This window comes from Pseudoliparis swirei, chromosome 5 (genome assembly GCF_029220125.1).
Source record: "Pseudoliparis swirei isolate HS2019 ecotype Mariana Trench chromosome 5, NWPU_hadal_v1, whole genome shotgun sequence".
NCBI classification, from domain to species: Eukaryota; Metazoa; Chordata; class Actinopteri; order Perciformes; family Liparidae; genus Pseudoliparis; species Pseudoliparis swirei.
Genome location: NC_079392.1, coordinates 22182492 through 22288590, shown reverse-complemented (window position 1 = coordinate 22288590; position 106099 = coordinate 22182492). Strand labels below are relative to the sequence as shown.

General features: G+C 43.5%; 6 protein-coding genes and 1 pseudogene across 12 annotated transcripts; 5 read left to right on the top strand and 2 right to left on the bottom strand.

Moving 5' to 3' along the window:
- Positions 1–248: 248 nt before the first annotated feature.
- Positions 249–4633, bottom strand: LOC130193674 (galectin-3-binding protein B-like; annotated as a pseudogene).
- A 1737-nt stretch (positions 4634–6370) lies between these two features.
- On the top strand, positions 6371–9489 carry armh1 (armadillo like helical domain containing 1). The gene is made up of 11 exons (XM_056413943.1): positions 6371–6567; positions 6865–6933; positions 7030–7196; positions 7517–7713; positions 7899–7983; positions 8162–8275; positions 8494–8566; positions 8771–8900; positions 8983–9060; positions 9167–9248; positions 9353–9489. Exons 1-11 carry the CDS (start codon positions 6371–6373, stop codon positions 9355–9357), a joined length of 1197 nt encoding a protein of 398 aa, XP_056269918.1. The 3' UTR covers positions 9358–9489.
- Positions 9490–9851: 362 nt separating this feature from the next.
- mutyh (mutY DNA glycosylase) lies at positions 9852–14888 on the top strand. Of its 3 annotated transcripts, none has more exons than XM_056414316.1 (15): positions 9852–10032; positions 10564–10697; positions 10980–11019; positions 11099–11172; positions 11261–11302; positions 11385–11456; positions 11595–11708; positions 11796–11893; positions 12353–12497; positions 12655–12742; positions 12815–12997; positions 13685–13830; positions 13915–14064; positions 14321–14371; positions 14466–14888. In XM_056414316.1, the coding sequence occupies exons 1-15, from the start codon at positions 9927–9929 to the stop codon at positions 14601–14603; spliced, it is 1581 nt and encodes a 526-aa protein (XP_056270291.1). In that variant the 5' UTR covers positions 9852–9926; the 3' UTR covers positions 14604–14888. The 3 variants fall into 3 exon arrangements, with proteins under 3 accessions (XP_056270291.1, XP_056270290.1, XP_056270292.1); XM_056414315.1 differs by having other exon boundaries at positions 12619–12742; XM_056414317.1 differs by lacking the exon at positions 9852–10032 and having other exon boundaries at positions 10610–10792; positions 12619–12742.
- Positions 14889–15222: 334 nt separating this feature from the next.
- LOC130193688 (elongation of very long chain fatty acids protein 4-like) lies at positions 15223–19909 on the top strand. 2 transcript variants are annotated; one of them, XM_056414342.1, is made up of 8 exons: positions 15223–15757; positions 16518–16705; positions 16846–16926; positions 17055–17111; positions 17208–17322; positions 17621–17748; positions 17832–18005; positions 19613–19909. In XM_056414342.1, exons 1-7 carry the CDS (start codon positions 15634–15636, stop codon positions 17994–17996), a joined length of 858 nt encoding a protein of 285 aa, XP_056270317.1. In that variant the 5' UTR covers positions 15223–15633; the 3' UTR covers positions 17997–18005; positions 19613–19909. The 2 variants fall into 2 exon arrangements, with proteins under 2 accessions (XP_056270317.1, XP_056270316.1); XM_056414341.1 differs by having other exon boundaries at positions 15230–15757; positions 19598–19909.
- Positions 19910–20682: 773 nt separating this feature from the next.
- LOC130193689 (elongation of very long chain fatty acids protein 4-like) lies at positions 20683–24912 on the top strand. Of its 2 annotated transcripts, none has more exons than XM_056414345.1 (8): positions 20683–20903; positions 21080–21137; positions 22047–22234; positions 22375–22455; positions 22584–22640; positions 22726–22840; positions 24334–24461; positions 24562–24912. In XM_056414345.1, the coding sequence occupies exons 2-8, from the start codon at positions 21080–21082 to the stop codon at positions 24724–24726; spliced, it is 792 nt and encodes a 263-aa protein (XP_056270320.1). In that variant the 5' UTR covers positions 20683–20903; the 3' UTR covers positions 24727–24912. The 2 variants fall into 2 exon arrangements, with proteins under 2 accessions (XP_056270320.1, XP_056270319.1); XM_056414344.1 differs by having other exon boundaries at positions 20683–20988.
- Positions 24913–24916: 4 nt separating this feature from the next.
- Positions 24917–94447, bottom strand: LOC130193662 (zinc finger protein GLIS1). 3 transcript variants are annotated; one of them, XM_056414290.1, is made up of 11 exons: positions 94346–94447; positions 93913–94245; positions 66330–66522; positions 63491–65009; positions 44767–44928; positions 40878–40988; positions 37773–37896; positions 33948–34128; positions 26856–27007; positions 25877–26032; positions 24917–25784 (listed from the first exon to the last, which is right to left on the bottom strand). In XM_056414290.1, exons 2-11 carry the CDS (start codon positions 94196–94198, stop codon positions 25651–25653), a joined length of 3018 nt encoding a protein of 1005 aa, XP_056270265.1. In that variant the 5' UTR covers positions 94199–94245; positions 94346–94447; the 3' UTR covers positions 24917–25650. The 3 variants fall into 3 exon arrangements, with proteins under 3 accessions (XP_056270265.1, XP_056270266.1, XP_056270267.1); XM_056414291.1 differs by having other exon boundaries at positions 40890–40988; XM_056414292.1 differs by lacking the exons at positions 24917–25784; positions 25877–26032 and having other exon boundaries at positions 26988–27199.
- A 6676-nt stretch (positions 94448–101123) lies between these two features.
- dio1 (iodothyronine deiodinase 1) lies at positions 101124–103715 on the top strand. The gene is made up of 4 exons (XM_056414346.1): positions 101124–101480; positions 101560–101703; positions 102237–102436; positions 102940–103715. Exons 1-4 carry the CDS (start codon positions 101144–101146, stop codon positions 103003–103005), a joined length of 747 nt encoding a protein of 248 aa, XP_056270321.1. The 5' UTR covers positions 101124–101143; the 3' UTR covers positions 103006–103715.
- The last annotated feature ends 2384 nt before the right edge of the window (positions 103716–106099 follow it).

Sequence of the window (106099 nt, the reverse complement as noted above, 5' to 3'; positions counted from 1 at the left end):
ATTTTTTTTAGCCGTTGTCATGCAGTAAATATATAATTTCTCCCTGGAGTGTGATGTTTGGCCTTGTGTGTGTCTATGACCTATGACCTCTGTTAGTGATCTCAACCAACATAAACACAGCCGATGTTATGCTCTATGCCATGTTGGATAAAGAAAAGGGTTATCTCAATTTCTTGAGAGATGTTTGTTGCTCTAATATGATTTTTAAAACAGAAGACATGAAAGCTGAAACGAGTTTCCGGGACATAGAGCTTTAAAATCTTTTATTCATTAGTAATCATAATACAGTCACGTTGCAGAATGCCATTGTTAATCTTATTTTCAAAAGGACTTGAAAAAGATATCTAAAAACCAAATATGACTATAAAAATGGCAAAAGGTATATATGTAATTGTCATAGTCACAAATTAAGACGATCTAATGACGTGTAACACAAAGCATTCAGTGATTCCTCTCTCCTCCTCCGCTTGGTGAAAAACACTTTATGGGTAAAGTTATACAGGATAGTCGTGAGAGTATATCATCCATGTCCCTATTCTCTTTGCCTTCGATCCCGGAGGGAACATAAACTAATCTGTTGAGTAGTACGGACGAACCACCACCTGGTAGGAGTACAGCTTTGAGTGGCATGAATAGAGTTGTTTTTCGCTGCTTGGAATAAATACAAGATCCTCACTATCAACAGCAGCAAATTCCTGAACGTGGAACACGTACCTATCATCGCACATAACAACGAGCATATTGCTGTAACGAATGCTTCCCAAATCGCTGCTCTTTTCCTCAATCTTCAAATTTACGGCTGGCAAAGAAGGACAAGTGATACTTTCATTTACACAATCTGCATCGCTGATGTATAACCTCGCTTTCCAGCCCATTTTGCTAAAAGCGAAATAGGCACTGGTATGAAACGGCGTTTGGAAAACAGATGTCAGACTCTCGATGCGGTGGCCAAGAAGATTGTAGAACCCCAAATCCTTGTACGCTTTGATGTTGTGGTAGCTGAATGCGAAGCTCCATGGCGTGCCGGTGTAAATCCTGGGTGTGTAGACATGTTGTCCTCTCCTCAGGTCGTTGAGCAGTGTCGTGTAGGGGAGAGCGTTGAACTGAAACCCCTGCAACTTGCTGGCACGGTACTGTGAGTCGTCGAGTGTGTATAAGTCCTCAGCCGGTATCAGTGGGAAACGGATGAGCTTCAGAAGGATCTCAGGAATAGTTGTGTTGTCCTGGGCAGCCGCCCATCTCTCCAGCGCATTCAGGATGACGGTTTCCTTCTGCACCACAAGGTCCGAGCGAGACAGAAGAGCTTTGACCCGATCAAACGCAAGATCCGTCCAGGCTGGGGAATGGATCAGGGCCTCGCAGTTCCACGCCAGGTAGCGAAGACACGCCTCCATCAGCTTCTCATCGCCTGAATAAACTGCATAGTCATAGAAAGAGATCTGAGTCCGGAAAGTGGGATCCTCTGTAAGAAACAGTCTGAAAAGATTGTCCGCCTCATCGTGGACTTCTGTCAGTCCCCAGTCGAATGCCATCTTGAGAATGCAATGGGCAGAAGAGCGTGAGTTTCATCTTTCTCGTGTAGAAGTATCTGAAATGTCAACATTTTCATTAACATGTTTCAGCTCTTTCTTATTCAGTGCATATGATTGGATGGCAAGTGATTAAAAAAATAAGCTGCAGTAACGATGCTGATATGATTTGATGATGGGACCAAGATGTATTTCAGTCAGGCTGGTGATGTGTTATTTGCTGTGGTTTTTCAAATACTTTTTTTTGTCTGTTTCTTATTGTTGTTTTTTTACCCTTTTCTTCATCCCTCCCCTTTGTATTGTATCCTTAAAGGGATGTGTGTTTTTCTAATTATTTTGTGGTTTTTTTAATTTTTGTTTTTGGTCTGTTTTTTTCTTTTTTTCTTTACCCTTTTCTTCATCCCTTCCCTTTGTCATCCTTAAAGGGATGTGTGTTTTTCTAATTATTTTGTGGTTTTTCTAATGATTTTTTGGGGTCTGTTTCTTATTGTTCTTTACCCTTTTCTTCATCCTTCCCCTTTGTATCCTTAACGTATTGTCTTGTGAATTTGTAAAATCAAAATAAATATATTAAACTTTTTTTCATTTTTTTAACCCTTGTGTTGCCTTCGGGTCATTTTGACCCGATTAAATGTTTCACCCTCCTGTTACCTTTATATTTACTAACATATTTTACCCTTTGGGTTCAATTTGACGCCAGCAATTAAAACCTCCAGAAAATTATTAGAATTAATATTGTTTTCCAAGTTTAAGTGCGAGGCACTTTGTTTGTTTGTTGACTACCGAAAGAACACCGACATTAAACATTGAATGGGATCAAATTAACCCGAAGGCGGGGGGAGGGTGTAATATTGATTCGGGTCAAAATGACCCGAAGGCAACACAAGGGTTAAAGCTGCGTGTTGTCCAGGTGTGCATGACTGCATGTGCAGGTGACAGTTTCAAAGTCACACGCTCGCTTTTACCTGACAAAGTCGTCGGCGTGCAGATGGCAGTCAGACGTGGCCTCGATGCGGAGGCCGCCGAAGTCAAGCTGCGACGTGTTGAGGGAGAGGATGAGGCGGTGCGCACAGATTGTCTCGAAGGTGTCGTTGAGCTCCACCACTGTAATGTTCAGGTCACAGTGACGTCCACTGTCAAACAGCTCGCCCAGCTGATGGGAGAGGCCTGCGCCGTGGTTCATATCAAACTCTGGCTCTAATGGAGATTAATACAAGCGCAGTGAGGAGTTTTATTGTGAGGAGAAATTGGCGTTCAACTATTTGTCCTTCATATTTCCAGGGGGGGGGGGGGGGGGGGGAATCACACTACATGCTCGAACATCAGTTGCCTCACCCTTATGGCATCTGACCCCGACATCTTCACGGTGACTACAGTCTTGTATCCCCCACCCGGGAAAGGCACACTGGAGCAAGCTCATCTCTAGTCCACTACAGCGCACATCATCCATCCAGATGTTACCTTGTCCTAACAACAGCAACGAAAAAACACAAAACAATCACAGGGTGAAAAGAGTCGTCCAGATGTTGCCATTAACAACAACAATCACGGGGGTGAAAACAGCCACTTGCACTCAAACATAGAGTAGCAGACACACTAGATCTGTGGAGTGAGGTGACTGTATAATGTTGTGGCAAAAATGAAGAGCAGAGAGACAATGATTTTATGTAGCAACCCAGCGGGACTGTATTAATGAGCACAAGGCAACATCCAACAAGTGAACAAGTCCGTCTTTTTAGCATCTTTAGCACATATTTGTAGTGTAAATGTAACCCTCCCATCAGACCTTTTAACCAATCACATCAATTATTTGAAGAGCCGGGCACATGATTTACTCTGGTTGGATCAAGGTGACAGTGACCCAACCGCACTAGATAACAAGGGATCGTAGTCCGCATTCAGGAGAACATCTGTTAAATAACAGTGTCATAGCAAGGTACATCATTATTTATGTTGGCTAACTCTAAGAAGTTCAACCAAGGTTATATGATTTTCCCCAACAATAATCCCATTTAGGAGGAGTTCCTTTAGCCAGTCGGCATTCTCAGTGAAAGCAGGACACCTCTGGAATGCCTCTTCACATACGCACTAGCAGAACATAATAGAAGAACTGGCTTTTTACCAATCAGATGTGTGAGCATGAATCATGACACCCTCCTCAGTGATTGTGTATATACTTATTGCTTTTTATGATGTTTTTTAAAAATGATTTTATAATGAGGCCAGTATTTGATTGTAACCTATGTGTTTATTGCTTTTTGTGATGTTTCTGTGATAACCTTTCTCTCCATTAGTGAAGGCTTGTAATATATGGCCACATGGACTACAGTTGAAATTGAGCCTTATAGCTAAGACTGATACATTTACCCTGGGGTTGATTAATGCGTACGGTCCCTGTTAAAATAAATAAATGAAATTAAATGAAATTAAAACAAACGATAAATGAAAGGTTACAGGTTTTCTTCTGCAGTATTTGTTCAATGAAGCTGAATTACCGTCGCCAAACAATACAACGTCTGTTGCACCGGAGAATTGTAGCTGGCGACACACGACATGAGCGTCGTTTATGTCCCAGTCGTCGTCGCAAACAGTCCCCCAAACTCCGTTATGAAAGATCTCCACTCGGCCCTCGTATTTATCTTGACCTCCAACCAGCCGAACCAAACCTTCCTCATCACCTAAAGATAAATGTAATATGATAAGTGTAATTAGTTTGGTTATTAATATACACACAACGTGATGACAGGTAAACCATTGTCTGTTATATAATGAGATGAGCTCAGGTTTACATTTACAGTAAAGCTCTAAATAAAGAACATTTTACACACACACATATGCGCACACACACACACACACACACACACATACCTTCTTGAAAGTGTACGGAAAAATACACTGAATATTTATTTCAACGTTTCAAGTGTTTAGGTATCTTACTTCCACTTTTATTGTGGCTAATGTAATAAAACAATAAACATATGTAATACAGCTCCACATATAGAGACAATTTACTCACCAGCAGACAAGCTGATGGAAAGAATGCAGAATAATAGGAAAGTATTTTCTTTCATTTTGATTGCAGCTCACTGAGGAAATAAGGAGAACTGTATTTAAGTGTGATGGTCAGGATATTTGTTAAATTGTGACCAAATTAGTCTTCTGGGGAAAAAAAGGAATGACTTACCAGAACTTAAAGTTATGTGACTTGAAGAAAAGCCTCTGGTTGAAGAAATGAATAGTGAAACTTAAATAGCAGATATTTCCCAGAAATCACCGCCCAGAAAGGGGGTTTTCCCAGGAAAATAGTTGAAATCTTTCTGTCTGTCTGTTTGTTCATGCATCTAGGAATCATCCACAGAAAGTATTTATTGATGTGCACACATCCCTTCGTTACAGGCAGTAACTAAGTGCATGTACTCAGATGCTTGACTTGCACATTTCCATTTGCTGCTATACTATTCAACTACCATTCCGTGCCAACTATTGCACTTTTTTACAATTCAGTTATAACTTTAGTTACTGGCTACTTTGCAGATTGAGGTTGACAATACAAAATACAATCAATAAATGATGGTGTTGGTTTTTGTAAAGCCACCTTTACCAACTGCATTAAAGCATGCATCAATAATACAAAAATAACACACACACACACACACACATTCTCTCTCTCTCTGCCACCCCCACACACACATCTACACTGGCCCTTTGCAAATATCCTGGGAATGACCTTTTACCCATAGCTCGTCCCATCCCGAAAGAGATAAGACTATCTTAAAAGACTCCCGAGCCTGGTAGAGAATCTTCAAAAAGCAACAAGTGAATCATGTCTTTGTCCTGCACATGAACTCTTCAAGCAGAATCAATTAACCCCATATACACTGAAATGAGAAACAACATGCACACACTGATGGCTGGAGAAGGAAGACCTGGGTGGGGCCTAGAGGGTTGGACTACACCCTGTGCTCCAATAAGGCTCCTAAGTCTAAACCACGGGCCGCCTCCTACTTATTATGTGCATCCAATCACAAATGCTCTTCAAGACTTTATATGCATAACTTATTTTTTGGAATTTCAGTCTGTCAGGAATCGAGCGAGCGGAGGCCCTTCCTACAGACCCGTGTACACGTATGCAGCTTGTGTGATACTCTGTTGAATAAACCTGATTGAAGTTCAACTAAAATCCTCCTGCAGTACAGCTGGTCTTTCCTGCACACGTAGTCGTGGATTGGTTAAATCGCGACACACTGTATTTGGATATATTGTATAATATACAATCGATATAGCATATGCCGTCATAAGCTATCATGTATTCCCTACAGAACAAATAATGCAGGCTACATTAAGTACTACAATCTGGGAAAAATACTTATATTGTTAAGTATGAGTACACTTTATCCACATATCTGGAACAAAGTCCCTCCAAGCTGCAGGTCTGCTGAGACCCTCAGCTCCTTTAGATCCAGGAGATTTTTCTCTTTGCTCTTACCTTTAATTGATTCAAGGATATTAATCAATTCCCACATTTCCCTACTGTATTTTATTTCTTAAACTGCACTGCATCTTTTATTCTTTTATTTTATTTTTAATATTTTTAATGTTTAAATGAATGCTCTTAATTGTTTTTTTAAATCTTCTGTTCTTTTGCATTATGTTTGAATGGTTTTACGTTCGGCACTTGGAATGTGCTCTACAAATAAACTGGCCTTGACCATGGCGGAAATTGTCAGTGCGTTGCTAGGCAACCGTTAGCCAGCTACTATAAACACAGCTAGAGGGAGAAGAAGAGGAGCAAATCAAGCTCTGATGAATAGCTTTCAGTTCCTAGTTGCAGCTCTGACCCGATGGCGGACCAGGCGAACATCGGCCGAGTGCTCAGTGTCCTTCGCGAGTGGGACCGTGGCGACGGGACGGTCCGCGGCCGCATGTTGAGCACCTTCCTGACTCGAAGCGCAGGGAAGACGGTTCCTGAGCTGGAGCTGGAGTTTGCTCAGGTGGCCAGCCTCTTCCTGGCTCGACTCACCACCTGGATGAGGCTCACGTGTCCTTTGTGTGGCGCCGAAGTGTAAAGGCCTCTATAGAAACAATATACTGGTATAATCAATATATACTCTGTTTATTCTGTACGCTGTACTTTATGTTCCATACACCATGATGGTAGCTTAATGCAATTTCACTTTTGACAAAGTGACAGGGCGAATATATTTGTTCTCATATATTGTGACTGAAATTGAAGTACATTTAAAGTTTAGAGCCCTATTGTGAGTTTTTCCCTTCCTTCTGTTTCCTGTTGACTCTGAACTGAGACATATATAGTCCTTATTAAGAGCATATCCAGATACATGTTTGGGACGTTCTTGGGAATGCAGCTTAAAGCGATCGGGATTTTCCTCTCTGCTTCAAGCCAGTAAGTGTAATAAATAAACACATCATATCATCTGTTTTATGAAACTGTGTATTTGTGACTCGTTATACAGGTTTTTGTCTTTGACCCACTTTTCAGTGATCAGTACCTGATGGAGTTCCTGGAGGATGGAGGTGTTCTCACTCTCCTGGACGTCTTGGGCCGCTCTCGGAGCAAAGAGGAGCACAAGACAGAGGCTCTTCGTCTTCTGCTCATCGTCTCAAATGCTGGTCGCAAGTACAAAGAGATTATCTGTGAAAGCCACGGTAAAACTAAATGTTGACACGTTCTTTTTTATTGCATTTTCTTATTCACATAACAAAGCATTTAACAACAACAAAATACATAATCAAATTGATATAACATCACTCTTCAACAATGTTATGCTTACAGTCACAATCGGATATCTTTATGTCCACTTACATGTTCAATAATGGTACATTTCCTGGAAATACAAACTTCTCCATACGCTGCAGCCGTAGCGTTTATATCTGACATGCAGATAAAATAATAATAGTATGCGTTCCATTAACCATTTGGACAACTAGTGCAGTGTTGTCCTCTTTATTTTGTTGCATTGATGCAGGTGTGAAAGCCATAGCCGAGTGCCTGGCTAGGTCCAACGCAGATGAAACCCAAGAGACGGCCCGGGCCCTCCTGGAGTCCATCTCCCATGGAAACCCCAAACATCAAAACCAAATCTACAAAGGTCTGATTGCGCTCCTGACTTGCACCTCCCCCAAGGCCCAGCAGCTGGCCCTGCACACTTTACACACTGTCCAGGTAAAGCGGCAGAGAGCACACCAAGTCGTATATAATTCATGCAAATGTGCATTTTTTAAAATCGTTCTCAGAGCATGTGAGTGCCCTCATCCGTGCTCTTTTACACACTGGATCTTATGGCAGAATGTGATATACTCAACATATGAGTAGAGGTATAACAGTTCTCCCATTATCGTCTCTCACAGTCCAAAATGGAAACAGCCCATCACAGCATTGTAGAACCTCTGCTGGATATGCTCGGGTCCCTGCACCTGGAGGTGCAGGACGGAGGTGAGCTGAGACAATTAAAAAAACACAATTTACAGTGGCTGATGATTCTTTTTGGTTTTGTATGCTGTAATTTGCTTTAAAATTGTAAATAAAACCACCAGCCAATGTGGCAATGGCTGAACATGCTCTATCCTGTCCAAAATTACCACTTTGTAATATCTGTGCACGTCTCTGGCAGCTATAAATCTGATCCGAGACCTGAGGTGTTATGATCTGAGGCCGCTGCTGCTCAATGGGCTGGTGGCTCTGCTCAGGCCCAAAGAAGAAGTGCAGCACCACATGCATATGGAAGGTGATACTATACTATATATAAGTGTGCTGTTTTTCTAAAAACGTACTATTTTAATATCCTTTAGGACCACCCACGTTATTCTTACATTTTTTGCAATGTTCAAATAAAATATGTAATTTTCAAATCAACCCCAAAAACATTTTTGATATGTTGTGAGCACATTTGTCACTTGCACAATAAACCATAACATATTTTGTGTATTCATACAATCATATCAGTATCTGAGATGATCAAGTTGACTGGATCTCTGCCTGTGTTTGTGCAACAAGCTGCTGCAGCTAAAGCTATACGGTGGGTCACATTTGCATATTATATCTATGTAATCAATGCTTTAGTACATATCAGAAAATGTCAGAAAATGTGATGTTTTATCACGTAATATTTAAAAAAAGACAAATGTCATTTATATATTGAATTATTATGGCTTTAATGTTCTCAGAGTGATAGTTTTTTCATACATTAAGGATATACTTTTTGGTGTTTAATGTGTTGAAGCTTGCTGGCCGAAGACAGTCAAGAGGTTTCTCATGAGCTTCTCTCTCTCGGAGTGATCCAACATCTTTTGTTCGCGATGGGCAGCAGAGAACACGCTGATGCCCAGATACAAGCCAGTATGGCCTTGGAGGTAGGCCTAGATACCTGCTCACACACACACACACACACACACACACACACACACACACTTTCTTACTATCGTCTCTGCCCAGCACTTTGTCCGCTCATACCCGGCTATTGAGGAGCATGTGCAGAAAGGCATCGGCGGCACGCTGTTTGCAGCCTTTATGGTAAGCTTTAAGAACTTACTAAATGCTATGATAGCATCAGTTAAAAGGTCTGTGTGAAAGCTTGTAGAAGGAAGTACTAACAGATTCAATCCCCCTCTTTCTACAGCACCAAGCTGACACGTTGTACATGAATATGGATGACACCCAAGCAGAGATCCTGCTCACTAACAAGGTTTACATAACTGAAGGTAATGACTGTTATTTGTTCAAATTAAGTCAGGTCAAAGGTATGTCTTTTTTTCATATGTTGCCTGTATTATGTGATAATAACTGTGGTTTTTTAAAATTCCAGTTTGAGATGGTGACAACTCTGAAGGCTGAAAAGAAGGAATGATGCAAATGAAAAAGATCAAGTTAATTTGTTATTCAAAGATAATTTAACTCTTTTCGCTTTTAGATTATTCGTCTACCATTTTTAATTTGTGGAATTGTTTTAAAATAGAGATCAATTTGGACTCTACTTGCTATCTCATTGTATAACTTGTTTCTCTGTTCCTAACTTTATGACCATTTTTAATACATTTTTACTTAATTATTAGACTAATTTCACCAATTATTCTTATTATTGTTATTTTGACTTGTAATATTTGTATGCCTGTTCTTATTTTCCACTTTTTGTTTGTTTTTAATATGCACTTAGAAAATACATGTCTTCTAATCAGGGTAATGTAAATCATGAAATGTTGGACCCTCCCACCGGAGATGACGTACAACGTACTTCCGCTCATTCGTCGCAGCGGATTGGACGAGAGGCGGCCCTCCGTCATTGAACGTGGCGCGAGCCGAAAGGAATCCGGGAAGTAAACAAGTGTGCGCGTGCTGTTCGCAGAGAAATGAAATAAGTCGCTGAATGCCGCGTTTGAAAAATGAGCAGGTTGCGTTCAGTGATGCTTAAAGGAAAGAGAGCCGGACTGGAGATGGCGGAGTCAGCCAAACCAACGCGGAAGAGGGCAAAGAAAGCCGTGAAAGAAGGCATGTTGCACGTGCATGTTATTTAACTGTTATAACAGCAACATGTTGGGTAACGTGAGCCCATCTATCCATTTGAATATGTTGGCGAGTATGAACCAGCACCACATGATACCAGCCCAATTAGTAAAAACTAGCTTTACCTTTTAACCCTCAGATTACATTTTCACAATAAAAGCCACAGTGCGAATGAACAACAACAACAACAACAACAGTTGTATTTTGTACATTTTATTTTGAAAATGTGTCAGAACGTTTTTCTATTAAATAATGCAGTGTAGAGCTTCAGAAATGACAACATTAATCCTGTGGTAGAAGAATATGTTACATTTTACGCACTTTTGCAGGGAATAAATTCAAATGTGTTTTTAAATTATCTGTTTTATTAATAAGCATTTGTAAAAAATGACGTCAAATGTTGTCATAATCACCCATTTGATGTTCTTACTCAAACACAAATGTTGAGCCGTCCTGAAAGATGTCGGTGCCTTGACATTTGTCTTTAGTTTGAGAGTGATGTTCTTGGTCCTCCAGAAGAAACCGTGACCTCCCCGTCACCACCGTCCGCGTACCACAGCTTCCACGACCCTGCTGACGTCGTGCTGCTGCGCTCTCGGCTGCTCCACTGGTACCACAAGGAGAAGAGGGAGCTGCCATGGAGGACTCTGGTAAAGAGGAGCAACATCTCTTCCACCGGTTTTGACTTTAATTACGTGTCACTATGAGAGCACCGAAAGTATTGCAGGAAGTTTGCTTCAGAGATGTGGGTACCGCGTATTTATAATTACTTCAATGTTACATTTTGGGATTACTGCATAATAAAATCATTCAATATGGTATTTTAAAATGCCCAATTATTGCAATATTGATCAGTAATCCTCATATTTATACACATGCAAAAAACAATGCCGCCTTCCTTAACTTGCTGGTTCCTTGTATTTCTGCTGCAGGCTGTGACGGAGTCCGACCTCAACATCCGGACATATGCCGGTGAGAAGATGGTTTCTTGTCAAAATTACACACATTAAACAGCTGCTTATAAGACAGTTTTCTCTCTTTTTTTTTAAAGTCTGGGTTTCAGAAATCATGCTGCAACAGACCCAAGTTGCCACAGTAATAGCCTATTACAACAAATGGATGAAGGTAGGGGTCTTCATTCATTAACACTGTGATACATTAATTGGAAACACATTTAATTCGGTGTAATTCAAACTCTTCTCTTGTGTACCAGCGGTGGCCCACGGTGCAGGATCTTGCTGCTGCTACGCTAGAGGTGAGGACTCAAGGAGACAACGACGATTTTTAAATAGCATTGATTTCAAACTCAAATCAATTGATTTCATTCATACGTGCAGGAAGTGAACCAGATGTGGGCGGGTCTTGGCTACTACTCCCGAGGGAAAAGACTGCATGAAGGGGCTCAAAAGGTTTGTGTTGTGTTTTGTGAATCTCTTAGAATTGTGTGTAATAATGACTCGGTATTGGGTTTTCACGTCGAGAACAATTATGTCGTCATTAGTGAAATATAAGAGCAGGTTGTTGATGGTGTCACTTGTCTGTTGTAGGTGGTGTCGGAGCTTCAAGGCCAGATGCCTCGCACAGTGGACAGCCTGCTGAAGCAGCTGCCCGGAGTGGGTCGCTACACGGCTGCAGCCGTGGGCTCTATTGCTCTTGGTCAGGTGTGTTTCTGTGGACCGGAGCAACAACTCCAAAAGCCGCACGCTTTTACTGCCTTGTTTATGACTGCGAATATCTCTGTTGCCTAGGTTACTGGAGCGGTGGACGGCAATGTGATTCGGGTGCTGTGTCGCCTGAGGGCCATCGGAGCCGACAGCACAAGTCCTGCAGTAACGGAGGCTCTTTGGTGAGATGCAGCTTCTGATCGTTATTGATTTTTGACCATTTGATCCCAGCAGCTGTTTTGACGTCTGTGAATGTCCCTGTGATGTTATTGCCTTCTGCCTGCTGTGCATGCAGCAAAGATCAACGTCTGCCCGACACTCAAACACACATCTCTACTGGTCAGTTATGAACTATGCACAGTTTTCATTTTTGGGATATTTAAATGTACGAAAAACTCAAACTCAAAAACTGAGGAATGTTCCTCAAAAATATAAAACAAAAAAATCCGGATTTGGGTCAAATTATGATCTTTGAATATTACTATGAGCAAAACCCCTATATTTCATACTTACGCCAGTATGTGTAAATTGTATTAAAGTGATTTTGAAGTCTACATTCAATTAGGATGGGTGAATTGCTCAAATAAATATGCAATTATTCCAACTTTTTAATGTTTTTTTCTCCCCTTGCTTTATTTCAGGAGTCAAGCCAATACGCTGGTGGACCCTGAGGGACCCGGGGACTTTAACCAAGCCATGATGGAGCTGGGAGCTCGAGTCTGTACCCCTAAGGGACCTCAGTGCAGCCAGTGTCCCGTACAGTCTCACTGCCACTCTTTTCGCAAGGTAAAAAGACCCCATGTGCTAAACTACTGCCAGTTGCTTTGTATTGGAAATGCAGATGTGCTCACATCGATTATCAATGCTTTGAATCATAGTGAAAAGTTTGGTATTCGTCCATGTCCAGGTGTACATGATGATGATGCAGTGTGTGAATGTGCAGGTTCATGTTAAACAAGAGAAAACCTCCAGGAATCTCTTGGGGAAGCTGGACAGGAAGCTGCCCACCCTGCCCGATATAGAAGACTGTGGTAAGTATCCCGAGTTCTGTTCACTCACTCGGAGCTACATTATATTTAAAGGACTTGCTCTCCTCCCACCAGTGAACAGCGAGACATGTCCGCTGTGTCCCTCGCAGCCCTGGGACGATGAGTTGGGTGTTCAGAACTTCCCCAGAAAGCCGGCGAAGAAGCCGCCTCGCGTGGAGCGGACTCTGACCTGTGTGGTGATCCGAGCCGGAGAGGAGGGAGGGGACGAGTACCTGCTCACACAGAGGCCAGACACAGGTCAGGGCAGCCCGCAGGCGTTCCCACCGCCGCTGGGGGATCTGTTCGGCGAAGATTTGGCTTGAATTGTTATTTATTTATTTATTTTACTGCTTGAATCACTGAGAAAATGGTGGATGTGAGCAGCAGATCATAGTTCCACACATCAGGTTGACGTCAATCACTCTTCAGCCGTTACTTTACTTTACGGTTGAAGAGAGGAATCAGTAATAACTTGAACCAGTTCCTCAGTAACTTAACATACAATGTTGAGGTACTTGTACTCTATTTGAGTATTTCCATTTTATTTTCCGTTCTACAATTCAGATGCAAATATTGTGCTTTTACTCTACTCCACTTGATAACTTTTTATTCTTGTTGTCTTTGCAGATTCAGATTGATAATATAAATACAGTATGATCAACAAATACATTCTGATGTATTATTATAAGTTTAAAAAAAGACTTCATTGATTGCCAGTGGGGTCATTCATACCCTGCAGTGGATAAAGTAGTTAAATTAGCCCCGCCTTTACCAGCTGCAACATGGAAAAAAATACTCGGGTGGGCTGTAAGAATAGATCAATTTAGAATGAAAAACTATTTAATCAATAAAACATGAAGCTCTAGTTAAATTAAACACATCATTTAACAACATATACATGTGTTCACATTGCACCCTTGTATTAAACAGCCTGTGTCCTGATAGGGTTGCTGGCCGGCTTGTGGGAGTTTCCGAGTCTCCTGCAGGAGGAGAAGAGCTCCGAGGTGAAAGAGAAGAGGGCTCTGTGTACGCAGGTCAGCGGGTTACTGGGAACCCATCTGACAGAAAGCCTCTTCCAGTATGTGGGGGAGGTAAGCTGGGTGTGAACCACATACCGTGCACACTTTAACTTGCAACTTAACCCTTTCTGCACTGATGGATTTGTCTGTGTGCAGGTGGTTCACACCTTCTCCCACATCCACCAGACATACGTGGTTCAGAGTGTGCGTTTGAAGGACGCCGACGCTCAAACACAGGCTGAAAATGCACGGTGGCTCAGCAGGTCCGCTCTTCAGGAAGCCGCTGTGTCCACAGGAGTCAAAAAGGTATTTATATTGTTTCCGCGGCGGGACGTGTGAAGCCCCGCGGTGAACCTGAGGTTAGCAGTGCCTGCAGCACAACAGCAGTGAACCGTACGGATTGTGTAGAGCTCTCATGTCTCGTGTCACATGACAGGATTTTATGTTCACATTTTAACGGTTTAAAAAGTGCTCCTATCTTTGAGTTCCAGAGAATGTGAAGCACAGTTGAGTTTGTGACAGCGGCCGTGAGTTGAGGTTCGATGTGTGAATTCTCCTGCAGATCGTGAAGCTTTGTGACTCTGTTGACGGTCAAAGAGAGCAAACCTCCAAGGTAAGTGTGTGTGTGTGTGTGTGTGTGTTTTTCTATAATCCTACATTAAAAGCAGATTCCACCGTTATCATTTCTCTCTGCTTGTCTCACTTAGGGCGGGAAAAGGCCGAAGCGCAGCAGCACAAAGAACAACAAGAATCAACAGACCTCAAAAAAAACCAAACCGAGTGCAGCTACCAGCAGACAGCTCTCCCTCAGCTCCTTCTTCACCTCCGTTAAACAGGAATCTTGATGGCATTGTGTGTTTGAAAGTCGTCCGGGATTTTTACACATCAGCCCCTTTGAGGGATTGTTTTGTTGACATGGTCCCATCACTGGTAATTAAATACAGAATACGGTCAAATTATTTTAACATAAGTTTTATGATTGTTATGAGTTGTGAATAAATATGTATTGCTCCTCTAAAGTTCCGGTCGCTATGTAATTTAATTTATAGTGACCTCATTGTAGATACTGTTTTTGATCACTACATTGTGATGAGTCTACATGTTTTACAAGCATTATGTAAGATACTTGTCTAATAAAATGTAATTGTTTTATCACCACGTTATGAATAATGTTATTGGACAAAACGTGGTGAGAATGCAACTTTGGATACAAAATAATAAAAGCCAGACACAAGACAAACATGTGCAAACTGCTGTTTTTTCTCCAATCAAGATTTATGATGGTAATGTTGCAAAAAATATTTGCATTTATCCCTTCATGTGTTTATTTACTTATACATATATATATATATATATATATGTATTGTTCTAACAGTTAGGGTTAAGATGTTTTACTTAATATATATTAATTAAAATAATAATGAAAGTCGGTGACATTGGGGCGGGAAACAGCGCCCCCTGCTGTGCCGAACGCGCAACAACAACCGATACTATCGCGAAAAAAACAATGCCAATGGCGACGAGCAACAGGCAGCGATTGTAATCTGGTCAGGACTTACTCAACTCACTCTTTAAAATCACTCCGATGGGAGATAACGGCGCATTCGTACATATTATGCACTGAATGCGTCTCGCCTGCACGGGTTTCGCGCAGCAGCTGAGTTTCTGGTGCAGCTGGTTGCTCCAGTCTATCCTCATTCATCCGTGGCGGATGATCTGGATTTGACCGCGGCGCGTTCTCCGAGGTTGAACTTTGCTAACACTTCATCTGCCAGATAGAATCAGTGTTCAAAGTTTCAACAGCGTATTTGCTCAAGTGTCCCGTTGGAGCTGGTTGCAAGCTGTGCATCCACGAGTATAGTTGTTGCAAACTAAATGCTCACAGACTTCGGTGTTCTCTCTTCTTTCTTTCCTTCATTTAAACTCTCTTGGAGTTTCCAGATGGCCTCTGCGTGGCAAAGCATCCTCTCTGTGCACCAGAGGATAGTGGACAATGGAGGTATGGTTCTTCCTGCGTTAATAGTTACTTTTACTTTAGTTTGCAGTAAAAACTCTTATTAAATATTGAATTCATAGAAGTATTAACAACAAGCCTGTGGAATAGTGGGAGAGGGGGGGGGGCCTGCAAATGGGCTGCCCAGCTTGTCTTCACAATGTCTGCTTTGTGGCTTGTCACGTGATTAGCCACAGTGTCTCTTTTTTTAAATAATAGGAGCCTTTCATTGTCAAACCAAAAAACAGCTTCCCCCCCTCTTAAAACGTGTTTTTCTTCTTGCATTCATAACACTGCTCACAGGTAATCTGAGCTAAACCGGAACATAAAGAAATTACCAAACAAAATTCCTGTCGCAGACTAAGCAACAAAATGTAGTTAACCCTCCTGTTACCTTAGGGTCAATTTGACCCCATTCAATGTTTAATGTCAGTGTTCTTTCGGGTCAATTTGACCCCAGGCTGTTTTTCACTGTGTCAAACATATAAGAAATATCAACTTTTTTATATATTTAAAGGGCTATTTAGGTAGTTAACAAACAAACATAAAGTACCTCACACTTAAACTTGGAAAACAATATTAATTCTAATAATTTTCTGGAGGTTTTAATTGCTGGGGTCAAATTGACCCTAAGGCAACAGGAGGGTTAAACGTTTTGGGGAATTGAGGCAGCTTTTAAAACGTGTAATTCTCGCCAGAGATGTGTCCTGTAATGCATTTCTACATTTGTAAATAGTCCCTGACACAAAGCTTTGTTGTGTTCCAGACAAAAGGGCGGACCAGTGGCCGCTGGTCTACTCCCCCGTCCCCATCGCACTCATCTTCCTGGTGTACCTCTGTGTGGTCTGGGCCGGCCCTCGTCTGATGAAACACAGAGAACCCTTTGACCTCAAAATCTTTCTCATTGTTTACAACTTCGCCATGGTCGGCCTGTCGGCCTACATGTTCTACGAGGTGCGTTGGTGCTGCTCTTGGTTTTGTTTTTAATAATAATAAGGGAAGCAGATCAATCATAAGCACCCTAGCTTCTGTTTTAAGATGTAAGCAGATGTGTTGGTTTCATTTCATGAAGTAATCGTATTCATATTTCCCAGTTCGTGGTCACATCCTGGCTCTCGAACTATAGCCTCCTCTGTCAGCCTGTGGACTACAGCGACAGCCCCCTGGCAGTGAGGGTAAGCAGGTGTCTTTGAGAGATGTGCTCCTTCACAAGCTACAAGTGGAACATAATTAACATAAAAATACTCCTCTCAGATTAAATACTCTATAAAACTGACATTCCTTCATTGTCTCCGTCCTCCAGATGGCCAAAGCCTGCTGGTGGTTCTTCTTCTCCAAGGTCCTGGAGCTCACGGACACGGTGCGTACCTCTTCAAACGCTTACTTACAGTATCGGTAAAATTCAGAATGAAGAGTTGAAACTGTTGCGGCCTCCTCTGCTCCTCTCTACGAGCAGGTGTTCTTCATCCTGAGGAAGAAGAACAGCCAGCTGACGTTCCTTCACATTTACCACCACGGCACCATGATCTTCAACTGGTGGGCGGGCATCAAGTATGTTGCCGGCGGGCAGTGTAAGTAACTTCAGTCATGACGATATCACGTGTGGGTTTTTTTGCATGACGGTATGATGAACCTTAAATTGAAAAATAATCCAAAACACACATGCTAATTGAAATAAAACAGAAAGGAAGTGACTCCTGCAACAAAACTGCTGACTCAGATGCATGTAAGTAGTAACTTCTATGCCATTGTGTGATAATCAGTACTTGAATGATCATTTCTCTTCATGTTTGAAACGTTTTAGTGACTCACAAGTACATAAATAATTGAACAAGCCCATTTTCTAAAATGATTGTTCATACCCAGCAGCGTTTTTCATCGGCCTGGTCAACACCTGTGTCCACATCGTGATGTATTCTTACTACGGCCTGGCTGCGCTCGGCCCTCACATGCAGAAGTACCTGTGGTGGAAGAGATACCTCACCTCTCTGCAGCTGGTGAGTGAAGCGCTGCATCAGCAGAGCTGTGACTGTACACGCACGATGTGTGTGAAGTAAAACCGATGTGAATAACTCTCCAGGTGCAGTTCCTGCTCTTCCTCCTGCACACCGGCTACAACCTGTTCACAGACTGCGACTTCCCCGACTCCATGAACGCGGTGGTGTTCGGCTACTGCGTCACGCTCATATTCCTCTTCGGTAACTTCTATTATCAGAGCTACCTCAACAAGAAGAAGCAGAAATAGGATGCAATGGTGAGGCGTTACACACAAACACACAAGTAATGTGTCTGCTGGAGGGATTTCTTTCCTTGTGTCCGCAGTACCCACTCGTGTCCACTAGGGGGAACAACACGGCCACAGTCTGTACTTTTTTCTCTTGGTGCCAAACATCAAGTCACAGATACTTAATACAGTTAAGCTTTACAGTCAAAAAATGTACATTGCATGTGTGCACCGCATGCGTGTGATGTGAGTACTCTGCATTTTTTTTAATTTTATGTCAACAGGACGAGTTTGAAACCCAGTATGCGGCTGGAACGTGAGGGTGTGAAATTGTGGCCAAATTGTTACAGCGACAGCGCCTGGAATGTGAATTCCTGAGTGATGAATGTTCATCTGCAATTTTCCGTCGTGATCGCCGTCATATTTGTTCTGAAAGGTGTCGTGAAGTATCACATCACGTGTCACGGTTCAGCATACGGCTGAGTCAAATAATTGACGACGGCTTTCTATGAATAAACAATAGAGTCGGGATAGTTTTAACAATCTGTTCTGCATGAGTCATCGTTATATTATAGTCGCCATCCACGGATGACGTACTTTGTCAAACTGACCAGATGACGGTTATGAACGTGACTCAAATGTTGCTCTTCCAAAAAAACATAGCACGATAATTTACCTGCTTCAGCTTCCAGAACTGAGTGGATTGATTTATTAACAGGTTGTTTACAGCTAAACACTCTGCTGCTCTCTGCAGGGCTGGATCTACCCAGGTGGCATGGGGGGGCTCAAGCCCTGCTGGGTATAGCGACGGCCGCGTATTGAGGAAGTGGATTAGTGAACTGAGCCCAGAAACATGTTACGCCTCTACCGTTTTTAAAGGGCAATAGTCAGCGGTGTAAAAGCTATTTCATCAATCACTTATTGCCAGACCTTTGAGTTTATAGGGCAAGCATTCGGCAGAAATCATGTGGTCGTTCAATTATTTACCTCTAAAATTGAGAAATGCCCAACCTTCGAATGATTGCTGCAAACACACATTGAATGCATGGAGTAGTGAGGTGAAAGAGTGAGCTCAAACCCTCAAGAGCTACGTCTAAAATGCAAAAACAAATAAAGGGAATGCAAATACACGGCCGTACTTCCCCCTGCAGAAACAACCGGCACAATCAGAGATCCTTTTCTAGACTTCAGCCTGAAATAGATTGAACGTAAGAATCATGAAGACGAGGGAGAGGACATTTACGTTCCATTCGGGCGTTTTGTGGTGTTTGAAGTTTAGATATTAACACTGATGTGAAACTCAGGTTAGCAGTCAGCCAACCTGCAGCACCAGCAGAGGTCAGAAAGACCGTTTTTACAACAGGAAGCTACCTTCCCCTGATAACACTCCGCCGTTTAGAGCTACGGGTTAAAGTTCATCCACGGATGACGTACTTTTTATTTGAAGATGACATCAGCAGTGAGCGAGCGTCCACATCGGCTCATGTGAAGCCTGAATGAACGAGGTCGATGTGTTGAGAGCGCCTGCAGGTTGTGGAGCTTTGTGACTCTGTGTGCATGTAGATTTTATATTATTCTATAGTCCTTTACTAATAACATATCCCACCTTTATCATCCCACAGGGTGGGGAAAAGCAGAATCTTACCGGCACAAAGAATAACAACAAACAACAGGCCTGACAGCAGACGGCTCTCCTTCAGCTCCTTCAACTCCGTAGCACAAATTCTAGAAAATCACCAGGTTTCCTGCCAGCTTATTGTTCTATTTTTGTTTATTATTGCGAAAGTAACAAATGACTTGTTATCATAAAAATATAATGTTATCCACGTTACAATGACCCTAACCCTAACCCGTGTCATTTGCAAGTGTCTTCATCATTTCAAGTGTTTGATTGTAAAAATAAATGTTATTTCTTCTTGGTATTTTAATTTAAATTGTTGTATTTTGTTTTATTATAACTTGGTATGTCATCGTGGGGCAAGTATTCTGAATACTTCTTTCCCCTCTGACCCTGTGACGTATCAAATCATACGCGCTATTCTTGCGATGAAAAGTCCTGCATTCAAAATGGAACAAAAGTATTAGCATCAAAATATACTTCAGTAACAAAAGTAAAAGTACTCATTGTGCAGAATGACTCCCTTCCGGAATGATCTTTTACATTATTATATTTTTAAATTACTGGATTACAATTACTGATTCATCAATGTAATGGTGTCGCTGCTTCAGGTGGGCTTAATTGAAATGTTGTCGTGTATTTTATTCAGTCAATCTTTGTAATACAATAACATATTATTCTATTTAATATACAAAACAGAAATACTGAAAAGGTATGGGTAGAAGCAAAAATGCTTATATATTCCTATCCAAAATTATTATTATCAAATAAATCAGATCATTAATATAATGAATGTATTTACTGCTAGGTATCTTACTCTTTAATAATACTTATAATGTACTAGTTAATCCGTCTTTCTCTTCCTTTCTTCATGGACAAGAGGGGTATTTTATTGAATGAAAAATATAGAGATGATCTCTTTAAATACATGGAATATTACAAAATACAATCAATAAATGAAAAGTCCTGCAATACTGAAAGTCAGCGCGGGAAACAGCGCCCCCTCCTGGTCGAAGCACGCAACAACCAACTGATTCTGGCAAACTAAAAAAATAAAAAAAATTCCAAACGCAGTCGTGAAGACAAACAGGAAGTGATTCAAATCAGTTCTCGGTACTTTTTCTCCACTGTCTTTCAAAGTTACTCAGATGGAAGACAACTCGCCATTGTAGCTATCCACGTGCGGTAGTTTTCGGTCTACCGGGTTTAATTAACTCAATCGGTTTCTGGTGCGGCTGGTCGCTCCAATCGACCTTCATTCATTCATCGTTGGACGAAAATCTGGATTTGGCCCCGGCGCGTGCTGCAAGGTGAATTTTGCTAATAGGCCACGCATTTTCCAGCTAGTGTTCACTGAAGTCCACCGTCGAAAGGCCGGTTTCGAGGTTTGCGACCGTGAGTAGACAGTTTCTCATTAAATGTTACCGGGTTTTTATTTAATTTCTCTCTTCTTTCTCTCGGCCACTAACTTTCTTGATGTTTCCAGATGGCTTCTGCGTGGCAAAGCGTCTTATCTGTGCACCAGATACTCGTAGAAAACGGAGGTATGAGGATAATTATTATGTTCCCGATACAGCTCGGTCAAACAATAAGCCCGTGTGTGTGCGTTTTATGTGTGTGTGTGTGTGTGGGGGTTTGTGTAGGAGTCGGGAGATGCAGATGTGCTGCCCAGCCTGTCTTCACAATGACTGCTTTGTGGCTTGTCACATGTTAAGCCACCATGACACTTTTTAAAAATGGTATTATCTTGTAACAGGGGCGAAGGGGAGGGAAGAACAAGGGAGGGCCTTTCATTGTCAGACAAAAAACAAATCCACCCCCCTTATGAAATGAATAAATGTTTTATTCTGACTTTGTTTAGATTCACAATGCAGAACTGAAAAAAGATGAGCTAAAACAAGCCTGTGTCTGGGCATCTCGAGGCAGCTTTTAAAACGTGTAATTCTCGCCAGAGATGTGTCCTGTAATATATTTCTACATTTGCAGGGCTCTCAAGTCTCACGCATTGAGCGTGACACTGACGCATTTCGGTCTTTAGTCACGCACTCCCGCCACACATCGTATTTCTCACGCTGAAAAAAACTCTCGGCTATTTAATGTTTTAATTTGCCGCAACGCGCAAACATGAGCCGCGCTGCCCTCATGGAGGAATCAAGCGCTCCCCTGGAATTCTGCTGTGAGGTGCCACTTATCAGCCAATCAAAAAAAAGAAATGGGCTACACAATACCCAATCAGAAAAAAAACCGGTATCTGGGTAAGATTTAATCCAGCAACCAATGAAAATAAAGCATCCTGGAATTGCGTGCGATTGACGAAAATATCCGAAAATTTCGTTCTGCGGGGGTGTGGGGTACTGCTGCTGCTGATGGAAATGTCACTCTTGCATGTCTTCAAAACTTGAGAGCCCTGCATTTGTAAATAGTCCCTGACACAAAGCTTTGTTGTGTTCCAGACAAAAGGGCGGACCAGTGGCCGCTGGTCTACTCCCCCGTCCCCATCACACTCATCTTCCTGGTGTACCTCTGTGTGGTCTGGGCCGGCCCTCGTCTGATGAAACACAGAGAACCCTTTGACCTCAAAATCTTTCTCGTTGTTTACAACTTCGCCATGGTCGGCCTGTCGGCCTACATGTTCTACGAGGTGCGTTGGTGCTGCTGTTGGTTCTGTTTTTAATAATAATAAGGGTAGCGGATCAATCATAAGCACCCTAGCTTCTGTTTTAAGATGTAAGCAGATGTGTTGGTTTCATTTCATGAAGTAATCGTGTTCATATTTCCCAGTTCGTGGTCACATCCTGGCTCTCGAACTACAGCTTCCTGTGTCAGCCTGTGGACTACAGCGACAGCCCCCTGGCAGTGAGGGTAAGCAGGTGTCTTTGAGAGATGTGCTCCTTCACAAGCTACAAGTGGAACATAATTAACATAAAAATACTCCTCTCAGATTAAATACTCTATAAAACTGACATTCCTTCATTGTCTCCATCCTCCAGATGGCCAAAGCCTGCTGGTGGTTCTTCTTCTCCAAGGTCCTGGAGCTCATGGACACGGTGCGTATGTGTTACGGTCTCGGTGAAATTCAATGTTGTAAGAATGCAGTGTTAAAACTGTCAAAAATATCCTCTCTACGAGCAGATGTTCTTCATCCTGAGGAAGAAGAACAGCCAGCTGACGTACCTTCACGTTTACCACCACGGCCCCCTGATGTTCAACTGGTGGGCGGGCATCAAGTATGTGCCCGGTGGACAGTGTAAGTCATCTCCTTTAGTCTTTTACTTTAAGTGTTAATGATGCATCATGACCTCCTGTATGGAGATTATTGTACGATGATGTTCTAAATGTTTCTTATTGTCAACAAATCCCATGAAAAGACTAAAACCAACTCTACACTGAGCTATTAGCAAGTTATATATTATTCTGCTGTTGTCCAAAAACTATCAAATTTAAATATGTGGACATGGAGACTGTAGTTTATTTTGAATGTGTATTAATCCACATCTTAAAGCAACAGTGTCCTGCAGCTTGATGCATGACTTGGGAAGAAGGATTTTGAATTAAGTGCCACAGATGGGTTAGGAAAGTTGGAAATTATTATACTTGTTGTTGGCTTTAGTCTTTTGGGGATATTTAAAAAAACAAAAGCATAACACCAGCTATAGAATTTCATCTTAAACTTGTGGACCCTATGAAACATCCCTTCAGCCTTAACTTGAGCTTTATTTTCCATTTTAACGGACAAAAAGAACAAAACTCGGGCACCGATCAGTAAACGTTTATAACATGTATTTCTTATTCTTTAAGCTCATTCATTAAAATGCTATCGGGTTTATTGCATTGACGTTGTTTCATTAAAGCAACGAACAAAAGCTTAGTTGCCGTCTCGTGGGACTGAAATGTTCTAAAGCTAAAGTGTAGCACTGACAAAGATCTTGGCAACGGTAGTTTTTCTTTTCTTTTTTTTCTTCTTTTTTTGCGTCACTCTCCTGTGAGTTTACTGCCTCGCAAGTTTAAACTTGCACCCGTTCGTAGCCAATCCTCTCACTATCGGTACTGGCCTCTGTAACACTTCACATGAAGGTCTTGTTGCCAATGTTTTATGAGCACACTAACCTGGAAGACGTAACCCATTCATGAGGTCACAGGGTTTAAGAAAACAGCCAGGAAGGATGTTAGTGAGGTTTATCAAGGAGAAATGGACACAACGAAGTCTAAGTTCAGCACTCAGGATCTTTTTAATGGCATTCTTTGTGATACTATGATTTTATTTTGAAATTATTATATAACATTTTGTTAAATTTTATTTTTAATGGTATACTTTGACCATTATGACTTTTCGTGACTATTTAAAGATTTAATTACTTTAGTTAATTTTTTATTTTATTTTTATTCTTTGACATGCTATACTGTGATTTCTTTTTTTTCAAATTTTTTGTTTGACGTATTATAACATGGCAATTTATATGACATACAATACTAGTGCCGGTACTTCTTTTTTTCTTCCACTCGTACTGTAGAATCTTTTGACTTGTCTATGACGTACCTAGAAATCATTGACGTACGATGCTATGAATTTTACACATTTATGTGCATACTATACTGACACTGACATTATTGTCATACCACACTTGTTACGAAATCCTAAAATATGCCAGAGGAATGTCTTGCGCCTTATAGACCTGACCACCATGTTAACGTCTCACACTGGTTTTCCTTTCTTTACACATTCTTGTTTATGCCCTGCAGCGTTTTTCATCTGCACGGTGAACACCTTCATTCACCTCGTGATGTATTCCTACTACGGCCTGGCTGCGCTCGGCCCTCACATGCAGAAGTACCTGTGGTGGAAGAGATACCTCACCTCTCTGCAGCTGGTGAGCGACGCGCCGCATCAGCAGAGCTGTGACTACACGCGATACGTGTGTGTGTGTGTGACGTAAACACTGACGTGAACCTTTTCTCCCAACGCTCCAGGTGCAGCTTTTTCTGTTCCTCCTGCACTCCGGCTACAACCTGTTCACAGACTGCGACTTCCCCGACTCCATGAACGCGGCGGTGTTTATTTACTGCGTTGTTCTCGTCGTCCTCTTCAGCAACTTCTATTATCATAGCTACCTCAGCAAGAAGAAGCAGAAATAAGAGTATTGTGCCTGAGGGTTTTTGTTCAGTGTCACCAGTTCTCCACCAGGGGGCGCAGCGTGCCCACCGTCTGAATGTTCTCCTGGTGCCGAGTGACAGGCATGTACAACTAATGTGAACGATTTGAGTTCTTTCTGCGTTTTCTTTGTATTTTATATAAAGTGTCACATACATGGTTTGAAAAGACATGATCATTCAATTATTTATTTCTTAAATTGAGAAATGACAAACATTTAAATGACTGCTGTAAACAAACTGTACATTTTATACATATAACAATAAAGTAGGTTGTTTTCTCTGCACTATTGCAGAATTAATAAGTTCACGCCTTCCTCCAGAGATAAACCCCCAAAAAAACACGACAAAATATGGAAATTTAAAAAAAGAAAATTCCACTGCTAAAACACTGCAAAATTATATATTCTTTTTAACACTTCAGTCTAAAATAGATTGAAACATGTAGATTAGATAGGCGAAAAAAAGGGAAATCTTTAATTGCCATTCGGGAGTTTTGTTTTAAATGTGTAATATATTAATGCTGAAAAACCTGCATGTGTACGAGTTCTGAGTTTAAGAAATAAAGTATATGGATCTATGAACAACTTCACTAATAAGAAAAAAGGACTTTGTGTAATTCCTTTGACTGTCATTGCTTCATTTAAAGAGAATAAACATGATTCATGAGGGAAGGGAATGCAAATATGAGACCTCATTCATTCACAGGCCATGAGCCTAAATGGTGGGGAGATACTTCATAAACAAGACAAGTAGTTCATCAGATTGCAGTATACGTCCGTTTCATCTCGCTGGGTTCACATCCATCTGAAAGCTAAATAGGTCAGAGTACGCTTAGACAGGAAGTAGAGCCGAGGGAATCCGAGTGAGGAGTAGGAGTGGTGAAGCGAGCCTCGCTCCACTGTTGCTTCATGTCTCCGTGTAGACGGAGGGCATGTGGCTCAGGCTGCGGTCAAAGTTGCCCACCTGGAAGAAAATGCTCTCCTCCGGGCTGGAGAACTGGCAGCCGGCGCCGCCTTGGAGCTCCTGGGTCAGGTTGAAGCCTGGAACAGACGCCGCGAGGAGAAAACGCCGATGAAATCATTCGCCATCGGTAAAGTCAATAAAAAAATTAAAAAAAGTCAAAGGTCCTCACCTGCGGTGCCGGTGTTGCTCGTCGACATGTGGTAGCCGTTGTGCTGATGGGAAGTGTAGGCGTGGGGATCCGCTGGGACGTGGACGCCGCCGACCGTCTGCTCCATCCTGTAGGAGTCTCCGAAATGGAAGCAGCTCTGAAAGCTGCCTTGGTATTCTGGGAAAACGAGGCAGGAGAAAGAAAAGGAGAACAATAAGACTTGATCGACGGCCACCGGCTGTGACTACGGGCGATTTGTTCCCAAAGTTCCGTCCCATCCGGATGAAACTCGATGTGAATCCTAAATGATGACAATGCTATCTCTGTTTTCGCGTTAACAGCACCGGCCCCATCGTACGCCACATTGATCCCCGTCGTCTCAGTTCGGACCGCAGGAGTCTCAATAAATGGGAAGGCGGCGTTGCCGGCGGCGTTTTGACGCAACTCCCTGACCACAGCGTGGTTAGCGAGACGTCCATGTGTAGATCCTTACAGGGAAAACAGTGTTTAAGGCATTAGGAAAAAAGGCTCTGGAGTGACAGCTGGGCCTGCGTGTCGGGGCGCTGAGAGACAGCCGAATACACGAGCCAGCATTTTGTTGGCTAATTCAGCTCAGGGACGAGGCTTCCGGCTTGTGGTTTCCCTCCGCTCTGTCTCTACAACTCAAATCTCTCTCTCTCTCTCTGTCCTAAAAATGCTCCGCCGGAGCCACAGGGCAGTATCGCGGCTCGACCGGACGGCTTCCTCCCTTTGAGGCCTTTCATGTGGGCTCACGTGCTTGTGCAGCGAGCGTTTAGAAAAAGAAAGAAGGGGGGTAAATTCCCGCATAGGAAGTGATACCGGAGTAATACTACACACTCCTGAATCAGCTGCAACGGGAAAACATTTCAGGAAATTGAATTGAAAGGCCAATGAACATTTTTTTTAAAAACTCAAGCCAAAACAGACTTCCTGCAACGAGTCGCATTCAGCCAGATGTCTGGGGGGGGGGGGGCCTTACCGTCGTTGGCAGGCTGATGGTGGTGGTAGTGAGAGTAGGGCTTGTGGTGCGGGTGGTGGACATGCTGCTTCTCCAGCGGAGGAGGAAGAGGAGGAGGAGGAGGAGGCGTCCCCGTTCCCTTCATTCCCGGAGGCATGAGGGGACCCGACACCCTGGAGGAGACACAGGAAGGATGAATACGAGCCGGCGTAGGAAACCTCTCCGTCTGCTCAATGCCTCCTCGACAGTCTCAACGAGTTCTCGATGGAGCGCTTCACGCTTTGTGACATCTCAATCAGAGCGCGATCGGCATGGCGGCCCGCCGACCGCACGATCTCGACAACCCAGCGGAGCGGTTAGTGATCCTAAACACACAGAAGAAGAAACATTCCAGGCGTGTGGAAACTCGGGCTCCCCGCACGTAATCGTCCTCCGACCACATATTATGATTGAGTCAACCACGGGCAGAGTGTGAGACACACACTCTCTCACACACACACACACACACAAAAGAAGAAAACACAATAGTGTCTACATTTATGACTTTTGAGAAAAAGACGTATTAAGATGTTTGGAACTTTGTGGACTCGAACCGCTTAGAGAACAATAGGGAACAATAGGGAGTTGCACATCGGCTGTGTTTTGTGGATATTGACTATTTGAATAAAGGTTTGTCCTCGCCATTGGCTATAACTCTCTTCACTCAAATCACATGAAATCACATGATACAACTATTTAAATCGAGTGTACGAACCAGTTGAAGACACAAGGGTCACGCATGCGCTGGGAAAACCACAATCTGGAGATCAGAGCGGTGAAAGGAAACGGTGATTCAGGACAATTCCACCATTTTGCTGGAACTCGAACGAACACGCCATCGTCTACCGCGAAGAGTATGCCACCGGGGAAAAAAAGTCTTTATTTATTCAGAAACTAAAATCTAAAAAAGGGAAAGTTAACAAGAAGCTGAAAAGGACCACCGGCTTAACGACCCGTCGTATACTTGACATTAACTTGATGGAACATCAACTGATTTTAAAAAGGGGAGCCGGCCTATTGGCTGTCGCCTCCTCACATGTTCAACAGCTACTTAGAAGCCTCTCGTGAATGCACGTCAGGAATGCCAACACATAAAGTGCTGCTGTGTGACGGTGCTGTGGAGGCATATGGTTTGCAGTAAGCGCGATATGAGCGTGATGACAGAGCGCTGCTGGGGGCCGCCGGGCCCTCAGATGGCCGCACGCCGCTCGGCCCGGCTGGAGGCGGCTCCGTGCGAGCTACAGAGGGATGCCGCGCGCCGGCTTGGTGGAGCGCTGAATATATTTGACACCTTACTGAGCTGTAAGACATCGCTTCAGGCTCCCGGTGTTTCCGCCTTCTTAAATAGAGATCATCATAAAAATACATAAAGAAAAAATATCCCAATTCTTTTTTTTTATAACTCTGGGAATATAGTTTTTTTCTTCTTTCTGTTTTCCTGTTTCACAAACTGTAACGGACTGTCCAGTGTGAATGGATCCCATGAAATGTGGTGGAGGGATGGGCTTTGAGCCAGTGAACACGTGGTTATATGTCAGTGTTCGTCTGAATCTGGGATTTCAATTATAATATCAACCTGTGGTGGAAAGTAACGAAGTACATTGAGTTGAGTGCTACACCTTAATTCAGTTTTGAGTATTTCTATGTTGTACAATAGTCATAGTCCACTATACATTTAAAAGGAAAACGAGTTATTAATCTATTTAATTTAAAAAAATTAATAGCATATCAAATATGATACATTCTTAAAGATTAAACTACCCAACTTAAAATAAAGTAAATAAAGACAATCAAACCATGTTTTACACAATCTCTAGTACATTTAGCTTCATATCATTTTTTACAAGTATAAACACTTTTACTTGTAATGGGCTATTTGTTTAGTGTGGTATTGCTGTTATGACAAATATGGAAATATTTTTTCTACCACTGCTAGTAAAAAAAATATATATTTCTATATCACATTTCGCAGGTTTAACAAATCAATGCAACTTAAAATGCAAGTCGTCTTTGGGAAAGAAACAATTGTTTTTTTTTACATTGAAGGTCTTCACTCGGTGCTTTCTACTTATCAACATGTCTTTAATGTAACTATGTAGTTTTCTCCTGGTCACATGACATCTATTCTTCTGTCCATCCTGGAGAGGGATCCTCCTCTGTTACTCTCCTAAAGGTTTCTTCACTTTTTCCCCTTGTGATTTTTCTAATTCTCAACTTTTTTCCTGATCCGATGTGAGGTCAAAGGTCAGGGATGTCGTGTGTGTGTGTGTGTGTGTGTGTGTGTACAGATTTGAAAGCCCTCTGAGGCACATTTGTAATTTGTGATATGAGGCTCAAATGAACTGAATCGAATGTTCGCATTTGAGTGCTCGGCTGTTTACGGACGCCGCTTGACCAAACCGAGGAAGCTCGTGTGGCACCGTTGGAGAAGCGAGCCGCGAGCGAGCGTGGGTTAACCCCCGCGGGGTCAGCGAGGGCCCGATGCGTGGCCATGTGTTCCCGCAGAGAGCCCCCCCCCCCCTCGGAGCTGCTGTCAGCACAAACTCAGGAAACAGTTATACTGTTCATATTTTTACAAGCTGCCTCTATGTGCAGCTAAAGTGAATCATAAACTAATCACTGCCAGCTGCCCCCAGTCCTGCTCTGGACTCAGGCATGAGGGGAATCTTTCATATGCCATGGTAATCTCTCCCCCGATATTCATCTTCGCTGACCATCCTGTACTACTGCCCCCCCCCCCCCCCCCCCCTAGCCGGCCCACCCACTCCTGTCCCGCGGCCGTGAGAGAGAGCGCTTTGACCCCAGTGACCCGCTGGTTCCTGACAGAAGAGTTGGGGGGGGGTTTTTAAAAGGTGAGGCCATCAGATTGATGGACTCGATTTAATAGATATTGAAAAAGGTCGGGAGGTTAAAGAGAGCGTGAACAGATCTGTAAAATACCCATGTGTCCCGTCGACTGTGACGGATGGATGCGACCCTGAACCTGAAGACGGTCTCAGAAAGGAGATGGGAGCTGGATTTTTGTTTGTTTTGGAGACCTCACTTTTTGCTCAATGAGAGCGCAGCGCGGTGGCCCAGGAAACGCTTCTGTGATTAATAAAAGAGAAAGCTGATGTCATCCGGGGACACAGCGCAGCTCCCGACTACGCACAAAAGGAACCTCCAACGTGGACCGGTTGCTGCCCTAAAGCCACACGAGGACCAAGACAAAGGAACGGGTGTTCAGGTAAGCGGGGCCTCGACCGCAGCTATTGTCCGGCAGCATCATCACGAGTCGATGTGTTGTTGCGTTCCAGGCGAGCTGTCCTCGGGGCCGCGGGTCTGAGCAACCTGAAGATTCACGAGCGGCCCTGCCCCGCCGCTCGTTCGTCTTCCTTCACCTGCGGCTCACCGTCCCTCCAGGGAGCGAGGATCAGACCCTGTCCTCCGGCAGTTCTCCGCAAACACCCTCCGCTTCGCCTCTCATCTCTTCCACCATTAAGCCCCTCTGATGGATGACGGGGGCTTCTCTGGCACAGGTCGGTGGGAACACTTCTGGTTCTGGTTAGCGGAGCTAAAGCTGCGCTTGAGAGACCGACGGACGCATCCTGGCTAAAGCTAAAGCTAAGCCAGGCCCGCAGGCCCCGGTGTGAAGAGCACAGCGCGGGCTCTGGGTGATTCTGAGGGCCCACCCCCCCGAAAAGCTCCCCGTTAGTCCCAGAAAGAGAACGGCCGCGCTCAAAACAAGGAATTTATCCTCGAATCATCCGACTCCTTCTTGAGAGCGAACCCGTTCGTGTCGACGAGTTAACCGAATCAATGAGCGAGCGCCGCGAGATGAGTGACCGACCGCAAGCTGTGAGATTGACACTTGTTTTTTGGGATCATTGTAGAACGATAATGGCCGGGAGACCGACCGTGTCGAGTTACGTGTCTAGAACGACCCCCTCCCCCCCTTCAAGCAGGAACTCTTAATGTAGCTCTGTGCCCGGCACTCTAATTCAATTAGCCCGTGTCAATCACGGCTGAGGTATCAAACCACCTCAGACTAATATTTGCACAGGGGCTATAATATCAATACGCAGGTAAAGGCCCGAGACTCTCCCCTGCGCAATTATATAACCACATATGGCTGAAGCAGTGAATGACAACATTTACCACCCATCTCTCTGAGAGCACAGGGGCCGCCATGCTCGAACAGCCCCCTCTATGAGAGAGGCCCTACATGCACATGCACTTGTGCCTCGCCGATTGCCAAATGTATTTTAACTGGCATATTTTAATATTAGCTTCAGAGAGAAAAATGACACTGGTATTTACAAAGTAAAATGAGTCTAAAAGGCCCATTTCAGCCAGAGTAAACACATTAAGCCATGAGGTCAGAGGCTGCCACAGTAGAGGCAGGTTAGTTTGATAATTTTGTCAAAATGTTTAATGTCCTGCTAAACCGTTTGGGAAAAACAAGTGCGGAGCTGATATTGACTTTGGCAGCAGCCTGTATACTCAAGGCTTTAAACATGTAAATCAAATGCTCCATCTTCAGGCAAATGTGAGTCGACGTTTCATGCTCGGCCGGTCGTACTGTAGGTCCCCCGCTCGCTTAAAAAAAAAAAAACTCCTGACCCCACCCTCTGTCCACACTGTGTGATAAACAGAAATGCCACTACAGTACATGTGTGTGTGTGTGTGTGTGTGTGGACGTGTGTGACTGCTTTTAGCTCAAGCATCTTGATTTGATCAAATCTGTAAATTGGGGAAACTGCGGCAATTTTAATACACTGTCATCACGTCAAAAGTGCGTCGGAGCTTAAAGGCCGGGAAGGAACACGGGATATTACTTATATGGCGTAACGGGCACTTCAGTTACATAACGGGGATTCTCACTGCTAAACCACACACACACACACACACACACACACACACACACACAATGTTCAGATGTTCCTCATCAAGCCCACCCAAAAAAAGGCCCAGACCCACGTCTCACATCCAATAATGTAACCCCTCCGTAACAGCGTCCCCTACTCGGGTCCTTTTCACTTTCCATTCCTCTCCTCACGCTGGTAATTGCGCATGCCGCAAAGAAGGAGGCACTGAAACCGCGAGGTCGTTTTCAGCGTTCCTTCGCCTGCTTTCAAGCCTTGAAACAACACGTCGCCCTTCCAGATGCTTCCAGGCCGAGCCGGCGTCTCGGAGCGCCGCGCGGACGGCTTTTTTTCTCCCCCGGCTGTGCCAGGCCCGCTGCACTGTTTGTGCTGGAAGTGGAGCAGTCTGCTGTGCCTCACACCCCAATCACATGCAATCATGTGTGTTTCCTGGATAAACTATATGTAAACTCCTCTCACACACACACACACACACACACACACACACACACACACACACACACACACACACACACACACACACACACACACACACACACACACACACACACACACACACACACACACACACACACAGCTCTTAAGAGTAAGAAGGCCATCAAACCTCATTCTGTCATACGTCTGTGCTGTATACACTGCCATTAAAGTGTATATACACACACAGACACCCAAAGAGCGGACTACAGAGGTAAAAGAAAGCATGTTTATGCAACACGATCACTTTTGTAACGCAGGGTTTATGATGCTTGATTCCATCCACTCTTTCTCAATGTTATTACGCTGTAACAGGCTGTTTTCCTTCCCTACCTCCCCGGTTCTCGGGCACATTGTTTAGCACAGTGCACACTGTGCCTTCTGACGACACTCGGGCTCAGTAACTCGGGCTCTTGGGGGAAATCATCGACATTAATAGGAAACATGCTGTGCGTCTCACACACGAAGAACAACACACACACACACACACACGTGAAAAGAATTGTCCTTGAGCAAGACGTTGCACCGCTATATGTTGCAGGTTTTCCACGCTCTCTTGGACACTCCCTGGTATCTGATACGAGAGGCAGCTTTCTAAAAACATGTTTTAGTGCAGCAATTAATGTATTGTTGTTACGGCGCATTTATTTCTTCATTAAATTTAGAAAAATATAAAACAGGACCGACTCGAAACTCATTTTCTTCTGAGCCAAAGATGTAGCAATACTGGCGCACTTATTATACGTATAAATAATACTAAATTATCTTCAGTTTTATTGCTTTCTCCCCTACTTTTTTTTTACAATTGTCTTAAAAGTGCATCATCATTTTAAGATGTCACCATTTGATGCAGTTCATTGTTTGCGCATGGTGGAAAATCCCTCCACAAATCTACTGCAGTATATATGATGGTCTGTTGAATAAATACCAGAACATGTTTACACTATGAATTGTTTGGTAATGCTTTCAATGTTTTTCAAATTTGTTGATTCATGTCGTTTGAGGATAAAAAAACAAACGATGATCTTCACAGTTTACGCTCATTAAATTGAAACTCATGTCCGGCCAGAGGGGCTCGGTCATCGCATCGATACTCTCCGATCCGGTGGAGACGGGGAACCTTATCAAAACAGGTTCCAGTGCCAAAAATAGAGTTAGTGATGTGTCACGTTGACCCCGCGGTGACCAGCACAGCCCCTCTTCCCACCAGGGATGTCTTCGGGGGTTGTGGAGTTTGTTTCCAGTGAGACGGCCAAATGTCAGCGGGACTCAGAGGCTTAACCTGGAATGATCTACGGGTTCGGCCAGGAAGATGAAAAAGGTGAAAAACAATGGAAACGCAGCGGGTGATATCATCATGGCGTCAGAAAGCTGTGTGTTTTTAGAATCACACGGACACTTGCAGGTTAACGTGTGAAAATAGTGACCGAGTCCAAGTTTTAATGTTCTTGTTCATCTTTATCCGCTGTTATTTATTATCCAGTGTTTCGTCAGCTTCATCTTAAAAGGGCTGAACCTCACCAGTCTGATGTGACATGACTTTTGAATCGCACATGTTGGAGTTTATTCAATCAGAACACTCGTGAGGCAACACTGTGACAAGAGGCCGACACGACTGTTTGTAGAACTTTCCGCGTATTAATTGGGAAACGTACACCAACACCAGATGTAGCGCTCGTGTTCCCCACCCTGCGTCGGGGGGCAACGTGTGATGCGTCGTCCGTGGAGGACTCACCCGTCTCTCGTGCCGTCCATGGCAGCCAGCGGGGACAGGTGGTGAGGGCTGCCGAGCTCCCGGTCCAGTCGGTGTTGCCGGGAGGGCAGGTCGGCGGTGGAGACGGAGGTGGGGTTGGGGGTGGAGGAGAGGAGCTCCACTGAGGCGCTGTGATGGGGGGTGCTGGGGCCGGCGTACAGGCCTGAAACACAAACAAAGCTAATTCAGTAAATGTGCCAAATAAACGTAAAAAGGGGGTCCTGCGCTGCGTCTTTCCTTTGAGCGAATTTAAAGCCTTTTCATGGCAACGGGATTTTGTTTGGACAACCTTCATCCAATCAGGGCGCTTTTGTAAAGTCAAATCAAAAAGCTCCGTGTTTGCGCTGTTTGTGATTTAGGGTACATTGTTTGCCCGGCCATGGGAATTGGCTTTGTGTGTCCTTCCAGCCGTTTGTTCTCATGTAACCAGAGTGAACTAAAATGTTACATGTGTCCGAACGCTCACTTTGAAACGGAGGGAATTTAAAAGCAGGACGACGGCTACTCTATAGAAATTGTCGTGCGTGTTTGTGCATGTTGGTTCTGTTAGCTGGTTCATAAGTTATGTATTTCTCCATGCACTGGTATCATTTTTTATGATTCATTCTGTTTACACAGTGGACTGCAGGGGGCATGGTGTTCATGTGAAGCTGGCTGCAAGTTGCCAACTTCTCTACTGGTTCAAGCTGTGGACTCCAACTTAACACAGATCATTTTCCTATTCAGATGCATCGCAAACTCGGGCTGCAACTAATAAATAGCACAAATCTCACATATATATGTGAGATTTGCATTGTCTGACCAATAGCCCAAAACCTAACGAGGTCATTTTGCAGACATGTGAAGCTCGTGTTCTGCCATTTGTTCTTGAGAACAATTTCTTTAAAATCTGTGTCAATTTGTCAGCACACTGGGAATATGTCTTGGAGCTGCACTTGCATATCAATCAACTCATACTGAAGAGCGTCTGACATGTCCATCAGTTCCCTCTTATGAGTTTTTACTGGTTTAATCTGTTTCTGCATGTTTCTCCAGAGAGAGAGAGAGAGAGACGACAAATCATAGTGAAAAACAATATCTAGAAACTAAGCCTGGTTCAGAAAGGTAATGATGGATCTCTCCTTGTTCTGCCAAAACAATACATCTCCTCTCTCCATCCTCTGATATTCTTTCCCAGCATCCAGGAGGAGAGCGAACCGCGCTGACCGTCTGGGGCAGTTAACCAGCCACGAGAGGGGATGACAGGAGATGAAAGGGAGGAAGAAAAGATCGGTGCTCCTGGTTTTGCCGTTTTCCAGGCCCAGCTGTTCTCAAGTGGAAGCATGCTGGGGCCCTGATCTGACAGCACTCTGAAATGGTTACAAGCTTGATTCATTACCCCCAAATCATCAATCACAGAGCTTAAATGTTTTCCCCTTTAGCCCCAACATCTGCTACCAAACCGGCGAAACAGTCGACAAATAATGGCTGTGATTGCCTCAATTTCATCGCTAGTTCCCGGTGGAGGGAGAGTGAAAGGATCTGGTGGTATCCTGATGGGTTGGGAGAGGATTCAGGAAGAAAGTTCTGTGTGAGAAGGATATGGAGAGATATAGCGGCCATTCAGCAAAACAGCAGGAGCATTAAACCTCTGATAATCCCTGCCTCTGGGTAATCAGGGAACACTCTCAATCATGCCCCATAAAACAGAGAGGGGCTTCTCGTGAGTCTCGCTGCAGCCATGTGAATAAGAGCAGACGTATAACCGGCCAACAGGAAAACAAGTTTATCTCTGACTGGAAGCATGACTAATTTTCCGCTCCATAAGTGTTAATGATGGAACGGCTGCCCACTTTGCTCCACCTCTCCCATGCATCCTATTGGCCCCGGGAACAAAGTGAAATTCGTGCAAATCGGGGGGATCCCGAGTGCCAACGCGCCACATCTTCGCTGGCCTCGAAGAACACTGCATCCCTGAACGCTTTGGCATCGGCTCACGAGAGTCGGCTCCTTGGGGCTTTAAAGCATTTAAAACAAGAGAGCGAGCAACATCCACTAAGAAACAGGGGAGAGGCGGAGGGGGAGAAGAGCCAAGACTCAGAGGCCCAGTTCCACATTCAAAGACAAGTTGAGCGTACACAGTCGTCAACGGTGCGCCGAGTTCAAGCAACAATAACAGAGCGCCACGGGGAGACTGGAGAGAGCACAGGCAGGAGGGAAAAAAGGACAGATGTGTCCATAAAACGAGGGAGCTCTCTCTCTCTCTCGTCTTTACGATGGTCATAATCTATTCATCTCTCTTGTCTTCACTAGTTGCGTTGACGTTTGGTGGCGGTCAAATTCATCAATTAGAAAGAGTGGAAGTTTAAAAGGCTGCATGTGGTGAATAAAAGTTTCCTTTTGTGGTGGTTCAGAATGGATTTAGCAGCCTTTCGTATGACAGGATGACAGGTTAACATGATATGGTTATGAAATATTAACCAAACAAACAAAAACGTTCATCTGAACTTGAATAACCACAACATTGTTGTTATAGAATATCTGTACTCAATTAACCCTCCTGTTACCTTTCGGGTCAATTTGACCCTATTCAATGTTTAATGTCGGTGTTCTTAGGGGTCAATTTGACCCCAGGCTGTTTTTCACTGTGTCAAACATATCAGAAATATCAACTTTTTTATTTATTTAAAGGGCTATTTAGGTAGTCAACAAACAAACATAAAGTACCTCACATTTAAACTTGGAAAACAATATTAATTCTAATAATTCTCTGGAGGTTTTAATTGCTGGGGTCAAATTGACCCCGAGGGTAAAATATGTTAGTAAATGTGAAGGTAACAGGAGGGTTAAAGATACATGATAGTGGTGTAATTTGTTTGTGTTTGGACTAAGGCGGCCTAAGTATGATTCTTACTGCCTGATGTCACACAATTGCCATAATAAATCTGCAGGCCTGTTGACATCGCTGTTGACCAGCGATGACTCAGTGATTGCTCGGCCAGGTGGTCAGACCCCACGAGCTGGCCGGCTCTTCTGTTTTGGAGCAACTCCTCACAGTGTCGGTCCGTCTCTTGCACATTTTGAATGGGCTAACCCGCAGTTCATTGTGCTACTTCTGGTATCATATGACATGTTGTATTCAAGCCAAAAAGGAAATGGTAAAATATGTATTACTCATTAAAATGTTTTCGTTAGGAATGTATGCCATAATTGACATGGATGAGAACATTTTAAGGACGGGAGCCGTCTCAAAAACTTCAAACTCAACACAGATTAAATGACAGTGTATAGATGTGTGGTTTGAATAATTAAAAATATGTAAGATGTGTGCGATACAAAATGGGTATTGTAGGAAAGTAACTTTTGAACCACCAAAGAGAGACGGATTCTGTTGATCCGATAACTTCTTTACTAACTGAAAATAACTGTTTTTGACAAATGGAATTTGTTCTCCAACAAACACTGGACACACGTCCCCTTGGAGTTATTTGGTTAAAAAAACAATCACATGGAATTGGGGGAAATAGCGCTGACCCAGGATCAGGCTCGTGGCTCGTAATCGACACATTTCTCCAGATAGAAGAAGACAAATTGGAAGAGATATGGGCAAATTATTGATGATGAATGTCTTTCTCGAACATTATTTAGAGTTGCAAATATCTTGCTAGCAGACCGATGTGGAGGAGGGACTTAATGGAAGGTACAGATAGAAAGAGAGAGAGAGATTAGAGACTTTGATGCTGAAAAAAAATCCAGATTACTGAATGCCTCCATAAAGGGGAGGAGTTTACATCATCAGGGTGTTACATGAGCATCCTGTGTGTGCACCTGTGAAGATGTCTTGGCCATCTTTGCCGTTGTAGAGGTGCTGCGAAGAGGTGGAGGTCTGGAGGTGCTGCATGGACAGACAGTCACTCAGGACGTCCTGCTCCAGGTGAGGACAGGGCCGGAGCTGTGAACGGAAAGAAGAAAAAACGAAGAATTAACGGAGAATTCTTGAACAAGAAATGATGTCGAGTCACTCCATCTGGTTTGCAAGATTACACAAGGCCAGAACACAGCCCCAGTTCTCTCTATTTGTAGACCGGACTCTATGTGGGGTGTGTTTTATGTTCTTTGTTTTCTCCTTTTGTGCAATATCGTGATAATAATGTTAATTTGAAACAGTCAACAAATGAGAATACGTTGTCAGTCAGGGGGGAACCGGAGGACTCCTCTTTGAGTCATGCGTTGGCCTTGGCCATGGCGGGTAAGTGATCACTGAACCAACTCAGAGCCAATGCGAGATTGCTTCTGTTTCTCTCACTGCCAACAGTAATGGGGGCAACTGAAGACACATTTCAGCTGGAGAGTCGCTCACACGCAACGCAGGAGAAACCCCAAACCTGAGGAAACGCATGTCAGCCGGAGAAAAGAGGCATCTGCCTTATGGATCACTGGAACAGCTGACCTCTGTTGTAGACATCAGTGGACTTCTCTGTAATAAAACTTTACAGTGGCGGAGGTACACACCGGGCCTGAACTCACAGCCACAGAGCTCTTCTACTCGGGAGGTTTACCTTCAAAGAACCTGTACATGCAACACTGGGACAAGTCGACAGCCGATTATCAAAAGTAGGGGGAAATAAAGGCATTTTAAACCAGCAGTGTGTCAGAATCTAAATAGTGAGTGGGGAGAGAGGAATCTGACAAAAGCATAAATGGCATCTATTTAGCTCCAACATGTGCACAAGCCTGACATAGACCATTCTTCTCCAACATAGACACAAACTAATACATCATCACTGAGCCACAATGTTGCACTGTTTCTTTAATTATGAAAAAAAAGTGCAATTAGACTAATTAACTCACCACTATTGTCATACAAATCTACCCAGTTTACCATCATTCAAACATTGATCAAGTTAGAACAAATATTTCAATCAAATATTAACTTTTTTATTCTCTAATTTATTCATCACGCATGATACATATAAGGAACATGTTTCTTGTTTTAATTCAGTGATGTGTACATTTGCACTGAGGCAAAACTAAAGTTTTAACTGATAGTGTTGAACGTGCAACTGGCTCCTAATCATTTAAAATCCAACATACTTGGCTTGAGTTTCTCAGAAGGGATAAAGACCCGTCAGTGATGCTGGGAGTCATTTGGACCAGTACAATTACAGATCATATGTTATGATTTGGTTTATAATAAAATAATGCAGACAATGTATAGAGCTAAAGCAACGTCACTGCCAGACTGCACAAAGGTTGTTTTCAATAAAGGATGATGTACTGTACAAAAAGCTAAAAAAGGGATTAAAAGAAGATGAATTTCTATTGTAGGAGTCCAATTATGGAACAACGTTAAAATGGATGGTAGAAAGGTCAACTCATTTTTGTTTTTCAAAAGGATTATTTATTTATTGTTTATTGAGGGTTATAAGTGTGATTGAAACGTATGTATATGGAAGATGTATCTAAATATAAAATGCTTATATATTCCTATCCTAAATTATTATGATCAGATAATTAATAAAAAATAAAGAAAAGAAAATATATATATATATAATTTTTTATTTTCTTTATTCTTTTTCTTTATTTTATATTAATTATCTGATAATAATAATTTGGGATAGGAATATATAAGCATTTTTGCTTCTACCTATACCTTTTCAGTCTTTCTGTTTTGTATATTATATAGAATGATATATTTCGTATTACAATGATTGACTGAATAAAATACACAACTAGACAACAAGTATATCTATAGAAGAAAACACTGAAGCTACAGATGACAGGGTTGTTGTTGTTCACCAAGGTTTAAACATCTCAATCCATAAATCTGCCCACCTGTTTCTCTGCCTGTCCATCCACAAATCCAGGCTTTGTTATTCCACAAAAATACATTCCAGAATTTTGGATTTACTGGTCGGAAAAACATTCTTCGTCATTATCACAATAATTTACTCTACCCTCTGATTATTCATCGACAGCGATGAGCCGCGTGGACGGAAAACAATGTCATCTGTGCGTGAATTAATATTTAATATTCAAGTCACGCACAGATGATCACGGCCATCACAGATGATGCATTTTTTCAGCTGACACCATCATCCAGGTGATGATCTCACACTCAGAGGCTGTGTGTCAGTGGATGTGTGTGTGTGTGCTCGTTCTCCTGCAAAACATTCATCACGTGTAATCGGGTTCTGTTCTCTCGGCACAGTTTCTCTGGGCCGCTCCAAGAGTGGAGTAAGAGCGTTTGTTTGACATTTCTTCATAACATCTGGCCGCTGGGGTATTCCACAGCACAGCTTATTAACAATGCTACAAGCACACATGTGTTTCCCTTTACGGCGCTAAGCAAAGAAACACATCATGCAGACTGCCACTATCCAGCAGCCCCTTCCACAACAATGAGTCCATTCTCTGTTATTTACCCGCTTCAAGTCCGGGGAAGAATTGGGCTTTTTCACCATGAACACAACAGAAATGTGGTCAAACCTGATCTATTGTTTGGGAAATGATTCCCCCCCCCCCCCCATGCTCTCAATTAAACCAACTAGATGGATCTGCAGATAATGGACATCAGAACGGGAGAGGTTTCATAAAGTGGTCTGTTTGTAAGACCGTATTGACTTGAATTAAGTCGTGCTAGAAGCTGACACGGTAGCTCTTGAGCAGGGCATTGCAAAGATCTACTCTGCATATTGCGCAGGCAAAGCCAAACACATGTGTGTGTGTGTGTGTGTGTGTACTTTTTACGACAACTACATCATTTTCTTCTTTCAAGTTCGAGACACAAAAAGTATCTCTTCGTTGGTTTTATTCGACGGAAGAAAAAAATGGAAATGTCAAGTTCCAGATGTCCAACGAATGACCACACCCCCGCCCGCGGCTTCTCTTTCTCTCTCCCATTCCATCACTCCCTCGTAGGAGGCGTCTTACCTTTCTACGCACCTGTTGCTCTTTGGCCGAGTGGATCTTGACGTGCTTGCGTAGGGAGCTGGGGTCCGTGTAGCGCTTGGTGCAGCCGGGGATCTGACATGCGTACGGTTTCTACAAGCAGAGAGAAAGATAGATGTCACACACCACGTTAAAGTGTGCAATACATTCAAATAAACATTTGTTTAAAGACAGAGACACAAGGACCAGTTATTCAAGAAGACATGAGAGGAATTGGGTCTGATCGCAGCGGCGGCGGCGGGGCGTTCATTGGTTTACCTCCAGGAATTTCTAGCTTTTTGTTTTGCCTAATAACTTTATTGTCCTGTTCATGTCAGTCAAAGCAGTGCCTATGCATTCAGACTCTTGAATCATATTACTATTATGTGTGACTTTGATGAAACATGGGACAAACTAAGCTAACCTTGTGCTCAGTGTCACATCAACATAAGTCGTGTGGACCAACTCGTCTGCTCTCCTCCCGGAAAAGTAGTCGGCCAGAGGCGGGAAGGGAACATAACTACTTCATAACTATCAGCTGGAACCAGCTGTGCATTGAGAAAGTAGAGAAGAAGTAAAAGTTGTTGCTTTTGTAGCCCAACAATCTGAGGAGTGGCGGATCCATGAGAACAGCCCGCCACGGCTGCAATCAGCCTCCACTGGCAGACATGGGGGGATTAGGGTGTGAGTATGCAAAATGTATACACGGGAAGTTTGAAAAGGCAAAGTTCAAGTCCTACCTTTCAGCTGAGAATGACAGAATTTGAAGTGAGAAGAAGAGGGGGAAAAAGGCATGGAAAAGGAAAAAAGAAAAGATCCGTTATTAAATAATCAAGACCAAATAATCTCCCTGTCACGTTTTTCAAATTTAAATCCAGGACGTTGATGCAAGTGTTTGTTCTGTTTCACTTGTTGTTGCATGTATCTACATCCTCCATCCTCCTTTTGTGTAGTAACAACTCCTCTGTTGATACATACATCACAGTGTAACTACCAGGGTTCATACACATTGTGACCCATGGATTTCCAGGACTTTTCCAGGACTTGCTGTGTGAACAATTTGCGAGTATGAGAGCGTATTCTGGCTTATATTTGGAGCGTGATTCTTATAAAAATATTTAAAAGTCAACTTTTAACTTTATTAAATGAATATAACACATTTCCATGACTTTTCGGGATTTTTTTTCACAGACTTTTCCAGGCCTGGAAATAACCATTTTTTAAAATCATGACTTTTCCAGGTTTTCCACCACTGAATGAACCCTGACCTACTTGACAATGTGGGTAAAACAGTCAGCTATTATATAGTAAGAAATTGTGAGTTGTTTTTTATACAAATAAGGAAATATTCTGCATTGAATATTGTCGAGCAATGAAAAACCCAATTAGTTTACTACTTTAAACCTTCGTCTTGTACCATATGTCAGCGTGCAGGCCGACATGGAGTTTCCTCACCAGTTCACATTATTCTCATTAACCAAGCAAATATAGCATGTAGCTATCTGATTGAGGGATTTTCCCCCTCGCTGCAATTTTTCATCCTCAGGAATATAAATTGGCCATTAAAGTGTAAGGGGATATGCGTCTTTATTAGCTCTGCCTCCATACCTCAACCTACTCTGTAAACAAGCCATTGTTATTGCAAGGCGCTCACAGTGCCAGTCATCTCCACCGTGTTTGTTTTGTCGAGCAACGCACCCAATACAGCGCACAACCTTGAATAACAAAAACTTCTATGTAGAATAAATACCATTAAAAGCTTGAAAATGATTTTCTCTCAAAGTGTTTTTGGCAGGGCGGGCAGCTGGGCAGGCACGGTGAATACCTTAGCGGGGTGTTAATGTGAAGCTATAAGCATCGGCGTCCCAGATTAGTTGTATCACTTGCCCTACTGTGGAAAGAGTAGGTGGTGAAGAAAAGCCCCAAATGATAGAATAACACAAGTTATTCAAAATTCTGCATGAGTAAAGGTTCTGAGTGATTTATTATAAGGTGCAGCAAAAGCATTGGCGGCTGGCCAATACAGGAAGGAACGCAGGGTGAAGATATATTCTGGAAATATAATAAAAGCTGAAGTTAAAATCCAATATCTCTTTCAATTAGTGTCGTGCAGAAGGAGGTGAGCGCGAGCGTTTTCTGATGAAAGAAATTCACACCGCTTGCCTCCAGCTCTGTTTCTACTTGCTCAGCATCTCTGAGGTTTTATTCTCTTCGGCTTCGAACGCACATGCTCATATCGCCTGAATCCACCTCTTTGGCTTTAAGGTGTACAGGAAGAATAAACACTCTTTAAAACAAATGAACTGTTGCCATGCGGCTCAAGAGCAACCTGTTGACATCTTTAAGGCTCTCGAAATAGTTTTTGGGGGATCACATCCCACGTTGCGATTTATCTTGTCAATAATCTTCATCCGAGTTGAAAAGTTGTTTGGAGTGTTCTGTTCCGACAGTGAAATGTATATATTGAATTAAATCAAGGTTTTAAGGGTAGAGAAGTGTGTGTTTAATTGCTTTAAATCAATAAAAGCAAATTGACTTGACTGACTACGGCTCCGTGGAAGCAGAGCATATAATATTTACATTATGTTCATTTTGGATTCATATTGTATCTGATGTATATTTAGTATTAAGTATTGTTATTGTGTTTTGTGTTTTATTTTTATTTTCTATTAATACTATTCTACTCTAATGTGCACCCGCTGCTGTAATCCTCAAATTTCCCCACTGTGGGACTAATAAAGTAATATCTAATCTAATCTAATCTAATATAGACACTATAGGCTTCACTAACTGACATGCAGGTTAGAAAGTGTATATCGTATTTCTAAAATAAGGGGTTGACATCATTGATTTGGCTGGTTTAATTTTTAGGGATCCCAGATGATTTTCAGCTCACAAGTAGTAATCTCAAACAAGTAAACATTGACGCTACATAGTTGCGAAGAGAAGAACGTACTTGAGGTGAAACGGTCAAGTTCCCCGAAGCATGGAAAAATCCCAAATCCCTCAATTGTAACAAAATAAGTTATTATTTACTCCCTCGTTGCGTCGGCGTGCGGCTGGTGATGAGGTGAGGTATTTGTCGGGTTGCTGAGACATGACGAGTGGCAGCGATGGCTGACTCAACCTCTCCCTCCCTGTGTACCGGTCAGGGAAACAGGCGAAGCTCTGTGTGATCCCGCAGCTCCGATCCAAAGTCTGTTGCGGCCCCCCGAGCTGCGACTTTGGCCCTCGTGGAACCGATCATTTCATGATCTGTGGCGTCTCGCTGCCAGCGTGGAGAGAGGGAGAAGGCCACGCCCCCTCACTGCCCGGCAGCACATTAACGTAGAAACTTGGGCCGCTGTGCCCTTTGTGAATGCTGGTGCAAGAGTGCAGGAGGGTGTGAGCGCCCACCAGACAGCCACACGGCGGACGTTCGTTGCCACTAACGCTTTCATTTTTGCGTAATGCCAGAGTGGATTTGGTAGGAACTAAATGCAGCTAGTACCCAACACATGCAAACATTTATCGGCCATCATCTCATGCAGCCATGCCTTCTGCTGCACAGCGACCACCCAGATTATTGTAACTGTTGGCCCGAGACAGGTAAACATGAATCTACTCTATTCTCTATTTATATTTAATATTTTAATATTTAATTTAATTTGTCATTAGTATTGTGTATTGTGTATGCATATATGTTATATATATACATATATATTTTATTTTATATTTTACTTTGTATACTCCGATATCTTTCATCCCTGTTTTTTTATATTTTATTTTTTATTCTTGTGTGCTTAGTTTATTGGTGCTGCTACTGTGACGACAAATTTCCCCTTGGGGATTAATAAAGTATATATCTATCTATCTATCTATCTACAAAGCGGGAGGCGACTTGGTTCCTCACCGTGTCCAGGTGAGTACGCTGATGCTTGGCGCGGTCGCTGGAGTTGCTGAAAGCTTTCTGGCAGCCGGGGTGCTGGCACAGGTACGGCTTCTCTCCGGTGTGGCTCCTCAGGTGGATCTTCAGGTTCTCCAGACGTGAAAACGCTTTGTTGCAACCCTCGAACTGTGGGAAAAGGGAAGACGGCACACAGCTCGTCACACGCTGACGCGGGGAACGCATTGCAACCGCAGATGCTGAGCACAAAGACAACCACAGACAGGCAGGTAAGCACAGGACCACACACGGGATTCAACAGACACCCACATGCATGAAATCAATCAGGGTAAAGAGGGCATATTCTGGGAACGTGTGGGCTCTGTATTTGTGCTCTTCTGCGAATCAGAAAGAAGCTGTCCCACTCTTTCCCAAAGTCCCTTGATCACTCGCGTATTCATCACCGGCTCTGGAAAAGCGAGCGATGCTGAAGAGCATGGGTGGTACGATCGCGAGCGTTTTCTTTCCACGGCTCTTGAGTAACGTAGCCGCTCCGGGGACCTCCGTTAGGAAAAACCACATCCGCTCGAAAGACCCGGCGGCGTGGCGTGACGGCACACCTGCCTCGAGGCCGCCGCCGCCTCTAAATTGCGGGGGGGAACTGGAGTGTGCCGTACAGCGGCGGTTTAATGGGCTGTAATGCATAGCATGAGATCAGTGTTCTGCTGTGTATAGTGCGTTAGACTGACAAGTGACAGCGGCTGTAAACAGGCTCGTATCCGACCCAGCTCGGCCCATTTGATCCAAACCACTCAGCCAATGAACACCACAGATTTGTTAACAATGTGAATGATGCATGAGGCTTCTCACATATCCGCTCCTGCTCTTAACCCTTGTGTTGCCTTCGGGTCATTTTGACCCGATTCAATATTTAACCCTCCTGTCGCCTCCGGGTCAATTTGACCCGATTCAATGTTTAATGTCGGTGTTCTTTCGGGAGTCAACAAACAAACATAAAGTACCTCACACTTAAACTTGGAAAACAATATTAATTCTTATAATTTTCTGGAGATTTTAATAGCTGGGGTCATATTGACCTCAAGGGTAAAATATGTTAGTAAATATAAAGGTAACAGGAGGGTTAAACATTGAATCGGGTCATATTGACCCGAAGGCGACAGGAGGGTGAAACATTGAATCGGGTCAAATTGACCCGAAAGCAACACAAGGGTTAAGCAGAAAAACCCGGCTGATTGGTGGACGAGGCGGTCCGTGTCAGGACCCCCTGCTGCGGGCAAAGAGTCACACATTGCTCGAGTGTGTCGTCGTATGGGAAGCATAGCTCAACGTGACATATATCTACCGGGGGTTAAACTCATTTCGGTATTCAGCGGCAGCTGGACATCAATATACGGAGACTGGAACGAAAGGAGCAGGTGAAGAGCTCACGTTAGCATCCTTCTTCTTTGCCGCCACTTGCGTGTCACTCGACGAGGACTTCAGATGCATGGCTTGTATGACTGGACAGAAGAGGGGGCACGGGACAGGTGGACGCGTGGAGACAAAAGAGGACGGAGACAAAAGGCGGTGTAATAGACACGAAGAGTAATAGATGTGTAAACTGCTTCCGCAAATGAAAGCAACTATTAGCCCCTTTTTTAGCGAAATGTTCCAAGAGCCATGGTACCAGAGGAACTAAAAGTCCCTGACTGCAGGTCAACTGCATCGGAATGACTGAATATTGGACAAATTAGGAAGAACCAATGGCTTTACTCATGTCAGGAACATAAATATAAGGTTTAAAACACAGAAACAGGCAAGGCATCAGTCTGATAAAAATAAAAAAAACGGGTGCAGTTACGACATTAAACTCTCAAGTTTCCCCTTACAAACTTGTATTTTATTTGTACCCTTATCTTTACTACTGCTCTAATGTGCACCCGCTGCTGAGATCCTGCAATTTTCCCACTGTGGGACTAAGAAAAGTAATATCTAATCGCATTTTATCTAATCTAAATGTCAAACAATATCTCATAAAATATCAACCAGCCCACTCTTAGAACCTAAAACCAGTGTCTTGCCAGGGTCTAAGCTAACCTCAGTTCAAATACAGACTTACAAACTGTTGCGGAGGCTCTGCGGTCTCGACTGTCCATTGTAGCCTGACCTTTAGCGAAGCCTGCTGACAACGGCTCGGGTTACGGCGAAGGAGAGAGTGACACCATTCTCCCACTCGGCCTTCAGCTTCCTCTCGGCTCAGTACTCATCCCTGGTCTCCTTCATTCACTCACACGGCACAGGCCGGGCCTTCTATTCACCGAGGATCCATTTAATACAGGCGAAACCTAAGCCAGTCATGGTGGAGCCGTGTTGGGTGACCAGGCTGATCTGTGGGTGTTTGTGCTCGCGTGGATCAGTCGGAGAGTCTTAATCTGCCCGATTATGGACAGATAACGCACAACTCCTGAAGTTTAACATTTTAAAATTGAGGTTATTTTTTTGAACTGAAAAGCTTCGAATAGTTTCACCTCGTCCAGGTGGGTTTCTTCGATGCCAAAACCTTTCAAAGGTATCAGTAAAATCATTATCAAGGTAAGCACCTGGATCACAAAGACTTACTTCAGTCTAAAATTAGCAATGGTATGATTCGAAATAACAGAATTTGACGTGACAGTGTTTGAGATTCTATCCATAACTAAAAAAGGAGGTTCAATAAACAGCCTTATGTGCAAGGCGAGATCTAATTAGCCATGTTGGAGCCTGTGTGCCGTTGGGTATGGCTGAAGCTGAGACGATAAATGCATAACGACAATATAAATGAGTTCTCGACGAGACGGCGACACAAAAAAACGCAACGACGCAACGAAACATGTCACCCTGGATTCATCGCCACGCTAACAATCTGCCCGGGCTTCATCATTCCATCATGGAAAATGTCTTCGTCGCACAGGCGGAAACATATCATTCTACAGTCTTGCCAATCAAATGCTTCGGATGGAAACGGGAGACGCAGCGAGGGTGGGAAAGTTTCATAAAAAAATCCAGAGTGCAGAGGAACATCCACACTCCCATACCAGGCATGACAGACGGGGTCCATGCCGACTGCTGAAATGCGGCGCCGGGCATTTGAGTTTGGAAAACAAACAGGGCTATTCTTGACCTGCCAAATGTGTGTATTTATGTACACGGGAATAATTACTCTTTCACTGCTTTCTGTTTCGCAATACAAATGTGAGGCTAAATTATAGTTACGGGCCCGTGGAGGAAAGCGTGTTAATCGCGTAGAGGGTATTATTACTCTGGAAGCCGGACTAGCGGGGAGACTGTCGAGCATGAGCTTTTTCTGCCGGCTGGGAAACCAATAGGCACTGCTGCCCAGAGACATGGACGTTACCCAGAGCTCTGCGTAAAAAATGTTATTTCTACAGTCAGATTTTATTTTTTTGCATGGCCAATCTGATGGTAAAAATGACAGTTCATGTACTGCCAAAAACCTACTCAGGTTTGGATATTTGAAAGTGTAGTGAAACACTTTCCTCTTGTTAATGAAGAAAGTGTGTAAACAGCCTTGATGTGGGCAGTTTGTAGTCTTATTAAGGTAAACGGTGACCTCATGGCAATTATACACCCCAGGTTAGGGGTTTGAATCCAAACGAGATTGACCGAAGTTAAAAATATAACGATGACTAAAACCTGAGTGTTAATAAGGCATTCATGTCAGAAGGGTCCCTCTATCGTCCACGAGGAGTTGCCTAAAGTACAAACAGTTCCAAAAGAGTTGAACGCGTAGGTTAAAGACGTATGAACATGGAGTTGTGGCGGCAAAGGCACAGGACACAGGATTGATTTTTACCATCGATATTATCTATGAAAACAGTTTAGACAGCGCTAATCACATTCATTGCTTCTAACACGTTTAGTTTTCCTCTCCGAAAACCTCCGTCTAACGTAAACACAGCGGAGTGGAGGGATTTTTTTTTCTCGCCCTGTTTGACACCGTCTCACTCTTGAGTCGTGGGGGGGGGGGGGGGGGGTTCAGGGGCTCGGTAAACATTTGGGATGACAGCGGGGTCTTGACATGGCTGAAGGGGGTGAGAGCGGGGCTGAGAAAGGGTGGACAGGCAGCTGATCACAACAGACAGATCATGGGCCCGGCGTGCAGGCCGGCGGAGTTGCGGCATGCCTGAGGCCTTCATGGGAAATGACTCCTGACTGGCAGGGAAAAGGCCAAACAGGGTTTTTTTTTGTGCGCCGCCCTCCTCTCATGCAGCGGCTCATTAGCAACCTGCGGGAGCCGTGGAAGATGGAAACAAACCGGCCGTTATGGAGGGGTGTCGGGAGGAAATATGGCTGCCGACATGCAAGGGCGGCAATCTGATTAAAAGCGTGAATGAATGGCATATGAAGAGAAATGCAGGACGAGAGGGGAGAATCAGAGCTACGGTAGAGGTCCTTGCAGTCAAGGTTATCACCTACAGGAGTCACCCCCCCCCCACAAGAATAAGCACCAGGATCTTCCTTATCTGACAGTCAAGCTTCTCCGGGGGTTGCTATCGATGCTCTAACACTAAAAGATCTCTCTGGCTCCAGGGAGTAATTGTACATCAGGCCACTGACTAATGATGGGGCAATGGAATTCAACTGCGTGGCTGCTTAATAGCATGACATTCACTATTACTCACATTCAGAAAAAAAAGAAACAAAAAGTTCTCAGTGCCTAAAAGCCTCCACCAATTATCCGCTATGATTAGTTTTACCTATTACATCCCGGCTTCTTTACAGCGAAGCCCGACAGAAATGATGAAGGCAAAGAGTACGAGTGGCAAAAAGAAAACTCTGCCAAGTAAAACATGTAAGAATGTGCCAATACTCAAAAAACAGCCCGTATAACTTTATAAGTCTGAAAAAGGGGTTTTGGGGGAATGAGTTGGTTTATCACAAGGTGTCTTTCTCCGCCCTGACCAACGAGGAAAACCACCAACACTTCAGGATCTGTTCGGAGGGGAGGCTGAGTGCCCCGGCTGCGGATGGGAGGAACATGTGCATTTAATCTGCCCGGCTTGCAAATGCCCTGTGGCAACCACAGCAAAGGGCAGAGAGAAAAAACGTAAATGGATGAAATTATATCCATATGATTCAACGAGACAGTTAAGGAGACGCAGGTTTCTCATGCGTTTCGTCAGGATACAAAATTAAACACAGCCTGGCTAAAACTTTTGCATTACATATAGTTTACACATATCATTTCCACTGCGGGGCCCTTTTAGCAGCCAGCCTCAACTGCTGCAAATAGGGCTTTAATTTGAATATAAGATAGCGGTGGGCTTTTTTATTCTCCTCTTATCTTTCCTTTCTTTTTTTCTTTCTTTTTCTCAGGGCAGGGGAGATATACATCCACGTGCATTTGCTTCCTTACACCATGAATAATTTCCTCTGCACTTTGCCTGATTTTTTTGTAAAGTTGATTTTTGAATGCTGAGATATTAGCACACGCAGCCAATGGAGAGAGTGTTCTCCAGATGTGCACGATCCAGCCAGCCGAGCAAGAGCCGATAAATTGGTGGGAGGAAGTAGTCATGTAAATGACTAAAGAATTGTTCTCAACAGCCATTTTGCACTCGTGCCCGAATAGTTTGGGGGCCAGATTAAAAACGCTGTGGATGGCACAACAGGAAGCGTCCGTATGATGACTAAATGAGGCCCGCTCACATAATAAGCCTGCCCAGCTGTTCTGCTCCTCTCACAGAGTGTTTTCTGGAGATTGAGGAGGAAGTGCAGTGATGGATCTGAACCCCTGTTCCTGCGGTGGAGGCCTGGCAGAGTGTGAGGCTGGCTGCACAACAACATGGCGAGAGGCTTCATGGAAGCACTTAACCTGCTGTGATTCAGAGGCCTTCATTCAAATGTGTAGCAGCTCTGCAGTCCTGCATCAGATTAGAGAGCTAAGATGTGATTTCCTCTCTGACCGGGCAGCCTGGGGTTTACCAGGTTCACCAGGTTGAGGAAAGAAAAGAAAAGAAAGGAAAACGGGGTCACGTTCTCAAAGAGATGAAGCAGATTGACAAGGGTACGGATATGTCTCCATGCAGCGCGAGTACAGAACCAAGACCTCAGCTTGATTCCTCTGTTGCCCCCCAACATATTACATTTTCCTTCTGGGCAAAGACTGAGGGGGTTCAAGAAATGATTTCTACACAGACATATTTTACTTTCAACTGTATGAACACGGGTCAACGGTGCAGCTCCCTGTGACTCAGCTTCTGACAAACATGGATAGGATCAGAAACGTGATCCAATATGAATGCTTCTCAGTGAGAGACGACATAACTACAACAGCAGAACGCACAATGGGTGCTTTTAAGTCAATTTCAGTCAAGGAATCTGACACGCTGCTGGCTTTATCCACCTGACGACTATTGGAGTCGTTTTTTGGCATTTGTACACAAGATATTTGGTCCCTGGTACATCATCGGAGTGGAAAAGACTGAAATTTACTTATTGATTTCATGAATTATTAAGCAAAACGTTGAGAACGCTTTTGCCTGATTTTTTTTTTTAATTCTTTTTTATTGTAAGACAAAAGACAATACATAGACATAACACCTAGAGGACGACAAAACAGTGGACAAAACATCATAAGGTCAGAGTATCGAAAAGATGATGTGTGTGTGTGTGCGTATGTGTGTGTGTGAGCTTTTTATTTATTTAAAGAAACAAAATACAAAGATGTATATGTATGAGCGTATACATGTACGTGGAATTGAATTGGTTTTCACTTTTGACTGATTTTTGTGTTACCCAAGTTAGGTTTTGAAAAAATAAATAGCAATACGATAAAATAAAAAAATTCATATTGTGAGGAGTTGTAATCGGGAACTTGGCTGATGATTAATATTTGCAAGTTGTTGATTTCTTTCTCTCTTTAGACAGTGAAAGGAGATTGACACGTTCATGGTTTTTTCTCATGATATTATTTCTTTGAGCAGAAGAAATTACTATTAAATGACACATTTAGTGTTTCTTTCTTTTAATCTGGAAATGTGAGCATGCTCACGACTTCTTGGAGGTGTTGTGGAAATGTTTTTTGGACAGACGTGGTAAGATTGAAGTCCTGAGAACACTTCTCTTCCCAAAGCCTAACTTGCCATCATTTTCAAGGTGTTAGGTTCACATCTGAAAGGGCCATTTTTTATTCCTTTGCAAAAACCGAGCCAGTACTTGAGGTGTGCAGATGAGAAGATGTATTGTACAGACCGGGTTGAATATTGTCCATCTACCACCGAATAAGAGAGGGATATGTGGTGTCCACTTTAGTGAGGAGACACGTGATCCTTTGACCTCGCATTCAGTGAAAGTCTTCAAAAAAAACCAAAAAAACAATCCCACTCTGTCTCGCGGCGGTGTTTATTCTCACAAACCAATCCAAACAGTTTATAAATGGCTCATTAGAGTGCAACACAAAGCGTACAGTGCCGCGGCCATTAGAACCTATCAAGGCATAAATTATAAACCCATTCACGAAATCCGAACCCGCCGTGAAAAAGACAGACCGGGGGTTACGTAATGAAAATCCTAAACATGATATGTGTTCCGAGCCGGCGCCGGGACTGATGTTACTGGCAGTCAATGCAGGATCCTGTTTGACGGGCCCATGAGCTACGGCGTCCTCTGACACCGGGGCTTCAATCTGTCCAGCACCTTTCACTCACACCTGCCTCTATTCTCACACTCGCTTTCTCCCTCTGTCTCTCTCTCTCTCTCTCTGCTCTCTTTTAACCCTTCTGCCAAGAAGCTCCTCTTGCTGCAGCCCCACAATGGAGCGTTATATAGCTCAACGTGCTCCATGACTCCATTGAGTATCCGCGCTATCGAGTGATGAAAGACACCAATTCAACAGCAGCCAGTCAGGACGATTCATTTTTCGGTTTAATTGATCAAATTAATCTGTATTTTTTTCGACTATCAGACAAATACTGTACAATCCAACGTGATGATTGGGCTGTGATCTGAAGTGATATTTGTCTTGGATCGTCACCACCATTTGTTTCTCACTTTGCCTCTCAGTCTGTCGAGCATGTGATCTATTCATTTGACTTTTTACTCCTAAAAGGTAAAAATATGCTTGAAGCTGCATTGTGTATATTTCCTAACTGCTCGCTTGAAACTGAAATCCCAAGACAGTAAAGAGCTCTTTATTTAATTTATTGTCCAGATGAGAAGTGTGCTTCTCACTCAATATACAACATGTTTCGTGATTGCATTTCATTTTGGTCTATTGAGGCTGCTGGCATTGGAGAAATTGGCATCTTTGGACATTACCACAAGTTTGGAAAGATTCCCAGGCTCCGACAACAACTCTACAAAAAGAAAAAAAAATCCAGAGCATCAATCCAGAAAAACCAAAGTGAGCCAGGAGCTCATTTCTAATGGTGTTGTGGAGTGTTCTTTTTAGAAAAATGCATTCTTGCTGTGATCAAATAATACTCCATGCTAATGTACAACATGTAATGTCAAATCAAATGCAAAAATGGATTATTTTTTCTTTTTTTGGACATTTTGTGATGTCAGATGATGAGGCGTTTGTCTTTTTCGTGCCGATTGGCATGCAACGTGTGTGTGACAACCACAATAAATACCACAGTTGGAGTCACGCAACTTAGAGACTTGTTCGGGAAAGAAATAAAAAGCCTGTCTCCCTTTTATTTGGCAAACCGTCCGTTGTCCACACAAGGCAAGAGTTGACACAGCTGTCCAAAGACCTACTGCAGCACACACTGGGCAACTCTATAACTCCGACGTGACAACAAATAAACACTGCAGAAGCCCGGCGGTGAGCTGCCGAGCCAAATGCCATCAGGCCAGAAGCACTCCGACATCTAGACGGACGACATGCCGGCGAAATGAAACAATAGGTCAACATGGCATTGGGATCAACACCAGAATAGGGTATCGGGGAAGAGATTACATTTGTGCAACCCTGTGGAGGGGGAGCAGACCACAAAAAAGAAAAAGAAAGCAGCTGCGAAAGAAATGTGGTGCAACGGTGCCCCTTATGTGAGATAGTTTCTCTCCTCCGCAAGGTTGTCTTCTTCTCTGCTCCGTCTCTCTGGGGCTCAGGGTCCAGTTTCCAGTTCTGTGGATATGGCTTGTTGCGATGTACCAGAATGTGCTGGATATCCAGTGCGTCAACTCAAATCATGCCACGGGCGCTCTCGGCGAGCACATCAGCATTCATTCACTTTTCAATAAATCAAGTCACCACATTTCAGTGTATGGTTCTCTATTCATATTCAATTATTCAGTCCACACTGACACTCTTGTGCCCACTGTTCGAGAGGAAAACACATTTATTTGAGCACAAAACCACTCCCCGCTCCCCATTCCTGTGCAATTACGACGGACTCCAGCTACCCGCCAACGGCAAAAATCCTGAGGTTCCACTAGTCACTGATATTCTCAGGTTAACCGTTTCATGGGATGTTTCCCTTCTCATCGGACGGATGCTTACGCTAGTAATGTGAGTCTGGTACTCGCACACAATTTGCCAGTTAAGAGAGCAACACATTACAATTACATTTTCACCAGATTTAATATGCATTTCCTGGCTGCACTTTGAGTCATGCGTGACCCCGTTCTAAATATCTTGGCTTCCTGTCACAATAAAATTGGCATACTGGTGATAACCCAGTATGTTGGATTTGCCCCCCGACAAGGACGCAGTGCGATCTAAATGACAGCTGCCAGTGACGCGGTACGAAAGAGCGACGTTATGAGAAACTGGAAGAACAGAGGGGGAAAAAACTAAAAGGTTACGCTCCGACCTAAAGGCTTCTTACTTCGACTGTAATTCTGCCCGAACAACTGAACCAATCTGGTTCTAAACCCCGCGTAAACCTTTTTACATCGACTTTAAACCAATTCCAAAGCTGAACAGACTGAATATGAAACAGATGTTTTTAGAAGTGAACAGCAAGCAGGAGAGGCTTCTTCCTGGAGACGGTTAGGAGATTATTGGGGTATGAGGGAGAGGTACATGTCAGTGTGTCTCGTGCCAGCTTCTGGGTTACACAATACATAAAATATGGTTATAAGAAATCAGATCATTCTGTGTTTCGTGTCCTTGTTTGTCCCACTGCAAAAAAAATTCAAGTCCTGTTTTTCTCTTCTTTTTTCTCATCATTAATCATTGCAGTAAATGTGGTGGCTTTGGTGAAGACTCCCTGTTTGTATATATATAAATATATATATATATTTATATAAATATATATATATACATATATTTATTTATATATATATATATATATATATCTTTTAATATATTATTATATATATATATATGTGTAATATATATATATATATATATATATATATTTATAGAACGGCCATTTAACGGCACAATCCAACCCTCAATACTCATTCTGGATCTCTCTTCACTCTGTCACTCTCTGGTGGGCATTTGAAAACACACTGAACGTCTTGACAGTGTAAACACTCGCAGATCTCAGCTCGGAAAGTTTGGTCAACTTATAACAAACACTTCAGTTGTGTGTGTGCAACGGCTGTGCAAATAATTCAGAAATGCGCTCTCAAGTCCGCATTCAGTGCATACCAAATCACTTGTCGTGCATAACGTCTTGTGATGAATACTGGGCAAAAATGTAGTTTTTTTGGGATGACATCATGAGCTGAATTGCCTGTCTGGCTCTGTTTCTTCCAGCCTTCACTGCTTCTCTCAAACATTCAAATTAAACCTGGCATCCTAACCACAGAACACCGCAGTGCATAATTTAAATTTGACACCCTAAATGTAAACACGTCTTTCGCTACATCATTTATCCATACTTCTCTTCGTGTTTATTTTGCACGGTAGCAACTCATATATATTAGCTGCAGGTCTAGGCCTTGTCTGGCGTGGGTCTGGCTGGGCGGAGGGATACTGTCGTCTTGGGTTGTGGTGTAGCCTCGAGGCAGAAGTGGTCCCGTTGTGTATTGATGTTCTTTTTGTTTGTTTGTTTGGGTGGCGATGTGAAGGCGGCCAGGGGATTCCGTTCTATGCGGTGCCAAAGTGACACACACACACACACACACACACACACACACACACACACACACACACACACACACACACACACACACACACACACACACACTTCGGTGGTTATGTTTACAGAGCGGCTGCTGTGGCATAATTTGTGCCTTGGCCAGTGTGTAAATGGGAGAGGATGGTAGCCTCAGAGAAGAAAGAGCTGGTTATGTCTCTGCCCTGTAAAATGCCACAAATATACTTTGGCTGTAATTATCTGTTTGACTGAAGCAAAAAATAATTAAAAAATGTACGCAGACCTCCACACACATGATCCATGACGGTATACAGCAACAACAAAAAAGCACTACCGTTGAGCACAAACAGGGAACACTTTAAAGGCTCGACTGTATATGTTGGATTCAGAGCATTAATATAGAAGCAAATATTTGCAAAGTATATCCATAGTGGAGTTATGTCGAGCTAAGCTGTTAGCCGCAAGTGCCGGCTCATCAGATATTCTCTTAAAATGTCTCAAAAGGGTCATGACCTAACATGTCGATCCCCCACGGCTCTTCTCCATCCATCCTCCCGATGCATAAACCGAGGTTTGCGTCCCTGCAGCAGCCCCCCTGAACATGACGGAAAGCCCTGAACGCCCACCCCAGCTCCTTCTATGCGATGTATAAGTAAACTGATCTGGCTCAGTAGAAGAGGTTAAACTGATTACGATTTTGGATGGGACACAATTATGACACAATCTCCGCGCAGCGGATAACCAGGCCCAGCCCATGGGTCTTCAGGTTTCCGATACCAGAGCGTGATTAAATGTTCAGGAAATGGGGAAACTCAAAATATTGCATTCCAGACAAATGCAATTAGAGTGTATCACATGTAGTAAAGCCTGCATGCTTTGATACCCGGTTATGAGGGTGAGGGCAAGTTAGCTCGAGACCATTTATAGCTCGAGTTCATTGTAGCAGCGTGCAATAATTTGAAGAAATGCTCCACTGCTAATATTGTGCATTCTATAGCAATATGCTATGCTATGTTTCACAATCACAAAGAAAACAGTTTCCCTTGCGTCCTCACACGGGTGTCCATAATGCATTCGCGTTAGTATTTTCTTTTAGCTCGACCTGAAAGTTGGTATCTTGATCCCAGCTTAATGTACTTTACTAAAAGTTAACATAATAAGCTTTTTTTGTCATAGCAAATTGTGATTTATAATTCTAATCCAGTTGCAGAACCTCAGCAGCAGCTGTTTCTGGCCTGCAGTTTGGATGTGCCAACTTGCAATGCTTTTTGGCACAGGTTAGCGAGTCTTGAGCAAACGTTACTATGCAAAGAATGAACGTACTTTAACATTTAACAGTACTTACGGGAAATCCTAATGTTGTCACCCCAATAAAAATGAAAAAAAACCTAAAGACCTGTTAACAGGCATCATACAGACAGAGAGAGAGGGAAAGAAGAAAAAAAAGAAAGAAAGAGCGAGAGAGCCACTGAAACGTTAACGCCGAGTTAAAAATGTCAAATATTCAAGGTTTTTAAATCTTAAAAATCAAATAAATAACAACTGGCAACAGTCCTAAGCTCAGATCTAAATGATAGATCGTGGGGAGGGAGAGAGAGGAGCGCTGGACTACATTACTGCGAAAGATTGACTGGAAAACTTTTTTCTTTCGGCCTGACAAGAAGTTGGCCTGGCCCACTCGACAAGGAAAACAAGAAAGATCCATCCACCCAGGGCTTTCATTCCTACGCCAAAACATCAGTCGCAGAGCCCCTCCGCCAGAAGTTTCATCATACCAATATCACATATGGACAGCGTTGTGTTGCTGTTAGCATGACGAGCCAGGCGGCACAGCCGACCTGGCAGGACGACGGAGGATAACCACAGGATGGAGTTAGGGCTTTGTAGAAATAAATTAGGACGATCTAGCTACCTGATGTATTAATTTGCCTGGGGAGTGACTGACAAAGTTGATTTTGGAAAATGATTTAACGCGGAACAGAGGCACGGAACCTTCTGATAAAAGTGCAAGAAGTTGATCTCCGCCAGGTCTTTATTTGGACCCGATTGGATCTTTGCATTCGTGCCAATTTGACAGACTTCGGGAGCTTTGTTTCCGAAGCGTGCAGTTACTCCTGACATGCGGAATCAATGCCTTTTCTCGCCTATTGACCTTGATTACTTTCAATGAGCCATATACAGACCTCTCCTCGAAAAAAGCACACTGGGGAACTAATTTGCTGGCTGAGCCACAATATTTTTGTGTTGGTCAATTTGCTTTGCATGGATGCCTGAGTTCCTCACGTCAGTTTAAATGTTTGCATTTTGTTTCTTTCGTGCACGCAACTCTGGAGATCTCACATGTTTTAAATCAATGACATGCTACTTTAAGAAATTATATATGGATGTGTGAGCCTCTTTCAGTTGGAGTTTCCAATACATTTTCACCACAGGTAGTTTTTGGGGCATCGCAGGTTCAGAAGCTGGACTCTGAGATTGTGGCCTCTAAGTTGTGCGGACAGCCCAGAGTGTCAGCGGCTCATACGGACACAACCACATTAATATCAACGTCACTCGCCACCCGCGCCCAGTGCCCAGACGGCTCCAGTTTCGCGCGGCATTCAGAGGAAAAGTCGGGTCATGTGCTGAACCTCAGTTTTAATTAGCTAATGGCACTCCCCCGTTTCATCTCCCGGTCCGAGCTGATGGCTCACAAAAGACTCCATTTACCCTGAAAACACACGCCATCTTGGCACCGGCCCGCGCTCCACGCCTCAACGTCTGCTGCCGGTGAATTTTGCCACTCTCCTCCAAAAATCAGTCTAGTAAATCTAAATATGTATATATTTGCTAGTTTCACAGCAGTGAAGGAAAAAAAAGAGGAAATTCCATGATCCAAGCTTTTTTTTTCCACTTCTTTTTTTCCAGCGGGCCTAAGCATCCAACTTTCCTTCAACAAGTAGTTTGAGTGTGTCAGTGAGTGTTTTGGTGTTTGTCTTTGTGCGCTCACATGTGTATGTGTCTGGACAGGTTCCAATTAAGCAGCTAATGCTGGCTGTTTTTTATCATTGTGAAATGGGCGGCTGGCTTTCTGTCTGGCCTTTGGCTCTAATTTATGACTAACACTAAAGTATGTGAATCTACCCTTTTATGGAGGAATTTTCTTTTACTTTGAAATAATTTGTCAATTACATCATATTGATGGCATGAACCCTGGGAGAAGAAACTAGGAACCAAAAAAAAGAAGAGATTTTATATATTACTATAGACATGCTGTCAAAATATTCCCCTTTACTTAATAAGATTTAAAACAATCTTAATAAGTACACCTTCTAAGGCAGATGAAAAAATAAAAATTTAAATGAAACCATAATATTGTATCCAAGCGTCAATCGTCTTAACAGTACCGCCATCTACCGTGCATCATTCACCCTAAACTGTTTAAAAATACTGCGTTTCTTAAAAGATTCTTACTTTAAAATCTACATGTTAATACAGAAGCGTAACAAAACCATTGAATCAGGTTTCATGCCTTGAATCCGTCATGCCGCCATAACATATCCTAAGCATACTATTGTTTTAGTCCCAAAAAGGCCAAAAACTAGTCAAACTAACCCAAAAAAAGAGCGCAGGGCTGTACTGCTGTGTTGTAAACGCTCGGTCCTATGCACACAGACAGCCCTGTGGTTTAGGAGGATATTATTTGACCTTTAGAGGTCACGGACCAGTCTTCAGATGCTTCAAATCCGCTGGGACGGCCTCTGACAAAGCAGAACAATATCAATGTCTGGGACCATGTCAGGTCTACTCTTGCTGGATATATTTTTAATATTTATGCAGACACAGGAGAAAAGAAAATGCAATAAACTGAAACAACAAGTGAATTAGGCATGAAACACAACAGGATATTGCAGAGGGATTATGTTGTTTCCTCTCCGCCCGTGTGTCCTGCAGTGCAGCCCAGGGCTGCCTGTAATTGCCGGGGAGAGGGAACCAAACATATTTTTGTGAAAAGGAGCAGAATTTGTCAAAAGTTACAAACTGCATTAAATAGAGAATTTATTAAAACATGAGCCAGGTATAGACTGTGACAGCTCGAGCAGGGGTCTGGGTCTGACTTGTGATAATGACTTTTTCCTGCCAAGAACGCAGCATGAAGTAAATGCTGTGCAGCTGTCGGAAGAAAAAGAGATACGGTGTATATATATATACACTACCGTTCAAAAGTTTGGGGTCACTTTGAAATGTCTTTATTTTTCAAAGAAAAGCACTGTTTTTTCAATAAAGATAACATTAATCAACAATACACACTATACATTGTTAATGTGGTAAATGACTATTCTAGGTGGAAACGTCTGGTTTCTAATGAAATATCTCCATAGGTGTATAGAGGCCCATTTCCATCAACTATCACTGCAGTGTTCTAATGGTACATTGTGTTTGCTAATCGCCTTAGAAGACTAATGTCTGATTAGAAAACCCTTGTGCAATTATGTTAGCACAGCTGAAAACAGTTATGCTGGTGATATAAGCTATACAACTGGCCTTCCTTTGAGCTTGAAGTTTGTAGAACAAAATTAATACTTCAAATATTAATCATTATTTCTAACCTTGTCAATGTCTTGACTATATTTTATATTCATTTGATAAATAAAAGTGTGATTTTTCATGGAAGACACGAAATTGTCTGGGTGACCCCAAACTTTTGAACGGTAGTGTATATATATATATATATATATATATATATATATATTGAGAGAGGGAGGCCGAGGGAGAAAGAGAAGAGAAGTGTGTTATGTTTGGATGTGAGGAGAGACCCATTTCATGAGCGCCCCGTCGGAGTCTGCTGCTGGTAAAATAATAAAGGGATTAGCTCAGTGTTTTCTACAGCGTTTGGTCCTCAAACAAATCGTCTCTTCTGCTTCCTCTCGAGGAATTTCTCAAATTCTCGAATGTCTTTGTCTATTGCAAGAGCGCAACAAACACAAGAGGCCTCCGTTGGAGTGACCTGAACGCACACAGGCCCGAACAAAGAAATAACGATTTGGGATGGAATACAAGGAGCATGCATCCCCTTTGAAATGCACACAGAGGCACTTTTCAATACGCTCACTTCCTCACCTCCTTCATCCTAAATCGTGCTTCTTCCGCCACTTAAATGCACCTCGAGGAGACGAGGAGAGAGGAGGGTTCTGGATGAGCAGAGAGCGAGGAAACACCGATACACCCACCCTAAATTGAAGTTATTAAGATGGTCACACGCTCTGCCCTTTATCGTTTGTGCAGGCATTCTTTCATGACGTACAACTATCAGGCCTATATCAATAAGAACTCTTGCATTTAGCACTAATTTGCTGAATTTCACGTTGTCATATAGATATAATTGATAATATATGCTAAATATCGCTCAATTGGTGCTTCACAGGATACATGGATATTATATCTATCTTCATATGCCCGGTTGTTGAAATAAAATGGTTCGACAGTTGGGAATTTAATTGAAAGTAAATATATAAGTCGTCATGAACAACATGACGACTTATATCTTTGCTCATCAACGTTAATGAAACGCCGGACGGCTGATGCAGCTGCGTCACACGTCCTAATCAACCGACGCCGCTTCAGAAGGACGTCTCTCGCGGTCGGGACTAAGATTGAAGGAGAGGAAGCGACAAAAAGGAATTAAGGCGACACGTTAGCGTATTAAAAAGCACCCCTGGTTTCCTATAAGTATATGTAGTACTTACTTGAATCTGTATAGACTATATACAAACACAAACAAAGTTAAAAATACACACAGAGAGTGTGTTTATTTTCTCTAGCCCTCCAAGTGTATCTGCTGAAGTCCCAGATCAACATCCGTTCAATCCCTGCTGATTAGACGTGTGGATTCAAACTCGACAACATTTCACATTTCTGTTTATCGTCGGTCGGAGAATGTTACAACCCAATGTACTAGGAATCAAAATTGTGCGAGACAATGGAAACAATATTCAGATTTTCATATAACTGCAAGGCTGTGAATACGTGCGTCTGTGTGTGTGTGTGTGTGTGTGTGTGTGTGTGTGTGTGCTTGACATGAGGGTGACTGGGAGGTTAGGGTGTAGCAGCGTTTCCCAGTGCCTCATGTCGGCAGACAGAATCCAGTGGCTCCTCTACACTGAGCCGGATTGTTCCAGTGCTCACATATGGTAAACATCTCCATAAACACACACATGCACACATCTTCACAGTGACACATTCAAGCATACGCCGTATAAACACACAAACATTCCTCCATGTCTGTTTGCTGCATGTCATCCAAATGTCACGACAGCTCTCGGACTAAAGCCACACCTGCAGCAGCAGCAGCAGCAGCGACAAGGGCATAATCAACAGCTGGGGGAACGCACAATGCAGCAAATTACTTCCAAATGTTTTGTTCACGCCAGGCCGAGGAAGCAGAACACGAATACCCCGGAGTGACGTAAAGCAGGGAGAACAGCGGCAACGGTTGAGTTCGTCTTTTTTGGGCCAGAATCGGCTCAGATGCGCACGAAGAAGGATCAGAATTAGTCAAAATGAAATGACTGATCCAACTCTGAAGAAAACATTTCTATGAACAGAGCCTCACCTCAAGGCACTGTTACTTAAAAGAAGAAGACGGGGGAAAAAAGTCCAGGTGTTGTTTATTTTTCTAAGAATAAAAAGGCCTGGAGATAAAACAGGTGCTGTAGCAATAATGCAGACTCAGCGTTTCAATAATTAGGGTTTGGAGGGGTTCTGACAGGGGCTTTGGATGAAGCTGTGAATTGAGCGAGACTAGTACATGTTACCGACCATCCCTTTGTGGCTCCTTTCTCCAGACTGCTACATTTCTCCTCATGTTTGGCTTGGATATGTAGCCAACTCACCTAATACTTGTGGGACAGCTAAACATTTAAAGCTCCCATTTAGAAGGATCAAGTGTAGGCATTGTTTGGTTATGTTAACCATATGTGTTGGCTTTTCACGATCTGAATCCCGTCTCAAAAAACAGAGTGCTCATGAAAATAAACATGGCTTCGCCCTACACAAATTGTGGACTAATTGTGTATTTGGACTAAATTATTCTTCCAGTTGGAGGGCTTTTTCCATTTGCTACGGGACGCCGGGGAGTGACAGCTTGACATTGATTAGTGTGTTGACTTGTGGAATTGGAGACTTACCTGTAAAGAATACAACCACAAATCTATTTATACTGACGAGGTAGCGCTGCTTTTACGGCAACTCATATCTTCGGGATGACAAAAAAAATGCATATATTTTCTTACCTGTTTCACTAAAAAGTACAGGAATTACAATCACAACTGTTTTTTCAACCAAAACTAAATAAAAGGTTCATGTTGAAAAGTAATCAGCAGTGAAGCAAGTCCAGTTTTTTGGACACAACGGACTCGTCTCTCGTTGAGGAAAAATCCTCTTGTGGGACTGAAATGTTTTGTGAAAGATGTGCTTCATTCAAACATTAAATTTTTTTTTTTTAACAGATGGTTGCAATTGTGGGACAAACTAGACTCCAATAATTACAACCAAATACTATTCAAGAAGAAGCAAAGATTAGTAAAAGTTAGACCAATGAGGTGATTTTCGATAATACTGGATGTGTTGTGGATACAAATGAACACGGGTGTGTGCTTTTTGGGGCCTGGCAAGTGCTGGCTGGATAATTTGACAGGATTATGATGACTCACCATACACTTGTTGGGTTTCTCTCCGGAGTGGACCCTCATGTGAATGAGCAGTTTGTAGCGGGCGTTGAAGGCTTTGTAGCGACGAATGCAGCCGGCCCAGAAACAGGTGAAGTCCTCACCTTTGCGCTGGTCGATGTGGACTTTCTCAATGTGCCTCACAAGCTCCTCCTGCTGCTCGTACGCAGCACTGCAGTCAATCCAGCGACACACCTGCTTGTCAACGACCGCTCCTCCTCCGACTCCGACTTCTTCCCGCTCCGGGGCCGTGTGAGACCCAGGAGGGCCTCCGGAGGTCGGTTTGAGTCCCAGGCAAGAGGTTTGTACCGTTTGCTGGCTCTGGTGGTGCATCAGGCCCCCGGCACTGGGCCCCACGTATTGGTGCAGGTGATAGGGTGGAGGCATCGCAGGGCGAGAGGGGTGGTGAGGCTGACGAAGGTGCCCGTTGCGCCCACTCAAGTGGTGGTGTCGATGATAGTGGTGCTGAAAGAGTTTGTCTTCGCTCGGAGAAAAGTCGTCCAGAGGCTCCTGTTTCAGGGCGGCCCCTGATCTTTGGCCCCCGTCGAGGAGAACCCCGACTTCTGGCCCCGAATGCAGCATCCCAGACATCAGGGCCCCGCTCATCAGCAGCCCCAACCCGTCCGAGCCTCCTCCTCCAACACCTCCCCCGGCAGTTCCTCCGGCCCCGCCACGCCCTGGCAGCATGGAGCCCCGCTCCTCGCACAGCCCCTGGCCCCGCTCCGGCTCCACCGATGACACCGAAGAGGAGGACGAGGAGGAGGAAAGGGACAGCAGGCAGGTGGCGGGCGAGGACAGCTGACAGCTCCCCTGCAGCGTGGCCTGCTGGGGGCTCCCGTGAGGTGGGGGCCTCTGGGGGGCTTCCCGCGAGCAAGAGTTGGAGAGCGGCGATGTGGAGGAGGAGGAGGAAGAGGAGGAGGAGAAGCCGGCACTGCTGGCGTGGTTGGGCGAGAGGTTCGTGCGGAAACCGTTGACGCAGGCGACCATCGACATCTGGGAGGAGGAGCAGATGATGGCGGTGATATTGATCTCCTCGGAGGAGACGCCGGTCGCCAAGAGGGACCCGGTGGCAGCGGCGGAGGTGGCCGGTGAGGCCAGGGACAGGCAGCGCCGCCTCAGACTGCTCGCACTGAGCAGCCGCGCCGAATGACGGGAGCCAGTCGGGGACAAAGCCAACGGGGAGGAGCCGTCTTCATTATTAAACAGTTGCACCGCGTTCCCCGACACGCCGCTCACCGTGCACACGCCGCCGCCGCCGCCGTTGCTAACGAGCGGCGCTCCGACTCTGTTGTCCCTGGGCATCCCCAAAAGCTGGCCCGCCCTGCAGTTCTGAAACCCGGCCGGAGAAGTGCTCTGGACCCCGGACGCCGAGTTGGAGATCTTGTAGCCCATTGAGTTCTCTTGTTTGATCGGGTAAGGGAGTGAGGAGCGAGTCCCGTCGGCACCACCGCAGCCCAGGCCGGGCGAGGCCCCCGGCAGCGTCCTCTGGAAGCCAGAGGAGGATCTGTAAGGAGAAAACAAACACAAAGAGGAATATGAGCGCCATGAGCTCACAGGCCGATGACAGATGCCGGCCGGTTCGTCCTTCCCACCGGCAGCACAGTCGGAGTTTAGCCTCCTGCGAACCCCTCCTCCTCCATTCTCTCAGTTTACATGCAAATCCGATCATCCTAAATAAATCGCGCCGATTGAAAATATTTCATCCATCATATTAAGGGACCTGATGGAAACAAACATGAACATTGAGTAGGATTCAGTGACTTAAGGTGATGTTGAACACTTGGTATCCACTGATGATGATGATGATGGTGATGATGATGATCCAGAGTTTTTTTCATGACTAAATGAAACAGGATCTCCTGGTAGTGAGAGGATATGAATGGGCATTTATGACTAAGAATAGCGAGAGGGGGAGGGATGGATGGCTGCTGAGACCGAGAGGCCACTGGCTAGTGTGTCCACCTGACAGGCTTTGATGACACAAAGGGGTTAAACCCAACCCAATATCGGGGATAAATAGGGAGTCACCTGTTTTGGTGGCATAATTGCGGCCTATGAAGGGTCACCGTTTACAATACTGTGTATTATGGTGGGAATCTTTGCCCCACTGAATGGGGAACCCGGGTCAAATTTCCCCATGCGTTGCTGTGATCTCCTACATAATCATTCCTGTCATTTGGCTCATTATGGATTTTGTCCAAAGCCCCTGAGTGATGTGAGAAGAGCTCTCTTTTCTCCGGGCTGTCTCATGAAGGTATCGTCTTTGTCCCTTCCCCTGAGCGCGATGGGGGGGGGGAGGGGGGGGGGGAATGCAGAGCTAACGCTAGCTAGGACTGGAGAAAGCCACTGGCAGTCATCGTTGTTGTAAATAAAGAATTCACCCCCCTCCCCCCTCTCCCCTCTCTTTCTATTCAGGAGCACCATTTCCTGTTTGGCTATAGTGAAAATATCGAGAGACCATATGAAAGAAGTAAATGGCCGTCCCGGAGCACTTTGATAGGATGACGAGGGAAAAGAAGAGACGAACCCCACGGCAGAGAACTTTACTTGACATTCTTTGACTGCACCAACGGTAGTCAAAGAATGCACAACAGGAGAATTGCATTAGTGTAACATAAATGTTGTACCCCATCGGTGTGTTTTATGAGACTGGGTAAAGCTTTCCAGCTACATACGTGTACATCTGGTTCACAATAGCAAAGCTAATGAAAAACACATTGTACCTACAGGTTTTTTTTTTGCAACAGGACGCCAAACAGGAAACGTTAAAAAAGTGGAACAGGCACAAAAGGATGATAAAACGGCAACGATGGTGACAGTTTACCTGGTGTCTTGGTGAGGGCCGTCCTGCAGAATGAGGTCGGCTGAAGGTCTGTTGCTGTGGAGGCTCTGGGTATAAAGCCCCCCTAAATGACCCCCCACCAGCAGTGGTAAGCTCTGCCCAAATCGCATCAGGGTGCCCTCAGTGTCACCCAGCTCAGTCTCTAAGTCCTTCTCTGAGCAGTAGGGAGCGTTCGCTGAAAGAAGAGCAGAAGAAATGTCACATAACTGGCCGAGTCATCAATTTGTGACTCAATGTGACTCTTAAAGAAATAAAGAAATGTGCGAAGCAGAGTGGACTCAGTGATCTACTGACTGCCCTGGAAGAATAACTTTATGGTGGGATCCATGCCATCAGTGACATGTTGTAATTCTATCAGATTATGCATATTCTCATGAGGAAAAATGTGTTGGCTGCCACAATTGTAGTATCTAGAGATATATGGAGAGCTCTTTTGCCAACTGATGACAGGAAGAATAACAGCTCAGAGATGTATTGCCAGATATTATTGCTGGAGTAATTGAGGGATTTTATTCCAAATGGCGAATCGTCCATTTTGCAAAAATAAACAAATGTAAATGAATGCGCCAAAAGTATAAATAAAGAATTCAAATCATATGCTGTCTCTTTGTATCTACCATCAGTTGTTCTAATTGTATTAAATTCATCATTTTGTAAAAATGATTGATTGAATTAATATTTTTTTATTTGATTTATGGTCAAGTTTGTTAAACATTTTTTATTTATACAATACACTACCGTTCAAAAGTTTGGGGTCATCCAGACAATTTCGTGTCTTCCATGAAAACACACTTTTATTTATCAAATGAATTGAAAATTGAATAGAAAATATAGTCAAGACATTGACAAGGTTAGAAATAATGATTAATATTTGAAGTATTAATTTTGTTCTTCAAACTTCAAGCTCAAAGGAAGGCCAGTTGTATAGCTTATATCACCAGCATAACTGTTTTCAGCTGTGCTAACATAATTGCACAAGGGTTTTCTAATCAGACATTAGTCTTCTAAGGCGATTAGCAAACACAATGTACCATTAGAACACTGGAGTGATAGTTGATGGAAATGGGCCTCTATACACCTATGGAGATATTTCATTAGAAACCAGACGTTTCCACCTAGAATAGTCATTTACCACATTAACAATGTATAGTGTGTATTTTTGATTAATGTTATCTTTATTGAAAAAACAGTGCTTTTCTTTGAAAAATAAAGACATTTCTAAGTGACCCCAAACTTTTGAACGGTAGTGTATATATATTTAAAGTGTTATAAAAGTACTCATTGATCTACTCTAGAAGTGTGATGTGAAGAGCAAATGGACTTGCTTTAGATTATTGATGATGTTTCATACAAAACGCTTCTTAGGTTTTTAACCACGGGGGAGGAATCATTTAGAAGTTTTTAAATCTGGATTTAAGTTTTTGTATCAACTATTCTGTGTTTTATTCTTCAGGTTCAAGCATCATATAAGTAAGCACATTTTTAAGATTTTTCTTTTTATCATACTATTTTCCAACCTGACTATTTGAGACGAAATAAAGGCTTTACGATTGGGACACAAAACATAACAAAAATAGGAAAGAGAGATGAAAGTGAACAAAGGGAGGGCCTCGATGTATGAGCAGATATCTGTGAAGGGCAAGCCGATATCCCCACACGCTCATGTGCAGGCGGCCACGTGTCCCCTGTTCCAACTTTCCTAACTCAATTTCTCAAATTAAATTGTCTCCTAATGATATTATTGACAATGTTATCACACACCATGAGCTAGTATTAATAAAGTCACCGAAACACCCTGTACGTGAGAGAAAACATGAGATAAAAAGGTACTGCTGGGAACGGATAAGGTAAAAAAAGAAATCAACTCAATGTGAAAATAGTCAAGAGAAAAATTCAGCAATAAATCTGTATTTGTGCAACAGTGGAAAAACAAAAAAAGACAAACAAAGGAGAAAGCTATTACAACATGAGTAACAAATGGCAGAGGAGAGTAAACAGTAGAAGAGAGAAGGGGGGCTGTTTGGGAATATGGGAAAAAGGTTACAAGGACGAACAAAAGACAAGAGAAAACAAGGGAACTTTGTGAGCCATGTTATCCTCCGTGTAAGAAACATCTTTTCACATATCCCTCCTACAGTTGATGTGTCCTGAGTCTTCCCTACATTTGTCTTGTCACGGGTCACGGCTGAAACACAAAGAAGTAGAGAAAAGGCAAAGCGAGCAACGCAAACAGCCGAGTATCGCCGGGGGACCGCTGGAACAACGCTGGCTTCACTCAAAGCCGTTAACAGAAGGCAAGATGTCTTTGAGCTCTGGTCTGTTTTCAAGCAATACAAATCGTTGTGTTTATCAAATTTAGGATTGTTCCGTCATTTTTCGTTTGACTTTTTTTCTTCTCCTGCTTGTTGGCGGAGCGTTTACAACTGTGTTTCTGTATTAACGTTTCAAGGCCCCACTGGTGTGAAGCCAAGTATTGCTCTGCCTCGAGTCAGGAGTAATTCAATCAGGATGGCCATAAGTGACATGAGTCAGGATGGAGATGACTAACATCACCAGAGATCTTTTAATAAGGCATTGACTGTCCATACACATGCACGCAAAAACAACCAAAACAACCAAATAAAACAATTGTCATCATAAAGCACTGGATGGCCTGGCAGCCGCTCAACGAGGCCTTGACTGAATGCACATGCTCCCTCTCACACACACACACGTCTTAGTCACCACTTAAGACCAAAACCAGGAAGCCCGGTAAACGTTACCCCGATTGTGAGACAATGCTCGCTGTTTCACAACACAGAAGGGACGCTTGCCAGGAACAGTCGACCATGTAAATGAGTTGGACATACATCGAAGACGGGGATGCACACACAACACTGATTACCTGTCTGCAGACGATCTCGCTGAAACAATGCACACAATACAACCATTGTTTATTTTGTGTTGTTTGGGGGGTGGGGGCGGTGTCACTCCAGTCTTCGCTGCCAGAACCCATTGAGCCGAGGTTGCACTGAGCTTGGTGTTGAGCGTGTATTTAGCAAAACACTATGCCTAGTATTAGGTCTGGCAATTGTACCTCAAGACTTTTTGGGTATCAACTTCCGAAATTTGCTCTAAACCGAAAACGGGCAACTTATCTTACGGTCAGATAGTTCCAGATAAAAATGTCGACATGTTGAGAGCCGTTGAGAGGCTAAATGCTCCCGATCCCTGGACTTGCAACCTTTAAATATGAATTAAATCGCATTGCAAGGGTTTTGTGAACATTCTATTTATGAAATACTGTAGGCCTATTGATAAAAGGTCAGGCATTGTAGCTATCTGCACTAGTAGGCCTATTGAACATTAAAAAAAACACTCAAACCTACCTGGTTGTTATCCCTAATACTATATTTATTTAAATAGAGTGCTTTATATGTATATCTTCTTTATATAGAGAGTCAATAAGTGTCACTAAAAACATCTATGGAAGAGTTATTTGATTTAATACAACCAGATAGTGCTTCTGTATCGGATGAGTGGACTCAAGTTACTCCATCCTAGAGACACCTTCTCAGTGTCTCCAGGACATTAAAGACACCTTCTTAGTGTCTCCGGGACATTAAAGACACCTTCTTAGTGTCTCCGGGACATTGAAGACACCTTCTTAGTGTCTCCAGGACATTGAAGACACCTTAGTGTCTCCAGGACATTGAAGACACCTTCTTAGTGTCTCCAGGACATTGAAGACACCTTAGTGTCTCCGGGACATTGAAGTCAGAGTGTGACATGATGGTTAAGGGTCTTGCTGCAGAAAGTTAGCGCTCCAGTGATTTAGAGCTCTGCTATATTAACAGCATCAGTCATGCTCTGGTTGGGGAAACGGGCTCCTCGACATATGGTGGCTTGGATGGGACCCAACAGTAAATGCAGTTTATATTGAATGTGCCATGGTAATTTAGCGCCGAACGTTTCATTGTGTGTTAGAGGCGAGTTTGATCAGGAGGTGGAAGCCTAAAAGAGCATCGAGCTTTGAGATGAAATGGCAGCTATCCTGCAGCAGTGAGAGGAGGAGAGAGGACGTACGATTGTGGGATTTAATAAGGGTTTGAGAATGTGAGAGATGACCATTCTTTTGTTTGATTGTGCAGAGTTCATGGGTGGTCATTTAAGCAGATGTGTGCGCATCATACTTTACATTCCTTTGGCTCTGGATTTACATTTTCTCCGCATGTTTTTCCCGAGGGAAAACTTGAGCTGTTCCAAAATCCCTCTCTGTGAAATCTTATGAAAAATAAGAAATAAAGGTTTTTTGACCACTATTATCTCTATGGTGCAATATCTTTGTGTCATGCACTTGCACAAGCTCACCGGCATTGCTACAGCTGGTTTCACGCCAAATCCCAGATCAACAATTGGTGGCAGTAGCAATCAAAGCAGCAAAGCAATGCACCCCAAAAAGAGCGTAACATGGATGTACACAAGGTAGGACATTTACATATTTTTTAGACACTGGCTGTAATCCAGTGGGGGCACTATATTAAACTTGTGAAATAACATTTATCTGTTGTTCAAAAATAATAAATATTATTTTTTAGGCTAATACTATATAAGCAATTGTCATAAAAATAGCAATCATAAGACTATTAGGCAGTAGTCTACAGATTAAAAGTGTTTTTTTAGATTTTTTAAAACAAAAACCCAACAGAAATCAGACAATCATATTCAATTGTATTCTTGTTTCTTTGTGGTTATTTATTATTAAAGCTTTTAAACAACTAGTAACAATTAGAGCTTATTTCTTTGTTTTTTTAGAATTCAAAATTATATTTATATATTTGTTTTAGTGTACCTACTTAGTACAGGCAATACAGATAGGACACACACAACGAAGAACAAAAACAAAACGCTATTAACTAAATTATGGGGGCATTTTTTGCCTCTCTCCTCGTGATATCAGAAGCAAAATTATATTTCTTAGGGGCAGTTTTGCCGTTTTCCCTTATGTCTTTCCGATGGAAATACACGAGGGATGTACATATAAGGGATGTACATATACTTTACAAATGTTTTATGAGAAACAAAAAGGCATTCACCATCTGTTTGTTTGAACTTAAAGACACACGTGTAAAAAAGAAAGATATATACTGTATATATATACCCTTTCTTTGTTCATACGAAAACTTCACAGGAGAACCTTTAAATGTATCTCAATCTGTAAGCACAGTCATGTAAAACCCATTCTTGCAGATTATCCGTGATAATGGAGTTTACTATAGTGTCCAAGTCTCGTGAGCACCTCAGAAGCAGCAGGGTGGCGATATACGACTCTGATAAAAACACAGTTGCAAGCGTTCAGGCCCAATTAAGAGTGACGCTGTAAGGGGCGTGAGATCAGGGACGGAGGAGCAGAAAGAAAGAGGTCGGATGGTGCCAGAAGCACCAGGGGCCACATGTTGTGTTCAGTCAAGAGACCATGTACAGATGTGCTGGCTCATCCTCACAAAGAGCCACTGATGTCAGCATTGACAACGAGAGACGCAGGCACAAATAAGGACTCTATTGTTATTGGCCTCTTAAGACACCACCCTAAAAGAAAAATAAGCACATTTTGTGATCAAGAAATAATCCCTGCAGATAAAATGTTGTCTCATACGACTCTGTTCCATCTTAAGTGGGATCTTCTGTTCAATAAATGTCATCACATGGTATCTATTGCCTCTCTCCTGTATAATTAAAGTAGCACGTTCTTTTCAGGGAGCGTCAGTGCAGGATGACAGTAAACTGAGCAGCTCAGTGAAACATATCAGAGGAGAAGTCAAATTAAAGGAGCAGCATACCGGTTTGCAATGCTCCGTCGCACATGAATACGAAGACGAATGCTTCGAACCAGAGTGTGATCATGAAAGGATAAACGTGGTTATTCGAGAACTTGTTTTGGGACATGTGTGATTATTCTTTTGGCTTAGGGTTGTGGTGGGAAACACGGTTCCAATCACCGTGCAATACGCATGCTCTGATGTCATCCATTTGTCACGCTTCCTTCTTGTCGGAATCCTGTGGGAACACTGCGCACATAAAGCTGTAAAACTCCGATGCATCACGATCGCGATCGGAAAGTGCTTTCTAATCCGGCTCCCGCTGATTAATGCAGCCACTGTGACCATGGAGGCTGAAAAATAAGACAATACACAGGAACAATGAACGAATGCAGACACGGCAAATTCTGATGATTACGGCCCGACTCACTCTCCGGTGGAAGGTTGCGGTCAGTGCGACGGTGATTACACTGATGGTTGAACACGCTTCACATACTGGATGAATTTCCCATCGGGGCCCACGGCCGGTTAGGGTGCGCTGTAACTGTACACCTATTCAAGCTGCCTCAGGGGCTGATGATCAGAGTCATGTTCAAGTTCAGCACGGTTGTGCCTTGGCTAAAAAAACTCTCTCCTGACCTCGGTGACTAATAAATGACTAATAAAGCCGAGCAGACACATGTCTCCAATCTAGCAGAACTTAACCCCTCTGAAACAACATGGTTATTATCCCAGGATACGCAGTTGTGACTGCATCGCCATACAAAGCATTCCAGCCCATACAGTGAAGATCAAACCACATCATCACATCGTTAAATATGTCGCTGTCTCCCTCAATAAATCTCCCGACTTCTCGCGCTCTCTGGTACCATTATTCCTCCACAGATAACACCAGTGGCCATCTGATCAGCAGATGGCCTGGGCAGCATTATTAAGTGTAATTGGTGGTAATCTGGGGCGATTTTTTATTTCGGTGACACTTCATTTTCTATAATTCTCGCCTCTCCCTTTTAAGTCACTTAAGCGTTGTGTTAAGTGCCAAAATGAGACTGAGCTTGTGCCAGCGTTTAATGCGTTCAAGTCTTCGGAGACATGCAGGCCTCAATGAAGAGCAGATGTGCGGATGGAGAGATGGTTTCGAGGGAGGGAAGGGGAGCGATCAGAGGTGTACTGTGCTCAAAGCAGGAGGCTGTTTGGGGAGAGGGGGCGGGGGGGTGGGGATGGGATGTCAGGAGTGTGATACAAACATCTGAACCCAAGGTACAACAAGCTGCCAAAACCGCAAGACAGATGCCCCTGGAAATCCAGTGTGACACCTGAACTGGCCCCACTTTGGCTCCATAAATCATAACATTCAGCACCTAAACAGTTAATAATGATCATTTTACTCCTGTTTGCGCCAACACCCTCCACCTGCCATCTCCCTCTCTTTCAACATCAGACAGGTCAACAGTTACCAGCGTGCGACACTGGTTGTGTGTCTTGTCCTGTGCAGATGTTGTGTATTAAAGCCTTTAGCCGAGCCTTTTCCCGGCTTCTCCGAATCTCATAACTCATCTCTATATTTGTGTCTGCGGCAAAGGCCCGGAACTTATTTGTTTGCTTAGGAATAGATGTGTGATTGAAAAACCTGAGGGCACAAGAAAATGAAAAATAACAATGTCTAGGAGGAAAGCTCCTCTTAAAGCAGGTGCGCAGCCAGGGAAGAAGAGCAACTATTAAATTACGGTCGGAGCGCAGAGATGTCAGTGTTTTCGTAGCAGGATTACCAGAACCAGGAGGACATGAGAACTTTCAGGAGTATAAAAGCAATTTGTTCCAGCTGATTTTAGCTGCTCTCAATCAGGTATCTTTGTTCCTTCCTGTTTTTGTTACGATCAGCTTGGTCCCACAATGAACTCACACCAGCTTCATAAAAAGTTGAATACCGACAAGTGAAGTCGAGTGAAGATGAACGCAGTGGTCGGCAAAATAATGAGCTCTCCTGCCTTTTAGAGGAGAGGGCACATGTTGGGGGAAGCAGACGTCTTCATAACACAAGGCTCTTCAAATGGCGCTGTGCGAACTGCAGTCGTCAACACAAACAAATAGTTGTCGGCCAACAACACTCACATCCCCAACAGCCCACACAACCAATCCTTTTCCCAGGGACATGTTCGGTGCCCACCGAGTCAAAAAGACCCGACCGCTCCACCACATGGCTTAAATCTCCTGTTACCTTAGGGTCAATTTGACCCCATTCAATGTTTAACCCTCCTGTTACCTTTATATTTACTAACATATTTTACCCTCGGGGTCAATTTGACCCCAGCAATTAAAACCTCCAGAAAATTATTAGAATTAATATTGTTTTCCAGGTTTAAGTGTGAGGTACTTTATGTTTGTTTGTTGACTACCTAAATAGCCCTTTAAATATATAAAAAAGTTGATATTTCTTATATGTTTGACACAGTGAAAAACAGCCTGGGGTCAAATTGACCCGAAAGAACACCGACGTTAAACATTGAATGGGGTCAAATTGACCCTAAGGTAACAGGAGGGTTAAAGAGGGTGACTCCAAGTCAAAGCCCAAACACAGGAGGACATGTTGTGGGATTATGTGACTCCCCAGACACCCACACACACCCACACACACGTACACACACGTACACAAACTCCACTCAGACTTTTTTTCTCTCTCTTTCTCTCTCTCTCACTCACACACACTCTAAAAAGACTACACTCACACTTGAGTCTTACAGAGGACGATGCTCTGGATGCCTGTGGTCATTCCTGATCTCTTCCCACAACACCCGACGAACCGTCACAGCCAATCAATTCCTCCGCTGTCCTCCCTGATTAACATAATTAAAACGTTTCACTTGTGCATGTCACCACCTGGTGGTTGCCCCTCGCCAGGCTCTGCAGCCTATCCCTTGAGAGAATACATCTGACAACAGGGGGTCCACATCAATGGGAAAAATAGAACTTAATAAACATGGTCTTAAGAGGCAGATCAGCAGATAATAAAGTTTTCAAGCTCAGATCATAAGAAATAACATAATATTCTGTTTGAATTTTAAAGCACGTCATTTCAGACTGGCCTCTAATGCAGCTTATTATCAGCTTTGGTGCATGTCATTCCTCAATCTGCAAAAAAAAAGCTTTCTATGTTTCACATTTTTATGTTTTAATGAGCATCTGACCTCACCATGATAACCTTATGCACAATAATGTGGTAGATTTTTCATCTTGGATATTGCTCCAGACATCTCGTCCTTTTCAATTAAAATCTGTTTAAATGTATAATGTTTGTTAACACTGGATAAATAACAGACCTGCATTGAGTAGCCAGTTTATTACAATAACCTCAGTAAAAGAAGTGCCAACATCTACAGCCCTGCAGTAAATCCTCCAAACTTTGTGAAGGTTATAATTTCCAGTTATTGTCGAGACAGTTCTGATTCAATCTAACGGTCGTTTTAAAGGCTGCAGATTGTGTTACTGTTGAACATGTTTATTCTCACCAATATTCAGTCTTTGCTGGGCGAAGGGCCACTGAGTGGCTATTCTTAGAGGCTGATGTGTAATTTCCACATAAATAAATGCCAATGTTACTAACTAATATAAAGACTGAGTCACTGCAGTCCAAGTTTTTTTTGCATTTGCTAAAGCCAATAATTATCCGATGCACAGGAAGTGATGCGTTTATGTTTCCAACAGCTATGACAGGGAGAAGATCAGAATCAACATAACTGAGTCATTAGCATAAGCAACAATAACCACATGATGATATCCAAACAGAAAGAGAGAAAACCCAGAGCTCAGCATACAAAAATGCAGAAATCCAAAGAGAAGATCTCATCATGCTCGAAGACAATGTTTGCACACTGACCTCTGGGAAGGGCAGTAAAAAAAAGGCACCACAGCAATGATTGATTATCCCAAAAATAAGCACATCATCTATTCCCCAAGTCAAACTTTTATGTATCGTTTGTTTTTAGAGCAAAAAAATGTGCGTAGTCAACAAACCACTTTAAAACAACTAGTCGCCACAATTCTATCCTGACAATCACTATCATAGCAAGATTTCGCCCACAAATCTTGTCCACTGCCAGGATTAATCACAGGACAATCACAAAGTTGTACCAGCAGTGTTCCGCCAAACCACATCCTATAATTTGACTGCAAAGCCACATAATTGTAAAGGCCAAACGGTGGACTAAGCATCAGTCAGGCCCACAGACTGACTTGATGGACCGGCACACTGACGAGACGTGATGCACTTGGCTGGCCGACTCGACAGCGACGTCTGGCTCCGTGACAGACACCTTTATGGGGCTGGTGAACAACACGGCTCCGGAGCCAGGCCGACAGTGCTGAAACCTCGGCATGGGATCAGGAGGTGCATCAAAAGCCAAACAAGAGGCTGCTCTGTTTGGGGAGGCGGCGGTAAATAGCGGCAGAGCGCTGCCAGTCGAGAAGACTGACGAGCATTTGGGCACGACACCCTCGGAGAAAGTATTAAAGGTGAGACTGGCACACTTTGACAGAATCAAGTCATTTTCTGCAATATATAAACACGAGTTGTGTCTCAAAGTACTCAAAAAAAAACATATTTGAAAGGCTTTAGAGATCCTGAATCTGTGTGTGCACATGCTACTTTGGGTGCCTGTGTTTTTGTGTGTGTGTGTCCACCTATGAGAATAACCAGTATATAAATCTGCTGTAAAAAAAATAAACATGGAGATTTAGTGCAATAGCTGCATTTTCCCCTTCAGAACAATAGGCCTCAGTTGTCCGTGGTGCCGTTAACTCAGCCGACGTCCCACTGAAGCTGTGGTGAAACCAGATCCATTCGATTTGTCACAATTACTGTGTAAGCACAATAAATCTCTGCTGTTGGGTTATTAAAATAACTGTTTTCAAACAGAGGTAATTTGAGATGTCAAAAAATGAGACTCGTGATATGAATTTGAGACGTCAAAAAAAAAGTCGAAAGTAAACAGTATGAAGGAAAAGTGAGCCATGTGACCGTTGAGTCTTTGTCTCTTTCGTTTGACCAAAATACAAAATTAAGTTACGTTTTTTATAATACATGTTTGCAACGGTGGTGTAGTGGTGAGCAGCAATGTCGCCTCCCAGCGAGATGCAGCAAGCGGGCTTGGATCCCGGTTATGGGCGGTCCTTCTGTGTGGATGTGCATGTTCTCCCCGTGTCAGCGTGGGTTCCTTCTGGGTTCTCTGGCTTCCTCCCACAGTCCAAATACAAGCAGGTGAATTGGAGTCTAAATTGCCCGTAGGTGTGAATGGTTGTCTGTCTCTAAATGAGCCCTGACATGGACTAGCGACCTGCCCAGGTTGTGACCCGCCTTCGCCCAATGTCAGCTGGGATCGGCTCCAGCGCCCCGTGACCCTAAAAAGGATGAGCAGTTCGGATAATGGAATGGAATCTTTGTAATGGTCTGGAAACTTTCTATTTATATTACAATGTGTGGTTATTATCTTCATATAAATAAAGATCTGTATTAAGACTTTGATCAGTTGGATGCAAACTACTACTCATGTGCAGCTATATTTAAATCTGTATTATGTTTGAGTAAACCTTTATCTGAACTTAAAACAATTACTGAGGTTATCCTCATTCACAGTGACAAGTCAAAAGCAGATGAGACAAAATATAAAAGATAACACAATGTTTACCATATCCACGTCTCAGTTTGGCGCGTTTGTAAGCATTATAGCATTTGCTCATAAAGTACACGTGATGGGTTTAGCAACTATTTAGTTATAATATTGGGCAAATATAATTAAAACCTAATGGTAGCGCCGGAGGAAATGACAGGGTACGACTCATCATGAGGGGAACACCAACATCTGCACTGACTTTCATTGCAATCCGTCGAATAGTTGGCCAGATATTTCACTGAAAGCTACATGTGTGAACCTCATTGCGGCACCAGAGGACCAGAGGCATTCATCCACAGGGCAGCATGAACATATCCGAATGTCATGGTAATCCATCCAACGGTTGGACGCTGCCAGCGCGGCTAAAAATAGGTGAACAAAAGCCGACTCAGCATCGGAGCGACAGAGCCAGTGAGAAAATAAAAGGGTTTACTTGATTTGCCAGTGATCTCAGAAATAGAAGCATCTCTTTCCACCGCAGACAGACATTACGCTGTCTTGCTTTGTTAGCCTCCGCTCATCAACCGTACCAAAACTCACAGTGCTCCTTTTATACCTCTTCAGCCGGCACCCAATATTTACAAGAGAATCCCAAATCTGTGAGAGAATTCGCGATTGAACGCAGATGGCAGGAAATTCCTCAGAAATGACAGTGGCCAGAACTCCACCGCAGAACACGAGAGCGTCTCCGATGTAGCAGAAGCATCACGGCCCATCTGACAGATGCTCTCTCTTCTTCTCGCCCAGCACCGCCTCCTGAAATCCATTTCAGTTTGACAAGAGTTGAGCTCTATACAACTTCTGTAAAAACAAGTGATCAATTTGCAGCAATTACTGTATATTTACAACAACAAAAAAGGTTTAGAAAGAGCGGTGGGGGAGAAATAAATGAGTGGTTCGGAAAACGACTGGAGGAAAATGCCCTTGATGGTCGGTGGTCCGACTGAGATTGAATTTAAGTGACGGTAATTAGATCACATTCGAATGGAGCAGCATTTGAAAATGATTATTTTGTTACCTACTCACCGTGCACATAACCTTCTGTTATTCTCAGAGGGGATGCTGGTTGTTTAAAACGAGGGCCAAACCAGATGTTTTTGGAACCAAAAGAGGAATCCAATTTCACTTCCTACTTCTTTGTTACTTTTGTTGTTTTAGCGCAGGAAGAATAATGGAATGTTACTCTGAGAAAAGGATCCGTTCAAAGCATGCATAGTAATTGCTCTGGCTTTTGAAGTTGCCGGTTAAAGTTGAGGCCAGGGCTTCTCCACAGTGTCCACAATGAATATTTGCCAGCCGGGATGATTAGGGGTTAACTCACCCCCCCCCTAAATGGAGCTCTTTTAGGATTTTTTCTTTTCTTTTTCAAAAGCACATCAATTTGCTTTGACAGCAGAGGCACAGAGGGTCAGCTTTTATTTTTATTTGATTATTGGTGTTGTTTCATGTCACCGGTTTATAAAACACGATATACGTCGGCGCAGAAAATAAGCCGTTCACGAAAAAGCACTAAATCCCTCTGCGTTTCCTCAAAACAAATGTTATCTTACGACACGGGACACATCGCACCAGAGAAAGTTCACTCTATGTCCAACGCTTCGTAGAGCGAATGCCACTGGGCTACAGCCGTTATCCCACGATTCACTGTCGTCTGGTTATGAGGTGAAGCGACTTGAAGTGATTGATCTTGAGTCGGATGATTTTCCTCAAACGAGCTATCCTTAAAATGAGGACTTTAATTGAAAACCCTTCTGACACACACACACATACACTACCGTTCAAAAGTTTGGGGTCATCCAGACAATTTCGTGTCTTCCATGAAAACTCACTTTTATTGATCAAATGAATTGAAAATTGAATAGAAAATATAGTCAAGACATTGACAAGGTTAGAAATAATGATTAATATTTGAAGTATTAATTTTGTTCTTCAAACTTCAAGCTCAAAGGAAGGCCAGTTGTATAGCTTATATCACCAGCATAACTGTTTTCAGCTGTGCTAACATAATTGCACAAGGGTTTTCTACTCAGATATTAGTCTTCTAAGGCGATTAGCAAACACAATGTACCATTAGAACACTGGAGTGATAGTTGCTGTAAAAGGGCCTCTATACACCTATGGAGATATTTCATTAGAAACCAGACGTATCCACCTAGAATAGTCATTTACCACATTAACAATGTATCGTGTGTATTTTTGATTAATGTTATCTTTATTGAAAAAACAGTGCTTTTCTTTGAAAAATAAAGACATTTCTAAGTGACCCCAAACTTTTGAACGATAGTGTACATAGTTCATATTCTGGAACTGATTCAAACTAACAGTGAGGAACTGTGCAAAATACCTGCTATTGCACAGCAGTCAACATCCACCACCAACGGGCAATAACTTGGCTGGAAAATGACCTCCTCCTCCCCTCGCAGGGCACCACAGTATTGGGGTTTTCATAAATATACAGAACAAATAAGAGAGGGCCCCAGGTTTTCCACTGAGCAAACCTGTGTTGAGTTTCAAACCACACATACCGAAGGAAGTCAGCAATTCCATTCTTTTATTGTGTGGGGAGTCCTCGTCCACCAAAGGATTTCGCACTGACCCCCCCCTCCTCCCCCCATCCCCCCCCCACCCCTCACAACCACACTCTCGCAAACACGGATCACACGTAGCGACAGGAACAGGGTCATCGGAGACGGACGGTCCCGCGGACATCATATAGAACTCCCCAATCCATCAGAGCTCATCTCGTCTCGACAACCTCAGGAGGAGCCCGCTGTCGGCCGGCAGCTCGAGCGGCGATGGCATGACTCTTCCTGAGCCACCCGTGGTTACGGGGATTAAGGTCCAGTGGGGCCCGTAAAAACCCCAAATGGTACCAAATGACACCTAAGGAAACACATTCAATCGTGTGCGGTGGGAGGTCCATACACAGCTATTTACACAGAAAGCAGCGCTGTGTGCTGGAACGGACAGGGCCACCATCAAAGAGCTTTATGAGCAAATATATTCTCACTGCGTAAGCGTTTTAGATGTTGGGGCATTGAAGGCCTCCTGTGTTTTCCCTTCTCTTGTTTAATGGCTGTAATAAGACTCCCTGTATTATGATTTCTGCGCTCGCTGTGTCCCTTCGCCACGTGAGTCAGCCGATGGTCACACATGAGTTTTATCTCAGTCGTAAAAACGATTGCAGTCAGAACTTGTCTCTCTCTTGGCCGGTGGGTCACCCAAGAACGAAGAAGAGTAAATACGCTGTGGTTAGTACGAGTGAATTTGGTGCTTTAACAATAAATCACAGTTTCAGAGTGTATTGATATATGCAAGACAAAGATATACAAATATACATCTGTCATCCGAGCTCACATCGAGAATAAATTATCTGTATCACTACAGATCTGACGTCATTTTTGCTTTGTGCACACAAAAATAGTTTAAAGAAAATGTTTGTATGCAACAAAGCTAATATTTTTAGAAAACTAAGCAAACTATATTAGAAGTCTCCAGAATTAAAGTGACCATAATAATGTGTTGAAAGCAATATACACGTTTCATGAAATATTTTGAAGTTGACGTAGTTCAGTGAATATCAAGATGTGTGCATATACAGGATGTCAAATAACTGAAGGTAGCCCACTTTCTAAAGTAACACGATACATCCAATGGCAACCTTACTTCTCAGCGTCTTCATATTAAATCATAATGCATGCACATAAATGCATGGTATATACAGCCGGCAGTTATCTATAATTTATCATAAAATGCCCCAAAGAGAAGCAGCGGATACCAAGTCTCTGGACACGAGTATACAATAACCCGAGTGTGATCGACTCAAAAGTGTTTTAAAAGTGGTAGTTGTTAGTTGATAGATTTTTGGATGTGTCCGTGGTGAGAAGGAGTCTAATCAGACGATAACGAGCCGGAATAAGGAAATCATTCTTCATCATCCTCTTGGCCTCTGACGCGTGTGGTGTTTGGCTGCTCTCGGCTCGAGAGTGTAAGGCCTGAATAAAGAGGGAACCTCCAAGTGCTCTGGCCTTCACCATCTGTCAAGCCTTTCACATAACCTGGCATTCATTTTGAAGCTCTTTTACAAACCGTAAAAAGATATATATATTAATATCACCCCTGACCTGTTTTCTCCAAACCCATAAATGGGGTTGCTTTTCATCTCCTTTTATTTGAAGAACTTTGAAATGCAAATGTTTGTTTCCTTCGCACGTGAAAATTGAGAGAGGCCGTCTTAAAAGAGACATTTGCTGTGAAATATTTGACATCATCCCCAACATCAACATGCAAGCTCTCAGCTCTAAGTCTTTGTGTGCTGTTAAATGAGTGTACTTTGGCAGGCAGCAGTGTACATATACGGATGCTCTGCGTCTCTCGCTGGGCTCCTTCATGACTCGGAGCTCTTGAGGCCTGGAGAAGACTGGCATCTTTACAGTGGCCTATATTGGCCATAATTTTCATGTCAAATGACAGGGCTGGCCCTGTTAAAGTGGCCACTGTGGTAAACTGTGCATCTACATTTACAGCTGAAGCTATCAAGGGCATGGCTAACAAGTCATGTTGACTTTTGTTCAATTGCGGTTTTGGAGGCTACGTATTAAATATTTCTCAGACTGGAGCCTTTTCTAGCCCTTAAGTGAAAGTGCAACCTGGGTAAGTTTCATTTTTCATTTAAATTTTTTTTAAATCATTCTATTCAGTTAATAGTTACTGTTGAACTGCTATTTCTTGAATTGTTGGAATACAAATCTGCATTCTTTAGAACAATAATGACTGTGTTCTTGAAAAAGAGTCATTGTTCCCAGGGTATCAAGTGATTCCGAAAATAAAACTGACATTTAGGTGCAATCAGATATGAGTACCAAGACAATCACAGCACCACCGATGCATACCGATGACTCTAAATAAACTTGGATTTTTCATCAGTGTGCATCAATGTCATTTAAAAAAAAAAAATTACTTAAAACATACTTGGAACATTCCGATGTTTCTCCCAAGGCGACAGGTTACAGTACAAGTGGCGACGCTTAACTCAGCGTGTCAGGCGTGGCTCCGTGTACAAAGTCCGACTGTGCCCGAGCCTGGCAAGAGGCCTGGACTGCTTGTGATGGGTTTTATTTTTTTGGTCTGAAAATGTGACCAGGCCCACATGAACAGTAACAGTGTACGAGAAGACGAGGCAGAGTCACGTCCAATGAATGTTGGCGGCGCTGTCGTGAGCGAGTAGGATGGGCAATGTGCATCGGAGTAAAACCAAGGGGCTTTCTTGGAAACATGGGGGGGGGGGGTGATCATCAATGAAATGTGAAACTTGACACAAAAAAGGCCACGTTTCATAATCGTCCCGCAAAAAAAATTATTTGATGCGCTTTTAACCGTGAGGTTAGTTGGCAGCGAGGACACGACATTCATCAAAGTGATTAATTTCAAGCCAGACCGTTAACGTCTTGGCTGTGTAGTTTACGGCTTGTCAGTGAGAATTGTTGTTTTGCGGATTTTGATGATTTATTTTCACAGTAAATGTAAATCATAGTTTGAGTGTAACACATGCTCACGGGAAGAGAAGAAACAGGTCAATTGTATTGTTCAATATGGGGTTTTTTTCATTAAAAAAACAATAGGTTTTCACATGGCCTCACAGCAACAATACTCAGCCTTTATGTCAATAGTTCTTTTTCCAACTGGCAAAACACTAAATAACAGATCAAACTATGAAACTATCGTTATTCCATGCTTTCGCTCGTTTAACCTATCCTGCGTCGTTTTCCCAGCAGCCTCTGAAAGGCCTGTAACACAGTAGGCCTGTGTGTTCCTGGACAGGACACACTGTCAAACTCCATGGAGCGCCGCGCAATGCACCGGGCTGTGTAATGCTATGGAACAAGCAGCAGGCATTTGTTAGTTAATCAGCGTTCGACTTAAGCTAGAAGCCCAGGTTGTGTTCAGGAGCAGCCGGGCTGTTTTGACTAAGCCATCTCAGCAAGGGCCCGGTCATGGAGACTCCGAGCATTTGTTAAAGATTAGCGGCCTAGTCCTGATGCGCCGAGCTCGGGGTCAGGCAGAGTGCACGGCTCGGACATGAGGCGAGTTTCACCCTATCTCTACCATCTGCAGCTCTCACACGGCACACACTGCTCGTCCCGGTACATGAGACACGCTGAATAATGTGATTAAAAGGCTTTTGGAGTTCGCAGAGGGGGAGACTGTACAGAAGTTGTTCCTTCAGGAAGCGGCGTTACCCCCATTTGACAGAAAGTCACGAAAGGTCACGACACGGAGGAATTTACAGCGTACACAAAAGTAATAAGCGTATCAAGATTGCCCTTCTTACCCTATACTAAAGTTTCTTATTCCGCGTACCATCTGTGTGCACTTGTGTCCCATCTGTGTGTGTGTGTGTGTGTGTGTGTGTGTGGGGGGGGGGGTTTGATTGGTTTCTGTTGCATGGGAGTGGGCCATCAGATGTGAACGCTTCCAGAGTATCTATGCTGAATAAAGGAATAACAATAGCCCACATCATTAGCCAAAAAAAATACGAAATGAAAACCAACTGTGTGGGAACAATAAAATAATTTGTCACGGGAGAAGGGTGCAGATAAATTCTGAAAGCATTTTCCAATTGGCCGTGGCTCCCATATGCCGGGCCAAGTGCTCAGCACCTGGCTGTCACGGCTCTGATGCTGCCGAAGTCCGTCTTGCTTTCAGAACTCAAATTAAAATCCCGGTCGATACGAGCTGGAAGGGCCCGATCATGCTTTTTATTGATATTGGTCATCACGTGCTATGAGCTGACTTTCTTTAGGGCAAAAGTTAGATGAGGAGAGGAATCTCGCTTTCCTCTCCTTCCTTCAGTCCTTCAATCCGTCCACTACATCTGTGACTCAGCTCCAGTGAGGACACACTTGGGAGAAAGCCAGTTTACTCATCCCAAATATTCTTGTCAAGAACTCCTGGTGATTTATAAAAGATATTTTCTGCTACGGGAAGGTTTATTGGTTACTGACGCCGTGTGAACCCATGGGTCTCGTCTGCGTGGATCCAAGAACCTCAGCACATCGGTGTGAATAGATGTGAAATAGAGTGAAGCTCCTCTTGATGGCTTTTGGCTTCCTTGTAAAAAAGGCTAAACACTGAGCTGTGGGAAACGGCTGTAAATGTCCAGCCAGCTCGGACAGCTATCCGCACTGGTTCCCATTGGGCTCAAATCTTTCAACTTCCAATTTTTTGCTCACGTAACCTGCACGTCAACCACCATCTTTATTGAATATGACAGGAATCAAGGTTTGAAAGGTCCGATGCGGTGGCGATCCAAAGCAGACATTTCATATGGATTAATAAAAACAGACATCTACACGTATCCACCCACACATACCGAAATCGCATACAGCATGTGCAGCAAATGCTCCGGTGATAATAAGTATGTCTACAGCTGTCCCCAAAGCATTAAATGACCATAATATCTCTGTGGTGATTTATTCAGTCGTTGAAAAGCAGTAAAACTTATTTTAAGACACCCAAGAAAGTCAAAAAACTCTCTTGACCAAAAACATTAAAGATCAGCTCCCCATAAACAATTATATTAATTAATGTTAAATATAGCGTACACTGAAACACATTTATTTCTTTGGTGGTCCTTTCTTGGAGGGGGTTCCAATGTGTTTTGCTGCTGCCCCCGTCCTCCGCAGTAAACGACTGTTTCCTGTCTGTGACCCCAAACAGGCGGCGTGCTGACCGCCGCCTACTGTAGGTTAATACACTGACTCTGTATGTCATCCAACCCCCCTACACCCGAGCTATCCCTTTCACCTCCTTCACAAGACTTTTCAGTTGGGCCTCCACTCTAATTATCTGGGGGGGGAAAAACACGATTATATCTTAATTTAACTTTACAAAAAAGGTTTTCATGTTCAGAGTTCAGGAACATGTCCATTCTGTCCTCCACTTTGACCCAAACATCAGCAAACACACACACACACACACACACACACACACACAAATACACACACTATCCAAATGCGCTCACCAATAAAAGTGCCAACAACGAGCCCCATAACCGACCCTAGGAATCCAACATGATGTTTGGGTTAAGCGCTGTATTATAGAAGCCGACTTCTGGGTCTTAGGGGGAATGTTAAGCATGTTAATAAAGTGTGCATACTGAGGCTATTACACAGTGTAATATGGATCCATTTAACACAATTACTGCTTAGCCCATGAACCATTAAGAAGAAAAAGGGGTCCTACGTGTAATCCTGGTAAATCATAAAAGAACAGAGCTGATGGTCTTTCGAAAAAAACATCTTAAAGCAGAATGTTTCCTAATTTAGGATTACAGGAAAACTCCGACCACAGAGTGAAAACGGCACAGCTTTATTTTTTATAAGTAATGTGATGCGCAATAACAGAAAGATACTACGGGAGCCCAGGAGATAACAGATGGCTCTATTGCTTCCAGTGGAAACTTTTGGACGGCGCAACCAACTCATCCGTGAGCTGTGGTTTTCAGTCCCAGAGGCTGAAATCAAGCATCGACATCAGTGCAGCAACTCAGAGTGAAATGTCATCTTAGATTACGTCTACACCCTGTTTGGCGACTGGTCTGTCAAAGATGATTAAACAAAGAACAAACAACAAATAGACAATCCTTGGAGTGGTTGAATAAATGGAATATAAATCTTAAATTCTCACTCTTCTTTTACAAATGTTGTCAGAAACGCCCTTCAGGCACTAAGCATCCATCTGTCTGTGGTTGTAGTTGGACAACGACCAGGTGTCAGGGTGTGTGTGGAGCATGTGGCGGAGCATTTTTTGGAAAAGAAAAACACGTGAACACTTTTCACTTTTAACAAAGGTTTTGTAAGACAATGAAAGGGAAAAGTTTTATTGCCTTGTTGGCTATTTCAGTTCTCGTACATAACATGTTCCCACACAAGCGCCGCCGCGTCACAGCATGGGAAATTGCCTCTTCTTATCGCATACTTTATCTCCTTGCTCTTGATATTAGACCACTGAAAAACAGCTTTCCCTTTCAAATATAATTGTCTGTAAAAAAGTCTGTAAAAATAACCCCAAGCGCTACAGATCACAGTGCTGGCATCGAGCCTCTAAACTTTATTAACATCCAGCTCCCTGCAACAACTGGGTCTTACAAGCGTTAACCTGAACAGGGCATCGGCCTCACCCCCCCAAAAGAAACCTCCACTTCCTCTCTTCGTGCAGCATCGTGCTGTCCAGATTTCCAACCCCAAAAAAAGAATGATTTTGACAAAACACCAGTCCACCTGCGCTGTAGTGCTGCCTGTGTGCTGACACTGCATGATCAGGATGATATCACTTTTGGCACCGGCGGAAGTCTCCGAGGTCCTGACTTCAAGCAGTACATAAGCTATAATACATTTTGACTCAAAGATTCACTTGCTAGGGCTTTAATATAAATCACTGGAAGGAATCATTCGATAGATGCTGACTCTGGACGGTACGACTTGGCCCTCTATCTGGAGACAATAAGGCGTACAGATCTATATCAGCCAAGACATAAGGCACGTATCAATATCTGAACCCAAATCAAGTGCAAGTCATCACGCTTGGGATTCTGTGATTGATGTCGACCCACATCACTCACCGACGCGCAAGAGTAACTTCTTCTCAAAGCAACCTTTATTCCGTCGTTCCTTTGTCCTGGTGAGCAAGTTAATACAGAGCCGGGGCTGCATCGCATTGCACATCCAGAACGCTGGGCTTATATTAACAAGCACTAATAAAGTATATAAACTGCACTATTAGACTTTATAATGTCTTTCATAGTCCTCTGGGGCGGCGCCAGCCAATGGTGCAGCGAGCTGACTGGGCACTGCCCCATGGCAGCGTCCTGGCAGAGACGGGGAGAGAACAAGAGAGAGAATAAATAAAAAAAACTCTTCTTGGCTGCTTTCTCCTTCGCTCTAATGAAGGCATTAAAACAGCCTCGGCATCGCATCGTGTTAGCCCATTTGTTTTTGACCACTCGGTTGAAGCCAATGTTTGATTGGCTGGTTGATTAATCTCCAACATGACCAGCCCTGTTCAAAAAAACAACAACAACAACAAGTTGACCATTCAAGCATTATGGACGGTGATTCACAGTGAGCAACTAGTATGTGTTGTAAATGTTAGCTGCATCTTGATCACACTTAAAGTGAGATAAACTGCTGACTAAGCAGGAGGAAAGCCTCTAATGGAAAAGATTAAATAGGAGCCTCCTCAGATGTCCAAAATCTGCCCTTTCACACCCAAACAATCTCTGTTCTTTCAGCTTGTTCAGGGAGGTTAGTGAAGCCCTGATCCGAATGGCTTCATCTCTCTCTCTCTCTCTCCAGCTGACAGCTGCGAGGGCCTGGACAGCTCTGGCAGAGGCAGCGCAGCGGCGGACGGCCGTCTAAACTGCCGCCGTCAGAGCGGAGCGGATTCTTTCTCTTTGATGAAATGCGGCGGCGCCGAGCCAAGAACAGCAAGTGGCACAGCCGAGATGTAAATCAAAAAGCCACCCGTGTGCTCAGTCGTACACACACAGAGGGCCGCGAAACGGAGCTGCTGCTGCCGTCTGAAAATACATGAGTAATACGGACTCTGTAGACGTGTGGTCAGCTGTGGCATGTCTGTGCAGGCAAGACGAATCACAGCTCAGTATCTTCATCGTGACTAAAAATAGTCAAGAACGGTCGACTCTCGTATTGTTCACAAAGACCTGGCAGCTTGTTCTTCAACGTGTGGTGTGTGTAGTTTGTGAGCACTTCTCGGGTCAAGGTTACGACTACAAATACATTCTTATGATGACATATCTGAGCCAGCTCTGCAACTATTTCTTGATTAACCTGAGGCCCGGAGCACATCTCTTCTGGTCTTCCAGTGATAATAAGACACTTACTCAAACCACATCATATTATTTTTTTTGCCGTGTGGATTCATTGGCAGACTGCAAGTCAGCATTCCTTTGGTTACAGTGAGACGCAAGAGTCATACCACACTGGTCACAAAGGAATGAGAACATCTGACCTGACCTGCACTGACTATGGGGAAGGAAAAGGACAGAGCACTCGCATTTTAATTAAAAGGATTGCGTCCGTATGCCTGTGGCTTCACACATGGGCCTGTTCATTTCGTAACTTCAGCGGACCAATCAGAAGCCACGCAACGGCCACAACCTACCATAAATCTCCTCCTCTGGTCCTCTGACACTTATCTCCCGTTTCTACACACGTCACGCGCACTCCCGGCCAAGTTTGATCGAGGTGATTCAGCCCAGCAGATGCCAAACAAGGGGTGTTCTCTCAATCTCCCTCTCCAGTGGCTGTGACTCAGGAAGCGCTCTCATTCCATTACCCAGCATTCCCTCCTTCGGCGTCGCAGCCAGACAGAGGTTTTACGGGAATACCGCTGCGGAATCATCATCGGGCCTCTGCTTTATGAATCAATGGAACATGCTGCAAACATTACACCCTGCAACACCCTTCTCATGCAGCACCCTCACATTTGCCCATAACTCACCGCTGAGCTCATAGGAGACACACAAGACGTGGGCCGAGGCTTCTTTAGTTTATGGGAATGTACAGACTGGTGAGAAAACTTGTGAGAGGAAGGTTACCGTCACTTAACTTCTTTCATATCCTCCATCAGGCTCGCATCCACTGTATAGCTCCACGTGATTGAGAGGCACAAAATGCAGAGAGAGAGAGAGAGAGGAATGTCTGCTTGTTTTTTTTTCCAGCCAGTTCCTGTTGACAAAGCTGTGAGAAATATCACCGGGTTCAAAGTAGGACCAAGAAATGCACCGTATAACCTCTTTACGATCTGGAAACAAAAAAAAATCTCGGTTAACCTCGGCCCGCGAAACTAAGTGAACCACATGTTCAATAAAAGGTTAAATCTCTTTTAGCGGCAGTGTTTCCTCTGAGGGTTGATCAGTCTTTCACAACATCTGAGAGGAATAGCTGCAGTAACCTTCCCCTCGCCGCTACAACCTTTTGGCATATTGACCAACAGTGATGTTGCTCGAAAGAAAATGTAGTCTTCCTCGTGTACGCCTATGGCTCCTACCACATGGCGGGGTCAGCCACATTAGCTTGCTTAACAGTTTCCTCTTTAAATGTATCCAACAAAGATGTCGGAGGCAAAAGATCCCTCGGTTTCCCCCGGTCTTCAAATTCTGGGACTTGAAAATATAACTTTACAGAGAGATTGCCAAACCGCCGTAACAAATGACTTATTCAATAGTGAACATCATCGTAATGCTGGTATTGTGTCCACAGAACCATCGTCTCCCGAAGGGATTGATTCAAGATCATACAAGTTTTACACGGTGTCCCAAATTTAAACTGTGGTCAGAATACACAGTAAATATGTGCACTGCATCACCCGCTGAATCATCCCCCCCCCCCCCCGCCCCCACACACACACACACTGTCATGCCCCTGATTCAGCAACATGGTCAAACGGAGTCACAAATCACAACGGGCTCACAAGTCTAAACCAAAAAGAAAATACCGAGAAACACTCCAAGATGAGTAAATAATATGATCCGTGCTTACATCAAAGGAAATTATGAGTAACTTATGAAATTCAAACCCCCTTGAAACAGCTGAAGCAAACATTATCCCAGAATTATAGCCGCATGGACATTTTATGTTGTCACACATCTGAAGATTTACACGTCCCTACGACCTAAAGAATGAACTGGAACACGGTTCCCTCGTAGGTTTGGCTGCGAGTGCCATATCAACGATGATGAACAATAGGTGTATATTTTGGAACATTTGCACTATCAATTACTCTTCTATATGAACAGGAATGTGTGAAGAGAACATTTTAAAATGTCAAAGTATCAATGAAATCCATCAAGGAGAGAGAAACAATTATAAGCAACTGCCCACTCCTCTTTCCATAAAGAATACTAATAAATAAACCTCATAGTTCGATGTATACGTGACTTCCTCAAAATCACTTACTGTGTTCCTCTGTGCACACACGACCAAAACTATTCACGAGCTACTGGTAACGTGTCATTAGGCGTTTGACTCAAAGCCGGCCTGTAATGGTTGCTTGTTTCTCATAACAGTCAGATTATCGCCCCGCACTCTGACGTCTACAAACGCTGCTGGGGAACACACAGGAAACGAGGTCATTTCGAGGAAATTCAACATCGGTGCCAACGCCACTTCACCACAAAAAATAAATAAAAGTGTGTACGTCTGTGTGTGTGTGTGTGTGTATACATGTGTGTGTGTCAATGTGTGGTATACGTGCTTAGTGCATGTGTTCAGAATATTCCGGCACGGTGTGGTGTGCTTGCTTAGAGGTCCGCAGACTGCATGTTTCATAGGACATGTGTCACGTTGGAAAACGACGACAAGAAAATCGGCATCGAAGTGTAAAAAGCTCCGATAATGATGAAAGCCAAATATCCGCAACTCATCTCTTTACAGTCTGAATCAACAGCGTTAATCTGAGAGCGACAGTCTGGGACTCCGGAACACTCCTGGAACTAAAACATGTTCATCAAATAAGCTCACACACACACACACACACACACACACACACACACTCGGCAGCTCGCTCTCAGCCAGGAGGAACTTTAGTACGGTATCGAATGAAGCTAGAGTACACACACCATTCAAATCTGATATTCTTTTTCAAGAGGGGTCAAGTGTTTTTCTTTGCAAGCTCAATATTTTCCTTGCTGGTGGGCCCTAATATTTATAGCACAGTGGACTTGCAGTGTATGGATGGATGACCAGCCGCTGGTCCACCCGCGAAGGGCAATACACATGGTTTCCAAACATTCGCACCTGGTGTGATATCAAGGCCACAACTGGATGGTAATTAATAAATGTCCCTGGTTAAGGTTGGGGGAGGAGGGGGGGGGGGACTTCTTAAAATTCAACTGCAGAGCAAAGGCGAGGTTGAACCGATGCAGCAATGGATTTTGACGGCATTTTTTGTTTTCTTTCTTTCATTTAGGATACCTGGCACGTAAAAAAAACACGAATACAAGCCTGTAAAAGTTCTACTGACACTTCAGCTCTGTGACTCACGCCTCCATTAACACACAAGCTGTCTGTCAATCTTATTATAGTGTTATAAAACATGGATGCACGCCAACTGCCTTTAATTTGCAGTCTTGGGAGTAATTACGAAATCAACAGAGTGTCGAGGTAAACACTGCAGCTTCACCCCCTGAAAAAAATCAATGAAACATCAGCAGTACACTTCATTCTATCAGTTTTACCACGCAGCAATAGTTCATATTTTACAATCAAAGGGTGCACAGTTCAAAGGTCAGAAATCTCCCATCTGAGGTCAGTTCTTCCTGCAGTTTCTCTATCATGGTAAATATTACAGTCTGTGTTTGTTCAACGATTCCTTTCAGTCTGAATCTAAAGCACCGGTTGAGAAAACAGTTTAAACTCCGGTTCTGTCCCAGAATGAGAGCATGTAATACGATCGGCCTGAAATGAGGCATGATACAAAAGCCTGATGAGTACTTAGATCACTTTCATACGCCACGCTCAGCCTCCGAGGCCATAAAACTAAACAAAATGCCGACAGCACAGTGCATATTAGTTTGAGATGGACAAAGCACCATCAGGAGTACAAGATTAAATGAACACAACTTTGAATTACTCCGTCATGACAGCAAAATATGATGTTAAAAAAGTTTTACTGCCAAATCATGCATGTGTAAAATGTGTTGATGTGCGGTTGAATGAGTGCGTGCTGAAAGAAGTACACGTTGGGGTTCTGGTGCACTCCAAAGGGAGCCTGAAAACTATTTTAATTCATAAACCCACTCGACATTGAAGCTATTAGAGAAACCAAAACACTCCGCTGCCTCGCAGAGGACCAAACAAACGGATATGTGTCTCTTTCCAACGTTAATCTGCTCAACATAATCCACAAACGCATAACACATCTTGCGTTCCCAATTTTTTTTACGGGAAGCGAGTTCAAAAGCGTCGCAAAGACAATGAGACGATTCATTCTGGTCCGGGATGCTGGAGACGGAGGGCTGAGGGCACAACTGTGCTCCAACACAACTCATAAATACGGAGACACATTCGGCAGACATATGGTTTGTGTTTAGCGAGAAGAAACAATAATCAAATCCGTTGATCCTCTTCTTGCTGCAAAGGATGATTGCTAATATAAAAGTCTGTTCCGTCTAATCATAATTTAGGATGGGGCCGTAATTACCTCCGCCCTCTCACAACAACACTCTGTCTAAACAGGATGGAGGAGCGGGCTTCCACGGAGTCTCAGAGCCCACTTTTCCACTCCGAATGCTATCTGTATGACATGCGCTCATTTCATCTGTGTAATTGTTTTTTTTTAAGTTTTTGCTTTCACCGAGGGGCCACGGCGGGGGTCAAAGTGTATCCTATTTATTCTGGAAGGCACACAATCAAATGTGAATTATCAGCCATGTGTGCATGGAAAGTTTATCATCTGTAAGATTAATGTTGTTCTAAATTTAAGACAAAAATATATATTGTTTTATTTATGTTATTTGTTGCCTTATTTTCCATACATAACTGAATGAGGCATCGTCCTCATCCTCCTGTAAACTCAACGTTGCCATGGCTCGTTGACAGCCATAGGAATTGCACACTTGCTTGGCAGTTGTTCCACAAACTGTACAGCTGCATCACTTCACATGGCGTTCGTGTGCAACGGAGACTTTGAATCTGCTGCGTATGAATTGGCCAAGGATCTACAAGTGAGCTCTGGGTTTAATTATCAGAGCTAATCCACAACTGAAAACGGGGCTCTCAACACAAACACAAAGTACAGCTGCCTCAAATGATGTTTTCGAGGAGCCATGGGGAGAAACATTATTTTGGATGATGGCTTTCATCTCAAATAAACTGCGAATTATTCCAATTGGCCTGACTGATACTGCTGACTTACTTTTTTTCCTTCTTATAAGTTTGTTTTAACGATAGCAATCATCACCACTACATTAAATGTTTCTCCAATTCATCCATCGTGTTCAGGAAGCACTCTAACAACTTTATATAACTTTCACCCCCGCGGGCTCCCTCTCACATGTTACACCCGAGGTGGGCCTACCTTGCACGGGTGGGAAAGAGAGGCACGAGCGCGGAGCTTTGGCCGCCAGGTGCGCTTTTTCCTCGGCCGCGGCGCTGAGTGTCTTGGGGCTGGCGCAGTTCATGTGCGTCGCCGGGGTGTCGTGGGAGCTGCGGCAAATCTGCGAGCCGAAGCCGGCGCTCCCGGCCCGCCGCGGACACACGTCCGCCTTGCTGCCGTACACGGAGAGCGACAAGCCGGTGAAGTCGGTGAAAGTCGGGGTCTGACAGTGGCTGACCATCCCGAACAGCGCGGAGGGGTTCTGCATTGGTGACTCGGCTTTCCCATGCAGTGTGCGCCCGCTGCTCACATTACCTGCGCACACGAAAAGATGGAAAAACAAACGGATACATCAATAAACAAATCACAACAAACTGCACATTGGAGGACACGCTTTAACTTCGGCAACACCTACCTTATTCAATTACCCAGCGAGGAACAGAAAGGGTCTCATTGCGCGCGTTGGCATGTTTATCGAACTGAAGGAGAGAGCATCTGCACGCCTGATCGATAGCATCCTCTCAGTGAGGATCAGTCATCAGCATCCCATCTCTCTCTCTCTCTCTCCCTCTCTCCCTCTCTCTCTCTCTCTCTCTCTCTCCCTCTCTCTCCCATTGGCACTCCATCGCTATAATTGGGCTCAGGAGCACCAATAGAGACCGTGTCCGTGTTGTCTGTGGGAGGACAACATGGATCAAGACAGACACTTTGGATGTGAGGGACTGTGATACTTGACATAAAGTATTTAAGGCTCGATGTATAACACGCAGAACAAGTAACAACAGGTTGCTTTGGGCCAGTGTGTCCGCACGCTTCGTTATCACAATGATCACATCAGATCAGGCATCTCTGCTTGGTTTTCAAACATATAGAGACAAACTACAACTGTAGCATTTAATGAGATATATCTCAAATGCAGCACATAACACTCATTGTAATGAGTAATTTTAAAATGTGTATAAGCTATATGGATGTTTAATGTGGCGCGTTTAAAATGACTTAAACCAGGAAACTGTAATCTGAATACAGCTGAGAAATATTCCTCCTCAAAAACGAAAAATACAAATGTCAAAATGTTCACATGTTGCAAATATTTTGTTCAGCATTTGCTTCAGCTGCTATGTTTATTTCAACTGCATGATTTTTTAAATTATTTGATCATTATTATTTATTATTACGCCAGATGCAAAACAACAAACTAAATATCTTTGGAGTGATGACATTTAAAATGTGTCTTCTTTAAAAAGAAAGAAGTATCTGCCAAGTCTTACCAACGTTCGTAATTACGCGTTAAAGTGTCCTTTCCTATGTCGAAGGAGCTGGTGTTCCTGCATCAATGTGGGAAATGCTATTCTGCAGCGCCCCCTGGTGGCCTTTCCGTGGAAGGGAAAATCCCAACTCCGGTTGACGCTGTCAGAAACAACATCGGCAGTTATTGTTGTACAAGAAGGGAATTACTCGATCTGATGGTGCATGTGCATGGTGTTGGAAAGGTGGAGCCACATTGGATGAACATGGACGACCAGAAAGGTTGAAGGGAGAAGAAGAATGTATATCAATTGATGGTTTGAGGAGTGGAAAGTTACCAGCTCTACTGTTTTCACTTTGAGTCCATGTGTGTATGTCATCATGGCAAAATGTTGCCCTGAAGACCACTACAGTAGAGGGGGAACTGCCACAGTAGCAGTTTTGAATACTTTACCAGGTGTTTATATGTCTGTCTGTGGACAGATTGTGTCACCGCGATAGCGTTGCAGCCGTGCTGGATGCAGTCACACAACTTCCCAGATGTTGCTTCAGAACAAAATCCAGGCCGAGTTCGATGGATGCGGTCCAACAATCATCCTTTTTACTCGTCTTCATTCTGCTGTTAAATACTTCTGACCGAAATGGAAAAATCTAAACTGGTAAATTTGATCTGGGGACTCGTATGAACTCCGACATCAACTACAACTTGGTTCTTTTTATAACTTTTGGTTGCTGGTGAACGGATATGTAAAAACAGATCAAGGTAAACAAACAAAGGCCTGCATGTAATAGAATAAGTAGCTATTGTTAAATATGCATTGTATTTGTTTGGAGGTATACACTGACTGCCACAAAGTGGCCTGTAGTTATAGCAAGTAAAGTATTTTCCATCAAAATGCACACACACACACACACACACACTTATTTTGTACCAGTCACCTATCTGGATTGAAAAAAACATGGGACAATTTATGTTATTTTGTTATTTTCCCACTATGGCTCCTCCGAGTCTACGCAATAGAATGTGCACACACCAGTTATCTGCTTACAAAGCAAGGACATGTTTAAAGTGAAGGAGACGGGTTTAAAGTGAAGGAGACAGGGGTTTAAAGTGAAGGAGACAGGGGTTTAATGTGAAGGAGACAGGGGTTTAAAGTGAAGGAGACAGGGGTTTAAAGTGAAGGAGACAGGGGTTTAAAGTGAAGGAGACAGGAGTATAAAGTGAAGGAGACAGGGGTTTAAAGTGAAGGAGACAGGGGTTTAAAGTGAAGGAGACAGGGGTATAAAGTGAAGGAGACAGGGGTTTAAATTGAAGGAGACAGGAGTATAAAGTGAAGGAGACAGGAGTATAAAGTGAAGGAGACAGGAGTATAAAGTGAAGGAGACAAGGGTTTAAAGTGAAGGAGACAGGAGTATAAAGTGAAGGAGACAGGGGTTTAAAGTAAAGGAGACAGGGTTTTAAAGTGAAGGAGACAAGGGTATAAAGTGAAGGAGACAGGGGTATAAAGTGAAGGAGACAGGAGTATAAAGTGAAGGAGACAGGGGTTTAAAGTGAAGGAGACAGGGTTTTAAAGTGAAGGAGACAAGGGTATAAAGTGAAGGAGACAGGGGTATAAAGTGAAGGAGACAGGAGTATAAAGTGAAGGAGACAATGGTTTAAAGTGAAGGAGACAGGAGTATAAAGTAAAGGAGACAGGGTATAAAGTGAAGGAGACAGGGGTTCAAAGTGAAGGAGACAGGGTTTTAAAGTGAAGGAGACAAGGGTATAAAGTGAAGGAGACAGGGGTTTAAAGTGAAGGAGACAGGGGTTTAAAGTGAAGGAGACAGGAGTATAAAGTGAAGGAGACAGGGGTTTAAAGTGAAGGAGACAGGAGTATAAAGTGAAGGAGACAGGGGTTTAAAGTGAAGGAGACAGGGGTTTAAAGTGAAGGAGACAGGGTTTTAAAGTGAAGGAGACAAGGGTATAAAGTGAAGGAGACAGGGGTTTAAAGTGAAGGAGACAGGGGTTTAAAGTGAAGGAGACAGGAGTATAAAGTGAAGGAGACAGGGGTTTAAAGTGAAGGAGACAGGGGTTTAAAGTGAAGGAGACAGGAGTATAAAGTGAAGGAGACAGGGGTTTAAAGTGAAGGAGACAGGAGTATAAAGTGAAGGAGACAGGGGTTTAAAGTGAAGGAGACAGGGTTTAAAGTGAAGGAGACAGGAGTATAAAGTGAAGGAGACAGGGGTTTAAATTGAAGGAGACAGGAGTATAAAGTGAAGGACAAGGGTTTAAAGTGAAGGAGACAGGGGTTTAAATTGAAGGAGACAGGAGTATAAAGTGAAGGACAAGGGTTTAAAGTGAAGGAGACAGGAGTATAAAGTGAAGGAGACAGGAGTATAAAGTGAAGGAGACAAGGGTTTAAAGTGAAGGAGACAGGAGTATAAAGTGAAGGAGACAGGGGTTTAAAGTGAAGGAGACAGGGGTTTAAAGTGAAGGAGACAGGAGTATAAAGTGAAGGAGACAGGGGTTTAAAGTGAAGGAGACAGGAGTATAAAGTGAAGGAGACAGGGGTTTAAAGTGAAGGAGACAGGGGTTTAAAGTGAAGGAGACAGGAGTATAAAGTGAAGGAGACAGGGGTTTAAAGTGAAGGAGACAGGAGTATAAAGTGAAGGAGACAGGAGTATAAAGTGAAGGAGACAGGGGTTTAAAGTGAAGGAGACAGGGGTTTAAAGTGAAGGAGACAGGGGTTTAAAGTGAAGGAGACAGGAGTATAAAGTGAATCATTTAGTACAGCTGTTTGCTCTTATTGTTGTGCATGTTTGCCAAATTCCCTCTTTTGCTTTATTTTGGAAAATGCATGATGTATGCGTGAACCAAATGAGTTGCATGGTTTATAGATGACTTGAAAGTCACCAGCTTTTATTTTCTGGGAGACAAAAAAGATTCAGCAAAGAAAGAGACATCTATCCGTGACCACGGTTGAAGCAGGTGTTTTCAGACGCTGAATCAGAAACATGTTTGGATATTTCCCCATTAAAATATTCCCATAATTATTCACAGTTGCGTGTATTATTTATGTGTGTACTGACATTTAATTTTCTCAGTAGAGACACTCGGATTTCGGACGATACACGGCGGGGTGTGCGTCCATCTTACAATAACAATCAATACACCTCGATGACATCATCAATTAAGCGACACACCTTGACCAGAAAGTCAAGATACAACATCCCCCTTCTTTTGAAATAAACATGACTTTAGCTGCCAAATTGAAGAGTAAACATTACCCACTTAAACATCTCAGAACAAACTGAATATCAAATCTGCAAGAACATAGTATTACTGAAGGAAATATGAAAACAAATATCAGATATTCACAGTTTGTTACTAAATGGCATTTAACAATTACAAACGTAACATTTTTATTTTCATGAACATATCCCTCGGTTCTTCTCATGTCGGGTATCACAAGTCCAATGTGTCTCCAGGCTTCACTATGCGTCCTGGTGCTAGTACAGTCTGGTGGCCCCTTGGAACCTGTATGATCTGCGTCCTCACACTCCCTCTAGTGGTTGTTTGGTGGAAGTACTGGGTCTGGGCCACTTTTAAACGTCTGCAAGAGACCTTCATCAGTGGGAATGTTGGAGGACCTCTGGAAACGGTCCATCTGGTCGAGCCGGTCGTGTCCTAGCATTCCTGTCGTAATATTGCTTGTGTCTCTGTTGACACAGTTGCCTTCTGCTGTGAACTGCGCTGAGACAGACCAGTTCAGGTTGCAGTTTGTTTGTTTTCTGTGCTTGGTAGAATTAAGTGCAGACGCCTGCTCATTAGCAGCGGGGCTGGCGACTTCAATCCATCAACTGGTGTGTTTCTGTATCCCAGTAAACTGAGATACGGGTCCGTCTGCTGTGCATGTGCTTCGTCAATGAGTGCTTTGGCAGTCTGAACAGTCTTTTCAGCCAAACCGTTACTCTGCGGGTAACAGCGGGATCCTCGCGGTACGTTCAAAGTCCCATGCGTGAGCAAAACTTCTGAACTCTTATGAACTGTAACACGGTCCTTTTTGACGCCAGTTGTGGACGTGAGATTGGTGATTCTCTCTACCTCAAAGTACCTGCTATAATAGTCGAGAACTATAGAGTCAGTACTGTGCCATGGGAGCAAGTCTGTGGCTACTGTTTGCCACGGTCGCTCTGGGATCGGATGCGAGAGCATCGGTTCCTTTGCATTGGAGCTGCGTCGCTCAAGGCAAATGATGCAAGATCCTACTGGTGCCTGAACAGTCCGTCTCTTGCTCGCTGCTTACACATCTCCATCCCCAAGTGTCCGAGTGAGTGAGGCACAATGATTGTGTCACCGTTGATATCTCATCCCGAGGTTTCCACATGATTGACTCTAGCGGCTTGTGGTCTGACTCGACGATCACCTGTCATCCGTACAGATATTGATGGAAGCGCCTGCATCCAAAGAGCACTGCGTACAGCTCCTTTTTAGTTTGAGCATCATTTTCTTCGGTCTATTTCAGTGTCTTGGATGCATATGCGACTGGTTTCTCTCCCTGAAGCAAAACTGCACCTAAACCGCATTTCGAAGCATCGACCTGTAGCTTCACCTCTTTCGTGTGGTCGAAGTATGTGAGCACAGGGCCGGGCTCCTGTGTTAGCCTGAAGCACCTCAAGGCCTCATCAACTCTCCTCTGGAACTCATCCTGTGCAGAAATAATTCCAAACAGATATCTGCCAAATATTTTGTTGAACGTGGTCAGCATAGATGATTCCTGAGATTGATGAGTTTTATTGTCCAGTAGGCCTATCAATATCTAGTGTCTAGTACACTCAATAAACCTTGATGACATCGTCAATTAAGCGACACACCTTGAACAGAAAGTCAAGATACTACAGAATACATGTGTCATATTCCTGTTTCATTAGAAAGCACAGATAGGTTAACCTGATTAATTAGAAGGCTTAGCTAAAGTTTGACCCGAAGTTTGTTACCTAGCTGGCCAGACATAGTTCAGATGGTTGTACATCATTGCAATTAAAACCCACTTACATTCAGGATGTGGCGAGAAAAGAGGACCGAAGTACGATGTCACGTGGCTCAGGGTAGCTCGCTAAACGGTAGTTAGCGGAACATTGGGATGGAGCAAAAAAATAGTCACGCGCGACTGTTGAGTGACTCTCACTGTAACGGCCACAGTTTAGCTTAAAGTCTCATAGCTAAGCACTACATTCGTGGTCAGTTTGTTTTGCGGTATCTCTGGTGTTTGCTTGTAAATATATGTAATTTAACTTCAAATTATTACAACTGGTAACGCTATTCTAGCTGGTGTTTTAGCTCGTAAGTAGGCGTTACAAGCGACCCTGAAATTCACCAGTTAACACGGTCGCTTGTTGAACCGTAACACCGATGCGGCTCCTCCCTCAATCAAGAAAGACATGAGATTCCCCCAAAAATGACTTAATTAACCTTTTCTTGTGTTTTGAAGTTGTTGATTCCAAGTCTGTTATTTAGAAATATAGGATTTAAACGTTAATTTAACGTCAATTCGAGTATTTAACTAAGTAACGCTCATATACTATTAAAGCTAAACGTTATGGGAGATCATAAAAATATGACTTTTGTGTTGGTGTAAACAATAACTACCGCCTCCGTTCAAATGTAACGTTTGACACGGCACTTTCACGAGGCACGGTTAACTCTCCTCTTTTGACAAAGCGCCCTAAAAGGGAGATGATTGAAGTATCATCGCTTAAGAGGATATTCTTGTGCGACGGAAAACGTCAGTTTCAATTTACTTCAGCGCTCCAAAGTGTTTGCTCTTTGCCATGTAGAAAATACGAGCTTTTAAAGAGGCCCTTGAAGGCAGCTGTTGTCAAACGTGAGGCTGGTGGGCGGTACCTGATGTGTTTTAACTATCAGATGACAGACTTTCCAGAGACACTCTGCCTGGATACGGCAGTCCGCGACAAAGGAGCGAGCATGTCTTTGCACAGGCTGATGGTGTATTTGTCCACTGCATGCTTGTTTTGCTCCATGGTAGGACTCAATGCCTTGCTCTTCGTCATGCATTTTATTTCACCGAGTATCACAAAGAAGATAATCCTCAAAATGGGTGAAAAGACCACGATGACCCAGAATCCCAACTTCAAGTATGAAGATTGGGGTCTGACTTTTGCCAGCACTAATTTCTTGAAAGCCGCCGGCCACAACATGTGGCTGTCCCTCGGACAAGATGCCTTTGTGGGGCTCGAAGCGCCGGACACACCTGTGGTCAACATGGATGGGACGAAAACAAGTATCTGCACGTACTTGAAAGGTAGGGATGTGTGCGTGTGTTTGCGCGTGTGTGTGTTTCTGCTCCTCCTCACATGCCATCTGTGTTCTCATGACTGCAGGCAACAGGCCGCTGGTGTTGAGTTTTGGAAGCTGCACCTGACCCCCGTTCATCTACAAACTTGAGGAGTTCAAGCAACTCGTCAAGGACTTCGGGGATGTCGCGGACTTTGTTGTGGTCTACACAGCCGAGGCGCATTCAACAGGTGAGTAAACGTCTGGAGAAAACCGTGCAACCAAAATTCTGAAAGTGGGGTTAAAGTGACGCAAAATGTAGCCGAACTTCCCTGAGATTGAAAACGTTTTGAAGATGAAATTGGGCTTTGAACAGTTCTTGATTTTCCTTATTCTTGAAAGTCCAGAATATTCGGTTTATTAATGGCCCACAGAGCTTAACATCTGGCTCATCCCTGCAATGGAGGGCATTTAAATGCAGCAATTTCAGTTTGTAAATGATCACTTTAATACAATGAGTTTATACTACAGAAGCATCATTTGTCATTTTACCCAAATAGTCAAATGTTGAGTCATTTGGTATAACTGTGCATAAAGACGTGCAGCACCGCAACCACAGTCTGGGCTGCATTACCCTTAATACCGCTACTTTAACCCGTGACGCTGTAATGCACTACTGCAACATCCATAAAACAGAATTTAATGTGTGTTCCATAACTTTGATGTCCTGTGACGTTTAGCCTCCGGTTTGCAGTAAAATCCCATTTCTTTATTCTCGTGCCAGATGGTTGGGCCTTTACCAACAACTTTGACATCAACCAGCACCAGAACCTGCAGGACAGGCTGTCCGCGGCGCAGATCTTGGTTCAGAAGGAGCCCCTGTGTCCGGTCGTCGTAGACGACATGAGCGACGTGTCCGCCATAAAGTACGGCGCCCTGCCCGAGAGGCTGTACGTGCTGCAGGCCGGGAAAGTTGTCTACAAGGTGAGATCTGGCGCAGAACTTTTTACAATTCAGTTAACTTTATATAGCCCAATATCACAAATTAGCCCCAGAGGGCTTTACAATCCGTACACATACGACATCCCTGACCCAGAACCTCACACCGGCACGGACGCAATTTCACGCCATAGAATAGTTTACAGAGTCATGTGCCACTTCCCTTTTGATGCAATTAATCGTGTGATTAAACGCCCCCGATGCTATCTGCACTCACGCTCTTTGCACTCACGCTATCGCATGAGAAGGAACAGTAAAGAATTCAGCCAACACTCGAGCACTTGGCTCAGAGCCAGGCTCATGTTGGCCATGCCAGACATGTCTCGTTAAGACGGTGTTTAAAAAAAAAACACACACACGTCTCTGTCTTCTGGAGGCATGTTCTTTATGGCTCTCCATAAAAGTTGTAACCACATGATTTTATTTTTGCCATTAACATTCCTCTCTGTCTCTTTGCCTGTGTGTGTGTGCGCTTGTGTGTTCTCCAGGGGGGCTTGGGGCCTTGGGGTTACGATCCGATGGAGGTGCGTTCGTTCCTGGAGAAGATGGAATAAGGTTGTTTGAGTATTTCCCCTCCCAACAGTCTCATTTGTTGGGGGGGGGGGGAGGGGTCTCTGTCAACGTCATCAACATTTAGTCTCATATAGCACAATAACATACAGTTGATCTTTAAAACAATAAATAATCAAGACTCAAGTCAATTAACTGCTGTAGTTTTATAACTAGAAATAATATTCAAACTTGAACTAATATTGCTTTTAGGCTCTGCGGTAATGGAGGGGGGGGGGGGGGACGTACTCCTGTCAATCTCTGAGCTTGAACTCTCCTCTGTGTTTCTTAGTGACGGCTGCAGATTAAACCGTTGGCCTCTGTCGCCAGATGAAGTGAAACGCAGAGACAGTCGGGCGAAGAGATTGCGTTTGAGATATTGCAAAATGTACAGAATTGTTGTTTTTTTTACAAATTTTTATTTTGATGATTTTTAAGTCAATGAAAGCACCTGTTTTTTCACTTCTTGCAGGTTCAGTCCTTAAGTTTCCCATAAGTGTTATACACGGTTTTATTTACTATTGTCAACAAATGCTCCGCGGTAGTTTCACAGGAGGATGTTTTTTTAGATGACGATTACAGTGCAAACCTCTGGTAACTGTAATCTGATGGATTACTTGAAAGACAGCCATCTCTGGATTTTATATCTTGGAGCATTTCTGATGAAATGTAATGTTTGCATTCTAGTACAATAAAGAACAATATGGGAAGACGACTCGTGCGTCCACTACTCTCTCTCAATCCGCACGCTACTGCGTTGCAGTTCATGTATTCAACACGGCTGCATGGGAAAGAAAATGGCTAAAGTTTAAATCGTTATTAAAATGAAAAGCACGCGGCCATCGTGGGAAACATCTCATCGCCTCTGAGCCGATGCCTCACCCACGAAGATAGGCCGCAAAGCTCCATAAGTGTTTTATTTTTACATCATGTTTCTGGTGGGGAAAAGGCCGAGGGCTTAAATGTTGACGCACATGGCGGCGTGACACCACATGACGAGCTCGCTGTTTGCCGTCTCGTCTGGAAGTGATAAATCGTAAATGTCCTGCACTGTATGTGGGTCATGCCAAGTTCAACGAGTGCACGCACACACACGCACGCACACACACAGGTAGAGCGTTGTGATGAGTGGCATTCAGGCTCTAATGCGAGTTAATACCTAACTATCTAGTCTTTGCAAATACATTGATTTTTGTTGTTGTTGCATCGCCTCACTACCAAACGCACTGCCGCTCTTGCTTTATTTTTCGATAGTGTTACATAACACGAAGCAAACATGAGCGCATTGGCTTACAAAGTCTAGACTTTATGTGTTAATGTGCTACTATTTTGAGAATAGAAAATACGATTGATTAAACTCCCGACTATCATTAGAAACAGTTGAATTGGCTTTCCTCTCGTCTTTCTTATAGCCTTCGCCTCCACACCAAATATTAAGATAATAATCTGCTCCTGGACAGAATTTGGGGGTTCACACAAGAGCTGCTTCAGTGGTAAATATATAAATCACAAAAGAAAACAACGGGGTCATATTTCGGGTTACAAAGCTATACTACCAGAGTATATGGTCGTAAACAAAGCCAGTTTTTCTTGTCACCACAGCTCATAACTGCGTGGTTCTAAAGTTGGAGAACCGGTTTGGCTTGTGCCCAGCCAGGCCACATCCTGTGGAGAGCAGACTACAGTTGGGCTTCGCTTCCTTTTGTTAGACAGGAACCACAACGCCGTCTAACCCTCCCCGTTGTGAACTTTATGTGGAATTCATGTGTGGATATTCAAGTCAATCCAAAGCCAGCGCGTATCGTGCATTCAGTTGCTTTTAGGGAGATAACATATTTAGTTTAAAAACCCAGCGGTTCCCATGAAGAGCCGAGGTGTCCTCTGGACCCCACCAGAGGGCAATGCCAAGCCGTTGGATCTGTACTCCAACAGCAGGAGAGCAGCAGACACTAAATACACAAGCTTGTTTTTGTTTTTGTCTCCCAGACATTAAACTAGGGTGACCCCGCTGGCTGAATTTGTACAATAAAAAATCAAAAAATCTAACTGGCCCACAAATATCAATTAAAAGTAACCTAAAACAATAACCTAAATTGGTTTAAATGGAAACTTGAGTCTGGAAATGTACTGTTTGGATCATCTTTACTGCTGATTTACAAAGCTATTAGATATGTTGACCAATCAATGGCTGCATCATCGAAGAAGAAAAGTGAAGCAGCTTTCATAGTAGGCTATAGTACTTTTTTTCTTCTTTAAAAAAAATGGTTTACAGATGATTAAAAATCTTAAGAAAACCCAAACTACAGACAAAAGGCAGCAAAAGAGAATAATTTCAAAGGAACATACACATGTTCACAACGATTCTCACACACACAACTCAAGGTTCAGCTACGTAGGCGTTTCGACCTTTCAGCTGTATCCCACGGTCTTCTCCAGCAGGTGGAGATGAATAGATCTCGACACCGATTAATCTCCATAAAGATCCACTGTGACCGTTTTGGATTATTTGGACTGGAGAGTGAGACACAACCTGGCAACCCACTCTGCCAGGGCTACTACGGCGAGGTGTTGGTGGGTTGTTGAGGGACTCACCACTCACACTTGGGCCTAAAGGGACATACCAGGTGTCTATTTTATAAAAGGTAATCCGTTTGCAGTTGAAAGCAGCTTGTATTTGGAGATATAGATTCTTATTAATCTCACTGACACGCTATAGGTGCATCGGAATCAGGTTGAGTTGGTTTTAAGTCCGGTTTGATTCAGAAAACTAATGACGAGAAGTTAAAAGGCCACCATACCAAAATAAAGACACCTCCACATGGCTCCGTCGTGAACCTTGAAGGAACCCGTCTCACCCCACGCATGCACCCAGGCAATATACTTATAAAAAATAAAAAAAAGGTAAACCTATGGACTCTTTCACAAGCACTCGTTTCCCACTTCTCTTGCAGGTGCAGTTTAATTCAAGTTAACCATGAGCATTGACAACTGTACTAATTACTACAGGTTCCTATCGTCTGTGAATGCTCCACGGTCTCACAGGAGAATGATTAGTGCAAAAAATTATTCAAAGGACAATCTTATGCAAGAGCATATTTT

Coding starts and splice junctions, on each gene's coding strand:
- mutyh (XM_056414315.1), top strand. CDS start 9,927: ATGAGCAGGTTGCGTTCAGTGATGCTTAAAGGAAAGAGAGCCGGACTG. Junction 12,998..13,684: donor CACACAGAGGCCAGACACAG/GTCAGGGCAGCC, acceptor GTGTCCTGATAG/GGTTGCTGGCCGGCTTGTGG. Junction 14,065..14,320: donor TGTCCACAGGAGTCAAAAAG/GTATTTATATTG, acceptor ATTCTCCTGCAG/ATCGTGAAGCTTTGTGACTC.
- LOC130193688 (XM_056414342.1), top strand. CDS start 15,634: ATGCTCACAGACTTCGGTGTTCTCTCTTCTTTCTTTCCTTCATTTAAA. Junction 16,706..16,845: donor CGGCCTACATGTTCTACGAG/GTGCGTTGGTGC, acceptor CATATTTCCCAG/TTCGTGGTCACATCCTGGCT. Junction 16,927..17,054: donor ACAGCCCCCTGGCAGTGAGG/GTAAGCAGGTGT, acceptor TCCGTCCTCCAG/ATGGCCAAAGCCTGCTGGTG.
- armh1 (XM_056413943.1), top strand. CDS start 6,371: ATGGCGGACCAGGCGAACATCGGCCGAGTGCTCAGTGTCCTTCGCGAG. Junction 7,197..7,516: donor GATTATCTGTGAAAGCCACG/GTAAAACTAAAT, acceptor GCATTGATGCAG/GTGTGAAAGCCATAGCCGAG. Junction 8,567..8,770: donor GCTGCAGCTAAAGCTATACG/GTGGGTCACATT, acceptor AATGTGTTGAAG/CTTGCTGGCCGAAGACAGTC.
- LOC130193662 (XM_056414290.1), bottom strand. CDS start 94,198: ATGCAGAACCCCTCCGCGCTGTTCGGGATGGTCAGCCACTGTCAGACC. Junction 66,523..93,912: donor CTCTTTCCCACCCGTGCAAG/GTAGGCCCACCT, acceptor CTCTTCTTTCAG/CGAACGCTCCCTACTGCTCA. Junction 34,129..37,772: donor TGGCCAAGACATCTTCACAG/GTGCACACACAG, acceptor TTTGTGTTTCAG/GCCTGTACGCCGGCCCCAGC.
- LOC130193689 (XM_056414345.1), top strand. CDS start 21,080: ATGGCTTCTGCGTGGCAAAGCGTCTTATCTGTGCACCAGATACTCGTA. Junction 22,456..22,583: donor ACAGCCCCCTGGCAGTGAGG/GTAAGCAGGTGT, acceptor TCCATCCTCCAG/ATGGCCAAAGCCTGCTGGTG. Junction 22,641..22,725: donor TCCTGGAGCTCATGGACACG/GTGCGTATGTGT, acceptor CTCTACGAGCAG/ATGTTCTTCATCCTGAGGAA.